Below are 144,179 nucleotides of genomic sequence, written 5' to 3'. Positions count from 1 at the left end.
CGTGCTAAAGTTGCTCAATAAATTTGTATATTTTCTGTCTTGTGTTTTTACAAGTGTAATTACTTATTTTGAGCACATTTTTCTTTTTATATCAAATTCAAAATAGTTGATTTGTATTTTACAAGAGTTTTTATGTACTTAAACTTTTTGAGTCCTATTAGCTTAAAATGGTTAACATTTTAAAACTAAATATTAATTCCTAAAAGTTGCTTCAGCTAGATTTGTACTTGAAACTCAAAATATCAAGTAGAGAGTACTAAACCATAAATGTGGATATAACATAAAAACATTTATCAATGGTACATAAAAATATTTATCTAAAGCTAATTAATAAAGTGTGTTTATTTAACTTTTATTTTGAAGTTTTAGTTACTTAAAATATTTTATGTAATAAATTAGTAATTAGTTTTACCAAAAGTTTTGAGTTAAATCAACTTATTGGGTTTTACAGTGTAGCCATTGGGCTGAAGGGAACGCCATGCATTGCAATGTCCAAAATCGCTCATGTACTGTTTAACTACCCATATGGAAAAGAAATAGTAAAGTGGCCACTTTCTCATTACTTTCATATATTGTTTTAGTAAGTATCCAAAACATACAAGTTTCATTTATATAATTTTTCTAGGGATCTTATATCTGTTTTCACTCTTGTATGCTTTTCATACAAGTTTCACACAAGACAGATACAAACTTTATAAGATTTATATATATCTTTTCCATATGGGTATATTTGTGGACTGCCAGTTATTCAGAATTTCTGCTGTATTGAGCCTATCCATTTCTTCATTTAGTCCTAAATTGGGGTCGCCTCCAAGAACAAGTGAGCAATCTAGGTGTTCGGAGAGTGCAATAAAAAAAAGTGGAAGAATGAGGGGTCATCAAAATTTGGGCCCTGTATGTTTACAATTCATAGGTTTTTGTTAACTATAAATAATTTAATGATTAGAAATATACTGTCTGGATCTATAACAGTAGTCAGTACTGTAAAATTAATATTTGTGTGTATTAAAATTGCTGCTCGCCTTTAACTAGAATTATGGCAGGCTGAGAAAACAGGAAGAAACTCAGGTGTTTTAACTTAATAAGTGGCAGGTCTATGAGTCTCTTGTAATAAAAACACATCTGCCCATAGTTTTTTAAGCTGGTTAAATTTCTTTAACCTCTTCTCTCTGGAGGCAGCTCCATGCACATTCCATGAGACAAATCTTAGTGTGCCCATAATTGTTTTTGTTTAGCTAATGTTGCACACTACGTGTGATATGTGTGTGCATATTAAATTATATGAGCAGGCGTGTATGCGCTCCTGTGTATGTGTCCTATATGTCCGTGTGCACTGTGAGGCTGTAGTGGACATGCTGACTGTAATGGAGGATGTCACTTTAAGAGAGACGGAGTTGACCTCCTGAACTATGAAGATGATAAGGTGCTGACTTTTGTACACTGACACTGATCGTAACGTACAAATGTGTAACGTTCGAGGGTGTTGTGTGTGACTGCGTAAAAGAACAGGTGATCTGTGCAGTGAAGGAAGGGAGAAGGAAGAGACCTGTAAAAAAGGGCAAGCAGGAGGGATGAAGGAGAAGACTTGAACAGAAAAAGAGAACATTGTAATTAACATTGTAAGTAACGGCCTTCTTCAAGATTACATGGATATGGAGAGCATCTAAATTCTCCCCACTGTCCTCCAGGGTGGTGGAGATTATTAAGCAAATATGGTTAGATTTTCAACAATTATATGGTATGACCTGAAGTTTAGAAAATATTTGTTCATTTCGGACCTACCATTGACTTTTTTTTCCCCAACAAGTCTCCAGCATCTGACGTCACCTAAAGCATTTTCTGTCACTTACCTTTTCCATCACTCTCTTATCTTTTCTGTGAAGGCCCCATTCCGATAAATTTCAATGGTGAGGATTCCATTCTCCTCAGTGCACACGGCAGTCCAGAAATGGCAAACTGTTGTCCTTTGTATCTTCACTTTATGTTTCTATCCACTGAAGAATTCTACTTCTTGGGTTTTGATTTTGACCCAGGTATCATCCACGTATCTGTACCGGTGACTAAGTGCTGTCCCTTTAAAACAGCCACAAGCCTTTCTTTCCAATTCCTCCATGTAAAGGTTGGCTACAATGGGTGACACTGGGGAGCTCATGGCACAATCATGTTTTTTGTCTTTAGAAACCCTCATTGTATTTAACATATGTGGTGGTAAGACAGAGGTCTAACAGTGTGAAAATCTGATAAGGGCTGAAGCTAATTGACTCAAACTTCAACATTTAACGGTTAACTTCAATTTAGTCACCTCAAAGCAATCGTGAATTTTACAAGAGTTGATACATGTACAGTCAAATTTGTTAAATGTGTTATTTTAACATTTATGCATGCATTTAAAATTATTTGGTTTTCTCTTAAAATCACTTTTGGCAACACATTGTCCACCAGGGGCAGAGTTTTTGATGAAAGCCACAAAAAGAAAAAGATGGGTATGACTATGGTAAGCAGACAATCTGGCGCAGGTTCATTGTGAGCGCTGGTCATAAATACTGCTGGAGTAATTGCCAACAGGTGAGGAGAAGGGAGGAGCAAGGAGGGCTCCACCCAGGGGAGGAGAGCCGATGCTGTGGAAAGTTACTTAGACTCACCCAGATCATGACAAATACACTGTAGTATTATGTTTATGGTAGTGTATGGTAGATGCACATATTTCCATTCAATAGACAATTACCTATGAAAATAAAAACAAAAGTTGTGATCTCTGAAGTCACTTTCTTTACTTGCTTACAGTTTTTTTTATTTTTTGTTTTGTTTTGTTTGTTTTTTGTTTTTTTTTTTGGGGGGGGGGGGGGGGGGAGAGACTAATGACTTGGCTGTGATCTCCAGTCCCAGAGGACTCAAGATATAGACATAAGAAGAAAAGGCCACAATTAAGTATGCTTTCGCTAATGCTAAAGCTTTTAATCATTAAACTTATCTCATTCAGTACAGATACATGTCATTATTCCAAGTTTACATTACAGTAATGTAAATTACATGTGTCACCTTATACATATGCCACATGCCATAGAATCCCATCCCCTTTGCTTTTTGCAGTCTTATTCCGACACATAAGTACATTTAACAGATGACCCAAGTACACCAAAACACATTCACTCCATGTAAAAACGTTTATAACACAATGCTGTTGTAAAGTAGCAGATTTTTTTTTCTATTCTCAAGTTTTTTGCACTTGATGTCTTTGGCTTAACACTTCTGTGCATATTTCCATCCATCATACGTTATAGGATCTGAATGATCATAATACAATTTAAACATTTTACTGCCCCAATTTCCCAAACCATTTGGATCCGGTATATTTTGCTGTTTTTCTGTAGAATTTGACATGCGTGTTTTAATGTTCACAGAGTGCTCCTACCACAGCTGTCTAGACACTTTCCCAATCAGGAGTGTAATTGAAGAAAGAGTGAGAAAAGTTAGAGTGGTTTCCTTCCCCATTTGTTGTCTGTTTGTCAGTTTCATACCTTTAGTCAGTTATACATTGTAGAATAAAACATTTCAAGCTTCAAGTTTCCAAAAAGAAAAAAATATGTCAAAAGAGAAACATTTACAACTTTAAAACAATGTCCATCATCCATCCACCAGAAACAATAAAATAATCCTATAAATTGCATTTTTTCTCTTTGTAGGCTAAAGCTGAAATTTGCCAAATATGACAATTTTTGTTGTTATTCATACCAGCAAGATGTCATTAAAACACAATTTCGATAGTTATAGCTCATAAAAGAAACACATGGAATACTGATGAAACTGACCACATTTTTTGATAATCTACATCACACTGCATTTAATTTATATTAAGAAAGCTTATCAAGAGCCAACCTTTCCAATTGGTACCTACTGAGATTGACCCGCCACGGATAGCCACTACCTAACGTGTGGTTGTCATCATAGCAACCTGTCTGAGCTCCCAAACCATAATTAATATGCAACACGATAGATAATAAATAGGTTGGACATTGAGGTAAGAATATACCTGCTGCTCAGTCTGTAGCTTTTCATCTGACTCAGGGGGAACACTGTGTTGCTTTTTGTAGCCATTTCCCCCAATACTGGGTTTCAAAAATGGCGGTTTTAATTTCTGTGAACAGGATGCTCTCATGATTCATTGGGTGCTTAGAAAGCACTGTTTTTACCATTTCTTCCCTTGACTAAACGTGACAGTAGTATTTAGAATAAAAGGACTGTATATTTTGTTAATCATATTTCTGGTTTTACCTAGGCTATCAAATAATAATTTTTATCTTAAAGTATTTATGATACTGCAAAATTAGTCTATTTCATTATTGTAGCCATTTTTTTCTCTCTACTGAACCTCTTCTCTTGGATTTTCTTCCCACATCACTTGTTCTGTTGCCAGACAAGGAAACAGTATTCCATAGCACATTTTGTTTTTACATTCACTGGTCATTTACATACTTTACATTATAGGCTACTGGGCCTTCCATAGTAAATCCAAGGTAAAAGGATACTTCCTCCTGGCTGTATCCACTTCGAATGTCACCCAAGTAAACTGGGCGCACCATTATTTTTAGGTTGGCTCCATAGTTAACATAAATTTCACCATTTTCTGATTTCCCTTTTATCCTTAACAGCTCATTCTGCACCTCTGGCCGGTTCCATGCTGCACCACTCTGCCAAAGATGATGATGCTTTCGTGAATGAGTACTCTCACCACTGGAAGAGTCTTGTTTTGAAACACGATCCAGAATTTGATCAAGTTTTGCTTTAGAAATTATTCGCTTTAGTCCACTGGATTTTCCAAGAAAGAAATGAGCTATAGCACTCCTTGCTGGAAACATGTAAGAGAAGCGCCGATGAAAGGATTTCTTGGCTGCTGTGATATATGTGCTGATATTTTGGAATGCTGCAACACTTGCAAGCTTTTTGTCTTTTGTAGGCCACAGGAGCAGCATGGAGAGGTAGTACAGTTCTGTTAGATTTGATTGGGTGCCCTCTTTTTGCAGTTCCTCATTCAGAAGTTCAACCAGCTCTTCATATTTTTTTACCAACTTTGAAGATGGCTTCATGCTTTGCAAGACTATGTTTGCCAAAATGAACTTTACTTTATCTGAGACAGATGATGAATTGTCATAGATAAAAGCCCATTTTCTGACAATGTGCTCCATTTCAGTACCATGTTTATCAGTCAAGCACTGCAAAATTCCAGCAAATGTGTCTGCACGCTTTGTTTCCAGGTAGAACTTCTGGTCCAGTATTTCCTGCCTGAGACTTAGATTGGGGTTTCTGGCCTTTTCGGATGCTTTCTCCTCATCTGAACTACTGAAGACTTGTATGTACTTTCTGAAGTACTCAGATACTTTTCGTTTACTTCTTTCATCAGTCATTTCCCTTTCCTTTGACCTAGGCTTTAGGTATGTAAAATAATTCTCAAAAAAATTGAAAATTTCCTTCAGCCTTGGCCTCAAGGAGATGAGAAATTTCTTGTGTTCTGCCAGTACAGCCACAAATTCATTGGCAGTTGTGTTGCTGTAATCATATAGATTTTTCTCTTCAAGGTGCCCTTTGAGAAACTGAAGCATTTTATCTCTTCTATATCTGCCACTGACACCAGAGAGAGGAAGATCTTTCATGATGTCAAGAAGGATAATCATTACTTCTGTCTCTCCAACATAGCCTGATGTATTGTAGGACTTTGATCTCTTTCTGCTGTGCAGATCAAAAGGATCTACTTGTTCATCTGCTTTAGCAAGCTCCTGTGACTCCTGGAATGCTTTTACAGCTTTGACACCCAATCTTAGGCATTCATCATATTCTTCAGGAGTTAGAGAATTTTTGATTTTCTGTTTGAGGTTGCTCTTATAAACTTGTCCAACTGTATCTGCAATGTAGGAATTTTGGTTTTTACTTTGTGCATCCAAAGCCCAACGCAGGGCTGATGTGAAGTCTTCTTCTTTCAAGTAGAAGTATCTTGCCAGTGCTTGCGGCAGTGTTGCACTTCTGTCAAACCTCAGTGTGGCTCCTTCTAAGACTTCTTTGGTTTTGTCAGGTCCTTCCTCAGCATATATTTCTTCAATTAAAGGAGAAAACAGTGTGTCTTTGTCATCTCCTTGTTCTTTTCTGTGGCGTGTGATGAGCATGCTATGAATGTTTTGGACCAGAAAATCCTTTCCCATGCATGACTTGTAAACTCTGTCACAGTGCAAAATGTTGATGGTTATCTCAGACAGAGAAAGTTTATGTTTTTGATTAAGAACTTTAAGACACTTACTTGCAATCATCTGGTGCAAGAATCGCACTGCTTGATAGGTGCCATGTTCTTCGATGGTGAAGGTTATCAGCAGTGTGGAATAGGGATTCATTTTGTCATCAAGAGTTTCTCGCTTGTATAGGGCATCCTTTATGCCCACTAGTTCTTCACACAGAGACAAGGACAAGTAGGATCCATTGACATAAGTGTTCAGCAAAGCTAGGAAGGACAATAATTGACCCTGTCGGGTAGTACTGTCAAGATCTTTAACAGTGTTGCTCACCAGATCTGTAATGTAAGCCTCACTGAAGTTATTTGTCATGATCATGAAGGCATAGAAAGTTTCAGGTTTCTCATGGTCAATTTTGAGCTGTTCAAGTTTTCCAGAAAACAAATTCTGCTCTTTAGTTGACAACTTGTTTGTGATGAACACATTTTCAAAGTGGCTGTTTCTGGAGCTCTCATATGGAAACTGGGTCCTCTCACAGTTCAGTATAATTACCATGGGACTGTTATGTTGTTTTCGATTACTGGCAACATTCAGGATGCACTGTTTTAGGTCTGTTACATCTTCCCAGTTGTCCACCAAGAGAAGAACAGGGACATAACCTGGCTGTTCCTGTTTGCCATATATCACAAGATTCATGACTTGGGAAGCAATTTCGTTATTATTTTCCATGTTGTTTTTAACAACAGCACATCTGAATTTTCTTCTTAGCTCCCAAAGGACATGCATTGCTAAAGTTGTTCCGCCACATCCTGGGTGATGGAATAGATTTATTACTACACATGAAGATGTGTAGCCTTGGACAGGTGTGATCAAGTCATATAGCTCATTGTATTTGTCTCGCTTGATGAAAGGCAGACTCCCAGTCTGCTCAGAAAGGTAAAAATTCCACCATGTAACTTGTCCTCCTCTGTAAAAATCTTCCTCTGTTTTCTTCTTAAACCCTTGAAAAGAATCCATTGTTTCAATTTCTGTGTTCTCACATTCATTTTCACACAAGATGTCCAAAGCAGTGAAAAGCTCTTCATCTTTTCTTGTCAGTTGGACTGAGCTTGAGCCTGTGGATGGCAAGTATCTCTGGGAGGACTGTGTTTGAGGTTCTTTGAGTTTTTTGATCGTGCTGGATATTTCATTCAGACTTAATTCATAAATGCATTTACTGGTGATGTCTTCCTTACAACGAGACTCAATCAGCCTTTTCCACTCAGTGAATATATTGGCATCTTTGCATATGCACACAATATTATCAGCTCCTTCTAGTGTGCGATAGATGGCACAGAATGTCTCCAGAAGAGGGCTTGAGATGTCAGTTTCTGCAGAGTGAAGAATAAATATCACCAGGAGTCTATCCTTGGAAAGCAAATCTGGCTTACAAAGCAGAGATATCAAGTTGCTGATATCACCAGAGCGTCTCTTAAGCCATTCACTGGGTGCGAGAGGCTTGTCTGCCGCACTATCTTCATTTACCTTTCCATTGCAGAAAATCCAGCTTGTTTGTTTAAACAAGTTTAGCTTTCTAATGGTTGCAGTCAAACTGTCTTGAGTGGTATACATTCGTGGGTAGTGCAGATTGGCTATGTGGTGTCTTCTATAATAACTACATGTTCCATTTACGTCAGATTCTGGGTCAAACTCAAGAACAACAAACAACTTCATCTCACTTAGAAAATCTAAGTGCTCCAGTTGACTTGAATGACATTTGTCAGTAACCACAATGACTTGCAGGGAATTATCAAACGAATCTCTTCCACGGGTTATGAGCTGCTTTAGTCTTTGACCCTGGTGGCCTTGTGGTTGGAGTTTCTCATCCTTTTCTTCTGCTGACTTGCGTGCTGACGCCCAGTGCTTCACTTTCTCTGTCAAGCTTTTCGTTTCCTCTTGAACCACCCGAGGGTTTGTGTCTGGTAAAATGTTGATTGACCTTGGGCCATCCCTGACGAAGAGGCAGTCAGTTTTGCATTGCTGACTTGTTTCTGCTGTAGTAATACTCAGTCGAGTATAAAAAAGAATGTGCTGAGTCTCTAAATATGTTGGAACTACATCAACCTCAATCACCCATTTGTCTGAAGTTGTTCCATCTTGATAACAAACTTGTATAAATTTAGGAGGTCTGACGCACATTCTAGCAGCGTTTACATGTTGTTCTTCAAAATATTCACTCATTGATAATTCAAATGCCTCAATATACTTATTGAAACAGGTGATTGTGTGTCCAATAACCTGACCATGTTGTGGTCCTTGTTGGTTGTTGATTCCAAAATGAATAGTTCCGTTGGTTCGTGAATTCATGCAGCTTGCAGCAAAGCTAAACACTTCCCTTGTGAATTCATATAAGATTTCCCTTTCATCTGCTTCAGTTGCATTAGGCAGAAGTTGGTACTCGTGGATTGGGTCAAGGAGATTACTTGGACCAGTTGCAGGTGGAAAAATGTCATTTTCCATGTAGAACGTGGAGAACTTATTTTTGTCAAAGGGACGCATTTGATATACTCGTCTCCTAAATTGTAGCCCTGTTGTGTTGTCAGTATTTTCCTTATGCAACTGTGTATCGGCCCTTGTGTTCTGATCTATTACTGATCTTATTCCGTCTCTTCCTGTCTGCAACATGTCTTCAACTACAGAACTTTCACTTTGGATTCCTGAATCTGATGATACTGTTTTAGTTTCAACAAATTCATCAGTGTAATAACTCTCTGATAATCTTGCACTTAAATTAAATGTTTCTGAATGCTTCCTTAACTTCTCGACTTGTTTTATGATTTGTATTGCTGGAGCAGGTGGCACACCTAAGTCTAACAAGTCTTGTTTTTCAAAGGAGGCCAAGCAAGCCCCTGAAAATTCTTGTTCATAGAGGCTCTGTGCAACATGATTTGGTACCCTGAGTGTAATCACCAGCCAATCTTTCACATGTTCTCTGGTCCAGTCTTCAATTAGTGTCGGTAGTCTGAGGTCACATTCTCCCTGCACACCAAATGAAAGTAAAAGCAAAATTGATGTTAGATCAATGAACATCAATATTTTTTTCCAAACAAAAACTACTAGAATTAGGATTAGAAAATTTTAACATACAGTTTTTTCCCATTGCCCACTAAGAGGGAGTGTTGCTCCAGGTGGAACTGAATTCCTTTGAAAAGAAAACAATTATAAAAAGTTATAAAGTGATTTATGTAATTATTTTATTCAATACGTAAACTTTTTTAGACATGCCAAACACATTTTTAAAATTACTAACTACTACTTGACAACAGCAACAATAATGATGAAGAATCTCGATTCATCAGGGCGATCGTGGCTCAAGAGTTGGGAGTTCGCCTTGTAATCGAAAGGTTGCCGGTTCGAGCCCCGGCTTGGACAGTCTCGGTCGTTGTGTGCTTGGGCAAGACACTTCACCCGTTGCCTACTGGTAGTGGTCAGAGGGCCCGGTGGCGCCAGTGTTCAGCAGCCTCGCCTCTGTCAGTGCGCCCCAGGGTGGCTGTGGCTATAATGTAGCTTGCCATCACCTGTGTGTGAATGGGCGGATGACTGGATGTGTAAAGCGCTTTGGGGTCCTTAGGGACTAGTAAAGCGCTATACAAATACAGGCCATTTACCATTTACCATAAAGATACTAATAGTGATATTTACTGGTAACTCCAGTTTAGCAGGCACATAAAAACAGCTGTTTATGAGCACCAACACAAAACAAAAACATGTTTAGCATCACTGCTTGTTTGGGACCTTGGCCAGTAGCTTCACAAGGTGTACATCCAAGGTATACCCTCAGTGGCAGGGGAATAATATGAGAACAGCACCACCAAGGCTGGTGATGGAGCAATAATAGAAGAGGATATGGGAGAAAGATGCAACCCATAATGGCAATACTGAGTGTCTAGTTGATCCAAGAGCAGACCACAGCAACCTCCCTGAACAGGGTCCAGTAACCACCACAGTGGCAGATATAATAGAACAGAATTTTCTCCAGCATGAACATTTGGACAGCGGCAGGCCCCGACATGGTTCACGCCTACTGGTTGAAGAAGCTGACTGCACTCCATGTGTCACGGTCCTGGGTCTTTTGACCCAGCATTTTGAGTTTAAATATAGATTGGTGTTCTCTAAGTTCATTTGTATTATGCCTAGGTTGCCATTATAGTTCATTGTTTTCTAGATTCCCCTTGTGTTTTCACCCCTGTGTTTAAGTCTCCCTCGACATTCATGTGTTTCATGTCTGTGTGTCTTATGTTGTCAAGCTCGTGTTTTCATGTCCGTGTCTCATTAGGCTTCCTGTTTTATTTTGGAAATCGTGTTTCTTTGTTCAATGTGTTTAATTTTACTCTTCCCTGTGACATCATTATGTTCATTCAAATCAGCATATGTCTCCACTTCCCCTGATCACCTCCTGTGTGCTTTCCGTCTGTGTGTTTCCTTTCATTCCTTCTCAGGTCGTCTGTTGTGTTCCATGCCATGATTCCAGGCTGCCATGTTTCATGTCCCACGTACTCATGTAACTCATGCCCAGGTTTTTTTAATGTTCAATTCTAGTTTACCCAGTTTAGGTTAGTATGTAGTTTCTTATTGGTTTACCTTCCCCTTTATTTTGTAATATTTATTCAGCCTTATTAAATGGCTTGCCTTTTGTTAACTCAAGTTACATTCCATTTTGGCTGTGCTTAGGTCCTCCTCCAGACAAGCTGGAGCTATCGGGAGTGGACCACCACATGTCCCAGTGGATACTGGACTACCTCACAGAACGTCCACAGTATGTGAGGTCACAGGGCTGTGTCTCTGACACGCTGGTCTGCAGTACGGGGGCCCCACAGGGAGCTGTGCTGGCACCGTTCCTCTTCACCCTCTACACTGCAGACTTCTCCATCAACTCCCCACGCTGCCACCTACAGAAGTTCTCTGACGACTCTGCCATAGTCGGCCTCATCACAGGTGAGGACGACTCAGAGTACAGACAGTGGACTCTGGACTTTGTTAACTGGTGTCAGCAGAACCACCTGCCACGCCGGGAAAACCAAGGAGTTGGTGGTGGACTTCCGGAGATGCAGACCCACCACACTGACACCGGTGAACATCCAGGGAGTGGACATTGAGATAGTGGACTCTTATAGGTACCTGGGTGTTCACCTGAATAATAAACTGGACTGGAGCCACAACACTGATGCTCTTTACAGGAAGGGTCAGAGCAGACTCTACCTGCTGAGGCGGCTGAGGTCATTTGGAGTACAGGGAGCGCTTTTAAAGACCTTCTATGACTCTGTGGTGGCATCTGTCATTTTTTACAGTGTGGTATGTTGGAGCAGCGGTTTATCAGCAGCTGAGAGGAAGAGGTTGGATAAACTCATCAGGAAGGCCAGCTCTGTTCTGGGATGCACCCTGGACCCAGTGCAGGTGGTGGGAGACAGAAGGACTCTGGCCAAAATAACATCTCTGATGGACAGAGTCTCCCACCCCATGCATGTAAATGTTGCTGAACTGCAGAGCTCCTTCAGTGACAGACTGCTGCATCCTAGATGCATGAAGGAGCGTTTCCGCAGGTCCTTCCTCCCTGCAGCTGTCAGACTGTACAATCAGAACTGCTCCCAACAAACATAGATGTTTACATCAGCACTGTAACTGCAATAAGTTAATCAACCGATTCGCACGACAACCTGGTTTGCCTCTTATCTGTAGTTATTTTTATTTAATTTAATAACTGTACAGTACTCTCTGTATATAGTAATTTTGTCCTTAATGTAAATATGTAAGAAAAATTGTGTATGTTTCTGTTCTGTGTCCTGTGTACTGTTTGTTTGTATATGTGTCTTTTTGGCTGCTGTTACAACCAAATTTCCCCTTGTGGGACAATTAAAGGATTATTCTATTCTTCTATTCTAATCTTACTACATACAGTCTGCTTCTCAGCCAGAGTGTGACACCATGAGCATCCGCCAGTACAAATGAACCAGCTGACAGAGCAGTTGCCAGAGACTGATAAACCTGTGCAATCCCTGGATTGATTACAAGAAGACCTTTGACTTGATGCCCCACACCTGAACCCTGGAATGCCTAGATCAACAATATATACAAGATCACAGGAGCCTAAGAGCCTTCATCAGGGACCCATTGAGCATGTGGTGTACAACACTAGAGGCCAACTTCAAGCCCATAGCACAAGTCATCAAGTGCAGCATCTACTTGTCCCCACTGCTGTTCTGCATAGAACTGAAGCCCTCAGTAAGGTCATAGACAAGACTGGCTTAAATACTGGCTACAAAATGGACTGGGGGAAGTGTAGTTGGATGGTAACAAAGAGAGGGAAGGTAGTCAGACCTGAAGGGATCTCAATACCAGAAGGCAACATTGCAGACACTGAGAACAGCTACAAGTGCCTTGGTACTTGCTTGACACCTGGACGCTTGGTAAAAACAGAATGTCATCCCATGACCCCCTGAGAAGGAAGGTGTAACTTTAACACATTATTTTTCTTTTCTTTCCTGTGATGCGTTGCAGTGCATATCAAAATGAAGTTTTGGTGACAATTCAGTTCAATTGTCAATTCAATTTTATTCATACAAAAGTATGAATAAAATAATACAATACAATAATACATACAGAGAAAAAGCCAACAATCATAATCCCCAATGAGCAAGCACTGAACCAAAAGTGGAAAGGAAAAACTCCCTTTTTACTGGAAGAAACAGAACCAGGCTCGGGGAGGGGCAACCATTTGCCATGATTGGTAACAAGTCAACTCGTAAACTCAACCTAAACTGTTTCTATGCAGTTTGACACAGATGGTGTTTTTAGTGAGCTAAAAATATATCTGCTGGTTATCTTTGATGTTTCAAATTACACATTTTTAAATAAATATTGGAAGAATAGGGTTAGTATATTTTAATTTCTAACCTTAATTTATGTTTATCAAAGGTTGCATGAAAATACTGTCCTATTCTACTGAAGGTGAAAGTGGTTATTTTTCAACACTCTGGTGAAGTTTACTGTAATACCCTTTGGTAAATGGGCCAATTCTTTTATATCCTTTGCTACTCTACTCAAAGAGCTTTATAGAACATGCACTATTAGATACATTGCATGCATTAGTAGATGACCTGCTCTACCACCTAAGCTACAGCCACCCCATCACTCCAGCCACCAGTACACAGTAAATAGATTACAGCAGCTGTAGGGGGTCATGGTAGGTTACATCAACAATAGCAGACATCAATTTACAGTTATGATAATCCTAGAGTCACTCAAACTCCTTTATATGATCATTTACTATAAAAGAGGGTTAGAAATCAGACATACAAATTTGTGAAACCTCTGTTTATGTCTTGTAGAATTAACTTGACAAAATCCACAAAGAACAATGAATATTGGAGTATTAGCATAGACTACAGATTAAGTGATTCTTTTCACCCATGCTGCACAAGTATGCCTCATAGTAGAGTTTGCCCCTTTTCCAAATCTCACTTTAACCCAGACCTTCCCAAAGTGGGGGGCGCAGAGCCATTGCAGGGGGGGGGGGGGGGGGGGGGGGGTATGAAAAGCAAAAAAAACAAAAAACGCTTGGACACTGCTAGCACGGGGTGCCCACTCAAACCCAAAGCAGGAAATGAAGCATCGCTGAATATTTTTCCAAATTAACTTCATTCTAAGCCAAAGACTAGAAAATATGGTGAAGCATATCTGCCCTTTGGTTTCACCTGCACAAGTGCCAAGGTAGGTCTCCCCTGCATAATTGGGTTTCCCTGTGTCGGGAGCACGCGCTGGGTTTTTCAAATCACGGACAAACAGGATCCCACATTTTTGATTTTTAGTTCACAAACACTTGTTGTAATGACTAACTACTCCTGACATTTTGGAGATGTTAGCTCTTTATACAGTAAAGTTACAGCGGAATACAAATAATATCAGGCTGATCCTGCCACGATTTGTTCCCCCTGTCTAAATCACGGACAAACAGTATCCCACAGTTGTTTATGTTTTTAAACCCATTTTGCACAGAGAGGCATTTTTTGAAAAATGTATTGATAGCAATGTTGAATATTATTACACATGAAAAAAACAACAACTACATGTAAAATAATCACACCATGACGCCTCTGCCTTTCTAAATGGAGGGGATGTAACTGCGTGTGTATATGTGAGCGTGTAAAACCTGCAGACAGTCAGATTAACAGTATTTTGTCTCTATCTGCCATTCTGCAATTCATCTCATATAAACAATAACGTGGCGCACAGCGTGGCGTGAAAAAAGGCACATACCTTTGACGTTGCGTGATGAACTCTGTATTCCTCGTCCACACGTAAACGCAAAAAAGGAGTTTTAAAAAATCTCAGTTTTCAGTGATTCGAAACGCCGTTTACATGTGGACGAAACAGCTGCGCTTTCAAAAATACCCATGTAGGTGCGGACGCAGCGTAAAAGAGTTAGTAGTGTATTTTATTACTACCTGTAATTAATTGCAGATTACTCGTATTTGCTTAATTGTTTAATAAATGTTTGAGGTGTGAAATAGACCGCAATGGAGCAAAATATGGCTGTGTGTGGTTGGAGGATGTGCGCGTGCGTGTGCGTGCGCACGCGTGAGAAAGAGGGGGGGGGGGCGAACATTTTTCTTGCAAAACAAAGGGGGGCCCAGCAAAAAAATGTTTGGGAACGACTGCTTTAACCAATCCATGTAAATGCAATCAATCCTTTTCATTTATTAAAATTCTCAAGTTATTATATCACTAAACTGACATAGACAAGAACAAAACGAAGACTTGCCTGTCCTTCATGGTTTCCCCAGAGCTTAAATCTGGTGGTGGGCTCTTTGATCTATTACTCTTCAGAGACATGCAAGATGACAGTGTAGATTTCTTTTTGTAGTTTGAATCCATCCTGTCCACCTCAGAAGATAAAGGATTCCTTGAATGACAGAAATGAGAGAGGAAAGAATGCATGGTTTACTGTCTGATTTCAGTTAAATTAATTTCAGTTTATTTATTATTAATTCATAACAGTTGCCTTAAGGCCCTTGTGGCAGGTGTGTTCGATTACTAGCAAACAATATGGATGAATTAACAGCGCTACCACAGAGTCAATGGAATATCCGGACTGTAGCTTAATGTGCTTCATCAAGTCATAGATGCACAAGGGATATTTCCAATGACAACACATGTTTGGAAGGCTTCCACACTTTTCTGGGTCACAGGGACAGCGCTGCAGTACTAAGCCAAACTGAGCTTGCCATTTTCGTTAAAAACCAGTGGTGTAGCCCTGGCCACATAACAATCAACAACAGTGAATTTGTTGCCTGGACATTGAACTGTGTGCTATTAGACTCATGTCTTATTATTATTATTATTATTATTATTATTATTATGGACTCAGCACCCATATTTGCGCATCCTCTGCAGTGAAAATAACAAAATAGAGTTTTATAGTTTAGAATGCAATGTCAATAATATATATTTAATCTCTTGTAATATTCTGGGAGATTTATAGTCTAACTATTTCTTGTATTTTGTAACTTTATAATATGTGGTATCATTTTATTTAGTTAGGTTACTGTTCTTATGGTCTTGGATTAATTCTAAGCACATAATTTCCTTAGGGATTAATAAAGTATTGTGATTTGGGTGAAAATCAATCCTTCAGATGAAGAAAGGGAGGAAATTTGGATAATTCTGAGGCAGTCAGAGCTTTGCAAGTCCCCTCACCATACATCACCTACAGGGCCATATCCTGCGACATCAAGCGCCATCTTTTTTTCCTCCCCCTGGTCATCTTAACATGTCCAAATCTGTCAGGTGTAAGGTAATACACTGGGCTAACATTGTAAAATTCAAGTGACACCCTGGAATTAATCAGACCATAACCTTCCTCCAGCATCTGTTTTGATGGCTATGACTTGTCAAAGATATTTGTCAATATGTTTCAGCCTGCTCCATTTCTACTACATTTGTAGTCTTCAGGTTATCCTCTTTCAAGGTTATGAAGACAACTGCTCAGCATTGGTCATCCATGCTCCCACATAGCTCCTGACTTTGTCTGCCTTCCTTGGCAGGTAATAGTTGCACTTGTCATACACTTACCATTCTCCAAAACTCTTCATGTTATTGCTTTGCCCAAGCTACCCTTAGCATTAGAAACAGCACAATCCCTCACTGACCGGGAACTCTGCTCTGCGTTAGTTGTTAAGGTTAGTCTATCATCTGGTTTCCATCCCCAGACTAGTACACAAACACTAGTACTAGAGTACACAAACCAAGAACTAAGGGCAGCTCTGCACTGAATTGCATCTTCCAACAAGAACACTTGAAGCTCCCAGCTGGCCTGGAATGAATATGCCCATAAGACCATACATCCTTTTCTACAAGACTGTCATCTTGCGAGTCATCCCTTAGGTACCAACCACCTCGCTCACCATGAGTAAAAAGGAGAGATCTCTGTCTTTCTGTTAAACACTAGGGGCCAGGGCCCCTAACCAGAGCCACCCATGCTGCCCTGGTTAGGATGAACAGAAACTCATGAATGATTGCAAAAGGATACCAACACCGACTTAATATTCAGTCTAAGAAACCATCAACCAATATTATTGCCTCACTGGAGATAAATCTTTAGAGAAGTCACTTTTCATGGAACAGCATGAAGAGCTGGTGGATTTCTTTTGCTTTGAATCCACTTTTGAGAGATCTATCCACTAATTTCTACTTAAATTATGCCATATTTGTGAAGAAAATGCATTTGTAGATTGAGCAGCAGATATGAGTGTATGGGTGGCACCCAAGAAAAACCTGCCAAATCTTTTAGTCCCGAATATCATATTCTGTTTTTCACTCACTTCTGACAATCTGGTTCTGATTGGCTCCTAATTGTCAGCACCTGTGAGTATAAATGCAGCTGCAGCAATCATTTGGCATCTGCTCTAATCATATTTGACTGATCTGGATATGGGCCATGCCATTAGGCAAGTGGTTCCATAAAACAAATTTACAGCATTATTTTGATTTAGCTCTAGTACAATCACCAAGTTAAAGGACAACGCTCATATTACAGGGGATGTTAGACAGGCCACCAAGCAGGCATTCCAACACAACTTGAAAACACTTTCCTCACCCTGTCAGAACTTTATCTTAATTTTTGTGCTTGTCCCGCTAGAGCTCAGTGCAGCATTTGATACAGTTGATCGCAATATTTTATTAGAGTGATTAGAGAATGCTGTAAGTAATAGATGTATAATACTGCAATGGTTTATATCATATGTATCCAAATTTTTTCAAGTTAATGGAGAGCCTTCACACAAAGATTAATTATGGCATTCCAATGGATTATGTGCTGGTACTGATTCTGTTTACATTATAAATGCCTCTTTTAGGCAGTATCATTAGAAGGTACAGCATACATTTTCACTGCTTTGCAGATGAATTTTATCTATTCATGAAGCCAGATAACACATACCGATTAGTTAAACTCCAAGGATGTCCTAAAAAGATAAAGACTGCCTTTAATTTCTGAGATAAAACTGAGATCATTGTACAGTACTCTGCCCTAAGAAACTTAGAAATATGAACGAACACAGCACATGGAAGTGGTAGGACAGGACAACAGAGAGAGAAAAACACAGGGCTTAAATACACAATGAAGTAACAAGGGAATCAGACACAGGAGGAGAGCACCAATGGGAGAAATCACGCATATAGGGGCTGGGGAAGCAAAATTGAAAGGGTTAACATACCACACGAGACTATCAAAGTAAAACAGGAAAATGGCGACAAACAAAACGCACTGACAAACTTTACACTGGTAAGACTGACTGGAGAAAGAGAGAGGCAGAAAGAGGTATTATTTTAAAGCCTATCTTCTATCTCAATCTATTATAACATTCTTGACAAATATCTGTTGTAAAGTTCCTCTTCTTATCCGTTAATGATCTGTCTACTTTAATGCGTTTCCATGTCGATGTGGGGCGCAAAGACCTCAAGACTGTCTGGCTGAATTCTTTGTCATATACTTTAAATGCTCCCACTCTATCATCCCCAACCCGCCCAAAACTATTTTAAAAACCCTTTCCTCTTTCCCAACAGGTCTCTAACACTTTCTTAACAGGATGATTATTGTTGTGACCTTTCAAATTAACCCAATAGTTAACCATTAACTGCTGTCTTCTGATATGCAGAGGCATTTCTCCTGCTTCCACCTAAAGAGCACATACTGGCGTTGTTTTAACCACCCCTAAACAAATCCTCAATGCATGAGCTTGGATGACATCCAGCTTCTTTAACCAAGTTTTAGCCGCTGCCTCATAAACCACACATCCATAATCAATCTTTGATCGAATTGACATCAGATACTTTTGAGTGCACCAAAATTGACAACCCTGCTAAACATATCATGATATTAAGAACCTTTTTACTTTTCTCCACAATCTGCTCTACGTAGAGCTGGGCGATATAAGATTTTTTCATATCACGATATGCTTTTTTCATTTCAGGCGATAACGATATATATTACAATATAAGCCAAATAACTATATTTGTAAGATTTAAATGTGCCGTTGCTCAAAGGTAAAACGTAAAATAATAATCAGCAGCTTGTTTTGATTTAAATATTTATTTCCCATAATAAGTTCAACAGGGTAGATGTACTTAAGGAACATGAGACTTTTTCAGATAAATAAAGGCAAATATTGCAAACTACACAAAAGGCAGCCGCTAAAGCGTTTAAGTTTCAAAATAGAACAAACAAAACAGACTACTAAATTATCAATTCCACTTAGAAACAAAATATTAATTCTAAAAATAAATCTTAGTTTGTTTTACAGAAGAACAGACAAAATTGACTAACTTTTGTCAATATCAAATAAACTGAGAACTAAAAGGAAATTCTCAATCTCTCCTTGTTGTATAGCTTAGCTTTTCAAACAGTTACTTTAGTCTGACAAAAGCCGAATAACGAATTAGCGCTTTCAGTCAGAAATTGAGCATGCACTGGTTTATTGTATTTCCAGACTTGCTTTCGGCACAATTTACAGTGCGCTACTCTGTTTTTTGTCAGACTTGAAATAGCCGAAATACCTTCACACTAAGGAACTTCTATGGCCCTTCCGTTTGACAATCTCTCCGGCATTGGAACCATCGTCTGTTTTCTCTTCGGTAACCTTTGGTCACGCTCTCGGTTGATTTTTCTCTAGTCGGCACACTCATTTCCTCCATTACCCGGGCGGCGCGGCGGCTGGCTGCTTCCCAAACAAGTACACATGTGCGGCTTGGCACTTGTGCTTTACGTAACAAGTCACGTGACACTGCGGCTGTGATTGGTTCGGCTCTGCGCTACTTAATTTGGATTGGCTGTTCTTTTTTTTTTTTTTTTTTTTTAAGAGGACGAGAGATGTGGCCTATCGCAATAGTTAAATTTTTCTATCGAGAAAATGTTATTTCGCAATACATATCGTTATCGTTCTATCGCCCAGCTCTAGCGCTACGTGAGTTTTCCAAGTTAATATCCTATCAAAAACTACTCCCAAAAAACAAAAGCTCTCCACCCTTCCTAACACTTCACCATACAAGAACAACTGTTTATCTAACCCTATTATCCTATTTGTGCAAAACATGACTTTAGTTTTTTCAATCGAAAATTTAAAACCCCACTCCATTACCCAGTTTTCCACCTTCTTGATCCCCTCTTGAAGTTTCCTAACGAGATGGTCAACATTCCTCCCCCTTACTCATACCGCTGTGTCTTCAGCGAAAAGTGATTCACCATAACTATCAGATAGCTCTTTAAAAATATAATTAATCATAACAGAAAACAATGTCGGACTTATTACACTTGCCTGCGGGGTTCCAGTTTCTGTTTTGCATGGCTCTGACACATATGTCCGTATCTTAACTTGAATGGTTCTGCCACATCAGAAATCCCATATCCAATTAAACATCCGTCCTCTTATTCCTACACCATACAATTTAACCATTAAACCCTCTCTCCAGAGCATATCATAAGCCTTTTCTATGTCAAAGAACACAGCCACTACCACTTCTTTATTAATCTGTGCCTTCCTAATTTCATCCCCAGACTTAGTGGCTGATTGCTGAATGCAGCCAGCTTTGTACTGGCTCCTTAGAAGAAATGAGCTGCAGCTGAGTCCAGTAAAAAGAAATACACCCACACAACACAGATGCCTGCTAGGACTGTAACAGTGACACCACAGTCCCCCCATACATCTGTGTTTGGGACCAGCACTAGCAGTACATTAGCTTGTGGCCATCCCCATCGTGGAGTTTAATAAGAGCCCAACCCTGAGTTATCATACTTCTCTATTCCTTTTCTTTTTCTCCCTCTGATTCTTTGACACACATTTAGGCACTTGTGGACTTTAGACATTGTTTTATAACTCCATTTTATAGTAGCTACACCCTAACTTATAAAACTATCTGTACAAAATTTACTTGGGCCCACCTCCAGACAAAAAAGCAACAAATAAGCTAAGAATACAATAGTAAAATGTAACTAAACTGAATAAAAAAAAAAGTTATGTGTGACAATGAATCAATGAATGAATAAAGTACTGAGTAACTCATTACCAGGTAAGGCTTTACAGGGCTCTAGAGTGCGACCAACTTTTTCAATGGTGCGACTAAAAAAAAAAATCTTAGGTCGCACCGGTGCGACCAACTGTTCGAGTAACAAAAAACAAACAAACAAACAAACAAAAAAAAAATACTCCGCAACTCTGACAGTCTCCGTGTGGTCAACAGCAGACACACATTATGCCCCTATCGTGGTCTAAACCAATCAGAGATAGTCAGGGGCGGGACCTCTCTGATTGGTCGTGGTCCAGATATTCATGTAGTCCGTATGTACCTTTGAAAGTGCAGGGTGGGCGGAGAGAGAGAGGTGAGTAGCTTGAATAAAGCGATATCGATTAGTTAAATCCTGAATTGACTTTTAAATATAACTGTGTTTTGCCAGAAACGCCAGAATCTCAGGTTAAAGCTGACAAAACTATTTCAACAACCACCAAACAGCAAATGAGAGCAGGTAAACGGACTCCACACAAAGACGTAAACGCAGAGCCCAGACCCGACACATCAGAATCAGCTTTCTCTTTCTCGGCTTTCTCACCCGACGGCCCGTACACGGGCACGCAGGTTTTGTCTCTCTCCAACCAAAATTCACTGAACCAGCAGCAAACTACACTTCACATTTGATAAATATTGTCAAGAATTCCCTCTTACTTTTGCTGTTTTGCCTCCACCACGATAAAAATCACACTTCATACACAGCTCTCTCTCTCTCTCTCTGCAAACTTCAAGAACAGTTTCCCATCTCAAATCTGTTTTCTGCATTATTCATTCGCTTATTACCCACCAGTCTACCATTGTTTACAGCACTGTCAGCCGCTGTCTTTTTTTTTTTTTCACTTAATGACCTCGGACAAGAAAGCCTAATTTCTGCTGTTCAATACTGAAGACATTTAAACTTTTTAAAACTATGCAATATTGCAGAAAGTTGCAGAATATTTTTTAAGGTTATCTGCTATAAAAAGCCAGGCCAGGAAAATCTCCTTCATGTTTTTCTGAGTTTTATTCTCAGTTACTTTGACACAAAGGCATCTGCTGTGATGTTCACAATTCTGATGAAGTCTCACAAGTGTCGGTGCTGATAAATGATCAGAATTATAATATTTCTGACTGTCTGAGGCAAAATTGAATCGAATTAGGACCTTGTGAATCAGAATCGAATGGATTATAGAAATCAATGATGATCAGTGTTGGGTGTAATGCGTTACTAAGTAACGCGTTACTGTAATTAAATTACTTTTCCACTGAAAAAGTAGAGTAACTAATTACTGTTCATTTTTAGGTATTTTAATTACAGTTACTTACAATGTACTTGCGTTACATTGTAAAATAATTAAACTCGCTGAATATCATTATTTAATTTCAATAATTTATCTTCTAAAGGTAAAAGTAAACTCTGCCGTTGTAGTGCAGGTGCACGTCATTTCGCGCCAGTTTGCTGCATAGTCGTATTCTAAAACGGAAGGTGTCGGACTCGGCTGAAGCATGTGGCTGCTTTATGAAATGGACATATTCCCGTCTCTTCACTTTTCTGAAACAAGCAGACAAGAACATGTAAGCTATGTCCTGGGGAGAAAAAACTATCGGCTGCTGTTAATAGCACGAGTAATCTACTGAAGCGCCTGACATAAGAGCATAGACGAACACTTCTGAGTGATCCTTGTTCATCATCCATGGATAACACCGCGGCAACTCCTGCTAAGCAGGCAAAACTTGATTTTACTTCAGCAGCACAGAAAGCGTCTGAAGGTGAGCTTAAAACATGATTGCAGGCTACATTGTGGAAGAGATGCTATCGCTGCCTACTGTAGAGTCTCCGTCTTTAAAAAAAAATTATTTATTATTTAAAGAGTTTAATTTCTATTGTTTGCCCACTCAAGGTTTATAGGGATTTTAAGAAGTATTTAGTTAAATTACTTATTTAGTAATTAAGTTACTTTTCTGACACAGTAATTAGATAAGTATTTTAAATACAATATTGACTAAGTAATTAGTAATGAAGTAACTTACCCAACACTGATGATGATACCCAGTCCTAGTGAGCAGCCTAGGCCCGACAGAAGTGGATGTAGCTGTGGGTAATGAGAAAAAATGAAAAGAACGATTGATAACTTTTTTGTTAAGTTAAGGCCTGATACGTCTGAAATATATAGTAAGTGCTCTGACACGGAGCCATCAATCTCTGAACGCTGAAAAAGCACAGTGTATCCAGAAACACATTATATGTCGTCATAAATGCACTGCCCAAGTGTCCTCTCTCCCCACTGCCTTTCAGCGGCAGGCAGCAGCTAACAGGTCATCAGAGGAGGCCGAGATGATGATTAAGTTTAACATTGTCTACAATATTGCCAAAGAGTGCCAAAGCACTTTAGGCACAAGCACAAGATTGTTAGTGAATCATTTACAAGTCAATATTGTCTGTATGGACCGCAATCCCCCCACCCAACAAAAAAAGTGCACATGTAAAACTGCAGTGTCAAGTGATGCGGTTGAAAAATTTGGGTGCGCCTCACTTTTGTGCTGGTGCGCCTAAGAAAAAAAATGTAGGCACACCAGTGCAACCGTGGCAAAAAGTTAGTCTAGAGCCCTGCTTTACACAAACACTGCTTTCAATTACACATTTGCTGACTGCAGTCATGTAGGATTTGTTTTTTTGATTAGAATTTTTAAATTCCTATTTTTACAGATTATTATCTTTTTCTTGCACCTTTTTCTGCCATCAATAAGTCAAAATTTCAGGTTATTTTTACACATTTGAATCTAAAAATTCCAAATGTTAAGATATTGTCTTAATTGCTAAATTCTATTGCATCTGCGACTTGAAACTTTGAGTTCCTAAGTCAAAAGTTTTCAGTGGGAGAAAGAAATTCAGATATTAATCAGGTACTAAATACTAATCAGAGTTTATGTGGAAAACAATGCCTTCTTACCTTTTATGTTTGCTATTCCATAGCAAAAATGCTTCCTAGGCCAAGCAGAAATGTAAAATTGTGGTAAACTATCTTTTTCTGCTTAATGGGAGAAAAATTAAAAAAGAAAAAAAAAACATCCTATACTGCCTGTAGCATTAAACATTTACTCTAAAAATGACCTCTAATCAGGTACTTGGGTGTGTCTGCAGGCATTAAAGGCTTAGCTCTCTCTCCATTGCATAACCTCTACTAGAGCTCTTTGTGTCCATGTCTTTATTAATCTCTGTCGATTGGAGATGTGGTTGCTTGGGCGTTTCTTCAGCCATTTCATGCTTAGTCACAGGGAACAAACACATAGAAATATGCTCTAGTAAAGGTTAAGCAATGGAGAGACACCTTTTCATTTGGTAACTGGGTTAAATTTAGTGCTCTTGATAGTCCAGGGATATGTGAATTTATAAGGCTAGGGACAAAGAAAACAAAACTGGAGCACAAGGAATCCAAAAACACGAGGTCCAAAACTGCAGTTTTGGAGGCCAGCTGCAAGGAGATTGGCAGTGCAGACTCAGTTTAGGGGGTCAGCCACATGGACGGTGGGAACGCAGACACAGTTCTAGTGGTCAACTGCGTGGGAAGCCAATCCATAGGCCGGCTGTGTGAAAAGTAGTGGTGCCGAAGGTGAAGCTCCATGGTCAATGGCCTTGAAGGTGGCCAATGTTGGTGTGGTTTGGTGGGGGAATATGGATGTGCCGACCATGTGGGGCATGGATGTAGAGCCTGTGCTGGACGTGAACGCATGGGCAATTTGGCAGACAGCCAATAGGCAGGATCAGACAAGGCTGGACCAGACGGCGCTCTGACCTCTGGCAGAAACGCCATTGGACCAGACAGGCACACTGACCTCTGGCGGAGATGGAGCTGGCGGACACACAGCTTGAGAAGACGGCACGTTGACCTCTGGCAGAGATGCAGCTGGAAGACAAGCAGTTGGACCAAACGGCAGTGTGGCAGTTGCAGGTTGTTTAGCTGGTGCTGGTATGGCAGCTATGAACGGTTTAGCTGACGGTGGCATGTATGCCACGGGTGGCGGAGCTGCAGGCGACAGCGTGACAGCTGCCAATGGTTGCGCTAAAGGTTGCACTGGCAACTAGAGGGACTATCCCGAGCCTCCGGCAGGAACAGGTGGCTTCATAGGCTCTTCTGAGCCACAAGGGAGAACAGGCAGTGGCCGGCCGGGTAACCTGCCTGAGCCACCAGCAGAGGCAGATGACAACTGCACAGACTCATCAGAGCCTCCACCCGACACACATGGCGGTGTGGAAATGGCGGACGGCTGGAGTGGCTCTCCTGAGACCCCAACACGAACAGACATCAGCCCGGAAGCTGCGGACTGCTGGATGGACTCTCCAAAGTCCCCAGCAAAGGCAGACTGCTGGACCAACTCTCCAGAGTCTCCTGCAGGAACAGACAGCTGGACTGGCTCACCTAAGCCTCAAGCGGAAAAAGACAGCTGGAGCGGCTCTCCTGAGACTCCAGCGGAGACATACAGCGGCGCGGAAACCGTATGCAGTTGGACGGACTCTCCTGAGTCCCCAGCAAAGAAAGCAAGCTGCACCTGCTCTCCAGAGCCTCCAGCAGAGACAAATGGTGGCATGGGAGCTCACCAGAGCCTCCAACCATTACAGGATGGAGTGCAGGCAACTGCCGGACACTAGGCGCTCCCACACGAGGAGTCAATATTGGTGCGGAGGTCAGCTGTGTCTCGGCGAGCCTCACCTGAGGGACTGGCATGGGTGCCAGGGCACAACGGACACCAGTCACCCCTACGCGGGCAGTTGGTACGGGTGCAGGAGTGAACTGGTTCACAGCTGCCCCAACCTGGGAGCCAGAACAGGCACTGGCAATGGCTGAGCGTCTGCTGTCCCCACCCGAGGAGCAGGTACGGATGCAGGGACTAGCAGAACCTCAGCTGGCCTGGGAACCAGAGCAGGGACCAACCGGGCCCTAGCCCCCTCACCTGGGAAACTGATAAGGGTGCAGGTGAAGGCTGGACCATAGCTGCCCCGGGAACAGTAACACAGAGAGGCAGAGAAACAGGTTCGGAAAAGAACAGACTCTGCAAAAATTGGTCTTAAATTTTTTCCACAATGACAAGCAGTCTTTGAAAAAAAAAGTCTCGGGGATATCAGTCTTAACAGTCTTTGAGGTGGGGTTGTTGTCTTTACTTTTAACCGGCTCGGGAGGAGTGTGAGAAAAATAGTCACTTGGACTCACCACCAGGAGTTGCTCAGCAACCATAGAGTGACGGTGGCCGGAGCACCGGTTTCTCCAAGAGGACGGGGCCTTTGGGCTGGACAGCTGAACCTGCAGTGAGCAGGTGGCACTGAGGCTGGAGAGTGTGTGAAAAAGCAGACTATTTCTTTTTGAAGCGACCAAGTCGTAGGTGCTGCAGGTGGAAGCACTGCAACGCCTGAGCACCCACGCAGGTGGCCCCCAGCAGGTGGAAGCACCAGGGGACCCCTGAGAGCCAGACAAGTCCCGACACAGGAGGAGAGCACAACTGGGAGAAATCACACATAGTGAGGATGGGGGAAGCAAAACTGATAACGTTAACATAACACACGAGACTATCAAAGTAAAGCAGGAAAATGGGGACAAACAAAATGCACTGACAGACTTTACACTGAGACAAGACTGACTGCGGAGACACGAAAAAGCACTAGGGAGGGAGGAAGGGAGGGAGAGAGGGAGAGAGATTAGATTTTTAAAAAATATGTTTATTTCTCATTAGATAATTGACATATCACCACACCCGTTATAATAAAGTGTAACACAAAATCAATCAAAAAGCACAATATATCAAATAATTACATTAACACCTGCCCAAAAACTAGGTGCTCCTCCACCACACTACAGATTGCCTCTCTGTAGCCCCAGACCCGAGAAAAAGTATGTAGGTCTGAGGCTGCCTTATAGAAATTAAATTCTAGCAACAGCCTAGCATTCACCATGTTGACAAACACAGGGATCACCTCAGCATTCAGCCCTTCTGTCACCTTCCTCTTCCTACTAATATACACTGCCATTTTTGCCTGTCCTAACAAAAAAATTGACGAGTAAATTTGAAAGTACAAATAAAGACATTCAGTGTAAAACCTTCCCCACAACTACTGAAGATAGCTCTCAGTAGCACAAACAGAGCTGAGAGGCAAACACATTCAGAAAAACATGAAACCGGGTCTCTCTCTGCTCACAGAATGGACATTTGTGTTCCACGGCAGCGTCAATAACAGAAACAAAAGAATTTACAGCAACAATGCCATGAAAAATTTTCCACTGTAAGTCTGCATGTTTTTTCACGAGGGGAGGCTTATAAAGGGATCTCCATGCTGGTGTGAAGTCAGGTGCTAAGGAGAGATGGGTCCTCTACACTGTGTCATTGCATCCATTCAGCTTGCTTTGATTGAGAATTTTTACAAGCAACCTATACAAAGTTTTTCTAGAGGCCCCTTCTAGGGACACCCCCACAACATCCACGGCATCCAGTAAAGGCCCAGAGCAGTTCTTAAAACCAGGAAACAGTCTGATGGAAGGAAAAGGATCCAAATGATTTGGAAACAGAGTGCCTTCACAATAACCTGCCAAAAGTGAACACTCAGCTCCACCTAACTTGTGTTTCCAATGATCCAAAAGCTGACCAACAACTCGAGTAGACCTTATTCCAAGCTGGGCAGCAAGTCCATCAGGATTATCCAGCCGAGGTGCAGCCAGCTCTACCACCCTCTTCAGAGAAAAAAACCTGTGCAGCATGGAGCTGTCTGGATAAAGTAGTCCTCCCCCAGACAGGGCAATCCAGCAAGCTGCCAAATAGTACAGGTTCTTCCAGCAACCAGTACAGATTTAGCCTGCTGTTGCCTTCCTTTCCTCAGCAGACCCCATACAGAAAAACACTCTTATAAAAAGGTGGAACAACTGAAGAGTACAGCTTGCTCGAGTCCATCAGAAACAGAGATAAATCTAAACCCATGCCACCAAGCTGCTGAAGAATACAGCACGATACCCTCCTCCACACTAGATCTGGGGGTCCTGTAAGTAGCCTCTGAATAAACTGAAAGCGAAAAGCTGCACCTCTACTGGCCAAATGGACCAGACCTTGTCCACCTTCCTCCCTAGGGAGAAAAAGGACACTTTGAGAAATCCAGTGCAGCTTATCCCAAAAAAAGTTCACCAGGATCCTTTGAATGTTAGACAAAAGAGTAACTGGGGGATCAACACAAGTCAACCGGTGCCACAGAGCAGAAGAAACCAAATTATTGATAACAAGAACCTGGCTTCTGTATGACATTTTAGGTAAAGCCCACCTCCATTTTGAAAGCCGACCATTCACTTTATCCAACTTTATCACTTTTTTCTGCAAAAAAAGGTGCATTGACTAGAAACACCCCAAAATACTTAAGCCCAGCTGACCTCTCACAGTTACAGCCTCATTCTTTTCCTAGTTTATTTTGGCAGAAGAAATACAATCAAAAAGAGAAACTGTGTTCCCTAAAACCTCAATATCTTTCTATGAGTGGATCAGAACAATTATCGGCATAAGCTGACAACTTTAGAGATACATTGCACCCAGGGATATAAACACCACACAAGTCCTGTCTTAATTTGTGAAGCAAAGGTTCAATTGCCAGGGAATACAGCATCCCTGACAAAGAACAGCCCTGCCTCACCCCCCTTTGAACATTGAATGGACCACTTAAGACTCCATTTATTTCAGTACACTCGTAATGTCACGGTACAGAACCTGAATCATTGCTACAAAACCTGGGCTGAAGTGAAAAGCAGCTAAAGTTTGTCACAAATATTGGTGTTCAACCCGGTCAAAAGCTTTGACTTGGTCTATAGAAATGAGACCAATATCTATGCCCGAGTTAGATAGGTCCAAAACATCTCTAGTCAAAGTGATATTATAACTTATCAGCCTGCCGGGCACGCAATATGTTTGGTCCCAATGACTGAAAGAAGCCATCACGTCTCGAAGTCTGGTGGTCAGGACTTTGGAAAAAATCTTACAGTCTGTACAGAGCAACGAGACTGGTCTCCAGTTCTTCAAATTGCGTAGATCTCCCTTCTTTGGTAGCAGAGTGAGTCCCACTCTTCTACAGCTCAAAGGCAGCAAGCCTCTCTGCAGACTATCCGTGACAACCAAATCCTCACCCATCACAGACCAAAAGGCTTTGTAAAATTCAACAGGAAGACCATCAATACCAGGAGTTCCACCAAGTTCATGCAAAGTTGGCTGAGCCTCCAATTTTCGATTGGCTTCAGCTGCCACCTGAGGGAGTCCCTTGAAGAAGCTATTGCACAAACTGAGATTTTCTGAGAAATCACTCTTAAAAAAGTCCTTATAACAGCTGACAGCAAACTGAGCCAAAAATACTCAAAGGCTGCTCTAAAAGCTTTGTCATGCAACAAGGCTGTATTGAAATGCCAGTAGGCACTCCGTACACGAACATTTTTAATGAAAACAGAACAAAAACCAGACAATAATCAGAGAAGTCAACAGGGGTTATCTGACAGTCTTTAAAAATACTCAAATGGTGTTTGAGTATACACGATCCAGTCTTGCCAAAGATAAACGATTGTCCTTAGAATGACTCCACGTATACTGTCTCTGAGCCTGCGAGAGGATGCAGGATGAGGTTCTGTGTGGTTCCTATCCGAAAAGCACCGAGTTTTTTAAATGGACTAACAATGAGGTGGAGTTGTTGCTGCAGGTAACACGAAAGTACAAAGTTGCAAAAGTGAGTGAGAATTAATGAATTTGAAGAAAAGCTATCTGGAGCATGGACAAACTGATATTAATCTTTAATAGGGCTGTCAAAATTGAGAGCAAACAAAACAACTGCTGTATTATGCCCTCCGCTGTCTTAGTTTAATTGGTCACATGACTGAAATGTGCCAAGGCTCCAGGTTCGCTGTCCACACTGCAACGCGACAACGGCGTTTTCAAATGTATCCGCTTTGAAGAGCGTTTTCAAAACGCTGCGTTTTCCTTGACCAGTAGTGCATACAATTGAAATCCTCACCTAAAAACAAATACTCATCATCACTAGAATCCTGAACAGTATCACACAGGACATTTAAAAAAACAATTCCGTCCTCTCCTTTAGTTGGAGCATATACATTGAGAAAAACAAAATTCACATTTTCATATTTGACTTTAAGTTTCAGTAAACACCCCTTGATTGTTTCCTCTGCTTCGCAAGAAACAGGCTAAAAATTCTTAGAGAACACAATCCCCACACCTCCACTACAGCTGGACTTCTGACTAAAAAAAACACATCCCCCACACAGCCCTTCCTCCAGTCACTCTCATTGTCAACAGTACTGTGAGTTTCTTGAACCAATATAATATCTAATTTTTTTAATCCATAAGCTTGAAAAAAAGCAGCTCTTTTCACCTCATCTCTAGCACCATTCAAATTTAATGTGCCTATTTTGAATTCGCACATAAAAAAGGAGAGACAGAGAAAAGAAAAGACAGGGACATATAAAGTATTTTCCTAAACATCATCATCGTCATCAGCAGTACTGATGTAGGCCAAAAATAAATGCATAATAACATTTTTTATTTTAAAGGTTTATTTGCAAGACACAAAAACAGAAAATAGTTCCAAATGTATTGTGCATGAAACGAATTCAAACGTAGCGATAGAGCCAGGTGCAGATGTATGTCACAAGTTAATCTGGCTGTAGGCTGTGGCACTTGGCCAGAGGTGGAGCTAGTTGACTCGACTCCATTTGAGTGCACACAAAGTAAACTGCACGCTTTAGTTGTGCAGCGAAAACGCTGAAATCGGAGTAATAAAACGTACGAGGGGAACGACAACGACGACAAGATTCTCCCGATCGTTTACTCTTGCTGTCCTGTGAGCAGTATCGGTGTGGTGTTAATTGTTTGCTGTTTTCGCGATCGCCTCCTGCATGAGGATATCACCAGGTAAACTCGCGAGATTTTTAAACATTTTGTTGTTCAAGAGCAACAAGACTGACGGAGTGTGTTTGAGGTAACCTCACAAATGTCACAGATGACACATTGGTGTTTATTTGCTGTTTTGTCGGTACCGGCTCCTGAAAAGCAAGTCTACCACATATCTGTTCGACCAACGCCAGTTGATCTGCGACGCCAGTTAATCTGGAACACCGGACACCAACACCCGCTCTCCAGCTGCATCAACCGCTGGCTGCGTGTTTCTTAGCCTTTCTGGACAGAATCGAATTAAATGCCCCTCTCCACCACAACCAAAACATTTCTTGCTCTCAGACGAAGCAAACAACACCATGTAATTGAAACCCTCTATTTTGAAACTGAAAGACAGGTTTAGCTCACTAGCAGTGTGTCTTTGAGGATCATAAAAACTTGCCTTCTGTGACACGCAACATGGCGAAACTAGTTGGCCATACCGTGACAGCTCCTTGGCTAGAGTTTAATTTTTAATAAAAGGAGCGGGGCCGGCTATACGCTGGTGCAAGAGGGGGCAACGCCCGCTTAAACAAACGTCCTGCCCCCTTAAATCAAACTTTTAGAAGTAGAGAAAGAAAATAATACATTACCCACAAACTGAATACGGACAAGATTTACTACAGTAGCTGGAAAAGGCACAAATGTGACGATAGGTTTTACGTCTTGTTCGCTCTTTCCCTCCGTGCTCTGTTTGTGTGCAGGCTCACACAGCACTGGACAGAGACCCTCCTCCCCCAGCTAAACATCCAATCACTGTTAGTATGCAAATGAGACCCGGTGTCAGGTTTCTCCGTAGCCAGGGCAGAGCAAAATGAAGCAACTAATCCCCGTCGTCAAAAAACTCATAGTGACTCGTGAGATAAGTAAATATAGTTGTACTAAAAAATACAACTATATTTCTCCATTCAATAGGAGGCTAGTCCGTTTCTGTTCTCACAATTTCAGTCTGGTAGAGACGCATTTCTTTCTGTGAGCCTGTCTGCTGCATAGTAGTGGTGTGTGGATCGATACTGAAATATTCATTCCTCCGATACCAGTTGTTTATCTTCTAGAATCGATTCTCATATTAAAACATTGATATTTTAGTAATCTGGGGTAAATTTGTAGTTTATCATTAACAGGAACACAGTGGAAAGAAACTATGGCTGTGTCCCAATCCAGCGACCACACGCTTTGGAGTACACGCAGTTCACATACTACGTACGGCGCGTACTACGAAGTACGAGAAGTGCGGAAGTGAGAGGCTTGTGAAATGGGACGGTCTGGCCTTCGTTGCGCTGCTCAGGTTGCCTAAAAACCATGATACTAACCGCGAGAAACGTTTCATACAGCATTGTTTGACAGAAATGGGGAGGGGGGGGGGAAGGTTTTTTTGTTCGTTCATTTTTTGTACGACATCACTTTGATTTGTTGAGTATCTGAGGCTGAGACCACGGGACTGTAAAAATATGATTGTTGGGCTTCATTTCTGTACTGAACAGTTATTTCAAGACTAGTTAGTAAATAAAAATTAGCTAATGTTGTTCATGAAACTAAAGTCATCTCACTTTGGCAATGTAAATATAATATGGCCAATATTATAGTTATTGTCAGATTATTATGATATATTACAGGAGTGAGCTTGAACTCTGTGTCATTCACTGGGCTTCAGTAAAGATTCAGGTTGCATGCTGCAATGCTTACATATACGTGGGACAAGGAAATGTCCGAGCTGTGATAACTGTTTCTGATACAATGAAGAGTAGACTGATATATTAAATATTCCTTTATTGGGTGAGAAAATCATACCATGTCATAACAGCTTTAAGTCATACAGAATAGATATCAGAGCCTTAAACAGGCTGACTTCTGCTAAATGGGTCAAACTGGGCAGAAAGTATACAAACACATAACATCCTTATAGAATATGATGTAACACTATTGATCAACTTACCTCAGAATATATAAAGCATTTAAACAATTACAGCAATATGATACAACAAACACAGCAGTACTACTAACCCAAAATACTAAAAGCTTCATAGAACTGAAACAAACATTTATTTTTAGCTCCATTCTGCTGCTGATACATACTTTAGGTTTCTGAACATTAAACTTGTTTCTGCCTTTCATAGTGTGTAACTTGAAGGCCCTGAGTACTTTCTCCCACACTGAAAACACTGGGATGATAACATTATTTGAACATCACCTAATAAGACTGATTCAGGACAGACAATTAGTTATTTTAAACTTTTCTAGCAGTCCTTCACAAACAGGGAACAGTCTGTCTATTCTCTCCATCTGTCAGCTGCTGCTGGCTCTTCCTCCTCCTCTTCCTCACACACTGCTGAGTTTGTCCTGGTGGATCATCAGGGGTGCAAAGCCTCACAGATGATGTGCAGCAGTGGGTCCCTCAGTCTGTCCTCACTCTGGACACTTGCAGTTGTCACACATGGAAATCAAATGTGTGATAAGCTGCAGGATTCAAACACAAGTGTAACTTATAAATACATGTTCATACTTTTATTACACAATCAGAGAGAAAGAAAAAGAGAGAGAGTGCAGGACAGACAGACAGGTGACAGTCTCAGGTGTATACACTGCTACAAAACAGCACAAGAGAAGGAGGATTTAGTGTTTGTGTTGTTACGAGTGCTAAACAAGAAGAGTTCCCAGATGGTACAGTGGACACATGTGTGACTCCTGTGATTAAAGCATCTTTCTTTCAGCTTAACGAGTGAACCGTCAGCTCGTTCAAACACACGTTAAAGTCCGTTTGGCTCGACACCACCGAACAGAGGCAGCAATATAACATAGCTAACATTAACAGTGCAGTAAATCCTGCTTGTGCCGTGATATTCAGGACTGCAAACCGAGCAGCATCACTGACTTTCAGCTTGTTGTGTTTGTGGATATATGACTGACTTTAATTATCCATAAAATCATCACATTCTCTGTAAGATTAAGGTCGACTATTGGACGGCATATATTTTAAAGTAAAGACTTTAAAACCAAGTTAGTACAATCATCACTAATGTCACAAAACTTTGCTGACATGTGGTGAACAGTCATGTTTTAATGTTCTTGATTATTAAACATTCGCACATATATGAGTGACATCATATTCAGTAATTACTTTTGAAAGTTTACTCTTCGGCTGCTCCGCTTCAGCCGTCTGCCTTATTTTTCGGCAAAATTATCCACACCCACCGCCACGGTATGAATTGTGGGATATATGGGACCATGAAGTGTACACCGGACCACACTTTAAATTTGGGGAAATCGACGGCACATTTGGAGTACGAATTTGGAGTACACTTCGGATTGGGACAGCCGTCGTTGTGTTGCTGTGACGTAATAGGTCTCAAAATGCGTACTCCGGAGAGTGCGGTCGCTGGATTGGGACACAGCCTTTATCATTCGGATCGTCTACATTGGAAGGAACTACTTCGTCTTCCGCCTTTCATAGTCATGCGCGAAATACGGCTGTATAAATGTGTCGCAGCCCCTTGGCGTGTGCACTCCCAACAATGGCTGAGTCTAAACGGAGTCATGTGTGGACGTATTTTACCTCCACAAACAGCCAAGAAGCGGTTTGCGATACATCTGGCAAGACAGTGAGGTGTTGTGGAAACACCACTAACCTTGTCAAACACCTCAGAGTAAATCATATCACAGAATATGACGAGCGTATGTTGAGGTGAACTGAAGAGGAGGAGAGGAGAGGGACAGGTGCTGCTAGGGTCTCTCATGGAGTCCTTTAGTGCTGCAGGCAGGCAACGTGTTCAAATGGCGCACAACCTCAGGTTTTTTATTTCCATGTGATAATTCTACATTATTAAGCAGTAAGAACAAGTAGTCTGATGTCCTGTAATCATTATGAAGCTGTAGTTTGAAATACAATAAAATATTATATTTTATATATATTTAAAATAAAAATATTAAAATATATATAAGTTTTTGTACAAAGTATCGGTATCGGATCAGTATCGTCAATACCAACCTGAATTTTACTTGGTATCGGATCGGAAAGGAAATCGGTGGTATCGCACATCACTACTGCATAGAGCCGACTGGAGGACCTGTGTCTGTTAGACTCAGACCCCGACACAAAGCCCTGCCCCAGCTTTCAACTCTGCACTCAACAGTTTTCTCATTTCACGTACTGATGACGGCTTTGTGATCGAAGATGGCGCCAGTGTGTATGGCGAGCCGTCTCTGGATCCGTCTTCCTGAGTGTTGTTTACTCTTTGCCTTACTATTTTCTATATGCTTTCCGGATGTTACTGCTCTAATTCTAACTCTTTTAAATCTTCGACCCTTGAATCATCAAAAGTCAGATCTATATTGGAATTTAGGGAATTTTTCCCAGTCTCGAACGGATACTTCCGCCTGCACATACTACCTGCCTTTTCTTCCACCACACAAGAAACGACATAGGAAACGGGGTAAACGGAGTGGTTTTCGCGTTCGTATTAAAGCCTATTTAAAAGCACATGGAGTGGTTAATCACCGCTCCATCATAGACATCTTGCGGCCCTCCCAGTATACTTTCAGACTGTGTCGCCATCGATGGATTTGCTATGCAGGCCAGCAAGCCCACTCGGTCCTACCAGTTGAGTGCCGACCTGTATGGAGCTGGAAGCAGGTCTCTGGAAGAGGTGTGGATCACAGCAATCATCGCCGGCTGGGACGCGCTCCTAGTAGCGTTAAAGTGGCTACGCTCCGAATGGCTCTGCTAAACACTAGGTCACTGGTGAACAAGTCCTTCGTTGTAAACGACTTTTTTCTCGCGTCAAGGCTGGATGTCCTGTTTCTAACGGAGACCTGGATTCGCCCCGGTGAGTCCTCTTCCTTTTCGGAACTTCTTCCTCTGGACTGTGCTTTCTTTAACTCTCCTAGGACCGTGGGCAGGGGTGGAGGGCTAGCCTCGGTTTTTAGAAGTAAATTCCGAGTGCGGCAACTGCCTCCTGCCTCGTATTCCAGCTTCGAAGTACAACTACTGGAGCTGTCCGGTTCCCCCCGGACCCTCTGCGCGGTGGTGTATCGACCTCCGAAGCGCAATAAGGATTTTATCCGTGAATTTGCTGATCTTTTAGGATTTATCTTTTTAAATTTTGATCGTGTTCTTATTTGTGGTGATTTTAACATTCATATATGCTGTGAGGCGGACTTATTGGCTAAGGATTTTCTTGCCCTTATTGACTCTTTTAATCTCACTCAGTGGGTGAGAAAATCAACCCACACTAAAGGGCATATGCTGGACTTGGTATTGTCGTATGGAGTGGATATTTGCATCACGGACATTAATGATGCTGGGATTTCGGACCATTTCCCAGTTATGTTTGATGTTCAGTTATGCAATATGGAACTGAACTCTGAGGGTCCACAGAGCCTATCGCGTCTGATTAATTCTGAGGCTGTTGCCCTTTTCTCTGCGGCCTTTGCTAACTCTGCTTGTTACGATGACATCAGTAATGCACCTCTCTCGGTTGATGGCGTAGTCAACTCTTTTATTTCTACATGCTCTTCTATTTTGGACACTGTGGCTCCAGTAAAGACTAAATGCCTTAAAACCTCTCGCCAACCCTGGCTAAATGAATCCACCCTTGCTCTTAGGCGTGAATGTCGTCGAGCTGAGAGGAGATGGAAAAAAGATCAACTTCAGGTGTCCCTTGACATCCTGCATATGAGCCGGTCTAAATTTCAGAAGGCTGCCAAAATGGCAAAAACTTCTTTTTTGTCGAACATTATTGCAACTAATAGTCACAATCCTCGAGTTCTGTTTAAAATCTTTAACTCAGTGGTTAATCCCCGCTCTGATGTTTCGATGGGTGCCTCCCCGGCCCTCTGCGAAAAATTTCTAAATTATTTTATAGATAAAATCTCAGTGTTAAGGGCCCCACATTCTCTAGTAGTAAATCAAGCCCCAGTTACCGAATGTTCAACTGTCTTTCAACAGTTTGAACCTGTGTCATTCTCGACTTTAAAGGAAATAATTAATAACCAGAGAAGCTCAAATTCTCTGCATGACATTATTCCTTCTCGTATCATTAAGGATGCATTAAATACAATCGGGTCCTGTATCTTATTTTTAATGAACTCATCACTATTATCTGGCTGTGTTCCGACTGTCTTTAAACATGCAGTCGTGCAACCTGTTATCAAGAAAAGCAGCCTTGATCGTAACACCCTAGCAAATTACAGGCCGATTTCTAAACTCCCTTTCATGTCAAAAATTTTAGAGAAAATAGTGCTTCAGCAACTACAGACCCACTTAGAGAGAAATGGTATAAGTGATAAATTCCAGTCTGGATTTAGACCGCGTCACAGCACCGAAACTGCCCTACTAAGAGTTTTCAATGACCTTCTTCTAATCGCTGACTCTGGGCGCTCTGCGGTCTTAGTTCTATTGGATTTGACTTCAGCCTTTGACACGGTTGACCATGATATCCTTTTGGCAAGGTTGGAACAAGTAGCAGGCCTTAAAGGAAATGTCCTATCATGGTTTAAATCATATTTCTCTGAGAGGTCGTTCTCTGTCATGATGGGAAAATATTCCTCTTCTTCTGCCCCTTTTTGCTGTGGTGTGCCCCAGGGCTCGGTATTGGGTCCTGTGTTGTTTTCTCTGTACATGTTGCCCTTGGGCTCCATTTTTGAAAAACATAATGTCTCTTTTCACTGCTATGCTGATGATATTCAAATCTACCTCCACCTGACTGGGGATGTTTCATCTTCACTACATCCCCTGTTTGATTGTCTGAGGAATGTCAAAGACTGGTTATCACATAACTTTCTTACTTTAAATGAAAAGAAGACAGAAATTATCGTTTTTGATAGAAATATGCCTCTGGGACAACTGATTGGCACACTCGGGCCTGTTGCTAATCACCTCACTGAAGCTGCTAGGAATCTTGGAGTTTTCATGGATAGTTCCTTCAAACTAGATAAACAGGTTTCTAATGTGGTAAAAACCAGCTTTCACCAACTGCGCCTAATTTCTAAGGCTAAACCGTATATACCACGCAAAGATCTGGAGAAACTCATTCATGCTTTCATCACTTCAAGACTGGATTATTGTAATTCTCTTTACTTGGGCCTACAATCTTCTCTTCTTCAGCGATTGCAGCTGGTCCAAAATGCCGCAGCACGTCTCTTGACCGGCACTAGAAAATATGATTCTATCACCCCTGTTCTGGCCAACTTACATTGGCTTCCTATTAAATATCGAATTGATTTTAAAATTTTATTGTTTACTTATAAAATCCTAAACAATATGGCACCTGACTACCTAGCTGATCTCCTCTGTCTGTATAGCCCTAAGAGAGCACTAAGATCATCGGGCCAACTGCTCTTAGTGCAACCTAGGTCTCGGCTGAAGACCAGAGGAGACCGTGCCTTTGCCGTTGCCGCACCCAGGTTATGGAATACTCTTCCTCTTCATATTCGTGCATCAGATTCCATTCAGTCTTTTAAATCACGTCTAAAAACGTATTTGTTTAACCTGGCATTCAAGGCTAATTAGGGTAATTTACATCTGGCTTTGCATTTAGATTATTTAATTATTTTATATTCTATTTATTATTTATATCTGTAATTTATATTTTATATTGTGATTTTTATCTGTATCATGATTTTACTGGAAAGCACTTTGGTGTACTTCGGTCTTTAAAATGTGCTATATAAATAAATTTGATTGATTGAAATTTGATTGATGTAATCACAGTTATTTTAGTAAAGCTTCTTCACTTTTCACCCCTCCTTACAGCAGTTCAAAAAGGATAGTTAATGCTGTGAGATGCATCCTTTTTTCCAAGCTTTTAAAAAGTGTAGTGGCTCCTGCCTGTACCAGTATCAGTAGCAATGATGATGCTGCTGGTACATCAAAGACAGCAGCTAGCATGTCTGCTCCTCTGGCATCAACAGGCTCTGCTTCTCCTGTACCCCTGCCAACAACCGCTGCCCCAAAGCACCCGCTCAGCTACCCAGTGATTTAAGCGGCAATATCCCAGCCAATACTGAGTAGTTACCCCAAATGTGTATTTGGTAGTACAACATTAAGATCGTTCAATCCTGCCTGGTACCGCACACGACCATGGCTAGAGTACTGTGTTGTGCGGGACGCATGCTTCCCCTTTCGGAAATATGGCAGCAATGTTAATGAGAGGGATGTAGTTTTTACCTTAACTGGTTTTAACAATTGGAAAGCAGCACTTGATTGAAACAAGGGGCTACAAAGGCATGTGTCTATATAGCCCCTTGTGTCATGGTTTTCGAAAAGGCTCCGGGTTCGCTGTTCACACTGCGACACTAAAACAGCGTTTTCAAATGTATCCTCTTTGGAGAGCGTTTTCAAAAACCTGCCTTTTCCTTGACCGAAAACGCCGTCTCAGTGTGGACGGAAGGCCAGAACGGAGAGAAAAAGATGCGTTTTCAAACGAAAACGTATTAGTGTGGACATGGCCTGAGATGACAGAGGATGATGATGCTGCAGTTGACCTATGCACCGAGGCATCAGGCCTGCTATGCCAAATTAAGAGGCATCACTTCTTTGAGAATGGAAAGTTCCTGGTGCGAGTGCTTGGTGTCTTGAAACCAGCAAATGCTATTCTACAGTCTGTCAGTTGATCTGTGCAGTGCGTCTGAGATTGTTAGTGCAGCACTTGACTCCTTAAAAAACATCCGTGAGGATGACTGCTGGGGAGTGTCATCTCCTGCTGAGGATTAGTCACATCCAACAAAGAGAAGAAGAACAATAATCAAACACCTGGTTCAAAGTGTTGTGCTCTCAACTTTGGGCCATACAGACTCTGGTGACCCTACCATTTCTCCCCATCAGTCTCAGAAAAGATCCCTACTAAACATCCTTGACAGGGCCATTTCAGAAATGGAGACTAGATTTTCACACAAGAATACTGACCTGATGAGAGCCATATGTAGTCTTGCACCCAAATCTAGCACATTTCTAGATCCCACCCTGTTGCACCCTCTGGCTGTGATGGCTGGCACTGTAGCAGATGTTGTAAGTCTGAAAAGTTAAGTTCTTGTGGCAAAATAGATGCTGCTCAAAAAACGTTCAAAGGAAACAGACCTGCCCACTATGTGTAAAGTCCTGCAGGAGTACAAGGAAGCCTTTCCTGAGTTGCATAAATTGTATGTAACAGCCCTGGTAATTGGTCTGTCTTCAGCATTGTATGAGAGTTCCTTCTCCACTTTGTCACGGTTCCTAACCCCCTATCGTCGCACCATGTTACATAACAGAAAGAAGAATTTAGTGATCTTGGCCCATGAGAAGTCCATAACAAATAACTTGGATATGGATGAATTTGTAAGAGTTTTTGTAAAGGGAAACAGGAGACTGTTGTTATAGAGTTGATTGAGGAGAAAGGAGAGTGGAGATGTTAAGTTACAAACATGGAGTTCTGTTCCTTGTAAAACAAAGAACCCCCCCCCCCCCCCCCAAAGAGGCTTAAAAACATCCACCAGTGTCCATAAAGTAAGTTATGTGTAATTTGTTTTTAACCCCAATGAACTGTACATGACTTCAGATTAACTCAAATTGATTTTTAAAATTTCGTAGATTTCAGTTATACACTCAGACTGTAGTTAATGGAATTTGAAAGAGTTCAAATGATATTTTGTATCTGCAAAACATAGCCCAATACAATAAAAATACATTTATTTGACTTATTTTTAGTCTAAAAGGGAAATTTAGAACTCAGCAATACACCGAGCTCAGATTTATTTGAAATGTTATTACATTTAGAGTGGATTTAAGAATTTTGGGATCCCAGGTGGTTGATATTGTACAACAACAAAAACGCGTGTAAATCACGCAGAAGAAAAGCAACACTGCCCTCTCCTGGTTAAAGTTAGATACAAGGACTGTTTTTGAGTCAGAGAGAGAGGGTGCTATTGTGACGTGTACACCAACACATTTGATTTCAATTTTTTAAAAATTATGTTTTTATTTTTGTTTAATTCTCATTAAACATAATGATTAACTATTAACTATATGATTTGTAAATACATGCATGTTCATATTTGCAAGATGTTTTCCCCTATTTAAAACTGAAAAATATTTGTGTAGCCTGGCTTATAGTATTTCATGGCATACCTGCCTAGCTAGATCCCTAAATACACTAAATTGCTGCCATCTGATTGGCTGATTACATATTAGTGGTAATAAGCAGTTGAACAGGTGTACCTATTAAAGTGGCCGGTGAGTATAGACCTTGAATTTGGTTATGAATCCTTCAATACAAATTTTTTCTTTTTTCTTTCCTCTATTCCTCTCCTGACAGAAGCTCTAGACGTGAAATATACACAAATAAAAATAAGAAAGATGTGAGACGATGGCTATATCAATTCTATCAGTTGGCTGTAGGTAAGAGCTTCTCTAGGACGTTTGCATGTTTAATCTCATATTAAAGAATACAATCAAATACTCACTTCACTGGTCCCATGTAATAAAAAAGATATAAACACACAGTGGCCAACACATCAGAATATCCATGAAAATAAATAAATACAGGCCTACTGGCTTCTCTTCATTCTCACCCATTTAAATCGAGAGTCTTTGAATAATCAGTCCCCATCTTAACCTAATGATTCTGGTGCATATTGACATGTGCTAGCTGCATGATGATAACCTCCCGTTATTAAATCGATAGTATTAATACCAACATTGTTATTTGTATTGGTAAGAGCGTGGTTAAATCAATTCTTTATTTTGTGTTTTTCTCTTCTACGTTCAGCAGACTGTTTCTGTTTCATCAAAGATATGTCTGATATGTCTGTGAAAGCAGCTTGACCATAACTGCTTTGCTGTGTTTTGTTGTTGTGTCATCACGTGACTCAGCCATGCTGTGCAAACACAGGGGAGCCCCAAAAGACTGAATGTGATGGGAGAAAGAAATAGGAGCATACTGTGGGTTTTTGCAGTGACCTGTGGGGGCTTTACAGAAAGGCAAGCAGAGCTGCCCCCCCCCCCAGTGGCTATTATCAATATGTATATATATTCAGTACATTATGCATAGATGTAGTTTATATATCTGTGTATCTGTGTCAGCACTTGATGATACTGGCCCTGTATTTGTCAGATCAGTATGTTGTTCATTCAAAGATGCTCTTCTGCTTGGTTGTAATGGGTGATTGTTTGAGTTATTGTTGCCTTCCTGTTAGCTCAAATTAGTTTGGCTATCAAGAAGATTCTGTAAGTTGTGAATGAATGTTGAGTGATGAATGTATCAATTAACGATAACATATATGTAAGTTGCGAGAAGTAATTTTTTCAGCGCTCTAACAGAACTACAAATGTTTAGCCTAAGTAATATTTTCTGCTTTTTAATCTAAATTAAGCCACATATTTATTTCAATAATGTGACAATAATTAGTAACATTTTATAAAAGATTAATAAAAAACAATAATGGAGGTTACTGTGACTGCAATGGAAGGGGACCAGAACTCAAAACAGTGGATTAAAAACCTTGTGAGGAACAAGCTTCTGCACCTGGAGTGGATATCAGTTGTAAGATGTGCTGAGATCTCATCTGTCTCTCTTTTTCAGGTGTTCATATTTTGCAAAGAATCAATAGCTGTGAATGGGATGATGAGACTGGAGAGATAAATGGCTTCAATCAGTATGGGCATGATGTAGAAGACTTTCTATCATTTGACCTGCAAACAGTGACATGGATCGCCACATCACCACAGGCTGTCACCACCACACTGCGATGGGAAGCTGAAAAAGCTCGGTTAGAATATAATCACTAATTTTACAGTCATGAAATGTCCCGAGTTGTTAAAGAAATATCTGCACTGGGAGGAGCTTTTTGCAGACAACAGATCTTTTTTTTTTTTTTAGAGCTACTCAGACTCTGAAACATTTTTAAAAAAACAATTTTCTTGCTTGCATTCAGGTTTAGTTGAACAGATTACCCTGGCTCTTTATGCAATCACAGTTTTATTTACTTTTTTTGTTAATGTAGTGAATGTTTTTATATAATGCATATTTTGTATAACTTGTACAGGACTTTGGTCAATGGATTTTCCTTAAAAATGTGTTATATAAATCAACTTTGACTTGACTTATTAACAAGAGGACAATGCCATTGTAATCAGTCAGAACACCAATAATAGTTAATGATTTTTAATAGTGTTTGATTCATTATTTCACTTTCGTTGCTAATAAGAGTTACAGAGATGATAAGATGAGATAAGATAAGATAACCTTTATTAGTCCCACGCGTGGAAAATTTGTTAGATGAGGTGTTGCATCATTTGCAGTGTGTCAGATTCTGTGTAATATGATGTGCTCTGGACTTGAGCATCAGACAAGAAAGCTTGAGAAGACAACTGACTGTACAGTTTAAACAGGAATATTTATTGGATCCTCGTACCTTCAGTGGTGTGGTGGTTAACATGTTTGCTTAGTTAGTAAAAGGGCACTGCAATGTTTCCAGCTATCGAGTCAAATTCCTTTTATAGTTCTGTCAAAAAGGCATCTGGTGTGAGAGTCTGCCAAATCAAACATGCAGAGCTGCTGTGATAATCCCTTGTAGCCATGGAGCTGAAAGTAGCTTTTATATTTGTGACACTAAAGCTCAGAGATTGTTTGTCAAAATTCAACTGAAGGGTGTCGGAGTTTAACATGCCTCAAATACTCAGAATGTGTAACAGACCAGGAAATACTTTCATACTGACAAACCTGTAAAACCACTTGACTCGTCTCGCACTTCTTCAGTTTGATTCAAGAGGTCTAAACATGATAAGGATAATGATTCTGCTTTTTCTCTGTCGCACGGCATTTGCAAGTAAGATCATAATTAATTATATAAAATATTTATGTTTGAATTTGCATTACAAGATTGCTCTTAGTAAATACAGTTACAATGTGCCAGCGAGCAGTAAAAATTCTCTGGGTTAAACAGGTAGTATCTCGCAATGCAGGACAAGTGCAGGCAAGCAAGAACGTGTTTTAGCAGATAGCAGCAGAAAGAAACGGAGCTATTAATAATTATTTAAATTAAATACAAGGAATCATTTTAAAAAGGTCTTTTGACCTTAGTTTTGTGGCTTTTCTTCTTCTGTGGTGGTTCATTTTCAGATTAAAACAGTTAAATCTTTTCTGAAATGATAAGAATAATATAGAATTCCATGTTTTATCATTCATGGTTTTTAGTTTGAATTTTATTGTAACCACAACTCTCACTGATAGGAAAAAAAATATTTTGACATATTTACATCATAAAATCTGCAAAGTTATAAATGTTCTAGGTTTTATATCAGATGCACACTGACAAAGTTTTCTAACAACTGAATATGTTTTTAAATGACCTGGCACATATTTCATCTCTGTGTTATTTCCAGTTTACATATTCACAAGTCCAAATAGTCCATCTTCAAAATGTTTTGCAGTATTTTTATTGTAAAAAATGGGCAAAAAAATTTCTAAGTGTAACCGAAGGGCAGACCGTGTCTGGATGATTGGCCTCAGAATCTTGTCTTTGCTTTTTGGAGATGATGTGGTTTAGTTGGTTTCATTGAGCGATGACCTACAACTCATACTGGGATGACTTGCAATCAAATTTGAAGTAGCTGAGATAAGACGTGGCACCTAAAAGTCTCAGTCCATGGTCTTAAGTTTCAAAAGGATGTCCACTCAGGGTTGAGAATGAGTTACTGCCCAAAGTGGAGAAGTTCAAGTGTCTCACTGTCTTTTTCAAGAGCGAAGAGACACTGGAGCGGGACACTGACAGACCCTGTGCCGGTTTATTGTGGTGCAGAGAGACCTGAGCATGAAAGTGAAGCTGTTAATTAAATGGTTGATCTATGTTCCCACTCTCACCCATGGTCAGCTCTGGGTATAGTGACCGAGAGAACAAGATTATTAATACACATCATGGAAATGTGGTCTCTTGAAAGGGTGGCTTAGAATAGAGCTTGGAAGTTTGGGAGGGGTTCAGAGTAGAGAAGGTGGGTTTCCTCCACATTAAAAGGACTCAGTTTAGTTGGTTTGGGTATCTGACCAGGATGCTTCCGAGGCACCTCCTAGGTGAGGTTTTTTTTTTTTTAATTGATCACACTCACGGAGTTGGATTACTCTAATGTAATCTCTTGTAATCAAGTTTTTGTACGAATCTGCTCAATTATACTCAAGGAAACATTTCTGATAATAGTTATGTTTTATTTAACTATTTACTAATATTAGAAATGTTCTTTCCACAGCAAAACACTCACTAAATAGTTTCTTCACTGGATCCTATGAAGACCCAAATATCTCAGAGTTTATGGGTGTTATAGTGATTGATGGCATTCAGACAGTATACTGTGACAGAAACAGCAAGACACTGGAACCAAGACAGGACTGGATGAAGAAAATATTTGATAAAAATGCTCAGATGTTGGAGATGTTCACTCAGCAGTGTTTTGTGAGTCTGCCAAGCTTCTTCAGAACCCAGATTTCTAGCTTGAAGCAGCAGTTCAACCAAAGTGGAGGTGCAGTATTAAATGTTATTCTTTAGATTAAATCATTATAAATTATAAATATACCAAAGTAAAGTCGATGTATGTAAAATTGTTTTCATTAGTTACAGATTTAAAGTCTTAAGTCATCAAACCTTACTAACATGAATATTATTTAAAAAAAACATGACAAAACAATAGATTTATTGAATTTGTATGTGTGAGTCCTGTATTAAAATAATGCATTGAATATTATTAACCTTAAATCTTTTCTTCTTCTTAGAGTTTATATCCAGGATGTCTGTCAGATCAGTCCTGGGTTGACCCAGTTTTCCCTTTTCATGCGCCACACAATGTAGAATATTCAGAAAGTTCAATGCAGTTTCTGTTTCTCTGTCTTTCTTCAGGTGTCCAGATTTTACAGATAATAAGTGGCTGTGAATGGGATCAAAACACTGGTGAGGTGACAGGTGTGATAAAGTATGGATGGAATGGAGAGGATTTTCTTGAGTTTGATGTGAAGACACTGACATGGATTGCACTGAACCCAGAAGCTCTCATTACCAAACAGACCCGGGACACTGACAGATCTGTACTCAAACACAATGAAAACTTCCTCACTCAGATGTGTCCAACGTGGCTGAAGATGTATGTGGACAGTGGGAACTTCTCCCTGCAGGTAGAATCATGTCATCTTCAAATGGATGTAGTAATGTTTATTTTATGTTGGATTATCTTCATTACAGTTGTTTTTTAAAGAGAAAATGGCAAAACATTTAGGCTGATTTTAACCAGCGGCTTTTGCCTTAGCACTCTCTAGTGAATGCCATTTTCTCTTTGTTATTGTTAAATCATGAAAACTGACATTAACTGAAGCAAGAGAGGCCTGCAGTTCTTTAGATGATGTTCTGGATTATTTTCTTTCATAACCACCTGTCACGGTCTGAGGCTGCAGACCGTGTGGCTTATGAGGACCTAAATGCAGACAATAAAAGGGTAACTAGACCTTTTAACAAAAAGTTCACAATTTATTTTGGGTGCTAAAAAAATGAAAACCTAAACTGGGAAGGCTAAATAATCAGAAACCTGGTGCGCAAGGGAGCATGGAGACACGGGGAAGGATTGCAGATGATCTGACGATGAACACAGGGAAACTCACACAATCTATACACATAGATGACGAGGGAAGTGGAAACACAGCGGGAGCACAGCTGGGATGAATAGACATGACACAGGAGGAAGCAAAACTGAACACAATGAATATGGGACACGAGACTGTCAAAATAAAATGGGAAACAAACTAAGATGGAGACTAGATGCACGGATTAACACTGGGACCCGGGGGGAGGAACAGACATGGGAACATGGAAACAGAAACGGGAGGCAAAACACAAAGACATGTCTAGGACCTGGGGAACAAGGGAGCAGGGGACAAAAGAGGCTTTTTAAACCTTTCCAAACTGATATATATCACATAGGTAATTCATGATTTAACATGATTTATCTTTTTTCCCTTAATAAATTATTTCAGAAAATCAGTTTCACCCCGTTTTTTTTTTTTTTTTATTCCTCGGGCATCCAGAGACGGCACCGGACTCAGTAGTCATTTTACCAAACCTTTATTCATCTTCAGTTACGCATGCATCTTCTAGAAGGGGAGATGTGCAAGGCCGGTGTCCCTTTGCAGATCTTCACTTCTTTGTTCGTTACACCCAGTTTTATAGAAGCGACCCCATCATAAAACCCCCATGGTGTGTTGCAAACTCTGTGTTTGTGTATGTATGTGCGAGCACGTGAGTGCCTGTGTGTGCGCGTACCTGTGTGTATGTGTGAGTGCACTATAGTGAGTGTGCGTGTGGTTGTGTGTGCGTCGTAACAGTTAAAGCACTGTGTGTGTGTGTGTGTGTGTGTGTGTGTGTGTGTGTGTGTGTGTGTGTCTCTGTGTACGTGACTTCCTGCCGGTCATAAAAGTAATCTCCTCACCCAAGCTACACCAAATTCCTTTACAAAACATACAAAACAGAGTTAACAGATTACAAGCACTGAGACCTCCACTCTGCATTGGCCTCTTGTTGTCTTACATTTACAGATAAGCATGTGGAGAGTCTCCTGCAAACCTACTTCTAAGTAATGATAATTATGAGCATTTATTAAATTCAGGTAAAAGCATCAGCATCCTCCAACTGTAGCTTCCTGTCTCCTTTTATGACAGGCAAACCCCCAGTGTCAATAAATTCCTTTCCCTCTACACAATTACACACACTCTCAAGCCTATAGCTAAGCCAAACTAAACACACAGACAAATCCTTCCCTATTTCTCTGATCTACTGCTGGACCCTCTCATCTAAGCAAATTTAACACATTATATTCTAATAGTTGTTTTCTTGTACTCACATATGGTATGTGTTATAGACAGTGTTCTTGTTAATGTATGTTTGGGGGCGTTGCACCCCGGAACCTTCAGAGGTTTTTCAGGGTTTTCTCTGTCGGAATGTTATGTGAGAAACAGTTTCCTGTATGTATTGCGACTAGCTGTGGTTGTTTCTAAAAGTGGTCAGTAAACGTCCTAAAAGTGGCACCTGAGTTTCCGAGCATTTTTATCCTGAGGTTATAACACCTTTTTGGTGACGAGGATAAAAGCCAAACGCGGACAGTTTTGAGTTTTTGCTACGGATTTTGCAGTCGGACTACCACTTCGCATCTATGGCTACGATCGGATCACTCATGGAGTTCGCCGAGGGAGACTGCAACTGGATTGAATATGTCGAGAGGCTGGAACACTTTTTCTTGGCAAACGACATTTCGGACGAAGGAAAAAAAAAAGGTCAGTTCTTCTCAGTGTGTGTGGAGCGAGGACCTACAAGTTGATACGTAACCTGACGACGCCTCGGAAACCCGGAGACTTCAGTTTCAAAGAACTGGTGACGTTGGTGCAAAATCATCACTGCCTGAAACCCTCCGTGATTGTTCAGCGGTTCAAATTCCACACTCATTCACGCAAGCCGGGAGTTTCGGTGGCTGCATATGTGGCGGAGCTGAGATAGCTATCGGAGCACTGTGAGTTTGGAGGCGTGGTGGATGACATGCTACGCGACAGGTTGGTGTGTGGTATATATGATGATGGCATGCAGCGTCAGTTGTTAGGGGAGCCCACACTGGACTTTAAGAAAGCTTTGGAAATTGCTCAGGCAATAGAAATAGCAGCTAATAACACTAAAGACATTCGGAAAGCTAACAACAATATGCACTCAGACGAGGTGCATCATGTATCTCAGAGTGTGCGGGGCAAACCGAGAGAGCTTTTGGAGTGTTACCGGTGTGGGGGAGCACACTTTGCCAAGGACTGTGTTTTCAAAGACAGTACCTGCCATAACTGCAAGAAAAAGGGGCACTTAGCCAAGAAATGCAGGGGCACTAAGGAGAAATCAAAGAAGGAATGACCCAAACTAAACACGCATCACCTGCAGAGCATGGCGCCTGAGGAGGATGAGTGTGTTTTCAACATGTTTTATCTGGTTGGCTTTAATAAGTGCCGTGCGGAGCCCATCTATGCCACTATCCAGGTAAATGGGAAGGAGCTACAAATGGAGGTGGATACAGGGGCCTCGGCTTCCGTGATCAGCCAAGCCACCCACCACAGCTTGTGGCACTTGGGCGGGGCGCCGGCTCTCCAAGCGACTGAGATAAGCCTGAGACAGTACACAGGTGAATGCATTCCCCTGCTTGGTGCTATAGAGGTGCATGCAGCATATCAGGGTCAAGAAACTGCAGCAACACTACTGGTGGTGAAAGGGGAAGGTCCTAGTCTGCTGGGTCGTGACCTTCTTCAGAAAATGCGCCTGAACTGGAGGGAAATCAGGTATGTAACTGTAATAGCAGAATTACTGGGAAAGTATGCAGATGTGTTCAAGAATGAATTGGGCACTCTCCAGGGCACCACTCTGAAGCTGTGTGTGGACCCTTTTGCCCGGCCACGCTTTTTCAAACCACGCACTGTACCATACGCCATGAAGGCCAAGGTGGAAGCAGAGTTGGAGAGACTACAACAGATAGGGGTCATTGAGCCAATAGAGTTCTCGAACTGGGCAGCCCCGATTGTACCAGTGTTGAAGGAGGACGGAGGGGTGCGTATATGTGGTGATTACAAACTGACAGTAAACCAAGCCTCTCAGCTTGACGCCTACCCTCTGCCTCGAGTGGATGACCTGTTTGCCACACTGGCGGGTGGTCAGACATTCACAAAGTTGGATATGAGTCATGCTTACCAGCAGTTGCTGCCGGATGAGGAATCAAAAAAATATGTGACAATAAACACACACAAGGGACTGTTCAAGTACAACCGCCTGGTCTTTGGCGTTGCATCTAGTCCAGCTATCTTTCAGGGCACCATGGACAATCTTCTGCAAAACATTCCTGGTGTTGCTGTTTACTTGGATGACATTTTAGTTACAGGTAAAATGGAAGAGGAGCATCTGTGTAACCTTGAGCAGGTGTTGAAGAAGCTCTCAGAAGCTGGGTTGTGTTTGAAGCGCAGTAAGTGTGTTTTCCAAGCCCCTAGCGTGACATACCTGCGTCATCGCATCTCAGCTCAGGGCCTGTCCCCACTGGAAGAGAAAGTGAGGGCAGTAAAGGAAGCCCCGAGTCCAAAGAATGTAGCTGAACTAAGATCATTCTTGGGTTTAGTGAACTATTATGGGAAGTTTTTGCCTGACCTCTCCAGCATGCTTGCTCCCCTGTATGGGCTACTGCACAAAGACAGTCAGTGGAGGTGGTCCCAAGCACAGGAGAAGGCCTTCAGACAGGAAAAGAACTGTTACAATCGGCGCCTCTCCTGGTGCATTTTGATCCGGAGAAGGAGGTAGTCCTGTCCTGTGATGCCTCCCCGTATGGCATAGGAGCTGTTCTTTCACATCGCATGGAAGATGGGGAAGAGAAACCGGTCGGATATGCGTCATGCACGCTCACAGCAGCAGAAAAGGGCTATTCACAGCTTGAGAAGGAAGGCTTAGCAATAGTTTTTGCTGTGAAATGGTTTCATCAGTACCTGTATGGCCGCCCATTTACTGTTGTTACAGACCATAAGCCCCTCCTGAGTCTTTTTAGTGACACAAAAGGCATCCCACCCATGGCTTCAGGGCAGGGCATTAACACTGTCGGCATACCAGTATCGCATTGTTTATAAGGCGGGACCTGAAAATGCGAATGCAGATGCTTTCAGCTGCCTCCCCCTCCCAGAGGTCCATGGCAAGTCGAACATGCTGCCAGAAACTGTTTTTTTGCTCGACAGGCTGGCGAACTCTCCGGTCTCTGCTAAAAACATCAAAGCATGGACTGAACGGGATCCAGAGTTATCTCAGGTTAAACAATGGCTGTTGTAGGGCTGGCCAGCAACAGTGGAGCAGGATCAGTTCAAACCGTATGCCAAGCGTCAGCAGGAGCTCAGTGTTCAAGATGGCTGCATCCTGTGGGGTTCCCGAGTCATTGTTCCACCTCCAGGTCTGTCACAGATCATTGAAGGCTCATCCAGGGATTTCTCGAATGAAAAGTCTGGCTAGGTCATTCGTGTGTCCAGGAATGGACAGTGCCTTGGAGGACAAGGTAAAAGCCTGTTCTCTATGTCAGTCAAACCAAAAAATGCCACCACCTGCCCCACTCCACCCATGGGAGTGGCCTGGCTGTCCATGGTCCAGGCTTCATCTAGATTTTGCCAGCCCCTTTTTGGGCCACATGTTCCTGGTGTTGGTGGATGCGCATTCAAAATGGCTGGACGCCCACATAACGCCAACCATCACAGCCCCAGTCGTTACAGACACACTCCGGAGAATCTTTGCAACACATGGATTACCTGAGGCAGTGGTCACGGACAATGGGCCCACGTTCACAAGTGGGGTTTTCCAAGAATTTATGGAGAGAAATGGGATCCGGCATATCTGCACTGCACCCTACCACCCTGCCTCCAATGGCTTAGCGGAGTGCGCCGTGGAAACACTGAAAGACGGTCTGAAAAAAATGCCAGGTCTTTCAATAGAAAAGAGGCTCTGCCGTTTCCTGTTTTAGTATCGCATCACGCCTCATACAACCACTCTTGTCCCCAGCGGAGTTGCTGATGGGGAGGAAGCCCAGATCTCATCTGGATCTTCTTCGCCCAGATGTGGGAGCCAGAGTCAACCAGTCACAAGGTGAGCAGAAAGTGACACATGATCTACATGCCAGAGGCTGTGTTTTCAAGCAGGGAGAGTGTGTGCATATCAAAAACTTTATGGGTGGCTCACAGTGGCTGCCTGGTGTCATTCACCACAGTTCGGGGCCAGTATCTTTTGTGATGGAGTTGTTGGAAGGCAGACGAGTTCGCAGGCACAAGGCTCATGTGAGAGCCCGCACGGATGGAGCTGGGAAGAGGGCTCAGAGTGGTTCGGAACCCGGCCACAGGAGCTCAGCAGGCTCCTAGCCTGGAGAACCCAGCAGCAGGACTGAGGTCAAAGAGGCAGCACAAGCCCCCTGATAGACTGAATTGTTAAAATAATGTGGTGTTGAATTCTCCCTCTCTTTTCGTACATATGCATAATTGCTATGTTGTGGGTTTTTGCTTAAGGGGGGGGGGGGGGGGGGGGGGGGGGGCAGTGTTATTGTCAAAGAATCGGTAGTATTGGTTTCCCATCACATATCATCAGATCATCCTGTAAAATTGCTCCGCACCTCAACCATTTCTTCTGCTCTGGTAAGGCTAAAACTGTATTTGTCTGTAATGCTAGTTTCAAGATACTGTATGCGTCTTCTTCTTCTTTGTAGATGCAACACTACATTATTACTTAAGGCGTTTTAGGCAATTGCTATTCTTCAAAGAATTCATACAGCTCACACATGTTACATATATCAAACTTCTAAGTTGGGAAAAAACTTTGCATTGCTCACAGCTCATAGCTCACAGCTCTAAAACTAGGCATCAGTAAATCATATGCCTAATCATTTCGTGTCACTGTGATCCACAAGTATGATCACAAATTTGTTCCCAAACCAACAAAACAAACAAACAAAACAAAAAACAAATTGCTGATGGCATGAACGCTTTACGCACATGAGTTGGGACACAAAAAGAAAAAAGCTGCTGTCAGAAACAAAGCAGAAGTGTGAGGAAAAAACTGAGCTCACAGGCTGCTGCATGTGTGAGCTTTCAATATCATGCAGCTTCTGTTCTGAAAAACAAAAAAAATTAATACAAAATAAAGAGTGTGTAACTTGCTCATTAGCTTGGTAGTGTCCACATACTTAATTCAGCTTCTCAAACCTATAGCTTTAGCTGTTGTATTCAGGGTTTGGTTTATTAGTTGTTAGTATAGGTTTGCTCTTCATCTTAACAAAGTCTCATCTAGGATGACAGGATGTCAATCAGGTCAAGCGCCTCTATGCACCTGATTAGTTTAGGGTATTTTCTTTTTTTTTTCCATCTCACATATCATTGTACTGAGTTTGAGCAAACCTTAAGCTTGATTCAGACTACTTATAACAGTTATCCACCTCACATCATAACTGAATAAGATGCTTCTTCTCATTAATATTATGTCACTATTAATATTATTATTAATATTATTATCTTTTAATTATTTTCTTTTATTTCTATATAACATCAATGGTATATTACAATATACTACTATACTACAAATATACAATAGTCTATTATAATATTTCATATATATATATTATTATGTATCCATCAGGGCTGGGGGTGATCTGCAGTTTCACCCTTACCCAAGCTGGAGACACACTTTCCTTGGCTGAACAATGACACAGCCTCACTATACCTTATGCATCTCTCTATTTTATTTGATATATTTTCGTGTGAATTATCTGGTTTCATGCATTCTATTCATTCTAGGCACGGTCGTCATGCCAACTATATTTCATTGTTAATACCAGTTTACAGGTTGTTATCCTGCCTATTATTAGTTTGAACACGTTAGATATTTTTTACGCTCTTGGGCTTTCACCTCTACCTAGAGAGGGCTGTCGACAGACTTCAGTGCGGGCTCCCCACGGCGTCAGGAATCAGTGTAGATCTCTGCTTGGAGTCACAACAAAACAGTTGTTTATTTCCTCCGGCTCGGAGGACCAAAAATTATGTCAAAGAATCATTTCAGCAAGCAAAGAAAGACACAACTCAAACATGTATATACATGGGTGATCTCAGTGGAGACTCACACTGAGACATCAGTTCCCTCTTTATTTATACACTGCTCCTTCCTAAAATATGTCAGGTCGGTGCCCCTTGTGTGTAAAACAACTCCTTACAAGGTGATAAGCATGGAACATATTTAAACTGTTAAAAATAGTAACAGGTCAAGCTTATCTCAGCAAACTCAGCAAGGGTGGAGGCACCTGTGGTATTTCCTCATACAAGCTTTGTCATGAAACACAGTAAAATAGGAGTTTTAAATGAAGCTAAACAACCCATTCAATTTCACATTACTGTTATATATTATAATTATACTATTATTATTAGCATTTTTTCAGACCTGCTTTGAAGTATGCAGTAAATACTATATACTGGCACATATATATTATATACTTCTACAGACACACATACTCACATATATGTAGCACGATAGAGATTAGAGTATCGCATAAATACTCTGTGTCATAGGAGGAAGGATGTACTGTATATAAATTATGATCTAATTATGTTTTGCTCATGTTTTACTGAGCAGAAAGGCGAGCATCCCCGTCACTGCTGCTGTGGTTGTTCTTGTTCTTCTCATCCTCGTTGCTGCAGTTGGATTTGTTGTTTACAGAAAGAGGAAATGTGAGAGCTCTAAAGGAGGTGAGCTGGTATTCTTACAAAGACTGGAAAACTGAAGCTAACAGTACACTAAAACAGGAAGGAAGAGGTAATACAAGACTCATTTCTTTCTTTACTCTGAGGTGTCTGTGAAGAAAAATTATATTCATACAGTACCAACTGTTTTCGGTTATTTTGTACATAAAAACCAGTCCAGAATCAGAGGACTAACAGTGTGTTTTGCATTTTACAGCTCTTAACAACCTCTCTGAACTCTCTGAGAGACTGAATCCAGAGACCACATAAACCTGCACACAGAGATTTCTTCACTTTCAAACTGTAAAAATCCCAGGAAAAGGTTTCAATATGCATGTTGTTTAAAAAGCTTTCTTTTTTGAATTCTTCTTTTGCATTTTGTAAACATTTGTAGTATATTTTTTTAATATGTGAATGAATCCTGTTGACATTCAAGTAAAATCTCTTTTTTATGTTTCAGCTTATTGTTAAAAATTTTAAAATGTTTCCTCAGATTTGCACATTTGTATTCGCATATCAAGAGAAACATAAAACATATTTTATATTATATATAAAAATACATGAATAAGGTGATGGGCTACTTTGTACTGTCTGAACAGTTTGAACTTTCACTGATTGCTGTAACGCATCCGTCTAAAGTTAAAATTAGGACACAAAATGCTTGTGACAAACAAACTACCTCAACATAATATATACAGTATTTTAAATTACACATACAGGAAAAGAGGAGTCATTAACATCGTCATCCTGTTTAATGGTTTAAGTACAGCTGAAAAACTGAGGAGTCAGATTCAGATTTGCCTCTCCAGATATTTCCTGGTAATATATATACTATATATTTATTGTAATATTGTGAGTTACTCCCTACTGGTTAGCAAGGATTTAACTTGCCAAAAGATTTACTACTAACCACGCTTTGACGTGACCTTTAGACTCTTCTCTATAAGCCATTTAGTTCAAACCTCCTTCCCAGGAGGGAAGGTTCACTAATATAAATTACTAATAAATTACTAATATAAATTTACTGATTTATGTTAGTGTTTCTTGAATACTTTATAAGACTTTCATTCATGTTGAAGAGTTTTGCAGGTGGGGAACTCTATGATGTACAGTGTGTCAAACCCTGTGTAACATAATCTGCTTTGGACTTTAGCAGCAGAGGCAAACAGCTTAGAGGGAGATAACCTGAGTATATAGTTTAATTGAGAATATTGATTAAGAACTTGATGAACATGCAGTCAAAAATAATAGTCATTATGGCAGTGAAAATGTTTTACATTAAAAGGTGAGTTGTAGTAGCTGAATTCTTTTGAAATTTAGTTTTAGTTCTGATTAGCTTGATGAAGCCAGTCACACCATGTTCAAAAAACAAAGAGAAGATCCAGAGCTCACCAAATCCAAAACACTCCTTCCTTGGCTGTCCATAAAAATTCTGAATAGATTCTGAGGCAAATGGCAGCCATGGTGGAGTCCAACATCTTCCAGGAATGAGTCTAACTTATAGCCAGAATTGTTAACTAATTCAATAAATAAATAAATGAATAATAAATAAATAAATACATACAACTACTAAAAAAGGGATTTTGATTCGGTCTTTCAGTTTATTTATTTTTTTAAGTTTTTTTTTCTAGAGATTGTTAAACTTGTTTTTTTTTTTTGTGAACTTATATTCTCAGGCTGTACACTATATATTTGTGGTGGTCTTTTGGTGAAAGGAATCAGATTAGTAACATGTGTTTTGGTGCTGTTTCATTTTGAAAGAGATGTGTTGGGTTTCTGACAAAAATTAACTGACAGTATATCATCTAAAAGCTACTTTTGTGGCTCTACTTTTAAAAAAAATTATTCCAAGGTTCATTCATAGAGGAAAATCAATTTTCTTTTAATTGCATGTTGGACTTCCTGACAATAAGGCTTAAGAGAGGATGTGCTTTAAATAGTTTTAATTTACAGAAACTGGCTGTGGATGAATGGCATGTAGCTGGTAATGTTACTAATTAAACTCTTTGCCACAAGTCTTGAACTTGTTATATTTAAAAAAAAAAAAAAAAAGTGGCAGTTGGATAATGTTGTGGTAAGACTACGCACCTTTGGAGCGGGAGTTGCAAGTTTGATTCCCACCCAGCATCCAGTAAAGGTCCCGGCTAGACCCCCCATGCTAAAAACCAAAGTCCTGTAATGATGCAGCTACATCTGTCAGCAGCTTGGACACAAAACATTTTACTACATGTTGTTCTCTGTATGATTGTTTGTGTAAAAAATAAAGGTTGTTTGTTGTTGTTACCGGGTGTTCGGGAGGTAGCACAATAGGGTGTGTGGTGTCTGAGTCCAGACCTTCGGCACGTCTCAGGCGTCCTCCAACTCTTATCAGGCCAGTAACTGGATCATACTCAGGGCAGAGCGCACAAAGTCGAACATTTGGGGACAGAGTTTTTCCCTTCATCAGAGCCATCACATCTTCAACACATGACTTAGGAGTGGGAGGTTCTCCAAGGACCTGACACTGCACAAAGAACACACCCACACACACATCTAGGTTTTTGGGTTGTTGTTTTTTGTTTGTTTGTTTGTTTTACTGAGCAGAGAATCCCTCTGACATGCTGTTCCCCATGACTGCTGTCTTAGTGGTTCTTCTTGTTCTCATCCCCATTGCTGCCATTGGATTTCCTGTTTACAAAAAGAAGAAATGTGAGAGAGCAGCAGTGCTGGGCTTGGTTACATTATTTCTGCAGTATAGCATATGTTAGTTATGGTTATTGCTGAACTTACATGAAAGTTTGGTAGCTATTATGAAGGGTAATAGAAATTATTTGCCTTTCCCTTTCAGACAGACACCAAAAATTTCATAAGTACACCATTTTTCTGTGCTCTTTTCTCTTTATCTGACATGCACTCTAGATAAATATTGTAAGTCTTTTTTTTCTTTTTACCTTACAGATCCTGACAACAAGGAAGAGTTTGAGAATCTCAATAAAGACTCACATAGACAAACTCAGGACCCTGCATGCACCTCCAGTAAAAAAGTAGCAGAATATATTTTCTTTTATTTAAAATTGTAAGTATATGAAGGCTTATTGTAAATATTCTTTTATGTGAATTGGATTTTTGTAGACAGGCTTATATTCTTAGAATTCAAAGGACAAGTTTAATCTTTGAAGTAAAGTGTATTTTAATGTTTTACTATATCTTATTTTTAATTGTTAAAAAAAATTATCCCTAAAACGTTTTACTTGCACTGAGCTATTATTATTATTCATTCATCAGAGGAGCTCAATGAAATATCCACAATCACAGTGACTGACAAAACAGAAAGAAAACAAACCAAAAAAGAAAAAATAATTCAAACTACCAAAAAAAGACACATTTTAGGGATTTGTCTTTCAGTTTCTCCTTTTTTTGGTGATTGTTGAAACTCTGTTTTGTTCATCAACTTATATTCTCAGTCTGTAAACTATATATTAGTGGTGGTCTGCACAGGACTGAGGGTCAAACACCAAGAAAAAAGTTGTATGTAATATTAAGGTGGAAGGAATCAGATTAGAGAAAATGTGTTTTAGTGCTGTTTCATTTTGCTGGATGTGTGTTGTTCTGAGTTCTTACATGATATGATCCAAAAACTACTTTTGTGGCTCTGCTTTTTTTTAAAACTTAATTTCATTTATTTATTGTATTGCTTCCCAACATCATTCATAGAGGAAAACTGGTTTTCTTTGAATTGTATCCGGCTAAAGAGAGGAAATGCTTTAAATAGTTTTAAATTATAGATATTTAGCAGCACATTTATAATCAGTGTGTGCTTCACAGAAGCATGGATCCTGTATCCCGTCATCATATAAGCTGATATGACACAAATAACATTAATACTTAAAATACTGAACATCAAAATTCGCAACTGCAGTCAACACGCAGAAATGAGATGTTTTATTGTTACAGTGTCAGTAAATCCCTTAATGTCTTACCATGAGATTAATTATTGTGAGGCTCTGGGAGATTTTTATTAAAGCAGTTTTCACACATTCAGTTCAGACCTGAACTTTGCTCCATGGGCTCTGATCTGATCGAGTCTTTAACCTGCCAGTTCTCTTGTACCAAGTCTGAGCATTTACATTAGGAAGAATGGATCTAAAGCAGGACAGCCAGCTGTTTCATGGTCATGTGGAAATGGTCAAAGTTGGCCTATTCTACAATCACTGTCCAGAGTTCAGGTTCAAGCCTTAAAAATTAGGTTTTATGCAGTTAAAGATTACACTTGCTATCTTCTGTCATCCAGCACAATTCAGTGTATCACTAAAATACTTCTGTGATTACTGAACCAGTTTGATATTCATTTCTTACTCAATTCTCACTAAAATAAAGATTTATTGTTATATTTAGATAAGTTTCCAAACCAGTTTTGCTTCTTGCTCACATGTTGCCTGTTTACTCTGTTTTCAGCATCTCTACATTGTCTCTGAATATTATAATGGGATGAGGTATTTATTTATTTATTATCTGCATTACAGAACATTTAAAGGCTCAAAGCTGTTGCAGGTGTTTAAAAACATTTTACAATATTAAAATATAACACAGGCTCCACCCTCAATAATTAATGTTAAACCTGGTCCAGACAGCAGCTCTGTGAGATCATGTTCCTCTTCTGCCAGTCAGTCTGAAGGCTGAATTTAACGTCCAAGCCTCCACTAAAGTTCACTGTCTGCAAGAAAGTATTAAACAGTAACCATTCCTATCTTTGCTGAAGAAACATTTTTTTCTGTGATTATACGTTCACCAACATGCTTTTGAATATTATGTCATGGCCTGGGTCTAGGGACCCAGGGCTCATGTATTTTTGTATTTCTGTTTATTTTTCCATGTGTAGTGTTTTGGTTGTTTTCTCTCCTTTTTTCTCCGTCTCCCTGTGTATTTATGTTACCTCGCGCTCCAGGATGTTTTGGTTGCCAATTGGACTGCGAGTTCCCGCACTGGAAGCTGCCACACCTGCTGCTAATCAGCCATCACCTGCTGCAGCTGATGGCCTCGTTAAGAGCAACCTATTTAAGAGTGTGGCTGAGCTCCAGTCGGGGGTCCATCCTTGAGTCAAACTTGTTAGTACAACCGTTGACTTATGTGCCTGATAAGCTGTTTTGTCTGTGTGCCACCAGGAATCAGGAGCGGAGTGCGTCTTTTTCTCGGAGGGGAGTCACGGTGTGGGAAGAGGAGTTTTGGAGTTGCTGTTTTCACCTTTTCATGGATATTTTGCACTATGTGGGATTCTGGGGAGGAATCACCACAGGAGCCACAGTGCCTAGTCTTGTATATAGCTGTATGTTTTCACTCACTGTAAATAAATTCACCGTTCATCGTAAGAGACCTGCATTTGAGTCCTATTCTTCCCTGCATCCTCACAGTCTGCCACCGCGAGACATATTACTACATTGTAAAACTTGTTGTATCCAGTTATATGTGGTACAGTTTGTATTTTGTTCTTACCTGTGTGTGTTACATATTGTACACCTGTACACCTCCTTCCATGATTCCCTAAAATTACCACCCAATTAATACAAATTAATACAATGGTGGCATACTTTAATTCCAAAGTCATTAATGGGAATGTTTCCTGTATCTCACTGTTTCATCTTTAGATGACAAATCCAGTGATGCAGACTGCCAGGAGGAGAGAAACTCCTCCGACACCTCCGACAACAGGAAACTGATGGAGAAACTAAAATGGTCTAAAAGATGTGGGTTCTGTTAACAAACAAAGCTGGGTGGTTTTGCTGCATTTTAATTGTTTTTTATAGTCAGCTAGTTCTGGATGGTTAAAGAAAAAACTGAAAAAATTATCCTTCTGTGAGTTTTTAGTATTGCCAATTAAACAATGCTGACATAATTGGAGGATAATAAGAATTATATGGAAACAATTGTGAGTGTCATCAAACTCTTGTTTATTTGTACTACAAATAATAGACATCACAGAGAATAAATATAGTTTTACTTTAAATGTTTCTATTGGTCATTAATTAACTGTGCTTACTAGAGTAAATCATTAATCTTTAGCTCTACACATTGGGGAAGACAGCCACAGCCATAGCAATTTGACATTGGCTTTTTTTGAAAATGAAATGTTGATTTTAATCTCAATATTTCAACTCAGTTTTTTTCTTAATGTGGCCCTAATTACTCCTTCATAGGGTTCAGACAGCAAGTTGTTCAGAGTAGCTCAAGGTCCCAGTCTGCTGTCAGTAAAACTTTATTACCAGAAGACACTTGTGTTTTGTGTTGTCTTGCAGGTATCAGGCAGATTGTTTGGCTTCAAAATGTGTGTGTGTGTGTGTGTGTGTGTGTGTGTGTGTGTGTGTGTGTATGTGTGTACGGGTTCGTACTATCCTGGTGGGGACCAAAATCTGACTTTTACTATCCTGGTGGGGACTTTCTGCACCGTGGGGACCAAAATCCAGGTCCCCTCGGGGTTGAAAGCAATTTTCACACTCAAAATGCGGTTTTACTGTCAGGGTTACAATTAGGTTATGGTTAGGTTTAGGGTAAGGGTTAGGGTTAGGCATTCATTTTTAATGGTTAGGGTTAGGGTAAGGGGCTAGGGAAAGCATTATGTCAATGGGATGTCCCCACGAGGATAGCAAACCAGACATGTGTGTGTGTGTGTGTGTGTGTGTGTCCACTGACTTTTATTTTTTTAGTTTTTGAGCTGACCCAATTTAAAACTTAACCTAATCTAACCCTAACCCTAACTTCACCTTTCCCCTTGGAGATGAGCCACAACCACATCCTGCCACAGTGATTTCTCATTTTTCATCCTGGCTTCTAATCACCACTTCATGATCTGCATCACAAATCCTCCTGTCCCCAAAATATTTGTAGCATTGGCAAGATCCTCTTTTCTGTTGATCTCATTCTTATCTGTTTATATTGAGAGCTGTTCGTGTGTGGAGTCAAAACCTTTAAAATGCAGTTGATTTAGGTGGTAACAATATGGAGTTACATTTCTATTAGATAATCGGGCTAAATCCTTTAAATTTTTCTTTATAGAAATGAGCAGAGCACACGTGTAGTAGAACAACTGTGGTAGTTTCTTCATAAATGCACAGGAGAAGATACTTAATTGAATAAGTCCTTGTTAAGCCTAAAGCAGCTAAAGGAAGCAGCTATGTGAATGTAATTAATCTCTTTGCAACAAGGTGTCCCAGCTGAGCTTTCCAACAGAGAAGGGGTTAAGGAAAGCTAAGATATCTATGATATTATTCAAATGCAACAAGAGCACTCAGAGAACTCAGCTCCTCTGAAGGGCTGTACAAATTTTTGATTTGTGATGAAGTTTTTTTTAATCACAACATGCTGATGTCAGCCTGCTTTTATACCAATGTTGATGTCTGACCTTGAGCCTTACCTATGATCAAGAGAAGTGTGAGGCAGCAAGTTCTTATAGTAGTGCTGAAATGTAAATGTTATATTTCTATTTTTTGATTTTAATAAAGTTAACAACAAAGAAAATCCTGAAATTCAGTTTTCAGATTTTCCACTACTGAGTGTAGACTTATTGAAAAAGATTAATGAAAAAAAGAATTTAAACAATTCTTGAACATTTTGCATTTTGCTGCAACATTTTTTAAATATCTAACTTCTTCACAATCATGATTTTCATCAGGAAGAGTGTGTGAGTTTCTGTGTTCGTGGTCTGTGACGTGCAATTTAACAAAAAATATCCCAAAAAGAAAAATGTTAGATAAAACGCTTTTGTTGGATTATGGGATTACTGGTTATACTTTATCGTATGTATGGATGGGAATCGAGAAACAGTTTTTGCAGAGAACCGGTTCAGAGATTTTTTTTATCTACTATGAGTTGTTAGTTTGCCTGCTTGGCAGTTCAGTTCATGTGCTGGAGGAGGAAGATAGTGGCGCAGTCTACGGTGTGGATTTACATGATCAGCTGCCTCTTCAACACAACAGAAGAGGAGAAAAAGGAAGAAAGTCCAAAGTAAAGCAAAAGGAACAATAACTCTCAAAACAACAGGAAGTGAGAAAACTTACTGGGGAAACACAGACATGTGATAAATGAACATTAATACAGGAGGACTGACTCAAGGGGATGGAACACTGAGGGAGAACTAACCTCTTAAGAAACCAGGAGTAAATGCTCTACGGACAAATATATGAAGTACTGTTTCGTAGCATGTGGAGTGGGTGTGGAGGACCCAGGTGTGGACACAGGTGAGGAGACGGAATTAATTCTAACAAAAGGCGAGCCTTTATTTCGGGCTGAAACGTAAATCAAAGCGAGAAACAAACTTGAACAACAACTAGACTGAGAAGTGACTTAACAAAGAAAACTATGAAATAACTATGACACTGTGACTAGACTAATATAGACTAACTATGATGACTATGAGTTAAATAGGATTTCTATGGCGGGGAAAGATACAGATGACGTGACGAGGAACGAATGGAAACACACAGACTAAATACACAGGAGGTGATGATGGGAAGAGAAACACATGGGGAAACAGCTGACACAAATTAACATGATGACACCACAGGAGAAAGTGAAACTAAAACAATGAACACAGAAAACAAGACCTCTTCAAAATAAAACAGGAAACATGGAGACTTAGACATGACAACACCAGCTTACCAGACCTGAAACACATGACAGACAAGACAAGAAACCAAACAAAAAAACAAGGAGACAGATGATAACAAATGGCTAAGCTTAGCCTCAACTAAAACCTTAATAATAATAACAACACACAAACTACACAAACCTAACATGAGAATCTCAACAATACAAAATAACATTCAAAACACTGGGTCAGAGACCCAGCCTGTGACAGTCCACCATATTTATGTATTTAGTCCGCATCTCTAAGGATAAAGAAAAAAAGATCAAGGTTGTTTTGTTTTGCTTTTCTTCTGTTGTGATTTATTTACAGGTAAGCAAAATGTTAAATCTTCAGCTGTAACAATACTCCCATTTGACCCTTAGCACCTATTTTTACTTTTGTTCAGATTAATATGTAAGCTCTTTTAGCCTAAACCTTATAAACTCAATTTTAGCTGTGATTTAAGTTTAAATGACATAAAACAAGATATAAACAAATTAATTTTTTATGGGTTGTGTTCAATGGAATTTTATTTTCCACTCTCAGTGATATATAGTGGAAAGGAGTTGCAATATAACCTATAGTATGAAAATTGCACAGTAAAAAAAGTTTAATATCAGATTTATCCTGTTAAAAAGTTTTAAAATTTCTACATTTTTTAAATTAATTTTTAAATATTTTTCTCTTTCAGACAGGAACTGTTTTTCTTTTTGTTTTTCATTTACTGATGCACTTTCTCACAGGATACAATACAAATTAATTAATACAGAGTAGAATAGCCTTTATTATCCTTGTACATATACAAATTATGGGTGCTCCATGACAACACCAACCCACCCAACCGATGTCATTGTCAAGTATGCTGTGGTTGGGCTGTCTCATCTAACTTGACAATGACATCGGTTGGGTGGGTTGGTGTGCAGTCATAAGTGTACAGGGCATACAGTAGGGTGCTGAGAGCACAGCCCAGGGAGGTAGGGGTCAGGTTGCACAGATTGAGGCTGGTTGGTTAGGAAGTCTTGGATCCAGGACCAGGTGGCAAAAGGGGATGTGGAGGTGGTTCAGTTTGATTTTGAAATCAAATCTGGGATTTTGGTGTTGAATGCCGAACTGTAGTCCAATATGAGCATCCTCACATAGCTCTTCCTGTTCTGGCAATGGCTCAAGCACTCTGTGAAGTGTGATTGTGATGGCATCCTCCCTGGACCAGGCCTCACCAGCCGCTGTTCATCCAGGGACTTGAAGTGGAGAGGATGAGCAGCTTTAGATACCTAGGCGTCTACATCACTGAGGACCTCACCTGGACACTGAACACCACACAGCTGGTCAAGAAGTTCAGCTGCGGCTGTATTTCCTGAGGAGGCTGAGGAAACTTGGTATGTTGGCCAAGATTCTCAGCAGGTTCTACAGCTGCACTGTGGAGAGCACACTGACCAGCTGCATCACTTCATGGTACGGCAGAACTACAGCTGTGGACCGCAAAAGCCTGCAGAGAGTGATAACAACTATGGAGAAGATTATCAGGACCCCGCTGCCCTCTATGCAGAGCATCTACCATAGGAGAGTCCAGAGGAGAGCTGCCTCCATCCTCAAAGACCCCACACACCCCCAACATGGCCTGTTCACACTTCTACGCTCGGGATGAAGGTTTAGAAGCAGTGGCAGTTTTTGATATGGGCAACACGAGCGGTTGCCCAGGGCGGCATCATGGCGGGGGCGGCAACACGGGCATCTCCCAAAAAAAGGTTACTCGTACTCATGCTGCCCCGACATCAGCCAGCGCATTTTCGAGATGGCATAGGCACTGATCGGTTTTCTATCGCCCATTTGCTGGGAGTAAGGTTGCCCTCCGTTTGCGAGGTGCGCCTGCTGCTTGCGGCTAGTGGTGGGCGGATCGATCCAAATATCGATAGTATCGATACCAAGTCGGCATCGGTATCGTATCGATTCTAGCCTGGTGAGATCGATTCTTTACTTTGAGTTCTGCTCATTTACAACGCTGCGCCGCTCCTGTGTCAGCAGAGCAGGCACACTTTGCTCCCTCTCCCCCACTCTTATGTTTCGGTGTTGCGCTGTCACCTCAGGTGACTTAGACACTTTGGGGTTTTTTTAAGTTGTTTACATATTAATCATATTTTTACCAGTTGTTTTTGTTGTTGAGAATTTTAATTGTAATTTTTGTATTATAGTTTATCAAGAGTATTTGTTTTAATTTGTTTACTGGTTTGCTTGCACTTAGGATTTTTCAAAAAAAAAAAAAAAAAAGATCGCCATCGCTTTGCAGCATCATTTATTCTTATAATAATCACACAGTTGCTGTAACAGCTCTCCCGCAGCCGTACACATCACCACCACCACACCTGCAGTGCCATCGCAGAACACGCCCCGCCACATACCCCCATCGCCCGCTTCAGGCCGGGGAGTCATCCGGCCGAACCTACTCCCCACTCCGCGAGCAGACGAGGGAATCGGCCCGGACCATCGGCGCCCCATGCCCTGGCCCAGCGACGGGGAAGTGTCCACTCTGGCAGTCGGCCATGCCTCCAGCGGAAGCCCTGGAACTGCCGTTGCTGTGGCAAGCAGTGGCGTGGAAGCAGCAGGCATGAAAGTGAGCCGGGGCTCACTGGCAGCTGGGCAGACGGCCCTCTGTTGGAGGAGACGAAGCGGACAGCACGGCACCCTCGGGCGTGGCACGACCCCCACTTGGCAGGTCCCGCTGGCGCGCCAGCCTCCGGCTCACCGCGAGCCGCGCGCTGTCCACCCTTACAGTAATCACACGGGTGCTGTGACAGTACATTCAACGGCTGCAGCTCTCCTGCTGCCAGCTGTACACATCAACACCAAAAACAACAAAAGCACAAGCAGCGCACAGGTTTTAAGCCAGCTAGGCATGATTGTAGATGCCGTGAAGGTGAGTCCATCTCACCTGCAGCGGCAGACCACGACCTGCCACAATAATAAAGCATTTTTAATTTAATTATAAATAAATTATTTCTCTTAATTATGTCCTGGGTTTTAACTATTTAATAATAAAAAGGGAAACATCACAAAAAACACTTAAGCTCATAAAAATTAATTGCGATTTAGCAATTCAATGACGCATCCACCTTATTTATTGAAAAGTACCGGTATCGGTATTGGTATCGGCGATACTGGCCCGTATTTAATTGGTATCGGATAGATACCAAAATATGCAGTATCGCACAGCACTACTTGCGGCACAGGGAGGAGAGGGCGGGGCGACGGGGGATTCTCTGGCTGGCTGGAGCGGCATCTAATAACCAACTCGCAAAATAAAACAAAATAAAAACAAACCAACAAACACGAAAACACCAGACATTATGATACAGACTTATAATTTGCACCAATGTTGTTGTTTTTTTCGAAATTCTATAAAGGGAGCGTGAGAGCCCTCCGTGCGCCTGCTTGCTGCTGAAGTCAAAATAAACTTTATTATCATCACCGCTACATACAATCCAGTATATACAGAGACGAGACGATGAGGCTCCAGTTACAACAGTGCAAGTAAACAAACAATACATATAAGAAGAGTAAGACAATAAATATACACTTTAGGACCAGGGGTAAAGGGATCAATAACAATTTAAAATTTATAATTTACAGTTTGATGATTTAAAGTCTCACACACAACCCGTCGAGAGGGGAGGGGCCGGCTGCTTCCAAATAAAGCACATTTCATTCATAATGTTGTAAATCCAAGCCCATCGTGTATTCCTGGTCTGAATCCTGGGTTGTGCGAAATAGCAGAAATAAACCCTGGACAAAGGTATCTGTGAACTAAGCTGTAGGTCTGTTAGGTTATGTTGTGGTGATCCTCGGGTTGTGGGATGGGTGTTCTGAAGTGCAAAATTAAAACAAATGGAAGATGGACAAGAAAAGTTCAAAGCCATCAGGTGCTCAGTTTAGAAAAGAGAAAAGAAGAGGAGGAGAAATGAGCAAAAGATACAGGTAAGCAGATGTGTCATTGGATAATGGCAGGTCATCCTGAAACAATCATAATCAGAATACTTTATTAATTAAAGGAAATTATGTGGGTTACAGTTGGTCCAAGAAAAAATTGTAAAAATAGTAACAGTAACAGATTAAACTCCAAATAATACATTGTGTTACAGACTTGACACATTTAAGAAATAGCACTAATATATACAGATCACTCAGTTATAAATATCAAGGATTAACAGAGGTGATTATAAATAAATATCAAGAAAATTCACCAGAATATCCCAGAGTAGAAAAGAGCGTGTGTAAAAAGGGTGTAACTATTGCAGTGTTTACAGTGTGTTAGATGGAGGAGTTGTACAGGGAGATGGCCACAGGCAGGAATGATTTCCTGTATCGTTCAGTGGTGCAATGTGGGTAATCTCAGTCTCTCACTAAGAGTCATCCTGTGACTAGCCAGTATGTCATGAAGTGGGTGGGAGGTATTATCCACCATTGTCTTTATCTTGAACAACATCTGCCTCTCAGACACCACCCTAACGGAGTCCAGCTCCATCCCCACCACATTACTGGCCCTGTGGATCAGTTTATTTAGTCTGTTGGCGTCTGTGACCCTCAACTTGCTGCCCCAGCATGCAACAGCATAGGGGGCCAACAGAGGGGGTGTTTGCCCAGGGCACCAAACAGGCTAGCACTGCCACTGTTTAGAAGTGTGAAATCCAGAACATCCCGACTCTATCCTGACAACTCCTTCTTCCCCACTGCTATTAGACTGAGCTCCTCCATGACTTTGATGCTACAGTTTGGATGCTTCTCCACACCTGGCAGAGGTTGTTGTTGAAGATGGACCAGTCTGTCAGATCAAAGCAGTCCTGTAGCTTGTCTTGTCTGTCTTGCCCCCCCTGGTAGGACACTCAATTTGTTTGTGGAATTTGGGGAGCACACATTTCAAATGTGCCTTATTAAAGTCCCCCACAACAATATGGACGCCCCCTGGGTGCTGAGCTAGCTTTAGCATCGCAAGGAATATAAACGTTAGCTCGCAAGGTTGGTATAAGGCTTTGCATTGGATGAAGATGGCCTCTAATTTCTGTGAGCAGTGAGAAGGAGGACATTTTGGATATGTCGAACATGCATGACGGAGTTTTCAGGACTGCTTTGGCTTCCATGCAGCAGAAATGTGGGGCAAGGAAGAGAGAGGATGAGGCTTCGCCTCTCCCAGAAAACTGAACCAACACCTCCTCTTTCCTCACAACAGACCTTTGAGCAGCAGGTCACCCTGCCTCTCACTAAGTTCAGGATTCTAAAATGGATGAAGCCCCACACTCAAGCAGGAGGTGGGCAGGGCTGGCCGGCCACGGAAGGACCTGATTTAAACATCAGTTCCGTCATTCAGTAGGTGAGTAAGAGGAAGTGCTCAGCCTGACAGCCCCCTCTTGTTTGACTGGAGGAGAAGTTGGATGTTCCCTGTTCACCTGCCATGTTCCAAAGTGTGTTGCAAGGGCCCCCTGCCCCAGAAACCCCCTGTTGTGTGTATGGAGCCGTATGGAGTGATGCTGGACCATTTGAACCTCTAAAACTAGGGTGATTTAAAGCATGTGTCTTTGAATACAGCATTGCTGCCTCCGCTAAATGTGTCAGTGACATTCATTGTAATCACCAGTCAGGATTGGCCAAATGCAATCCATGCTTCTGAGGAATATGCAGGGAGGCGCATCCCATGATGCGACATCTCACTCATGCTACCCTGAAAACCAGGGTTACACAAATAACCTGAAGTTCAGATGGCATCTCATCGATGTTCTCCAAACCCTCGATCCCACCACTCAGGCGATATTTCGTGATTCTTGACCGCACATTCAGTTTCACTGTCTGGGTTAGAGCTGTCCTTGGAGACGATCACTCATTTCTCCCAGGGCTCCAGCTGTTGCTGGTCCTCTGGAACTTTCAATTAATTCAGTTAATTAAATATTTAATTAACATCTCTTCTTCCATCTTCACTACTTAAAATTATTAATATCACAAATATCAGCAGCTATGCAGCAATTATAACACAAGGGAATTGGTTTAACAGATCAAATGCAAGTGTAAATTGACTTATATTAGTGAATGTGTTCTAAATTTTATTTAATACTGGTTTAAAAATGCCATGTTGCTGGTATGCTGAGAATTAAATCCGATAAAAAGTCTTAGAATTCAGATAGAAAGGCCCAGGTGGACGATTGATCATAAAAAATACAACTTCCATTAGCACTGCACCGCTTGCTGGATGCACAAGATATTACTGGTTTTCATATATGCTACTTGGGTGTGGTGCAGCACAGTGGTGTGATGGTTAGCACTGTGTCCTCACAGCAAGAAGGTCCTGAGTTCAATTCCACCATCAGTCTTTCTGTGTGGATTTTGCATGTTGTCTTTTCAAGACAATTTTACTGAGATGTGTTGCTGCTAGCAAACACCAAATTAATATTAATGTACTTTTTAATGAAACAGTAAAATATCTCAGTTTGAACATTTGATATGTTCAAAGGTTCTATTTTGAATAAAATACAGCCTCATGAGATTTGCAAATCATTGCATTATGATGTTATATATATTTTACACAATGTCCAAGCAATTAAAATTGGGGTTGTATATAGAAAATGAGCCCTCTGATCAGTGTTTCACCCATTTATCTTTTTCTCTGGCAGGGACAGAGCAGCTGTCCTGCAGCACTCCATACAAGTGTCGATGTTTATAGCATTCACAGTGACTGCCACAGCTATCCCAAATGATCCTCATAAACAAATGTATCCCTTGCTATGGGATAGCATTTGAAATAAAATTTGATGCTGAGAAGGATGTACGCAAATACCTGCAGTCTCATTCTGATGAATCCAAGCCTCCTGAGGATATAGATCTATAATTATTATATAGTTTTTTTTTGTTTGTTTGTTTTTTACTTGAGTGAAGTTGGTCTCTCCACCTTCTTCAAATCAAACACAATTGATGTCAAACGTTTTTGGTTGTTTGTGCTGCAAAAAGTTTTGTTTGTGCTGCTTTTGTATTATTAATAAAAGTTTTTAGACGTCATCCAAGGTCCAACAAAATTGGTGTCAATCAATTGTGCTACGTTTGTGCTGGTTTATGTTGTAACTAGCAATTATTTTTGTAAGTATTGTATTAAACTTGAGAGGCTCGACAGTTCCATGTATTTAGTTTTTCTAACAGGAAGTGTGCCTACAATATTCTGCAAGTTTTGTAGTTTCCAAATAAAGTTTTTTTCTCGGATAGCTTGCATAGTTTATCTTACCTATTATAAGTTTACTTTTACCTTTTTCTTTTAAAGAGTGTGATCATGATAAAAAAAAATCCAATACTGGGTTATGTTTCACAACCTTTTCACAAGAAAGAAAGGGGCTGGTTGACCTTGGATGACCTCTAGAAACCTTTATTGATATCTTTAAAACAAAAGCAGCACAAACAAAACTTTTTGCCGCACAAACCAGCACAAACGTTTGGCATCAGTTTTGTTAGATTTGAAGAAGATGAGGGCAGGGCAACTTCACTCACATAGTCTTTTGATTATTCTAGACCCTGTATGTGAAGAGCAGGATTTTGAATTCAATTCTGGATTTAACAGGAAGCCAATGAAGGGAAGCCAATATAAGAAATCTGCTCTCTCTTTCTAGTCCCTGTCAGTACTCTTGCTGCAGCATTTTGGATTAACTGAAGGCTTTTCAGGGAGGTTTTAGGACTTAGATAATAATGAATTACAGTAGTCCAGCCTGGAAGTAATGAATTCATGAACTAGTTTTTCAGCGTCACGCTGAGACAGGATATTTCTAATTTTAGAGATATTGTGGAAATGGAAGAAAGCAGTCTTAAATATTTGTTTAATATGTGCATTGGAGGACATGTCCTGGTCAAACATGATTCCTCACAGTGTTATTGGAAGCCAAGGAATAACCAAACATCTGACACAAGTTGTCTCCACCTGCTTCGGCGGCTGAGATCTTTTGGGGTGAACAGGACACTCCTAAGGACATTTTACAACACTGTGGTAGCGTCTGCTATTTTCTATGCTGTGGTCTGCTGGAGTGGTGGAATGGCAGAGAGGGACAAACTGGTCAGGAGGGCCAGCTCTGTCCTGGATTGTCCGCTGAAGTCCATCGAGCAGGGTGGGGAGGAGAGGATGTTATCTAAGCTAACAACATCCATCATGGACAACACCTCCCACCCCCTGCATGAGACTGTACGAGCACTGAGCAGCTCGTTCAGCAGTGGACTTTTACACCCACAGTGTAGGAAGGAGCGCTGCCGCAGGTCATTCTTACCAGCAGCTGTCAGACTCTAAAATACAGCTTAACATTCTTTTGGTCATCTTACTCACCAGCTTGTTTGTTTACTGTACATTTTATAAATAGCTCTGTAGATTTTATACATAACCCTGTACATTTCATACATATCTCCGAACAATTTTTCAATTTTTTCTATACATATTCTGTACATTGTTACCAGTATATATGAACTTTGGTTCCTTATGTTTATAGGACCACCTTGTGTCTTCCTTTCATATTTTATTTTCCCTTGTTGTAAGAGCTCTGTAACACCAACATTTCTCATCGTGGGATGATAAAGGTTTATTCTATTCTATTCAATAAGAAGAAAATGCAGGAGGGATGGTGAGGAGGCCATGCTGCTAGCGAGTCAGCTACGAGCTAAGCCTAAAGACACAGTGAGTGAGTATTGTAAATACTAGAAAGCGAAAATTTCAGAAGAAATTTTAAGTGTGCCTATGCCGCTGGTAAACAGTGTAGTTTGCCATTCATACAGCTACAGAGAGCAAAACTCAGCAGAGCAGCCATTCTCCACCATGAACTATGGTAAAAACAAACACCGCTCGCACCTCACAGATGACAGCTTACAATTTTGGGTAAAGATGAAGTGACTTTGTACAGCCCCGATTTGCAGACGCTGTGCACATAGTTTCATGAGCAGAAGTCCCATTGTACCACGGCAGACCCGACAATGTTTGCATGAACACGCTTTGAAGCATTACGTTATGGACCACTTTTCACACATGGTTGGTGTACCCACACAGCCGGCTGTAGCTTTTCAACTCACAGCCTGACACACACCCAAAAAACAGCCGAGAGAGCACAGACTACGCCAGAGAGGCGTGATTGCAGATGCCGCTCAGGTGGGTCCACCTCCCCTGCAGCGGCACTGCAGACCACGCCCCGCCACACACATCAATCATGTAAAATAAATATTTATGCACTTTTGCATTCACTTTTTGTTTTTTGTTATTTTTACACAGTGTTCTGAATGATTAACAATGGTCTACAGCCAATCTTGTGTATTATTATACAAACTTTGGTTGTAAGATGCCCTACCTGGCCCCCTGGCAAAAGCTTTGCTAGATCCGCCCCTGCACAGTTACCAGCTGTCAGCTAAATAAAAAAGGAGCTTGGTGTTTATTTCTCTCAGAAACAGTTCATAACTTCCCTTCAACTCATTCATGTCACCTAAAAAAAAGGTAAACCTGTTTCTCCATCACCAGTTCAGCTCTGATGATTCGGTAAGGTCATCTCCTGGTTTCCACCAAACTACACCTAAACTCGGTTTATATCTGACCCAAATAGAGTGCAGTTCATAACTTCTTACCTGAAATTCAGTTCACCTCACGCTCTGACCGGCAGCCGTCTGCTTCTCCTGCCTTCGGTTTCCCTGATCCACGATCTACCACCGGTTGATCGGCGGTCGCCTCGCCGCCTCGTTCCCTGCATGCTCTGTCTGACACACACCGGTGGATAGCTGCCCTCGGTTGTAGCTCCGCGTCAGCGACCACCAAACAACTCAGTTATTTTTTCCACATCGACCAGCATCTGGACAATCCACCGCCTTTCACTGTTTGTACCGTTACTAAAAAAAACCCCTCATCGGCTCATAAAAACGAAAAATAAGTCCAGCTATGACCCTGAGTCAAAAAGACAGCCAGTTAGCTAGCTAGCTGTCTAGCTCTTTGCAGGCACCGAAACCATCAGAGCTAATATGGGATGTCTTGGTAACACGAGCACATATTTGAAGTTTACATCTGGCCAATCCACCACCTTTCACTGTTTATACCGTTACTAAAATGAATAAATAAATAAATCATTTATTTATTTAAAATAAGTCCAGCTGTGACCACGAGACTTTACGAAGGACCGGGTGTGAAACCAGAGTAAGCCGCTCTCACTGTCATCCAGGCCGGCTGTAGCTTGTTAGCAAAGCCGCGCTAGCCACACTAGCCAGCTAGCCTCAAGCAGAAACGACATCGTCAGAACATTGTCGCTAATATGGGATGTTTTGACAAAATGAGCAGATATTTGAAGTTTACACACCTATATTCTCGCCTGAAAATATCTTAAAAGTTTATTTTGTGACCTAGAAACAGTATTAAGAGGAAAATAAAAACTAAGTGATGGCCGCCATTGTTTGACTCGGCAGAGGCGTGCTATGAATTGTGGGATATTGAGTTTTCCACCAAGCATTACCGTAACTTTTGAATGATTTGCGCAACCTTAAAAATTCCAATGGCTCCTGAAAGCAGCGACGCTGTGCGCACCGTTGATATTGTCATCATTACGGTAATCCAAATAAGGGTAGACAGGCCGTACTACTCCCGGCATACCACTAGAGAGAGCCAACACACCACAAATGAAGTTTGAAATTTGTATCAGTGGGACCAAAAGATGGAGCCAACACACCACAAATGAAGTCTGTTTCTATGGCGCCAAAAGAAGAATCTTTCTAAATTTGCACTAAAATATTAATATTTAAAAAACTATAAAAGTCATAAACACCAAAAGTGTATACCATACTAGTCCAGCTCCAGCCGCACAAAATGATCTAACATATGTAACCCTATTGTCAAAACTGTTTGGCAGAGAAGCGCGGGAAAATTTTCACTAAAATATTAATATTTAAAAAACTATAATAGTCATAAACACCAAAAGTCATAGCACACCATTCCTGATCCAGCCGCACAAAATGAGGTAACATATATGAAGCTTGTCTCAAAACTGCGAGGCGAGATTCGCTGCAAAATTTCAGGCGGAAACTGAAGAATAATAATAACTAGAAAAAACTGCATTTCCTGCGAAAATGCTGTGTGGATGCCTTATCGCTGAAGCTGTCTGCTGAAAAGCTGAAAAAGATGAAAAGTTGCAAAAAGTTGTATGGTGGTGAAAAAAAAAACCTTGGCCTGAGCAGGATTCGAACCTGGCCCTCCCAGTTTGAAGGTAGCCACTCAGCTCACTGAGCTAAACTCACTCTTACAAATAAGAGGTGGAGAGACGGACAACTGCTGAAATGCGCAGAACCTGCTGAGAATTGTGCTGATAAGAGGAGAAAAGGCTGAAAATTTTGCAGAAAAGAGGTGAATCAGCAGAATTTCTGCTGAAAAGAGGTAAAGAAGCAGAATGTTGCGCTGAAAAGAGATGAATCAGCAGAATTTCTGCTCAAAAGAGTTTTTCCTGAAAACAGCTGAGATTTGTGCTAATAAGAGGTGAAAAGGCTGAAAATTTTGCAGAAGAGGTGAATAAGCAGAATTTGGACTGAAAAGAGGTGAAATTTCTGCTGAAAAGAGTTCTGCAGAACTCTTTTCAGAATTCTGCTGAAAAGAGGTTTTTGCTGAAAACAGCTGAGATTTTGTGGTGATAACAGGTGAAAAGGCTGAAAAATTTGCAGAAGAGGTGAATAAGCAGAATTTGGGCTGAAAAGAAGTGAAAATTCTGCTGAAAAGAGTTCAATCAGCAGAATTTCTGCTGAAAAGAGTTCTGCAGAACTCTTTTCAGAATTCTGCTGAAAAGACGTTTTTGCTGAAAACAGCAGAAAAAGCTGGGATTTGTGCTGAAAAGTGGTGAAAAAACTGAAAAAAAAACCAGTGTTCACGTTTACTAAGGCACTACCCAAAAGGCGCCACAAGAGGGCACTCCAACACAACAGATGACCTATGTACACTGATGCACTTAGTAACAGTCAGAGGTGAAAAGGCTGAAAATTTTGCAGAAAAGAGGTGAATCAGCAGAATTTCTGCAGAAAAGAGGCAAAGAAGCAGAAACTTGCGCTGAAAAGAGATGAATCAGCAGAGTTTCTCCTGAAAAGAGTTTTTTTTTCTGAAAACAGCCAAAAAAGCTGGAATTTGTGATGAAAAGGGGTGAAAAAAACATGAAAATTTTGCTGAAAAGGGGTGAAGAAGCTAAAGTATACCAAATCAAAGTATTTTTGCCAAAACATAGTGTTTATGCCATATTGTGGTACTACTACATTACAACATGAATACGGATTAAAGATGAAAGAAACTGGCAACAAATTCCTCCACTACAAAACCAGTCTGATACCACTTCTTTGCAGTGTTGACGTTTACTAAGGCACTACCCAAAAGGCGCCACAAGAGGGCACTCCAACACAAGAGATGACCTATGTACACTGATGCACTTAGTAACAGTCAGCCTCCGTGGATTGGCAGAAATACTGTGATTTAGTAGTAATACTATAACATAACAGATATACTTTGATGTTGCAGACATAGTATGTTTTTGCACTACTCATTTGTAGTGAAAAAAATAGGAATATAAATTACAGGTCTGTGATAGTGTATAAATTTGTAGTGAAAAAAAACAATGTTGACCAAGGTGGGATTGAACCCACGACCTTTGAGCTGCAGAGCCGTGTCATTACTGATTGAGCCACCTGGGAGCGGGGCAGGCGGCTGAAAAACTAAGAGATCAGGAATCAGAAATAGATTGCGGTGAGAGGCGAAAAGCGCCGTTTTTTGGTGTTACAAAACGTTGTGTAACTCAAAAACCAGGAGGGCTAGCAGCATAATTCTTGTACTGGCTAAATCAGCGGACTTTGGTGTATTTTGCCTGCGATTTTCATAGCTCTTTGTACCTCCGTCGCGGAGATATGATGAGAGAGATGCAGTGTTCACGTTTACTAAGGCACTACCCAAAATGCGCCACAAGAGGGCACTCCAACACAAGAGATGACCTATGTACACTGATGCACTTAGTAACAGTCAGCCTCCTTGAATTGGCAGAAATAATGTCATTTAGTAGTAATACTATAACATAACAGATATACTGTGATGTTGCAGACATAGTATGTTTTTGTACTACTCATTTGTAGTGAAAAAAATTAGCAATATAAATTACAGGTCTGTGATAGTGTATAAATTTGTAGTGAAAAAAAAATGTTGACCAAGGTGGGATTGAACCCACGACCTTTGAGCTGCAGAGCCGTGTCATTACTGATTGCGCCACCTGGAAAAGGGGGCGGGCGGCTGAAAAACAAAGACATCAGCAATTAGAAATAGGAGAGATTTCAGTTGAAAACACCTGAAATAGCTGGGATTTGTGCTGAAAAGGGGTGAAAAAACTCAATTCTGCTGAAACGGGGTGAAGAAGAGGTGTTGGACTGTTGAGAAGAGTTAAATAAGTTGAACAGATATGTTTGGGTACAAATACTATGATTTGGTAATAATACTGTGTTTTAGCACAACTCCTGAGATTTGATTGAAATAACATGATTTAGAAGAAATATTATGACTTTGTACAAATACAATGTTTTGGCCTTGATGTAATCCAGGGAGGACAGATTTCCACCCCTCAAACAAACGTAATTTATGGCTTAACAGTAAGATGACTGTAAAAACTGCTCTATGATTTACATGAAATACTTTGATTTAGAAGAAATTCTATAATATAGCAAAAAGCACTATAGCATAGCAGAAATTATATCACTGAGCAGAATTACTAGGATTTAGCACAAACACTATGATTTGGCTGAAAACTCTTTATTTTGCAGTTATATTATGATTTGGCAGAAATACTATGAGCAGTAATAATATAACAGTACATAATACTGTTATTTTGTGGAAATACAATGCTTTATCACAAATACCATAATATGGCAAAAATACTATGATTCAGCAGAAATACTATGATTGAGCAGAAGTACTAAGATGTAGTAAAAGTACTTTGATTTAGCACAAATACTATTATGGAGAAGTAATACTTTAACATGGGAGAAATATTGATACACACACACATACACAGAGAGCAAAGTGTACAGGGGCTGTTGAGAGTCTGGGCTTGGCATATCTAGGTCAGCTAAATTGGCTGCACCTGCTGTAATCAGCCCTTATACACACAGACACAGAGAGAGCTATGGGTTTTCTTCAGTGTATTTCTCACATTCAGTATTCCCCTCGAACAAATGGCCATAATTTCTTAACCGTAGGGGCTAGAACGCTCATTCTGACACCGTTTTATTCAGAAGAGATGGGGGAATCTGCAGGTCTTCATAATCCAGAGAAAAGATATAAATTATTGAAGATATATGACTTGTAATACACTGTAACTGAGTAGAGGCAAAGCAAAACTGCCTTGACTTGCCCTCAAACAACGTTTTGTAACTCTAAATCTATATGGAGCATCAAAATCATTCTTTCACCGTAAGAAACAGCAGACTTTGGTGAACAGTCATGGACATTTTCAGGTCTCTGTTGAAATCCATCAAAAAGATATGACGAGAGAAAAAAGTGCCTCATTTCCAGAGTTTGAAATCTGAAGAAATCTGAGCGAGGGACAAATTTCCTACCCTCAAACAAGTGTAATTTATGGCCAAACGGTAATAGGTGAGGAACAAATTCTTGAATTGTGAGCATCAGGGATGTCTGAAGATATATTGGCACAAGCGTCATGCCTCAACTTTGTTTCGTTAAGGAGATATGACGATTTGAAAATGCCTCTCATTAGAGAAATCCAGCGCTGATTTTGAACAAACTCTGCATTGACTTTCTATGGAGCATTTTAAGACCTTGTGTTGCTCTGAGGAGATTTGCAAAAATTCTATAAATCCCACAACAATGATAGTGACATTTTCTGAAAGCCAGCAAAAATTCCTACGTTTTGATGTATAATTTGTGGGGGTTGAGTGGAAATTGAGCGAGTAGCAAGAAGTTGTTCAGACATGAAGAGAAAATTCAGAAAGGACAAGTGCACACTCTGAGTTAATTGCATAGCAACCATAACAACGCATGTATTTTCTAATAAATCACAATTTTGCAACTGAAAACTTAAAGAGGTATAAGATTAAAACGGTAGAAGATCTGAAAAAGCTGAATCATACAGGAATAGCCCAATAATCTGAGAACATTTTAAAGTTTGAATGGAGTTTCTAGGTGAAAGTATGAGGAAGTAGTTAAGTTTCAAAAACAAGCAAGTTTTAGTAGAATTTCTGAAGATTTCCATTCATTTCAATGGGACAAATTAAAGGAAAAAAGTGTAATATTTTAAAAAGTATAATAGTAATAAACACCAAAAGTCATAGCACACATTAGCAGAAATAGCAGAACAGTTTAGAGTTTGAACTGAGAAAATCGGCTGAAAACTGAGGAAGTAGTTAAACGGCAAAAAACGTACGGAAGCAACCAGAATAAAGTATAAAGAATAAAGAGAAACAGGAACTCAATAGTGTGGAAGCCCTTTGAGGGCATCCACACAATAATAATAATAATAAATCCGACGAATAGTAATATGTGTGCCTCTTGGCATAGGCACACATAATAATTAGCAAGTGAATCAACAGTCTATGCTTTGGATAAATGACATGAAGATTGCACTATTAAATAAGTTTTTCATTAGATAGACTACACAGAGAAGCTACACAGAACAAAACAAAACTTTGTGTTATAAGATGAAGTGATACTGCAAAGAGAGCCAACACTAAATTAGAGCGACACTACCCCTGCACATCTTTCCCAGGGTGAAATGCAGGGTATGCTACACACATCCTTTTGTGTGTTGTTTTACTTTGTTTATATAAAAGAAGCTGAGAATTCCCCAGTGAGTGCTAGCAGAAACTTATTATTACTGCTCCCAAGATATTAAAACTAACATCTCTTATGTCTCTCCATTTTTGAGAGTTTTTCCAACTGTAGTTTGGAAGTTGTAGTTCAATACAACAGACACCTAGACAAAGGACACTTTTAGATTTTAATCAGTGGCTAACTGAATAAATAAAAATGTGTTCATGGTACTGTAAAAATATTTAAAACAGGTTCTTATCTTTACCCGACAAGTATTGTGATCAGCTAGAAAAATGTACTGGGTAATAGAATAGAATAGAATAGAATAGAATAGAATAGAATAGAATAGAATATACATGCAGAAAAAGTGTTTGTTAAGTGTCCGAATAGCCCAGGGGAAGAAGCTCTTTGTGAGTCTGGAGGCGTGAGACCTGATTGACCTGAGGCGCTGACCAGAGAGTAGTGAGTCAAGCAGGTGGTGGGCAGGGTGCAAGGGGGTCACCAGTGATGGTCCTGGTTTTCATGAGACAGGAGTATCTGGCGATGGTCACCAGGGGTGGCTCTTTAAGTAATGAAAAAGGAAGCAAATATGAACCTGGAATTTCCCCTTAACAGCACTGGCATCTGGTCATCATGTCCATCAGCATTAAAGGGAAAAGCAAGAAAAAATACCAAGTAACTCTTGGCTATGATAATTCTTCATCTCTGCACCTGCCACTGCATATGTACACAAATATGTAATTCATGCTTATAGGAGGATGAAAGAAATATTATCATGCTATTACATTATTAGGTTTTATAAGACAATTGATATTGTGGGTATCACAGTGCCTGTTTGTGCTGCCCTTAATAGTGTACTCCTCCCACAGTCGAAGATATGAATGTTAGTTTAATTCTGAAAACGTTTTGATCCTTACTTGGCTGTACTTGTGAGTGTGATAGTGAATGGTTGTCTGTTTTGCTATGTTAGCCCTACGAAACACTGGCAATCTTAAATGGCATAAGCTGTAAGGAAAACTGATATATTTTTAAATATTATTAGGAGAATATCTTGGCTCATTCTCTGCTAATAATGCATGCATGTTGCATGCATGCATCAGAAAATGCATCTTGATTTTCCAGGAAGAAGGCCGGAACAGGTAACACTGATTTAAATTAAAACTTTTAAATAGATAAATGCTTATATTGTTTTTTTTTAGACATAACAGAAATGCCTTTTTAATAAAAAAGATGTAATTATTAATAATTAATAATAATTGTTCAAGTATGCTGAGTGTCAGCTGAGGTTAAACACACCTCATATACTGAGAATGTAAACTAGACTTGCACCAGGAAACAAACCTTAACAAAGGGATTTAGCCCAACTTTGCTGTCACATTGCTTCTGCAGGTAAGATCATGATCCACAATCATTTTATTGGAGCAAATTATTTTTTAGTAAAGTATGCTAACTTTGACATGTATATAGGGATTTGATTCGGACTTTTAGAGCTCTTCATGGACAAGCACCAGCTTGAACCTTTACAGCACTATGTCCTTAGCAGGTCCCCGAGATCATGTGATCAGGGTCTATTTGTCATACAGCATACAAGGCTGAGAACCAGGTGCGATTCTAGGATTAGAGCTTTGGGGGTGCTGAGCACCCAGAGAGCTGCCCAGCCAGGCAAGATCAACTTTACACGTCACAATGAGACTTCTTCCCTGTCTCTGTCAGTCCATGCATCCTTAAATGTCTCCAGTTGTCCCAAGTTCCCTCTGACTGTCTCCTGGGTGGATTTAAACCCCTGTTCCTCCCTGTCCTCATTGTCTGTTGTCTTCATCTTCATCTTCATTATCAGTCATCATAATTTTACCATCTCTGTGCAAGTCTGCAAATTTCTTTCTTAAATCATATGATTCTTAAATTCAACAAGTCTCTCTGTGCCTGGGTCCTCGTCACAAAACATGAAATCACTGTTTTGTACATTTTAACACAATTTAATCCCCACATTTGAGAAAGAAAGGTAAAACACTTTTTTTGAAAAGTCTGTAACAAAACCATCAAATCTGATAAAGGTTATTTAAATGCTGCAAAAGAAGAATGGTTTCCTCTCTCCCTCTTTGGACTGACAATCATACACAAATAGATTGTATTCAATTAGATGAAAAATTACATTAATATGAAAAAATACTATTAAGATCACTAATGAAAAGTCCTCTCTCAGTCTACTTTCAACCAAAAGGCAAATAACCAAACCACATGTACATCTAACAAAAGATATAAATATTGAAACACTGATCCAACATTATTTTTGATTGACGGATCATTTGATTTTACACTTTTACCTGAATGTGGCTCCTTTTTTTGAAAAAACGTCCTTATATCCCTTATATTATGAACCTGGCTGTCTCTCTTTACACAAACACACACACACAACAGGAGTTATAAGGTTAATGGGCATCCAGTCAGTTAGCTAGTTATTATCCATTTCAAACAGGACAGTGGTAACAACAGTAGTCTATGGACAATTTTACGTTTTAGATTTTAAATAGGCTATATACATTTCAATGGGAGCAACAGGACGGTCAAATGTCGCTGATTTTACTACAGAGCAGGATGGATTGTAGGGTAGCAAACATCGTCGGAAAACATGTTTTCAACACTGCAGGTTACCTGGGTGTAAGGTTTTTCAGCTAAAAAGAAACATGGTATGACTCCTACCTAACTATATAAAGAGTAACTGAAGGTTAAATGCAGCTAATATGTCCTGTTTTAAGCCAGGCACTTACACCTCCGCTCCGCTGCGTCTCAGCCACCATGGCTCTGGCAGCAACGGAGCTAGAGAGCAGGGGAGAGCCGAGCTGGAACAAACCATTTTGGGAGAGGGGGGGCGGGTTATCTATACTTTTGTTGTTAAAATGTTATGTCTCAACCAAGTACTGTATGGTTTTTATATTTTTAGCAGTGTGTCACACAGACAGCAAATATTGTCCAAAAAAAGTAAGAAATCTTTGGGGGTGCTTTGATTCATTTTGGGGGTGCTGAAGCACCCCCAAAAATGGGCTAAAATCGCCCCTGCTGAGAACTAAGGGACACAGAGCTTTTGCCACTGTGGCCCCCAGACTGTGGAACTCTCTCCCACTGAGCTTAAGATCTGTGGGCTCAGTAGTCTCTTTCAAGAAACAACTAAAGACACATCTTTTTAGAATTGCATTTCATTAACTTTTTGTCTTTTTTTGTTTTATACCTTGTTATCCGTTTTTGAAATACTTTGTTATCTTTTGTCTAGAAAGACGTATATAAAAAATATGTTACTTACTTTACTTACTTATGTTACCCCTACGAAACACCGGCAGTCTTAAATGGCATAAACTGTAAGGAACTTGACAGATTTATTAATATTATTAGGAGAAAATCTTGGATCATTTTCTGATGCATGCATGCATCAGAAAATGCATCTTTATTTTCCAGGAAACGGGCAGAAACAGGTAACACTGACTTAAATTATATATTTTAAATAGATAAATGCATCTCTTTCATTTAAAAGACCTTTTAGTTTCTTTTAACGCTTCAATTCGTGATGCAAGGGCTGCTTATTTTTCAAACCTAGTCTCTAGGAGCAGAGGTAACCCTAAGGTTTTATTTGACACAATTAGGGATATTGTTGCTCCAGCTTCTGCTGCTGTCCCTATTTCTTCAAATGAAGACTGTGAAAATTTTCTTTCCTTCTTTGTTGAAAAGGTTAGCAATGTAAGGAGCAACATCTCTCCCTCCATGTACCATTTGCCTGTTCCGATTTTACTTAAGCCGGTCATATTTGAAAGATTTTCACCAGTGTCTTGTCTACCTGAGTTGTTGAAGCTGGTTACTTCAATTAGATCATCCTCTTGCCCCCTTGATATTTTATCTGGGTCTTTGTTTAAAAATGTGTGTGAGTCTATTGGTCCTAGTGTTCTTAAAATTATTAATGCATCTCTACTCTCTGGTCAGGTCCCTGTTTACTGTAAAAGTGCTGTCATTCACCCACTTTAAAAAAAAAACTAAACTTGATCCTTCTTTGCTTTCCAGTTACAAACCTATCTCAAAATTGCCTTTTATTGCCAAGATTTTAGAAAAGGTTGTGGCCAAGCAACTCACGGTTTTTCTAGATGAACACAAGGTTCTTGATAAATTTCAATCTGGCTTTCGTAAGGCTCACTCTACCGAAACTGCACTTCTTAGAGTGTCTAATGATATTTTGATGAATTATGATGCTGGAGAGTGCACTGTTTTGATGTTGCTGGATCTGACCTCTGCTTTTGACACTGTTGATCATCTTATTTTGTTAGATAGATTAAACCACTGGGTGGGTGTATCGGGTAGTGCATTGGAATGGTTTAAGTCCTATTTGTCAAATCGATCTTTCTCTGTGGCTACTTCTAAGTTCAGATCCTCCGTCAGCTCTCTTGCGTATGGGGTGCCTCAGGGCTCTGTTTTGGGACCATTACTGTTTTTGTTGTATTTACTCCCTCTTCTGCAACTTCTTAACTCTTTCTCTGATATTTCATATCATTGTTATGCAGATGATATTCAGCTATATATCTCTTTTAGGCCACCTGATGTTTCTAAGCTTCAAATCTTGCAGTCCTGCTTAGATTCCATTAGAGATTGGCTGGCTGGTAATTACCTTCAACTTAATGCTGATAAAACGGAAGTCATTGTCTTTGCTCTTGAGAAATTTGTTCCCCTCGTGGTTAAAAATCTAGGCCCTCTTGCTTCTTATACTAAATCCTCCATTAGGAACCTTGGTGTTACATTTGATCCAGCTCTGACGCTGGACACACACGTTAAATCTTTAGTTCGCTCTTGTTTTTACCATTTAAGAAATATCGCTAAGCTGAGTCCCATTGTGTCACGTTCCGAATTGGAAATGATTATTCATGCTTTTGTTTCATCTCGCTTAGATTATTGTAATAAAGCATCACAAATACTCCCATGCCACTCCCCTGCTGATTCAACTGCATTGGCTCCCTGTCAAGTTCAGTTTCCATTTTAAGATCATAATCATGACTTATAGGGCCCTGCATGGTGTAGCTCCAACTTACATAAGTGATCTTTTTCTTCCTTATCACTCCAGCAGGTCCCTGAGGTCTTGTGACCAGGGGTTGCTGGTTGTCCAGCATACAAGGTTAAAAACAACAGGTGACAGAGCGTTTGTATCAGTGGCTCCCAGACTCTGGAACTCGCTCCCTTTGAGTTTGAGATCTGTGGACTCAGTCATGTCTTTTTAAAAGCAGTTAAAAACGTATTTGTTTAAACTTGCTTTTGGTTGATTTTGTTTTGTTTGAGATATTAATGTCTGTTTTCTGCCTCTGTAAAGCACTTTGTGATTTTATCTTGAAAGGTGCTATATAAATAAAATTTGACTTTACTTTACTTTACTTATATTGTTTCTTTGGACACAACAGAAATGCCTTTTTAATAATAATGATAATAATAGTATTAGTTAAACCCTTGTTCAAGTATGCTGAGTGTCAGCTGAGGTTAAGCACACCTCATATACTGATAATATGAACTAAACTTGCACCAGGAAACAAACCTTAACAAACTTGTAAAACCACACGACTCTCCTCTCAGGTCTTCACTTCAACTCCATCTTTCTAAATATGACGATGAAGTTAATGCTGTTGCTCCTTAGCTGTCACATTGCTTCTGCAGGTAAGATCATGATCCACAATCATTTTACTGGAGCAAATTATTTTTTTAGTAAAGTATGCTAACTTTGACATGTATATAGGGATTTAGCACAACTTAACAAAAAAAATCTCACTTGCACTCTGACATCAGAACTAGTCAAACAGTTGTATAAATGATATTTATTCTGCACTCATTGAAGGTTTAAATCACAATATCTACTGATGTAGAAAACATCCCAGATTACACGATGACAGCAAATGAAAGCTACAATACATACATGCTGGGACTCACTCTGAACTTGTTACATTCGAGTTTGTTTGTCAGGTCCTGTGTGTTAAAGACAAAGAATGTGGCACATTGTATTGGACATAGGCAGGTACTGGCAAGCAGGCAAGTGAAGCACTTCATGCTTCAGTGGGTGAAAGCAGGAACAGATGCAACAATAGATAAGTATTTAAACTAAGTACTACCAACCCTAAAAATGTTTTCACATTTTAGAACAACAATAGTTAACATTAAAGATAAAGAAAAGATGACCTTATTTTTATTGCTTCTTTTCTGCCATGGTTTAGGTGCAAGTAAGAAACGCCTTCAAACATTCAAGCTCTAACAGAAATATAATCTGACCTCGAGCAGTGGTTTTACTTTTGCTTTATTTTAATGGGAGAGCCAAAACATTTTAGCTCAGATTTTCTGAAATAATAAGGATTAAAAAATAGGACAACACAAATGCATGTTTTGTCAGCCAGTGATTAACAATGGAATTTGATTTGCACTACAACTCTTTTGCACTGTCCATAAGTGATGTAGTGGAAAAGGGTTGGTATATAGTATAAAAAGCATATATTTTAAACATGTTTTATTTACACTCCTAGAGATGTTTTCCAAAGATTTACGCAGAATGCTTTTAGTACAGGTGAAATTGTTTTGTTTTTTTTCAGTTTCCTGATACATATTTTAGTTGAACAGATGATTCTTCATCATTTGCAGTTTAGCAAATCTAAAGACTCTGTCTCAAAAGTGTTTTGCAGAAGCTTTAGTGAAAATGTTAAAGAATATAGCAATATAGTATTTTAGATCATGTAAAGTGCACTGTAAAAGCTAAGTAGTTCTCAGAACTAAAAAGAAATATGCAAACCTGTTGCCTCTAAAAACTAAGTAAAGCTTACTTAAGTAGTACAGGTTGTGTTCGTTAATAGTCTGAATAGCCCAGGGGAAGAAGCTGTTTGTGAGTCTGGGGGTGTGGGACAGGTGGTGGGCAGGGGTGCAAGGGGGTCACCTGTGATGGTCCTGGTTTTCATGAGACAGGAGAATCGGGCGATGGTCACCAGGGGTGGCTCTTTAAGTAATGAAAAAGGAAGCAAAGATGAACCTGGAATTTCCCCTTAACAGCACTGGCATCTCGTTATCATGTCCATCAGCATTAAAGGGAAAAGAAAGAAAAAATACCAAGTAACTCTTGGCCATGATAATTCTTCATCTCTGCAGCTGCCACTGCATATGTACACAAATATGTAATTCATGCTTATAGGAGGATGAAAAAAATATTATCATGCTATTACATTATTAATTTTTACAAGGCATTTGATATTATAGGCATCAAACTGCCTGTTTGTGCTGCCCCTAATAGTGTACTCCTCCCACAGTCCAAGATATGAATGTTAGCTTAATGTTTTTTTCAGTTACTGATACATATTTCACTTGAACAGATGATCCTTGATCAGTCACAGTTTAACAAAACCAAAGACTCTGTCCAGTCATTTTCAGTAGCTTTACTGAAAATGTTAAAGAATATAGCGATATAGTATTGTAAATAATGTAAAGTGCACTGTAAAACCTAAGTAGTTCTTAGAACTAAAAAGAAATATGCAAACTCATTGTCTCTAAAAAAAAACCATTGTGAGTATATAGATTTGGTCCCTAAAAGGAACTACTTTTAGTAGTACTTTATTTTTAGTAGAATATTTATTCTAAGTTGAATTATTTATTTATTTAAGCGTGTGTTTCTGTCTGTCAGGATTTTTTTCTGAAATTATTAATTACACTGCCACCATGTGGATGAGATAAAACACCCACTGTTAGGGGGGGAAATGTGAATAGGACCAGGATAATGAACAGCTGGTGAAACTGCATTTCTTCTTTTGATCATAAATATTTATTCTCAAAGAATTCTATCTAACAGCATTTATAATCAGTGTCCTGCAGTTACTTATATAACGAATGCAGCTTACATTTAAAAAAAAGTTAAAGCTGAATCAAAATGAATGACTCATATTTCTAATAATGTCTGTATTTTTTTTCTTATTTTTTCTTATTTTTATGTTTATATGTACCATGTTATCATTGTTTGTTTCCCACAGTGAAACACTCACTGGTTTATTTTGTTACTGAATCCTCTGAAGTCCGAAACATCCCAGAGTTTATGGCAGTTGCAGAGGTTAAACGCACTGAGTTTGGTTACTGTGACAGCAGCAAAAATGTATTGGAAACAAGACAAGACTGGGTCCAACAAACATTAAATAATGACAAGGCTCAGTTGGATTCGTACAATGAACTTTGCTTTGCGATACTGCCATACCTCTTCAGAAAGTGGATTTCAAAATGGCAGCAGCTGGCCAGCCAAAGTGAAGGTGTAGTATTTTCTCTTATACTTTATGTCACATCATGTTGTTAGTCTCTAGTTATAGATTTTAAATTGTAATTTTGTGCATCTTGATTGTGACCAGAAATCTTACTAATGTGAACATGCTTCAAACTGCATGACAAAAGAATATCTTGTTGCATTCGCAATCATCCAGGTAAGTAAATCTCCAAAAGTTGATTCTGTTCATCTGGACATCTGTTCATCAAGACAGAAGAGCTACCTTGTCAGGCCAGGACTGTGCAGTCTATTTACACCTACAGGCCAGTGGACACCTTTTCAATGATGAGGATGTGCACATCGTGGCTCAAGAGTTGGGAGTTCGCCTTGTAATCGGAAGGTTGCTGGTTCGAGCCCCAGCTTGGGCAGTCTTGGTCGTTGTGTCCTTGGGCAAGATACTTCACCCGCTGCCTACTACTGGTGGTGGTCAGATGGCTCGGTGGCGCTAGGTGGCAGCCTCGCCTCTGTCAGTGTCAGTGCGCCTCAGGGTGGCTGTGGCTACAATGTAGCTTGCCATCAGCAGTGTGTGAATGTGTGAATTGCAGCCATTCTCCAACTCTCTGTGAATGGTACTCATGGCCATTGATCAGTGGTTGTTGATCAATGATCATGAGAATTTGCATAGTCATGATGAAGGAACTGACGTCCCAGTTCACTGTTTATTTAGTGGTGCTAGTTTCAGTCATTATGCAAATGTACTGTTTATAAGATTGGGGAAACCTGCAGTCAGCTGAGACTGAAGAAGTCACTTGGATGAGTGATGAAACGTTTCTCCCACTGAAAATGCTACGTTCAGATGAACAGAATCAACCTTTTGGAGACAAAAGAATACATGTACACATTGTTCTAAATAGTTGTCTTACATTAATTGCATTAATTATTAGTGCCTTTAAAGTGCCTGTATTTTTTTTCTGGTTCTTACAGATACCCTAGATGTCTTTTATATGGTTGAATTGTTTTTTTTCTTCTTGTCCTTCATCTTTTTCTTTTAATCTTGAATTACGCCTGTTTTCTAATATAATGTTGTCAGATCAGAGTTAAATCATAGGAAGAACACAACAAAGATAGAATAGCAGTACTTCACAGTATTAATATTATTCATTTTAATTAATTTCTAATTCACTTTTCAGCTGTCAACACTTTACAGATGATAGAAGGCTGTGAATGGGATGAAAACACTGGAGAGGTGAATGGTGTAATACAGTATGGTTATGATGCAGAAAACCTTCTTGAATTTGATCTTAAAACAATGCAATGGATTGCACTGAAACCAGAAGCTGACATTATCGAACAGGACTGGAATGCTAATGGAAACTCCGCAGAAACAATCTTCCTCACTGAGACTTGTCCTGATTGGCTGAAGAAATATTTGAAAAATGGGAACAGCACCCTGCTGAGAAAAGGTAGAATCACATGAGTGTGTTTATTCCCTGCTTTGTTATCTTTCTATTAATGATCTTTTAAAAAAAAAAAAAAAAAACGGCAACATGTGTTAACGTGTTGTTTTATACAGAGATCATAATGAAAACTAGTGGTGAAAACTGGGAAGTAAAGCTGCAGATGACACACAAGGAAAATAAATTATCATAATAAATCCACCGATTCCTTTTCTGCCTCTTACTCCGGTCCAGGTTATGGGAGCAGAAGTATAAACCAGGGAGTAGCAGGTCTACTCTGACCACATACTAAACTGTATCCACTATAACACTCTTTCAGTCACTACCTTGAGTTCATGTATACCCATATACACACATACCTTCATTTACATGTATGCATATACACACATATGTGTAATAAAATAAAACAAAATCTAAATAACATGAAATAGTCCCACAATCATCAGTGTCAAGGCTAATGGACCGATGGACCCAGACTCAGACTTGGAAGATTTCACTTTGTTGTGTTTATTTACAGTGGTCAAAACTAAGTACAAAGAGTGTTAGTGGAATTGAGGGGATCAAGGGAGGAAGGGTTTCAAGGCATCCAATATGTACAGATCTCACACTCACAGTTAGGCAAGGTACCTGTGCACAGAAAACAGAGGGACAAAAAGTGAAACTTTTGCTCAAATTGCTTCTTCCATTTAAATTATTCCTTTTTCTTATTATTACAGTCTTGATTAACATTTTTCATCAAACAAGTGTACTACATTTACTTCTTCTTTGATGTATACTGCTTTGCTTCTTTCACCGATTCTCACACCTTCTCTTTCCTACATTCCCTCTCTTCAGTTTTTCCTTCCATTTCTCTCCTCCGGAAGACTCCCTCCTCTCCAGTCACCTGCCACGCTACAGGTTTCTACCCTCAAAGGGCCATGATGTTCTGGAGGAAAGATGGAGTGGAGATCCATGAAGGTGTGGATCCCGGAGAGATCCTGCCCAACAATGATGGGACCTTCCAGATGAGTGTTGGCCTGAATGTTTCATCAGTCACACCTGAGGAGTGGAAAAGATATGAGTGTGTGTTTCAGTTTTCTAACGCTGAGGACAGCATCATTACCAACCTGAATACAACCATCAACTGGCGAAAAAACAAATTTAGACATGATCAAAGTAAGACAAACAGATTTGAGTTATTTTGTTTGCTGTTATTGTAGATTGTGTTTAATGTTACGCTTAAATGTTTTATTGGATCCCAAGAAGAGTTGCTGTTACTGTGGGAATTACTGATGGAGATCCTAAAAACATTTTTTATTCCAGCACTTCGACAAAACTGATGTTAATATTCTTATGAAAACCATCAAGCTGAAATTAGTTTAATACTTCTATGTTTCAAATTCAGCATATGCAGTCTATGAAAGCCTTGGTTGTTTATTTGTGGCCCATTTAGGAACATCTTGTTGGGTGAAAAACAGCTCATGTAAATGGGTTAAAAAGTCAGTGACATGAATTATGGTGTGTCTGTTAAGCACTGTATAGTGCTGCATTTGTGGTTACATCAGTCGAGTTGACATAGATATCATACCATATTTAAATCCGATATATATCGGATATATCTATATATAAGTATAGAGATTATGGGAAAAAGCTGGCTGATATAGCAGAGAGAAGGTAGGTAGCTTGTATGCGAGTGAACAAGTGGATGGAAACAATGCCAGGTTTATTCAAACTGTTCTACCATGGTGCAGTTAGGAAGAGAAACTGAGTAATCTGGAAAGAAGAGCGTGTGAAAAGCTGGAGCTGAAGTGAGTCTCAGACGGGATCATGAGTTTGAAGCTGGAAATTAAAGAGGTAATGCTCAATGTTGTCAGTTTGTACAACCCACAGATTTGGATATTAGTTAGAAGGAAAAAAAGGAATTGTTGGATGAAGACAGTGCAGACAGTGAAGCTGTGATTCAAGGAGCAGATGTAGTCAAGTACTTGGGGTCAATAATTTCAAAGCAAAGGGCAGTGCAGCAGTGAGACCTGCTACAATGCCTGGTTTGGAGACGATAGCAGAGGAGGATGTTAGGTACAGGCTGAGAAGGAGGCAGATGATCCGCTGTGGTGACCTCGAAAGGGAACAATTGAAATTAGATTTTTTTTATTATGTTCACTGTGTGGCTTCATGATCAAACAACTTAAATTGTCAAAAAAAAATTTCAATAATTGGATGCAGTTTTATTCCATCTTATTTATCAGTACATTTTATCTTGTTTGTTTTTACTGAGCAGAAATCCTCATCATTGTTGCAGTGGTTGTTCCTGTTGTCATCATCATTGCTGTCACTGTAATTGCCATTCACAAAGTGAAAGAAGGTAAGAGATTTAAAGTTTATCGATCAGTCAGTAGAAACATAAATGCTTAATCTCATTATCTCTGCAATATAATAGTCTACAGATAAATAAGATAAGATAAGATGACCTTTATTAGTCCCACAGGTGGGAAATTTGTTTTGTTACAGCAAAAGTGCAAAGTTATGTAGCAGAAATTAGAAACACTGGAATGCAATGCAATGCAATGCAATGAAATAAAATAAAATAAAATAAAATAAAATAAAATAAAATAAAATAAAATAAAATAAAATAAAAATACTATATACAATAGAATAAAATAGAATAGAATACATGTTAAACATTGTTACTTCTTTGTAAGAGAAAGTTTGATTGTTAGACATTTAAAACTGTCCAAAATTAATTTTATTGATTTTTTAATTTATTTTAGGCAGATGCCCTACCTCTTGTAAGTACACTATCCCCCCTTTAATCTGGTATTCTCACTCTGGATTTAAATTATTAGATTAATATTGTGCTAATTTTATTTATTGTTAACTTTATCGTTATTATTTGGACTTTTGGATGTAACAGCTCCTCACAACACGATAGAACTCTCCGAAAGACCACACAGACAGACAGAGGAGTCTACACAGTGTTAACACCTCCAGTTAACACTGTGAACAAACAAGAACTGAGAAGATTTTCTATTTGAGTTTTCTTTTTTGTCATGTAAACATGACTTTTTACACAAAATCTTTTTTTCCTTTGTTATTGTTTTAAATTCAAGTTAACTTGTAATAACTCAGGTAAAATGCATTTTAATATTTTATCATAGCATATTTCCTATAGCATTGCTATAGCTATTAATGATATAGTGTATATATAATTTGTATGGTGTATTTATCCTGATGATCAGGTGGTGGGGCAGAATGCTGGTCAGACGTGTCCCTTTGTGGGTGTGTCGTTGATGAGGAAAAATGAGTAGACACATAAATATGTTCCTTCACACCGTTTTTTAAGAATCTTTGTTATTTTGTAGGTTATTTTGAATGTGTTAAATAACATTCGGTAAAATAATGTAAAGAAGAATGAGATTCCTCAGCCCTGATGCAGTCAGAAATTAAGGAAAAGGCCTGAAATCCAGCCTTTGGGGGTTATATGTAGAGTTATATGTAAGTGCTTTTGCTGATAGTTATTTCTGCTCTAATCACATCAGAAATGTAATCAAAATATAATCAAGAATTAACAAAGTCAAACAAGAAAATAATCACTACAATGAAATAATTATAATAACCTTTCAACCCAGACTTTCTCTGTGTGTGTACTGCACAAGGTCACATCTGCACTCTTTCTGTGCAGATGTGACCTTAAACTCTGTATGTGAGTGTAAAGAATAGAATGATGGAGGAAAACAATGTATTTTTGTTTAAAATAAGAAATCCTGTTGAAATAATGCTAAATGAAGTGAATTATGCTAAGTATGTGTCAATTGTAAGAAAATAGCTTTTACTACAGGGGTGAGGGGAGGGGGAAAAGAGAACAATGAGGTCAGCTCAAATTGGATTTTTTCATGGGTTAAGTATTATAGTGAATAAAAGTTCTGGGAAGTTCTGCTGTAGCTAACTGTTTTACAGCCTGTGGTTTTCTGAACAGAAGAGATCCATGTACACAATACTTTTTAATTATTCAATGCTTTAATAAATAATAATCTCAATAAAGTGCCTAAACTGGTAACACATGTCACAACAAGGGATTGGTTATTGAGATCGATAACAAAATTGGATTCTTGAGATTTGATCTGCTCACTCTAACCACCTTGGATTGGGACTTACAATAGGTGTTTAGCAACAGTTTAGATTTAGCTCTTCTACATTTAATTTTTTTTTTTTTACTTTTCTTTAAATTTTGAAATGATTTAATTATGTGATTATTTGTAAGATTCTTATAGGTTATTCTTGACTTTCAAAATTAACAGATTCCTGTGGCTTATTTTTCAAGGCACTTAAGTAAATTCCAACAAATTTCCAAGTGTCATAGATCATTAGCAGGGAGCTACAATTAATAAATGTGGCTGTTGATCGCACCTTACTCAGGGTTGCTAGTGGAGGGCATCATCTAGTGGACTTCAGGGTAGGCATTCATGTGGCAATAGAGCTGGGTGAATCCCTCCATCACCAGCTTAAATTACTTTCTTTTAACCTACTGTGGCAATACCCCTGGATCAGAGATTCAGACCCTTTCAATTGAGAGCCGGTCCAGACTTCTGTACAGAGGTAAGTGGGATCTTAATAATGCCCAATAGTCAAGCAATTAAAGTAGCATTATTGAGTACAGAGACTGAAAGATCTGCCTGCCGATACATACACCTGGACAAGAAGCAAACTGGTAACAGAGCTCCTTTTACATTACACTTTTTAAATTCATACATTCCCTCCCTTTATTATGCAGACTCAACACAGAACATTTTGTACTCCAAGAGTGAGCCCAAGAGTGGAGAATAATTTCAAGGCTGTTAGATCACTATAATGGGAGGCATCCTGTTTAAGCATGTTTACAGGGATATGAATCCTTTAAAATGCTACTATTCATGTAAATATGTTCTATTTCAAATGCCCAGTGATATTTTTAATTGCGCTCCCAGAAACCATACAAAGCATCCATGAAATATGCAAAATTATTTTGTGAAAAATAATATTTTTTCCAGCTAACTTTATTCTGCCCATTTGCTACATGGATCTCCCTGCTCTTGTACAATCTGTCCTCCCTTTCTCGATCCTCCATCCCCCTTCTTACACTAACATAAAACACATTGTATTCAACTAGACTATAACATAAAAATATAATCTTATAATAATTATTATTGAGCAGTTTAGGCGTCCATATTTGATAGTATGACACACTGCTGATTTATGTGAAATCGTTATCACTGAATCTGGGCAAATCGCAAGATATATGTGAAGTGTTGTGAATAGTTTCCTGATGTCCTGTACAACCCTATTTCCAAGAAAGTTGGGTCACTGAATAAAATGTAAGTACTGTAGAATAAAAGAATACACTGATTTGATAAAAATTAGATAAAACCCTATTTTTTAACAGTAGAGCAAAGAAAAAATATAAAATATTGAAAGATAAGGGATTCTATCTGCTCAACAATCCTGAGTCTACTTTTTCAGATTTTTTTTGGTTTCATGATGCTCCAAATGTTTTTTTAACTGGTGATACAGTTTGTGGTCAAACTTTTAAATACACTTTTGGGCATTTAAATCATAGCAGGCATGCGTTTGTTGTAGTTTCTATCTCTCCTCCAAATTGATTATCCTGCAGGCCCTATCCTCCCTTTTAGGGAGAGCTTTGGATTTCCTGTTCTTCAGCGGTGCATACCTGATTGGCATGTTCACTGTCACTATAAGAGGTACAGTTGTTCACTGGATGAATAGTAACCGGCCAAAGATAGTTTGGAGTAGGAGTAACTACATTGAGTTCTTACTATTACTTGTCTTACCTTGTTCCTAGTGTTTCTTTTGCCAGCTGACAAGCTTCCTGCCTTCTATCCTCACGGTCAAGTAAGCTGGTTTGCACATAAGACCTACCTGGATTACTCACCTGGATTTTAACCTGCACCCTGTTCCTTTCCTCTGGAAAGCTTGGAATTTCAAAGTAAGCTCAAACTCACCTGTCAGGTCTCACTCACCATTTTCAGCACTCTCTTTTGATCTGGATCTAACGTTTCTCTTTCTTTAGTGGAGCTCTTTTCTCCCCAGACCTGGAAGAAAAGCCCTCGAGGAAGCTCCCACCACCCACTGTGCTCACCTCCACCTGTTTGTGTGCAATAAAGACTGAGAAACTTAAGGCTGTGTCTCGGGTTCTGCTCTTGGGTCCACCTTAGCTATTCAGCCGTTTGTCCTTAAAACTTTGAACTGTTCTTTTCCCACCTAACATAATTTAAATCCACGAGATTTACTAACCACCTATCTGATCAAGCAACACTGGGCAACTGATTACTGAGGTCTAACAATAAAAAAGAAAACAAACAGAATAATTGGAATGTATAGAGAAGACAATCCAAATACAAATCAAATATGCAGAGGGCTAGGAGTAAATAAAACAAGTCATTTATTAGGCTAATAAAACAGTTCAGAGTAAAAACATTCAAACAAGGCATGAGAGCACTAGGAGTACCAGCAATAAACTAAGGCAAGCAGTCAGGGAACAGAGTACAATGAGACAAAGGTCATCTCAGGCAATATACTGCAACTATACATGTCGGGGTTTACAAAGGCAGAGGAAGCACCTGTGAGATTTGAGACAGGTGAAGACAATCAGATAATTAAGAGAGGAGGAAGTCCAACTCAGACAAAAGTGCCCCAGTTAAGAAAGTAAAAAATGAACTCAGAAGATGATCGAGATACAATACTATAAAGAACAAAGAGAAGTCTGCGAAAACTATACAAATACAAAAGCTGTGGAAACCAAAATGCAACAAGAATATAAATGTGTATAGGAAACAAAACCTAAAGAGAAAAGCAAAACAAGAACACAGACTCACAGAAAGTGCCTAAAAAAATTAAGAATACAAACTCAGTGGAATATAAAAAATCATGATCCACAAGAATGGGATGGCTAAATAAAATCAAAGCACAGGGAATTAAATGTTAACAATAAACAAATGAAAAACCTAATAAAGCCAAATACAAAGTTGAAAAAACTCAACTTCTGGTTAGTTTGGGTCTCACCACGAGGGATGCTAATAGCATTGCTGACTCAGAGGAAGAATGGTTCAGGTACTCGAGCTTCTAGAAAAGTAGGCTCTGGTGAGAGTTGAGAAGCAGACAGGGTCCCAGCATCGACTGACCCCGGTGGAAGCCAGGCTAGGACGTGGGATCGGCTAATCCAGGTGGAGAGGCAGGCTAGGAGCTGGCACCTCCTGACCATAACACAGGAGCCCTCAGTTAGTTACTCATGATAAGGTTAAATTAATTTATGCAACAAAACTACTTGGTTAAGTAGCTTCTCCTCCCTTTCCTTTGTTACCACTGTCATGAAACACCAATAACACATTTTAGGTTTCAGGATGTCTATTTTTGAGTGCAATGCACATTGAAAAACTGTGCAGAAAGGAAGAAGGTTAGAAAGGTTAGAATTAATTGGTTTTTTTTTAATCTTTGATGCTTATATACTTCATTATTTTATATTTCGCAATTACCTCATAAGATTTATCACACATTCATGTTGCATAATTTACTACACAGATATGTATGATAGATTAGAGTATTGAAAGAACGTTCACACTGACACTAACAGAGACAAGCAGAGAGAAGACCGTGGATGGGAGGGAGTTGTGATAGGATGTTGTCCTCCATGGCACAACATGGTACGGAAACTTTAAAGGTTTAGGTTTAGGCTGACACAAGTAGAATAAAACATGTCCATAAATTCTGGTGTGTGTGTTGTACAGATCTCAACATTGCATTATAGGTTCCTGACAGCTGGTGTCATAAGCCACAAGTTGTGTTCAACAATAGTTATTTGTAGTAGACATATATGGCCTCCTTTATTCCTCTCTCAAACCATCTGTCTTCCTAGTCAAGACTGTCCTTACTCTTTAAGAAGAGGGTGCTCAATCACTGAAAACCTAGAAAGACACACTGCACTAAGAGCTAAATCTTCTAACCAGCTCTCACACAGCCACACAGTGAGAAGAATGAGGAAGGTCAGGGCTTTGTGAATAAGGAAAAGTTAATGTTAGCACACTGGAATTCTGAAATACTGAGAAAAGAATTATCACTCTAACATCACTATAACATGATTGTTGACCTCAGAGGCTTGGACTTAAAGAGCAAAACACTGTAAACCTTCATTATTATTTGTAAAAAATATGAATGTTTTGTTCCTCACCATTCATTTTTCTGTTGCACATGAAGCATCCTGCGATGGTCAATCCCAGTGAGAGAAGTCCTCCGATAATTTGCAAAATTGGTTTTACACGATTGAAAGTTATTACATGATCCCAATGTGAAACTGGAAAAGTAATCACAGAACATTGAACATTTTGGTTTACATTATTCAAACTTTGAAAATGATATTTAATGGTTCTGAAAGTATTTAAATGGGTGAAAGCTCACTGAACACTGCTCTGTAAAGTAAATTATAAAAATACATGAATCACAATATTTCCATGTTACTTTGTGGAGGCAGACACTGTTGACAGTATAGTTGACACTGTAATGTGTTGAGTGCTTGAGTGAATGTGCATATTTGCTGGTTAGTGATGCAGAAAATTAAAGCCCATTAGAAAAATAAAATATGTAACCACTATCTCACAATTAATACAGTATAGTAGCTCTATTCACTACATATAATCTCTAAATACTTCATTTCAGTTGCTGTATTCACTAGAAATTTATTTCTAAGTAAATATCAAGTGATTTTCAATGTAAAGTAAATTGGTAAAGTAAACCAATTTATTTGAAATTAATGTACTATATCCACATAAATACAAAAACTATAAAAAATAACTGTACTGCAAACAACAGAATCTTGCACCTTGCACTTGAATTTGCTGAATTACAAACCAATTAAAGTATGTTTAAAAACAAAGAAAGCAAAATGAATATATAGAAAATATAGTATTATACCATCCATCCATTCGCTTCCGCTTATCCTTTTCAGGGTCGCGGGGGGCGCTGGAGCCTATCCCAGCTGTCGACCTTCCAGGGTGTCCAGGGTGTACCCCGAGAGGCGGGGTACACCCTGGACAGGTCGCCAGTCTGTCGCAGGGCCAACACACAGGGACAGACAACCATTCACACTCACACCTAGTGGCAATTTGGATTATCCAATTAACCTATCCCCACAAGCTGCATGTCTTTGGACGGTGGGAGGAAGCCGGAGTACCCGGAGGGAACCCACGCAAACATGGGGAGAACATACAAACTCCACACAGAAAGACCCCAGCCTGATGTTGGAATTGAACTCAGGACCTTCTTGCTGTGCGGCAACAGTGCTAACCACCGTGCCACCGTGCTGCCCCTAGTATTATACCCAAAACCTCAATATCCAGGGGTGATGACAGTTTACATTTGCTAGTAAACAGTTAGCTAATGTAGTTCATGAGAATGTGCTCATTTCATTTTCTACTTTTGAGTAGAGTTAATTGGTTGATTATGTGTCTTTTTATGTGTTTGTGTGTCTGTATGTTATGTTCAAATACTTGGACAACGTTTGTAATAACACTTGGAGAGACCTGACCTGAAGAAAACCCAACTTGACTGCACTCGCTCTCTTTGCAAGTCCTGTTTATGATTCTGTTCAATCAGATAGAGGAGGTGAACTGTCACCTGATCACTACCTGGTGCTGATCTGGATCAGTTGGCAGGGAAGGATGTTGGATGGGCCTGACAGTTGAAATAAATATCTGCTAAACACATATGTTACATTGTATATCTTCAACTTATCAATATTCACAAAACATAAATGTTCTATTTATGTTTACATTTAAAATTCGTTCACTGTGTCTTGCAGGTCCGTATTTCTGTGGTGAAAATACAGCAGTGAGCTTAATTATATTTCCTGCACAGTAGTTGGTTGGAGCACCCAGAATTTCATTGTATATGTCCAATGACAATAAAGGGCTAAATAAGTAAGTAAGTAATTATAATAAACTATAATTATAATAAATTGCCTATGACTAACCTGTCTACTATTCTGTCACTGCTGGTCATGCTTCAAATCCCCATTGTTGTTAAAAACTAAATAAGCAGGCAATGTTGTCCTGTCTCAGTTTCCATGGAGTTTAGTTTTTTTAAATATGCAATTAAAGCAAATAACTAAAACGAGGTGTGTTTGTGGAAACATAGCCTGCATGCAGTGAAAGCAACAAACATGAAGATAGCAACATAAGAAAATGATATAAATAAATAAAACCCTCAGATGATGACTGAACAAAAATGCTTTTTTTATGAGACAGGCAAATAAAATCCATCCTCTCAATCTTACCCTTATTGGTCCAGATCACTGCTTTGTCCAGTTTGGTGACGATATCCTGGTTCACACCGGAGAACTGAAACACACAGGCATATCTTTCCCAGTCTTCAGGTCTGACTGATGAAATTTCCAGGTCAACACTAATCTGGAAGGTCCAGTCATTGTTGGGGAGGATCTCTCCTCTGTTCACACCCTCATGAATCTCCACTCCATCTTTCCTCCAGACCATGTTCACTTTGTTAGGATTGAAACCTGTAGCATGGCAGGTGACTGGAGAGGAAGGAGTCTTCTGGAGGAGATAAAATGAGGGAAGAACTGGAGAGGAAGACATTAAGAAGATTAGTCAGTGTATTGATATAGTTCAAATCTTTATATGTTAAAATCAAGTAATGCATGTCTACCTGGTTTTACCAGGAGTGTCCTCCCATAGTTCAAAAATTTCTTCAGCATTTCAGGACAGATTGTGATGAGATTATTCCTTTCTCTATATAATGCCTCTCTGTTGTTGTCCCATTTTTGTTTGAAGATCACAGCCTGTGGCTTTGTAGGAATCCATGTACGCGCATTTAAATCTAATGCAATGAAGTCTTCTCCATCGTAACCAAACTGATTAAAACCATTCACCTCGCCCGTCTCATCATCCCATTCACAGCCAGACATCCTCTGAAATGTGTGAACACCTGAGAGAAAGAAAGTGAAACTACTGTAGTCAAAAAACCAAAAAGGAAATATGATCTATTAATCAGTACATCATAAACTCCGAAGTCACAAGGTACACCAGTACACCACACTAAAGCTGTGTACTGTGTTTTTTCTATATGCGTCATGCTGACATGTCTAAAGAGATGCTATGTTTTGTAGACAGACATCAAAAACCATTTTTTTTCCTAAAAAGGACATGGCTGCTCTACACCATAAATGGAGATAAAAGATGATGAAGGTTATATTTCATATACCTTACACAAACTACTGGTGAATGGGTTATTACTGTAAAGATGCCAAATCCATGAAGTAAAAGTAACATGTACCTTTTGTGTGGTTAAAGCATTTCATTAGCGCTTCAATGTTGAGACTTAACAAGCTTTGACTTTCACGACATTCATTTGTGAACCAGTATGTTGGTATTAGTTCCTTCATCCAGTCCTGTCTAGTTTCAGCTGTCATGCTGTCCTTGCTGCAGTAAATCACCTCAAATCCATTGACCACTGCAACACCAGCAAAATCCATCCATTTTTCTTCTCCCAAAAATCCAGTGAAGAGAAGTCTTAAACTGTGAGTCACTGTAGAGCAAAGAGGTTAAGTTACATTCTTCTTACAATAAATTAATACTTAATAGGACACACAACGTCATCAAGTACTGCACCCACCCACACCACACACTGTTCACACTCCTTACACTCTCAGACAGGAGTGTGAAAGCTATGACAACCAGACTAAAAAAACAATTTTAATCTTCAGGCCATCAGAATACTGAATCAATGACTAATTGTTTAACTGTGATTATCTTTGGCCTGTCATTTGCAATTTTGAACATTTATATACAATATAATACAACTTCATACAATATAAACAATTTTAATATTGCATATTCTGAATATATTACCACTGTGATATATAGTGCTACTGCCCCAAAGTACTGAAAACACTTAAAATATGTTATGGTTCCTGTGGCGGGGGCGTGGTCTTTGGCCTGCTGCAGAGGAAGAGTGACGCAGTGAGATCACAGGGCGGCACGGAGGCGGGAAGGAACAGGTGCACAGAACTGACTTAATAAGGAGAGACTTTTCTTAAGTCCTGCAGCGAGAAGGAGGGGGGGAGACACAACGGGAGTGACAGAGTGGCTGCGTCTGGGGCAGGAGCCAGAAACCACAGGGGAAATCACGATTGAAAATACCTGTAAAGCACTGTTGAACTGACAAACGCAGAAATGTCCATCTGTAGGTCGTGTGTCACAGTCCCTGTGCCTCTCTGGCCGACTCACTCCAGGCCACATATTGCTTTGTTTGTTTTTGTTGTCTCTGTGGGGTTAATTTGGGCTCCCACCTTTGGCCCACACAGCTGGCCTGATTACCTCCAGCTGATGCTCACTGACCAGGTTTCCAGCCACTACTTAAGGTGGTGGCTCTGAGCTTCTCGTCATTGGACCTTTAAGCTATCTGAGTTTGTGTTCCCGGCATAATCCTAGAGTTTGTTCTCGAGTCTCCGTTCGCTAGTGTTCCTGACCTATTGTCTCGTGTATAGATTTCCCAGACCTTTCCTTGAACCTGCTTGGAGTGCCTGTTGCAGCAGTGGCGTAAAGTGTTGAGCAGCATGAATGGCAGGAGAGGAGTGAGCATGCAAGCTAGAAGCGGATATTGTGTGGATTCCCTTTGCGCCCACCCCCACCCATCCTCATCCCCGAGGGCCCTGGGATCGCTTTCCCTGCACCTATTTGTGTGTGTGTGTGTTCCCCTTACCACCAACCCATCCCTGGAGCCCTGGACCCTCTGCCCCTTCACCCTGTATGTATTCTGCACTGAGCCTGTTGTAAATAAACTTTTGAACTTCCTCCGAGTCAAACTTGAGTCTGCATCTGAATCTGTTCACTCCGCCTTGACAAAATATAGTATAGGAATTCACTTTCAGTTCATATCAGTTCAACTTCATTTCACAAAATTACAATAATAATTGCTCCAAGATGTTTTATGTTGTAAGGTCCTGTAACTTAAAGACCCTAATATAATATAAATAAGAAAACAATCAAGCTGATTACTGTCAAACTCGACCTCAGTGGTTTAACAGTTTTACTGAGTTTATTCTGAGATGCAAACAGACATTTCACATGAAAACATTGTTCACATTCATCCAAAAAGTGATGTTTGGGATTTTTTCTCTATTTCTTTTTAAATTTTAAAGGGATGCATGTAATATTTTTAGATATGTTAAAATAATCAATAATAACAATCAATGACAGAAGAAACACATAGAAACAAAATATGATCCTACCTGGCGATGCAACCTGGCAGAAGAGAAGAAAGAGAAATAAAATTTTCACCATATTTTACAGATACTGTTTAGCAGGCTATCAGTTGTGACTTAGCTGCATGTCAGCTGTGAAAGAAGTGGGCATTCATATCATGCCCAAGCAGCCTTCACAGGTGTACAACCTCAGCCTCAGGAAATGTGGTGGTTAAATGTGAGATTTGTGCCCCTGCACACTGTGACCACACTGTGCTTTTGTAACCTTTTGTAACCTACTGCATATGTTACAATTTGCCACTGATGCCTCTGCAGCAACCTATTCACTCTGACTTTGGTTTTCAAAAAGCTTCATTTCTGTAGGGTATTTCCTGTTGTTGTGTGAAAACTCAAGATGCAAAATAAGTAGCAGAGTAATAGTCTATAAATTACTACAGATTAATAAATATTATTTGATTATCTAGTAAGCTTTTATCTTGCACTAAAAAATCAAACACAGCTGAGAAAATAGCACTAAGGAGAAGCGGTATTTATTTCTGGTTATGGTTAAGTTCTGAGCTTGTTTAGCTGAAGTTTATAATTATTTCATAAATGTTGCACTGACTGATTAATAAATATTCTCTCAAGCTTCAGAGAATATGGGACCACTTATCTTGAACTGTGGGTGCTAGTCCTCCTCCTTGGGGAATCTGCTGCAAGATTAAGATAGAGAGACTGGATCATGTGGGGAATTGGTTCATGTGTCACTTTAAAACTGAGTTTACAGAGCAGACAAAGTCGTTCACTATTCTTTTACATTTTTGGAGACCCCCACCTCCCCATTACTGGATCTTCCTCTCTTTTCTTCCTTGCTGCTTCTCTCTAAACGTCTAGAGAGTTTAGAGAGAGTCATCTTATTGTCACACTTTACTGTGATTTTAATGAGGACGTGCATCATTTGTTGGTTTGATCCTTTAAAGATGTTTTTTATCTGTGTTATCGTCTCATCTGTCACACCTGCAAACACTGTGATGATAAAGGAACAAAAGCCAAAACCACGCATACACAACCACACATTGAAAATAAAATGATTTGTGAGTTTCTGCTCTCATTATCAAAGCACTTCAGCTGAACCACACTTAACACTTCATTTTTTTCTGCCTTGCCTCCATGTTCAAAGGTCGAAGTTGACTTTCCCACAGTGCAAAGTGACGTCGGATTGACGTCTTTATTATCGACGTTTACTGAACATCTAGTGGTGTCGTCCGTATGACCACCGGCTGAAATGTGGTTGTTCTGGACTTCTTTTCATTGTCAAACTTCGACACATTTTTGACATTGTTTCTATACTGCTTCTATAGGCTCTGCAGTCCCATGTTTCCAGAGGGTGGAGATTATGTTTTCTCTACAAAAACAGTTATGTGTGAAGGAATGCAGAGTGATCAGCGGACATCTCTGAGATTGCACTGGCTCTTGAGCTAAAACAAAAGTGAGCAGCTGCTCAGTGGATTTCGAGCAGTTTGCAAAATATGAAAAATGTAGTTTGATGTGTTTGCACTCACAGATGGAAAACTCACATGACAAAAGGTTTTACTGTTTCTAAGAAACCTAGTTGCTGTAAAAAGCCCACAACAGCAGAGTTGAGCAGAGATGCCATCTGTTATGATGATCTGCATCTTTGCTACAGCGGCTTCTTGTCCTCACTTCTGTTACTCCTGTTGGATTTGCTGTAATGACCTGTATTTGTATAGCGCTTTACTTAGTCCCTATGGACCCCAAAGCACTTTACACTGCATTCACACACTGGTGATGCTACAAGCTACATTGTAGCCACAGCTGCCCTGGTGCGCACTGACAGAGGCGAGGCTGCCAGACACTGCCGCCACCGGGCCCTCTGACCACCACCAGTAGGCAACGGGTGAAGTGTCTTGCCCAAGGACACAACGACCGAGACTGTCAGAGCCGGGGCTCGAACCGGCAACCTTCCGATTACAAAACTGCCAACTCTTGAGCCACAATCGCCTGTAGAAGTAAAGTGAGAGATTTGGATAAGCTAAGCTAATGGAAAAATGAACTTCTTGTTGCCTTTTAATTTCAGAAAAAAAAAAACATTCAGCACCTTGTAGTTTCTCAGTCATCCACGTCATCATAGTCTAAGAAGCTTGGAAAAAGAAAAAGCGTCTGCACTTCTTTAAGTTGCTTGAAGACTTTTCGCCTCTCATCTGAGAAGCTTCTTCAGTTTTAAGGTCAAATGGTGGAGAGTCCCAGATTTAAGCCCTTTGGGAGTGTCCCCCCAAGAGGGACAATGGACCCCTAATGATTCTCTGCCTAATCACACAAGCCAAGTTGTGAAAACGGGTGTAATTCACAATCAGCCAAGGTTTCAGCTGAGCTCATTGTGAAACCTGACCCCACCCATCATGTGATTTCCTGAGGTCAATGAGCTCAACCGAAACATTGGCTGATTGTGACCTACAACCGTTGTCACACCTTGGCTCGTCTACCTTACACTATAAAGTGCCTTGAGGCGACTGTGGTTGTGATTTGGTAATGTATAAATTAACTTAATTTAATTTAATTTAATTTAATTTAATGCATTAATGCAGTCTGTTTGGGTAATAGCATATTAAAGATATTTTTAAACAGGTGGGAACAGAGCAGTGTGACAGAGATGTGTTAAAGATGCTTGTGAAGATCTCTCTGCTTCCATGGTGCAGTCTTGCTGTACTCATCCCAGTACACCATCAGGATGAGGTGCTTTCCATAAGTTGACCCTACAGAGTGTTTATTGTACTTCAGCAGTCTGCAGGACAAGTACCTGATTGCTGCTGGGTCCCCAGTCTCTAAATCCCCCACCTCATGGTGGCCAAAGAAATGGTTGAGATTTTCAGTCAATTCATGATGTTGCTTTGGTTCGTGATGTGCCACATTCCTTGGACGGGCATGGCAAGGTCACCCACTGGTTAGCTAACATAAGCTAATATAAATCAATTAGCCGCAACCAACCAACAACATGACTTCATGTTCCGTATTAACAGAAGATGCCACTAAACATGTTGATAAAACTTTAAGCACTTCTTTCTTAAATCCAGCTTTACAGACAGAGTTACATCTATGTCAGTTTTTGAGAGCAGGGCTCCATGATGTAAATTAGCCTTTATATGTGCAGCATTTCATGTCTTTGTAAGCTGTTTGGCTGTTAGACTCTGATGGTCCATCACAGCTGAATGAAATCGAAGCTGTGCCAGAAATTAAGGCAGAAGGCAAAGGAGGCTGAAAGGTAAGCAGTACTATTTAAACTATGCCGAGTGGAGACTAATTGGCTTGAAGATGAGCATAAAAATGATTTTACTACAGTGCTGATGTTGGCATTGAGTTTTACAGTGTGGTAAAGTGGAAATGACGTAAAGAATAGAGAAGGAGCTAAACACCTGGGAAAGCAGGCAGATGACTTAAACGCTTTGACTGCTCTGTGAGAGTAGAAAAGCGCTATATAAGAATCAGTCCATTTACAATTTATCATACAGATTGTTCTTACTAATCTTTGGCATAAGCTTCATTTAATTCCCTTTTTTATTGTTAAAGGCTATCCCTGGTGGTAGCAGGACATGTATGCAGCCCTGAAATGTCATGGTCAACCCACCACACTGCTAAAATAAAACAAAAGAATCCAGAGAGGAAAAGTTCTTTAAAATGTCAGCCTTTCACTCGATCCTCAAATTGGTAGTTTGGTTTTGTTCCTGTAACAGTGATTGTAGAGCCTCTGTTTTTGTGTCTGCAGATATGATATTAGCTGTGGCCTCTGCTGACATCTCACTGGTTTATTGCAGTTTTTGTGGCTTTATTATTTTTTTTCAGATGTTCATATTTTGCAAAGGATGAGTGGTTGTAAATGGGATGATGAGACTGGAGAAATTAATGGATAAAATCAGTATGGTTATGATGGAGAAGACTTTATAGTGTTTGATCTGCAGACAGGGACATGGATCACTCCATAACCACAGGCTGTCATCACCAAACTAAGATAGAATATGGAACATGCCCGATTACAACATAATAAAAACTCTTTAAGCCATTTATGCCCTAAGTTTTTAAAGAAGCATTTCACTATGGGAGGAGCTTTCTGGAGACAGCAGCTATAATCACATAATCTGATGTAGTAAGCGAGGAAATTCATATGGCTTCCTTTTTCTAAGATAGAGTACAACTCAGAATCTAACATTTGTCGCGTTTTCCTTTCTCTCTGTAGTTCTTCCATCAGTGTCTCTCCTCCAGAAGACTTCCTCCTCTCCAGTCAGCTGCCACGCTACAGGTTTCTATCCTTAAAGAGCCGAGATGTTTGGAGGAAAGATGGAGAGGAGATTCATGAAAGTGTGGATCATGGAGAGATCCTCCCCAACAATGATGGGACCTTCCAGATGAGTGTTGATCTGAATGTTTCATCCATCACACCTGAAGACTGGAGAAGATGTGACTGTGTGTTTCAGCTCTCTGATGGTGAAGACAACATCATCACCAGCTTGAATAAAACAGTGATCAGAAACAACTGGGTTGAAAACATTACAGATGGAGGTGAGAAAATAATTTGATTAATTTTGTTTGCTTGTACTGTGGACTCTTGATATTGTGGTATTTGAATGTTTTACCCTGTTTTCTTTGGGCCTCAAGCAGAATCTAAATAAATTTCCAAATTCAACAGTGTCTCTAATCCATAAAACCATTGGTTATTTATTTTTGGCCTTTCAATCAGGGAACATAATAGGTGTTAAAAGTCAGCCACATAATTTCAGTGTGTCTGCTCTGCTGAACTGAAATATGTCATGGTATATGAGTCTGAGAAATTATTCTGTATTTACTTCCCCTCAAATCCCCCCTGAGATTTATATTAGAACTAGAATAATACTACAGGATGGATGGATGTACTTCTACTCTAACCTGCTTCTTATACACATTTTATCTGGTTTGTTTGTTTTGACTAAGCAGAGAGGCCCTCATACATGATGATCATTCCTGCTGTGGTTGTTTCTGTTGTTTTTGTCATCACTGGATTTTGTGTTTGCAAAAAGAAGAGAGGTGAGATATTCAGCGATATTGAGCTGAGCTAATACTCTGATACAAACTGTAAAACAGAATTTCTCTGGCATTCTGAAATATTTCTTCCCTTTCTATTTCCAGAAAGAAAAAGTGAACAAAGTAAGTAAACTATTTTTCTTATTTACTCTGTATTAATGGTGTTGCATATAAAAGCAACTCCAACAGCAGTGTGAGTAACAGTGTGTTTTGGACTTTACAGCTTCGGGCAACATCTATGGACTCTCAGAGAGACTTAATCCAGAGACACCGTCAACAAACACAGCACCCTATAGCCCAATATACACACCAACACATACACAAGTAACAAGCAGAGAAGAACAAGATTGTTGATCATTTCATTATTTTTTATTGATAACAGTTCTTTAATTTCTGGTATTTCTGTCCAGCGTGAGTATTCAGTTGTTTTCAAAATGGTTAAACCTGAATCTGCTTTTACTAAATAATTCTAAACACTTTCTCCTGCATCAATATAAATTCTGGCTGATATTACAGAATCTGCTCTACATGTATTATGATCTTACCTGTCAAACAGGAACCTGGTGCACTGCTATTAGCAAGATCATTCAAAAAACAGTGTATCTCACCAGTGATATGGAGATGACACACAGTTATAAATGTTTACTTCATCAGTCCCAGCTGTTTTAATCATTGGTCTCAAAATTGAAAATAAGCTTGGTTTGTTGTCAAAATAAATGTTGCTTTCATGTTTCATTAAAAAAAAGACATCTTTATAATTTCTGTCTGTCTCACCTTGATAAGATAAGATAAGATAACCTTTATTAGTCCCACACGTGGGAAATTTGTTTTGACTGCTGTAAATCACTTAATGCTGGCTTTACTCAGACACAGAGTGCAGCTTCTACCTGAAATTTGCAAAGCAGTGAGAGACTTGAATATGTCACTGCAATAGCTGTTGAAGTACACTGGCTGCAAGTTAACGTGTGTATTGATTTTTAATTTTTTTTAAATAATTTTTAAAGCATGCTGTGGTTATTTCAAGGTCTCTGTTTGATGACCAGAGGAGATGAACCATTTACCAACAGCACTCCCAAATTGATGAAACTAATTCAGATCAGACTGACTCCATCAATAGTGTTTCATAAATCTCTTCTTATTTATTTTTTTGTTTTTAATCTGTTTTGTGTGTGTGTGTGTGTGTGTGTGTGTGTGTGTGTGTGTGTGTGTGTGTGTGTGTGTGTGTGTGTGTGTGTGTGTGTGTGTGTGTGTGTGTGCTTTCAGTGTGTGCGAAATTTTGTCGTTGTTGTAGTTCTGTAAAATCTTCAATTTATCCATAGTCACTGTCTCATTAACAGCTGTTCATCCTGTGGACTCCTGAGAGAGACCAGATATGCAGAACCAGCACAGTTGTGGATGGTTAAACAAAGAACAGGTCAATCCTGCTCCAAACCCTAAATATTTACTATATAAACAATGCTCATGTTATAAAAAGAAGAAAAAATTGCCCTTATTATTGTTCCAGGTCTTTATGGACAGTATCCATTCCACTGCCAGCTACTGTGTACAAGTCATAACCAACAACCTTGCATATGTTGATGTTATTTTCCTGATACTCGGGTCATACAAGTCTTTGGTCTTAAAGGAAGATGATCCGTCTGTTGACTAAATAAACCACAGCTAAACTCAAAATAAAGTGATCCCTTTCATAGCATCTCAAAGAGCACTCTGTCCCATAAGTTTGTGTCATTGCCTGTTTTTCTTTAAGCCTTAAAATGCTAATGCATTTCACCCTTATGACAAAAAAAAAAAAAATCACACTGCCCTTACATTTACTGATGAGAGGGATCCACAAAGCTGGACTTCGGGTCACTAATTGCATAGTGGCATACTGTAGTGTCCCAGGATCAAACCTCCGGGTGCTGGGACATAGCATATTCTTGTGTGGGACACCAAAATGTGGAGAAGGACAAGTCCATCCTGTCGATCCTTCATCCATCTTCAGATGTGCCAGAGCTGGAGTCCAGCTGGTCTCTTTCTGCCTCTGTGACTGACATGGATGAGTCCTCAGAGGAGGCTGGAGAGCAGTTTTCTCTCTCAGAGTGCACAATAATTTCCAAAGCCCGCTCTATGCTGTACAGTCTAGTTTTACTTTAGTTCTTGCTCCCGGGATAACTTTTGTAGCTTGAAAGGTTAGCATCATTCATTATTATTAAACTAGTTTATAATTCAAAGAATGGTCTTCTAAGAGAAAATAAGTTAGACATCACACACACTCGTTTTCATATCTTAGTGAGGACATCTCATTTACATAATGCTTTCCCTAGCCGCTTACCTTAACCTTAACCATCAAAAATGAACACCTAATCCTAACCCTCAGCCTAAATCTAATCATAACCTAATTGTAAACCTGAAACTCAAACCACATTTTGAGCCTCAAAAATGCCTTCAGATTCGTGGGAACAGGCATTTTGTCCCCACAAGTGACTGTTGGTCCCCACGAGTATAGAGGCATGACAATTTTTCTGTCCTCACAAAGATGTCTAAACATGTACACACACACACACACACACACACACACACACACACACACACACACACACACACACACACACACACACTTCAGTAGCAAGATACCCTTGCAGTGAAAAAGTGCGGAATTGTGCAAGCTGCTATGAATAATAAAAAGAAGTAGCGTCATCTGGCGGACGAACATATAAATTGAAAGCACGTAGTGCAGAATAAAGTCATAATATAAAGGAATGCATTAACTGACATTTTTTGTCCTTAGAATCAAATGTGTCGCTTTTGTGTAGCTTAGACATTTTAGTCTAATTTAAGGAACTGGGGTAAGTCTAAAATATTATAAAAAAGAATATCATCAGGCAAATATTAACTTATTTTAGCACAGCAAAAATGGCATGAAAATGGGAGGGAATTGGGGTCTTTCACGATCCAATCTTTTCCGTTACGGAGATGTATTATGTATTCTTTTTTTTTTTTTTAAAATTGACGTCATATACATTCATATTAAATTAAGTAGCACAAATGGACAAATAGCTGTGTCAGTGAGGGGAATTTAATTCTGGCCGTATTAACGGTTTGTATTATGACTTTTCACTGGATCACTCGTGTCTGCAGGCTGACAATACTGCACCAAATGTTACATTGACAGGAATAATACATAATAGATATACTAACAGTCTCCGGAACTCTGGTTTCCTAATGTTTACATAGAAACAATACAATTTCTCGCATATTAAAAGAGTTATTTTTATAACAGAAGTTAGGCTTATTTAAATCATCAAAGCTTTTTCTTCCAGTTTCAATTTATGGCAGGTTATTAATTCCATATCGGTGGACATGCAACATAGAAGGAGAGGGGGGGGGAATCTGAACCTTGTACTCTGTCAGGCTTTCACAAGCAACGTCCACTAAATTCACGGTTACCAATGCTGCTTTCAGGATAACGAGGAAATGAAGTTATTTTTGCTGTTTTTCTTCTGCCGTGATTTATTTGCAGGTAAGAAAAACTTAAAATTTAAAGCTGTGACAGCAGCTCACCTGACCTCGAGCAGCGTGTTTACTTTCGTTTTAATTTAATAAGTAAGCGTTAATGATTAGCGTGATCCTAATGAAGTACATTTTTATATTCACTCTGTGGAATAATAATGATACAAAACAGGATCAAAACCAATTTATCAGACAGTTGACGCTACAGTTACAGTTTTAACTGTAGCTTTTTTTCTCCCCCTTTCTCCTTCAAGCTCGGGTCCTACCAGAGGTCGGCGAGCTTGAAAGTCTTTTGCTGTTATATGTCAGACCAAATGCAGCTGATAACGAAATGCAGCTGATAACATCATCAGCACCATTAGTGTTTCATTTTAATGTCTAAATCATAAAATATGTAAAATAGACTTTAATAAATTCCATGTAGCCCGAAAACCCCCGCATTTATACACATTAGACATTATCTTCATTAACACAGAGATCTGATGTCTTGTGTTCTTCTATAGCACAGCTGTTACACATATAATATTTATGTTTAATAGTGGAAAAGTAATAACAATAGCTGTAATTATACAGCTCTCCTCTGGATAAGTCCTCCCTCACACATTTCTAACAAATGAGTTTACCTGTATAAAAACCATGCTGATTTTTCTTCAGCAACATTCTTCTTCTCTCATTCATCTTACCTGCCACTCCGTTTTCAGTGAGAACAACATGTAAAACTGTCGCTTCCACTGTATTAATTTCGTTTGGCCACGTGGCCTCATCTGGTCAATATTTCAGCCACTAATATGAGCTGTTCTTCTATGTAATCATTGAAATAAACTAACTGCATCTGTGTATACACATTAGTGCACTTCTGGTAGACGACTCAAAGACTCGGAGGTACATCATCGTGCTAATTTGGCCTGTCAGTCACAAAACTGACACTGCATCTCTTTAATGAGATGAAACAGCAGTTTTTGTTTTGACTGGACCGTATTAAATTTGGCACTAGTTGTCTAGATATACTAGATCACTGGTTAGGTCTTTATTTAATCCATGAAATACTCTTAAAGTAACAACTGAATTTCAACCTAAATATGATAATTTTTTTGTCCTCACTTGGAAAAAACAAAGTGGACTGTTAGGCTGCTGACATTGTTTGCACATTTTTAACTATAAAACAATATTGTTTTTCTCACAGCAAAACACTCACTGAAGCATGTGGCCACTGGATCGTCAGGAGTCACAAACATATCAGAGTTTTTGAGTGAAATGGTGTTTGATGGCATTCAGGCGGGTTACTGTGACAGCAGGAACAAAATACTAGAACCAAGATAGGACTGGGCAAAGAAAATATTAGATGACAACCCTCAGCAGCTGAAGTCTTTGACTGTACAGTGTTTTGTGACTCTGCCAAACTTATTCCGAGCCTGGATTTTTGGTTTACAGCAGCAATTTAACCAACCTGGAGGTAAAGTATTTCCTGTTATGCCTCATGTCAGATCATTATACAACATTAGATATACCAAAGCAAAACAAAACTTTATAACAAAAAAGTTTTTTGTTAATCATGAAAGATTTCAAGTTTTAATTTCGTTGGCCTTTTTCTTATTTTAGACCTTAAAACCATCATAAAAATACAAAAGTTTGTGTTAAAAAATGTTAAGATTTCAATTTTACTTATTTTAATAATAATATCTAACAATCTTAACAATATACATATCTCTATCTTCACATTCTTCTCAGATGGCTCCTCTGCTGAATCATTTTCTTTCTCTTGTCCTTCTAAACCTTTTTGTTTTAAACACAAATAACCAGACGTTAATTTGAATCTGCAATGTTTTTCAATTATATTCAACTATTAATACTCAAATCTTGGAGAATAGTAGTACCTCATGCATTGAACAACACTAATGCAGTTCACTGCAGTCTTTGTTTTCTTTCTGTCTCATCAGGCATCCACATTTTACAGAGTATAAGTGGCTGTGAATGGGATGAAAGCACTGGAGAGATGATCAAATTTTACGGTATGCTTACAACGGAGAAGACCTTCTTGAATTTGATATGAAGACATTAAGCTGGATCGCACTGAAACCAGAGGCTGTCATTACCAAACAGAGATGGGACACTGACGAAAATAGAAAAAAATACACCGTCAAGTTCCTCAGTACGACTTGTCCAAAGTGGCTGAAGATGTCTTTGGAAAGTGGGAAACGTTCCCTGCAGAGAACAGGTACAGTCACATAACCAGATGTTGCTTCATGGATGCTGTGGTGTTTATTTTATGTTGCATCGTTTTCTAATAATACGTCTCTTTTAAAAGGAAATGGCATAAAAGTTTAAGCTGATTTCATATTTAATGATTTAGAAAGTAACTGAAACTGGGCTGGATCTCCTGTACATTTGTAAGATTTTCTCAACACTTCCAATTTAACGTTTGATCAGAAACATTTTCAGGCACAGGTATAATTTTCAAACGACATGCATCAGCAATCACACTGTTTTTTCTTTTCTATTTATTGTTTAATTTTCCCAGATACATTTTTGTCTTGTATGTAGGACAGAGTTTTGACTGATGATGCTCTAATGTGTCATTTTTTGTCGAATAAATGTCTGCAATTATTTATTAGATGTTATCAAGATGCTATAACATTGTCAGATTTGGAAAAATGAAACCCTTCTTTTTATCTCTTTGATATTTTCTTCTCTTTCTTTCTCTCCAGTTCTTCCCTCAGTGTCTCTCCTCCAGAAGTCTTCCTCCTCTCCAGTCAGCTGCCACGCTACAGGTTTCTACCCTCAAAGAGCCGTGATGTTCTGGAGGAAAGATGGAGAGAAGATTCATGATGGTGTGGATCCTGGAGAGATCCTCCCCAACAATGATGAGACCTTCCAGATGTGTGTTGATCTGAATGTTTCATCAGTCAGACCAGATGACTGGAGCAGATACGACTGTGTGTTTCAGCTCTCTGATGGCGATGACATCATCACCAAACTGGATAAAACAGTGATCAGAACCAACTGTGGAAAAATAATACCTGTCATAGGTGAGAGAAATATTTTGTTTGCTGTCTCGAATATAATGCTTGACTTTTTTGTCCTATATTTAATCCCAGGAGGAACAGCTGTCACTGTGGGGAAAATGAATGTCTTAATTTTTTAAATTATTATGTATTACAATCATTTTCTCTATTTCATTGTAAATATAAACTGTTGCTGTTATTATTATTAAGAAACCCATTTTTGCAAAAGTTTCAAATCAGGTTAATTTACATAGCGCCAAATCAGAATAAAAGTCACCTCAAGGTGCTTTATACTTTTAGTTAAAGACCCTGCAGCATTCTGAAGAAAACCCCAGCAATCAAACTACTGTCTATAAGCAACACTTGATAACAGTAGAAAGGAAAAACTACATTTTAACAGGCTTAGAGAGGGGCAGCTATCTGCCTCAACTGGTTTAGGGTGAGGGAAAGAGAAAAGAAGAGAAAAAAGTGAGCATGAAGCAGATAAGACAGACTAAGGTAGAAAGAAGAGAACAATGTGATGACATGTTACAGTGATATGTAAACAGGTGGGGAGATAAGAGTAAAGAGGAAATGCTCAGTACATCACAGTGTATCACATGACGTCCTGGAACAATCTGAACCTATAGCAGCATAACTGAAGGAGGTATAGAAAGTCACCTGATCTAGCCTTGACTATAAGCTTTATCAAAAGTAGAGATAGTGTCTGTCTCCTGAATCCAAACTGGGAGCTGGTTCCACAGAAGAGGGGCCTGAAAGCTGAAGGCTCTGCCTCCCATTCTACTTGTAAGTACTATAGAGAGTATGTTATGAGAGAAATATTGTTTCTCTTTCTCATCTCTGTCAGTATTCTCGCTGTAGCTTTTTAAAGCTTTTTAGGAAATATTTATGGGAAATTGATAATAATGAATTACAGTAATCCGGCTGAGAAGTATTTAATCTATGAACTAGTTTTTCAGGATCACTCAGACAGATGTTTCTCATTTTAGCAATATTGCACACACTACATATTAATTTAATATGAGCACTGAAGGATATATCCTGTTCAAAAATGACTCAGAGATTTTTCAGCAAAGCCATCCAGACCAGATATCTGGTTAGAAGATCTTTACAGCCAAATGCAAGCTTCTATGTTTTTAAGATATGCTGTAAGTTTAAGTAATAGATTTGTATCAAATATGTGACAAATTACTCTTCATTTACCTAAACAAACTGAAAACTATCAGACAGATTCAAAACACTCAAAACAGACCAAATGATCAGTTAGCTGTTTTATAACTACTCTTCCAGGATATTTTAAATATTACTTTATTTTAATATTAGTCGTAAATATGTTTATTCTAACCTGCTTCATCTGCAGATTTGATTTTGTTTGTCTGTTTTTACAGAGAATCCCTCTGACAGGATGATCTCAATCACTGCTGCAGTGGTTGTTCCAGTTCTTCTCATCCTTTTTGCTGTTGTTGGATTTGCTGTTTACAAAAAGAGGAAAGGTCAGAGAATCAAAGGAGCTGAGTTTATCAATGAACCAGGACCAGCAGTGCATGGTTCAGTTATATTATTTCTTTGGTATTGTTTATATTAGACACTTTTATTTTTGAATATATATGACAGAAACTTTGATTGTAATGCAGAACAAATCCCTGAAATGATTTCTTTCCTTTTTATTTCAGGCAGAAACTCAACTTCACCTTGTAAGTACAACTTGTTTTACTGTGATATACAGTTTATGTATTTTATAAAGAATACCAGTGATTTTTCTTCTTTGGAAATAACAGTGCCTGGCAACACTGCTGAACTGTTGGAGAAACTGAAACAAGGTCCACATATATAAACACTGGACCCAGAAAACCAACACGTTCTCACTCCCAACTCGTCAAATGTGTGACGCATGGTCAGGCTCCCTCTGCTTCACTTATCGACGCGCAGGGTACCCCCCTGGCGTCGAGAATTGACGTGCAGGGTCCTCCTATTGAATACTATACTGATCCCTAATCGTTGTTTATTGACGACAAGAGATTTCCGCGGAAGAGCCTGTTGTTCGTATATTTATACATTTCCGAAATCACATTGTAGTGACGTGTACTGAACACAACTACCTGAGAAACAGCAGATACAGCAGATAAATTTATTATAGGCCATTACTTTTGTATCGTTTATTGCATTTATGGAGGGAGAGGTGCATGCTGGGTAATGGCACAGCTAGCGACCGGGTGACTTTATTCACCCGCTTCGCCTGTTATCAGTCCATACAATGGGCGTTATTAGCAGAAATCAGTCCCATAGATGTGGGCCATCCACCTGCTAGATTGTTCAGAAGGTTGTTATCATCCATCCAGATGGAGGATCACTGACAGGAGCGTGGAAGACTCCAGAATCCACTCTGGCTGGAATCCGGTGGATACAGCAGTGTTACAGGTAAGACCATTTAAACGGACAGCATTTATAGAATGACTATTAAAAGTCAGCGAGTGTCAATAATGTTAATTTGGTTATGTTAGTAATACACCGAGTGCTAATATAACAGCTTTAAGATGCATTTGTAGATATTATTACGTGTTTTACCGTCTTTATGGTGCTAGCTTAAAGTTACGGTGTAAACGTTAGCTTATATTGTAGTAAAGCTGTTACTGTTTAAACGATGTTAGCACAGAAATATTAGCTTCTGTCATGACTAATGAAGTTACTAATTAATAAAGTTTCCATTAAAGTGATTAATCGCAGCCACAGATTGACAGTAAATATCTCGATTAGCTTCAATGCATCTGTAATAAATATGTGCAAGTTTCAGTGCTTCGTTTAAACTGTATGATACTTATACTGACCCAGGGTCAGTGTAAAATACAATCCTAGCTGTGTGAACAAAGCCTGGCTCGTTTAATCCTGCATGACAAACCTCAGGATGCAGGTTCTTATTACTCTTTCCTGCTGGCACACCTGTCACACCTGAGAGTCAGCTAGAAACTTACAGTGACGTGGACATCATGCAAAGACTGCCAGACTCTGTAATACTGTAAATGATCAGTGACTCAGGTTAACACTAAACTTTAAACAGTCCCTCTGTGTCTCTGTGTGTGCTGAACATCTGGAATCAGATTGAGTCAGGCTGCATCAGCTGAATCTGTTATTTGTAAATATCAATATTTTTTATTCAGGTGTGGGGATAATATGTAAGACTGCAGTGAAGCGATGTACCAGATGAATCCCTGGCCAAAGGTATCGTACTTAAATCAGACTACTGATCCAGCCACATCAGCCTTTTGTGAGGTCTGTTTAAAGTAGACTAAAAATGAACTGCAGGTTCCTGAGAGGTGGACTGTGAGCACAGAAACACATGTTCATACATACAGCTGTAGCAAGCTTACATTAATTTTAAATAGACTTGTTACTCTGATGTCTGTCTCTCTGTTAGTCCTCTGACAGACTGGTACCTGTCCAGGTGTGCTCTGCCTGTGACTACTGGGACAGGCTCTGGCTCCTGTAATAGAAATGTTCTATTATTCTCATTTAAAGTATTTAAGTGCTTATGCATATGCTTAGTTGTGACACTGTTATAGACTGTTCAGTGAAAGTTTCTAAAACTAGATGAACTTACTTCAGCATCAGCAGTTTGAGAAAACAACTCCCTTTACAGGTGCTGATAAGGCCAAGGGCACAAAACAGCATAACCATTGATCCGTTAGGTTTCATAGCGAGGCGCGTGAAGTGTGGTATGATCAGTTTGTAACTTCCTCCCTCTTCCTTGGAATGCATAAAGGAATAGGAGCACGACTTCTGTGGCAGAGCTGACATGACTGTGAACTGTGATGTTTGATGTGTGTTGGCTCTCCTGCGCGCAGTAATAAATAGCTTGATCACAGCTCTTTCTGTGTTGCAGACTTTATTTACAAACTTCCATGATACCCCCCACCCTCCCACTGTGAACCTGAATTGAATATTCAGAAGAAAATGAATGGATAGACTGACATTTGTTTAAATACTTCTAGAAATCTGAGCTGTTGGTGTGGTAATAATATTAGAGCTAGCAATCTTTCTTACTGAATCTCTACTGTGAGTCATGTTACCTGAGATTAATTCTATGTTTACCTGTCAGCCTGGACAAATGCGCTGTGTGAAGGATGTAAATCAAATCAGATCTTAACTGCTTACATTTAAGGAGCCTGGTCATATTTAATTGTAATATGAACCAATGATTTTTTGATTGCTGATTCTAAGAGAGTCTTTGTGGAAATCCTGTTTGGCTTTTTGTCATTTTAATTCTCTTTTCCATTTTCCAGAACAGTTCTCCACAGTCGCTGTCCACATGGGTCAGTGGGACCAAGCAGCACTCTGCCAATGTGTGGACTCTGACCAGCAACATCCAGCAAGACCCAGGCAGCGTTTTCTATCTCCCAGCTGGAGTTTTTTGTTTGTCTGTGACTGGAGAGTCAGATTTTTGTTGAAGCTGGAGGAACAGCCTCACACTTGCAGAGGTAAGTCAGTTTGTAGAGATCCCTCCCATCTTGACTTTTATGTGCTAGATTTCTTATCTGAAACAGTAATATTTCAGTGACTGCTGCTTATACCACAGGTTAATACACGCTACTGATCCCTGATGGGAGAATCATCACCTCTGCCAACAAAGAAGCCTGGTGGATATTTGTTTGCAGTCTGATGATGGGACCTCATGCTCTGCATCTTCAAAGTGTGTCTGATTATTATTCATACACAGTAATGTGAAGTATGTTTATATCTAGTATAACTGAACCAACCTGGTGCTCTTCATTTATGGAGGCTGTTGAGTCTGAATGTTGGATGTTGTGTATCTCGTGTTCTCTGGGCTTTGTTGTCCTCAGTCTTTTTGCAGAATCAGAAAACAAAACCAGGATGATCGTAAATGTTTCTTCTCCAATTGGATGATGATAAAACTGTGACACAGGATGCCACGTTTAGTCTTGTGATGAAGCAAAGCTCAGGACGAAGTGTGATTAAATGGTACCCACATGTGTGCTGCTGAGAAGGATGTACAAGGGCACCTGCAGCCAAATCCAAGCCTCCTCAGGTTAGTTGTAGTTGCAGAATGCTATAGGACTGAGACAGCTGAGGCATCAAATGTTTGATTAAACGGATGAAAAAGAGAAGTTTCTTCCCTATAATTATCACTTTTTAAAATCTGTAGCAACTTCAAGTCTGTCAGCGTGCTGAGGTCACAGAAACAAGAAAAGAAGCTTCAGACTTCAGAGTGTTGTTTACAGTTTTCTATCATCATGATCTCCCCTGAAGTTTATCACTATTAGCCAAGCAGTAAGTCCACAGTACTGTAATGATGATTCTGAGTTTGGTCATGGTTGCATAATATTTTAATAATATACAATTATTTTTTGTAATTCATATTTTTTCTGTTAATCAAAAATTTACTTTGTGAAATTTGTATTAGAGAATGCAGAATGTGACAATATATTTGTTCAATATTTAATTTCTTTCAGTTGCAATTGTTAAATAAAAAAATAATAATAATTATATATATATGTGTGTGTATATATATATATATATATATATATATATATATATATACACACACACATATATATATATATATATATATATATATATATATATATATATATATATATATATATATATATATATATATATATATATGTGTGTGTGTGTATATATATATATATATATATATATATATATATATATATATATATATATATATATATATTCTAATTTAGCAAACTAATTTATCAAAAATATATCTGTATTAGTTTTAATACATTAATTTGACACCTGTATTGAAAATACCATATTGTATTCATACAGAATCAGTATGGTATCATTGTTTGTCTGATTGCTGAAACTAAGAGCAAGTTTGATCTGTTTAAATCTAAAGTATCCAAAGTTGAGCTCTAATGTTTCTTCACGCTTGTGTGTGTGATATCTGATTTCCTACATGCTGACAGAGCAGAGCGGCAGTTTGTTCTCACAGATGGTGACGGTGTGGAGAGACGGTGGTGTTTCCTCTGAAGAACTAGCAGAGTCACAAAGAGCACCAGTCCATCTCACCACCTTGACTTGCTGACTGATGCTCGTCTGCACTGCACAGAGGAAATCAACTGACCGAGGTTTGTCCAGTGCACTGTTATGAAATGTATATTTGTTTTATGCTTACAGATATGTTTTTCTTGACAGAGGCTCTGCAGAGGTTAGACAAAGCAGAGAAAATATGTGCTTTACATTTTACTGTGATTTACTGGGACATTTGTTGCCTGATGTTTAGCAGGAATGGAGGAATGGAATCAAAGGGAGATGTTTTTGATGTTTTTGTAATGTTCAGTATTATTTATTTGCTTGGTTATTTTAGGAGTGTTTCTGAGTGAGGGAGAGAGGAGTCATCATCCAGGTAAAGTGACGTGGATCAGTGGATACACTTGTCTCCCCTTTAAAGGAGATACTCTTAGAGAGAGACGATCCGAGTCATCCCTAAATGTTAGTGCTTTCAAATACACAAACATTTTTAAAGGACAAAAACGAACATTCAACTTTGACTGTAATACAAATAAATCTTTGCATGTGTGTTTTCAAACTCTCAGATGGGCAGGATATCAGTCTTGGACTGTCTAACCTGCCGGAGCAGCACTGAATGACCACCACACATGAGCATGTTCCTGCAACATTCAGCAGCTTTGCTTTTGGTAAGCAGAGTTGCCTAACTACAGTAACTATAAACACATGATATCCATTTCTAACAGCCTGGTTACTTCCTGTCAGTTTTTTTAGAAACCATGTGGTCACCTGACCTAACACTGTTTCTTCCTCTTCCCCTTAATGTTGAAGTGTCAAATGTCAACCAGCTGGAGAGGAAACTAAACCAGTACTGGGCTGTTTCACCAACACGTGCCAGATGCTGTTCCTTCATGGTGACATCACCAGAGACAGCCCCGCCCACCTCAGGACCTCGCCATTGATCATGATGATTATAATCGGAACTAAGACTGTACAAATCCACGACCAGAATGTTTAGATGCTTTCTAATTATTCATGAATACTGAGAGCCTCTTTCTGTGTTTTGTCTGTTTTGGGTTGTTTTGTTTTTTTACCTCATTTGTTACTAACAAAGTTCACCAAACTCACACAGTTTACATTCTGTATGTTTCCATCTTTACCAGCCACACTCTACCTGCATTTAAGAAAATAATCCTTAGAAATCGTCGTTTTTCTCTTTTGTAATTGATGATAATTCAGTGAATATACTGCGCTGCTTCATTTATTGCATCACACATTGCTTTAAGTTTTTCAGTGTCCAGTTATTTTTTACTGCTGTTTGAATTCTCTGTATGTTTGACCCTGTAGACTGTTTGATGGACTGCTTGTCTTCCTGTTTGTAACCACTGCCTGTTTTTGACTAAAGATTTGGACTTCTGACTTTAACACAGCCTCTGCGTGTCCTCCCTTTGTTTCCTCTTCCTCTGTGAATGTGTTGCATGTGTCACAGATTCATTTTATTAACAGCTTTCCCACAGTGAGTTGCATCAGCATTCATTCACAGCACATTTCAGAAGGATTCAGATTAATACAGTGATCTTATAGTCAGAATTATCCTGACAGACTGCCACTGTAAATTATCTTTCATCAGGTCAATTTTAAAGCTCAGTATTTCAAAGCAGGAGTTATGAAGAATCATATTGGCATTAGGACTGTAACAATATGTACTAACAAAGTCAAAGTTTTTTAATTATGCTAGAATATTGGAAGACAATCAACTTTTAGTGTTTTCTGCATATTAATTATACTGAAATAGAGATGGTGACCCTAACTGTACAGAAGCACACTAAACAACTGACAATCTAACAAACATTATTGGCCTGAGCCGTCATGCACAGTGAGTCTGATCCTGTGCTGTGAGAGTATGACAAGCATGTTTCTGGTCAGTTTGGAAGAAATAATATCACAATGTTGATCTTTTTTTCAATATTCCTTCTCTTTTACAACATAAACTGTGATCAAAGCTACTTATGTTCACAGCATGTAATAATACTGACAGTCCAGTGCATTGTGGTCTGTTGAGCTAGGGTTAGGGTTAGCAATTCAGACATATGTCTGACATATTACTCTTGCTGGATATAACAAACATCTAGGAATTCATATTATAATTTGATTTTCATGAAATATTCATATTCAGTATCAGTCATTTTATATTTTAACCACGTATCCACCCAGGCTCATGGTGGGGCAGGGCTCTGTCCTGGGATGCTTGAGTGAAAGGTAATGTACACCCTGACCAGGTATCCAGTCTGTCAGAGTTGTTTTCAATATTTGGTTCTAAAATATGAGTGAAAACAAAAATCCAACTAGGATTCTTGCATATCATGAATGAAGTCTGTCTTTGACTGTATTGTCCAGCTGATCCATCAAACCCCCAGCAGGTGAACCTTATTCATGACATAACACAGTAACAATGTAAAAAATTAAACAGCAACAGTCTAAATGTAAAGTGCATTCTAAACTCCTCTTCAATAAATTATTTGGATGTGCAGTGAGTCATTCAGGACTGTAAAACGTGAACTACAGAACCCAGAGTCTTCATCATTAAATCTGTGGTTGCTTCATTTTTCTATCCTATATCAGATACTTTAAAGGTTTTAGTAAAGCTGCATTCTCATGGTGAGGCAAAGTGCTTTATGTGCGTGCGTGTCATGAACGGCTATAAAAGCCCTTTAATTACAGAACAAAGCGGGGTTTGAGTTTGAGTTACGGCAGACTGTCGCTACTTCTAAACGGAACGCAGCCTTCCTACGGCGGACAGCTAATAACAGGAATCGGACGCGCGGCCCAGCCTAGTCCACAGCAACCACCATAGCAACCGCCTAGCATAACTTTAAAAACATATTCTGTCTTCATAACTATCAAAAACGTGAAATGATTTGTAAAGCATGAAAGCGTTACAGCTGCAGAGAGCTATGGCGGTATCTTTGGAAGCTGTTTGCATAGCTAATAATATACGATGTAACCATGGAGACAGTCAGTCACGTGAGCTAGCGGTGCATGTTTACTACAGTGATTAAGGTGATTGTGTGCACAGCGTCCACACACTGCAGAGGGTAAAGACATTACTTCAGTATTGTTTTATATTTATATATATTTGTCTTGTGTTGACCATCACCTCAGGTTCACCATTACAGTTTCAGCATACAGATGCACACTGTCTAAATATGAACACATTCAAAAAAATCATGTCTCAGAAATAAGCACAGCTGTTCATGTTTGTCATTATAGTTTTATTTGTAAGAAAATTGTGAACTTCAAATTGTTTATCAAGTCAAAGAACATTTGACAAGTCTGAGTCATTCCTTTGCCCTATGAGAGCTGGAATAAATATATATCCTGACAGTTACAGTTGAAACAGTAGAGACAGGTAGAAATGGGATCAGATTAATCTTTGCTTAGTCAGACACGTCCTGTGTTGGCCTTAACCCAAATTTTCCTCGGGGTCAACCTTCAATAAAGTTTTATTGAATTGAATTGAATCATATTAAATAACAAACAATAGCACGATCCGTGTGATTTTGCATCCATTTCCAAATTGTAGTCAAGCAGCCCAGTCTCATAAATGGGTAACAGAAATGTCTCTAATGTAGACGTGTACAGTGTAGTGTAAGCATTAAAAGATCATAAAGGAAACACTACTATTTATGTGAAACTAATTGTAATAAAAAATGAACAGGTGCTTTACAGATTTAAAAGAAAGAATCTGAAAACAACACTTTTTTGGTCTAAGTGGTCAAAGTAGAAAACAGAACTGATGTTCAAGAACAAACCGTAGCTGCACTGATATTACACATCTCGATTGTTGTGGTGAACAGACATGTTGCTTTTAAAACCACATGCAGTATGTGACCATGACTGTCCACTGAGACCATGAACGCCACGTCGCTGAAGTCTTCTTCTTCTTCTTTTTCTTCTTGCCATCAAAATGGAAGCAGAAAGAGCACGAGCTGCTTTGATCTACTGAAAGGAAAAAGCAGAACATATGAGCTGAAACCATTAAGATAGAAACAATCACTCAATGCAGTCTCTCAGGTAGCTTAGCCTGTTACAACTGTTGATACAAGCTCAGTACAGTTAACACAGTGTCAGGGAACTCCAGTGTGGGAACTAGTGGCTTTAGGTTTATAGTCATTTAACTTTCATCCATTCATTCATTTAATTCAGGAGGAAGAAATGTTAGGTTGAAGCAGGCTGGTTACATGCATTTGGTCCCATGCTGTCTTTAACCAAATGACTTGGTTCACTTTATGGCTGGGCTGTATGTGGGGTTATATCATGTTATTTGGGCAGGAGTACCTGTCCTCTGTTAGACTTAGAAAGTTTCTCCATAAGCAGAGCTTCTAAGTCTTATAGCTTTTAGCACATCTGTAGCTGTGCAGGCTGACAGGTTTTTGGTGGCTCTTTTTACCCCACACTGGTTGTGAGTGTGTAAATAGCCCCACTAGTTCTTTTGGGTTGCAGTTAACTTGGGAGAAAGGGGTGGGTCTGCCAGGACTAGATGAATAAAAATGATCTGGGATACATAAATTTCATAATGCATGCATATATCTCTATCAATTAAGCCTGGCCTGAGGGCTGCCATTTTTACATTCAGTTATTTCTCTTAGAAATGCTGGATCTAAATAATGAATGTGTTACAGTCAAACTGACACTGGTCAGTGTAAATGGCTCATTGGGACATAGAAACCTTTAAATTAAATCCCATCACCTGATATCGAGTGTCAAACAACATCAAAGCTGTAAAAGCTGTTTACAGTCAGAATTTATAAAAACTATGATTGTAAATAAATTCAAACAAGTGAGCTTTTCTCTTTGTGCTGAATATCAACACTGTGACTTCTTAGACTGTAAGCTTCACATCAGCACAGTTGTAGAAGCCGTCACTCCAAATGTCTTTTGATAACAAGAAAAAAATACCTTGTCAGTACACGGCCTGAAGTTCTTCTCCAAACATCTTCTGCCATCGGCTTTGTCTGCTGGTTTGAAGACAATACACCACAAAAAGATGATTTAGTCACTTTGTCTGCATCATGCAGCTCGAATGTGTTGTGCAACGATGTTAAATAGCCGTCGTTATCCCTCTGCTGTGTCAGTAGGATTGTACTGTACAGCATCTCATTGATATGCGAGGAATGCTTATGTAACACGATAACAGACATCTGGTCTTACATCATTAAAATATAACGGGCAGGAGATATTTAGATATTTTTATATTACATCTTATAGCTGACAGATATTACTAAATAGATATAATTTACTAAATGGTTGAAAACATGAAAAATATGTCCATAATCACAAATGACCATGAGAGCCAGTAGAATTAATTCAACTAGACACTCAAAAGACGTCCTTAAATGCTCTTTAAGTGGCAGAACAAACGAACAAACAGTTAATCGCTTACTTGAGATGAAATCTGCTCTGCTACTTTGAAAACAGCTTCTAACTAGTTCCTCCTTTAACAGGATGACTGCTCAGGGGTAAGGCCATCATGCAGTCCAGCAACCTTTATGGTTCTGCTTTGATTCACCAGGAACTATTAGGGAAACCTTTCAGCGCCTCCTGTGAAAGACACAGGGATAAACAAACATTTATTAACATGTTCCACAGTCTTCCAGTTTGATTTTCTCATCCTGTGGACAACAACGTACAGAGATGCAGGTTTATTGTTAACTTTTGTAAGGTTTCTTTACTGAACATATCCAGCTGCAGCTCCACTGTGATCCTGAACTGGATAAGCACTTGAGAAAATGTGTCAATAAATGCACATACATCAGCTTACTATATTTATCCAAACAGACGGGACTTCACTGAGTTAGAGACTTTAACAGTCTCTTCTATGTAAGAATGTCTCGTGCTGATGGACCTGCAAACTTGACAACAAAGGTTTTTCAGACTACATGTAGCTGTCCTCTATGTCAGCTCACACATTTACATTCATGTCACACTTATTTCTGCTTTCCCATTTTTATCATTATTACTTACATTTTGATTGGATACCTTGAGTTTGTAAATGATCAGATTACATAATTGGAATACAATTCAATACAATTCATGTATCCAATTCAAGGTCGCGGGAGGATGAAGCCTATCCCAGCTGATACAGGACAAAGACAGGCTGCCAGTTATTGCAGGGCTAAGACAATACGTGTAACAGAAAATCCACTTAAATGTTTGATATTTCTAATAATAATCATAATTATGACTATTATTTGAAATATTATTTAAAGGTTTCTCTATAAATACATTTCAATTTTTTTTATAACCCCAAAAATTATAAACCTGAGCTGTTTCAGATTCTGACCTCTGACCTCAATGACCAGGCTGTGTCCTCACTGCAGCTCCCTCTTGGAAGTACGTCTGCTTCTTGTCTTCTCCCAGTGATGACCGCCTGCCCTTAATATCACGTGCTGTACCTGAGGAACAAAAAAGGACAAACACTTGCCTACATTTAAGAAGTACATTCATACAGAGGTAATTTATGGAAACACACTAGTTCACCCTTTGGGAGGAATCAGCTCCTGTGAAACATTTCTGTAAATCAACATCGTGGAGAATGAAATGAGTTCTTCAGGTGACTCAGCAGTCCCACACTGACAAATGAAACTTCTGGGGAAGAAGAATCTGGATTTTTTTGATTTCCAATCCAGTTAAACTATTAAGGATTAAGCAACAGTGATCATCTTTGCTCTTCTGAAATCTGTGTTAAACAACAACTAACATAAATTAGTAACAAAAATACAGCTGAGTAGAGGCTTTACAAACCACCAGCAGCCATAATGCTAAATTTTAATCTTCAAATGTTTCTGAGCCGTCTTCAACCTGTTTTTAACACAGAGAAGTCCCACAGTCAATGCAGCCTGACTCAATCCTAAATGTTCAGCACACACAGAGGTACAGTTTAAAGTTTAGTGTTAACCTGAATCACTGATCATTTACAGTATTACAAAGTCTGTCAGTCTTTGCATGATTTTCCACCTCACTGTAAGTTTCTAGCTGACTCTCAGGTGTGACAGGTGTGCCAGCAGGAAAGAGTCATAATAACCTGCATCCTGAGGTTTGTCATGCAGGATTAAAGGAGCCAGGCTTTGTTCACACAGCTAGGATTGTATTTTACACTGACCCTGGGTCAGTATAAGTATCATACAGTTTAAACGAAGCACTGAAACTTGCACATATTCATTACAGATGCATTGAAGCTAATCTGGATATTTACTGTCAATCTGTGGCTGCGATTAATCACTTTACTGGAAACTTTATTAACTAGTAACTTCATCAGTCATGACAGAAGCTAATATTTCTGTGCTAACATCGTTTAAACATTAACAGCTTTACTACAATATAAGCTAACGTTTACACCGTAGCTTTAAGCTAGCACCATAAAGACGGTAAAACACGTAATAATATCTACAAATGCATCTTAAAGCTGTTATATTAGCACTCGCTGTATTACTAACATAACCAAATTAACATTATTGACACTCGCTGACTTTTAATAGTCATTCTATAAATGCTGTCCGTTTAAATGGTCTTACCTGTAACACTGCTGTATCCACCGGATTCCAGCCAGAGTGGATTCTGGAGTCTTCCACGCTCCTGTCAGTGATCCTCCATCTGGATGGATGATAACAACCTTCTGAACAATCTAGCAGGTGGATGGCCCATATCTATGGGACTGATTTCTGCTAATAACGCCCATTGTATGGACTGATAACAGGCGAAGCGGGTGAATAAAGTCACCCGGTCGCTAGCTGTGCCATTACCCAGCATGCACCTCTCCCTCCATAAATGCAATAAACGATACAAAAGTAATAGCCTATAATTAATTTATCTGCTGTATCTGCTGTTTCTCAGGTAGTTGTGTTCAGTACACGTCACTACAATGTGATTTCGGAAATGTATAAATATACGAACAACAGGCTCTTCCGCGGAAATCTCTTGTCGTCAATAAACAACGATTAGGGATCAGTATAGTATTCAATAGGAGGACCCTGCACGTCAATTCTCGACGCCAGGGGGGTACCCTGCGCGTCGATAAGTGAAGCAGAGGGAGCCTGACCATGCGTCACACATTTGACGAGTTGGGAGTGAGAACGTGTTGAGAAAACAGTGTTCAAATCTCCAGTTAAACGAACACATAAAAGGTGTTTTTCAAATAGTTTGTTTATGTGAACTTTACTTTTTGTGGAAAAATGTTTTTCTCTTTTTGTTTTATAATCCAAAGGATTGTTCAGTCATGCAAGTCAAACACTTTTCATGTTTCACTATATTTTAACTGTTCTGTCTATAAATAATTTACTTGCACCATTTTGGTTATTCAGCAGAGAAGGTCAATAACGTAACCACCTCCTTCATCACGTTGGTGTCTTTCATTATATTTTTCATGACTGGAGACGTGGCTTATAATAACAGCAACAACAAAAAGTAATACAATAAAATGAGGTAAAATACTTACATTTAATTCATTTTATTTAGTTTTTTCTTTCAACTCTGCTATTTATTAGAAATTTTAAAGTTTAAACTGTTTCCTTCATGGAGTTATATTCTCAGTTAAACAATTCCTTTTTAATGGTATTACAAACGTAGCAAGAGGTGCTACCTGTCTGTTTCTTTATGAATCACACACACACACACACACTGCTGTTTTCTGTTGATCATTGTTTAGTTTAAAAAATGCAGAGAATTGTTGGGTTTTCTAACATAAAGAGACACTGAGGTCCATCCACTGTCTATGAGAGAAATATGCTTTTGAAAATAAAACCCACTGACATGGAAAAGCTTTTTTAACAGTGTGAAGATCAAACTGGACATCTACTCCCAGATAATCAGTGTAATACAGTTCCATACTGAGTGAAGTAAAGTTAAAATATTATAAATTCTATTTATAATCTTTAATTCTATTTAGAGTAAAATTCATGTTACATGGAACATCATCAGGATCTGACAATGATAACAGAGGCCAGTAGGTGTCACTGTTGAGTCAGGTGTCAGATTGCATCTAAACCTCAAAACAATTCTGGCAGTAGCTGAAAAATTTCTTAAAAACTCTGAAAACTGATAAATATTTAAAAATACATTTCAAAGTAACTGAGAAAAATGTATGCTTAGGCCAAATCTGTGACATGTCAGTGGCAAATAAAAAGTTAACAACACAATTAACTGAACAGCAGTTAGATATTTTGGAGAGAAGTAACTTATTAATGAATTCCTGAAATGGCACAGTCTATCACAAGAAACTCATTGAGGCTGCATAACAGACCTGCATAATTCAGTTATGGAACTATTAAGATACTGTATTTATTTAAAAAAATAAGTACACATTTTTGCATTTACTTGTTGATTTCTTTTTTATTTCCCTTTTGTAAATGAATTTGTATTTCCTAAAAAAGAGACTGTGGGAGAGAGAAATTTGACAGGTTTCTGTTAAAAAAAACATGTAAAAAGATTTAACACTTGATTCGGTGCATAAAGTTTGCTACTTTGTCAGCTGTCTTGATGAGTTGTTTCTTATCTCATGTGTTAAAACCACATCTATGTTACATCTGGAACTTTTTCTCTCAACCAAGAATGTTTTTAGTAACATTTGCAAACTGTACAAAAGATCACCTTCCCAAAAGACATAGTCATGAGAGTGCTTATAAAACCAGTGTACCCCCTCTAATAAAAGGTTAAGAAAATGATTGGCTTGATTGTTTCTATATGTATCTAACAAAATAAATAAATAAAAAGAACTCTATCGGGAAGTGACAAAGTCTGGGTGAGTGGGAATAAGGATATAACGAATGATGGAATGCTAGAAGCTTGATTACCAATGGTCCTTATTTGAAGCAACTCATTTTCAGTTAGAATGAGGAAACAGATCCTCCAGGAGTCATGGAGGTTTGTTAAAGATATCATCACTTTCAGGGTAATAGACACTGCATCTGAACTGGAGTTTTGGCTGGAAAGTGAAATATAATAAATAATCCATGCAGAAAAGTAGAGCTCAACTGACTTGAGGAAATAGGTGTAAATAAAAGGAGCGCTCTGTGGTGTAGAGGCATCAGTGCACGTATCTGTTAAGGGGAAATGGCAACAGCGATTTCAAAGGTCAGGAGGTTCAGACCTGACAGAGGTCCACAGGAGCGTGGATTTGTGACATAACAGACTGGAGAAATTTAACAAGCAAGATGATTATTACGTGTGTGAACTTTGTGGCAGTATTGTAACATAAATCTTTCACAGGAAAATAATTGAGGGTGTAAAATCAGAAAGTTAATTCCTAAATAAATGGGAATGGCAAAGAGGAAGACTGGTAAGTCCTGCTTTGAGTAGCAGAGAGGATGTGGCACTAAGAAGAAAATGTCATACGTTTGCTGTTGTGCATTGTTCCAGTAGTTTAACTGTGGAAAGGAGGCAGGGGGAAAGAAAACCCCCATGATTCAATAATTCGGTTTTGGACTTTATGTTTTTACCTTTGTGGATTATCAGCCAACAGATAACCAGACGTTTCACTTTAAGTCCAGTCTTCAGTCTTTAGTGTAATTCTCAGCCCAACACATTACTATTATTATTATTGTTATTATTATTATTATTATTATTATTATTATTATTATTATTATTATTATTATTATTATGAAACATTATTGTCCACGAATCATCTATTTTTTATTTCAAGGGGAATGTAACTTGCTTTTCAATTTTTGCCTATTATATTTTCATATTACATTTTTTTAAACCAAAACAATGATATTATTTCTTTATGAAGAAAAAATTTCTGAATTGATACTACATTTTTAGAAACAATTTTATGCACGCTCGTCACTTAGCATGTATGTCAGGGACGGGATAAGAGAGAGAAAACAACTTACACATATAAATGTATATGTGTATATATAATTAGGACTTTTCCTGTGAAAGGAACAGGAAGACGCCCTTATCCCACACGCACTGAACCTAACGGGTTTCCGGTAACGGTACAGCGAGTAAACAAGATCAACAGTTAATCTAACAGTAACTACAAGATGAGGACGGGATGACTTCATTCCTTCGGCTTCTTTTTTATTCTGTTTCATCTGCAGGTAATAAAACCTTTTGAATCTTTGAACTCTAACTTATTTTCACATCTGCAGCGCGTTTACTTTAACGTTGTGTTAGTCTGACCTTTGTTAACTGAACTTCCACACCGTGGAATAATAACCGAATCCTCTTCTTATAGATTTAAACGTAGTTTTTATTGCTAATCTTGTCTCACAGTTGGTCATTGCTCACACTTGAAATAACTACAAAATAACTACAGGAGTTATATTTTTCATACTTTTTGGATATTTTATTTAAAAATATTAAAATGCTTGTTTCACAGTGAAACACTCGCCGATAAATCACTTCACTGGATCTGCTGGAAACCAAACGTCACACAGTTTGTGGGTGTTGCTGTGGTTGAGGCAGTTTACTTGGAGTGGTACAAACGTGAGTGCTTTAACATTCAGCCAAGCGCCTACAGAGCGCGGATTATTAGTTTGAAACAGCAGTTCAACCAAAGTGAAGGTTACGGTATTTATTTATTTCTTCTTATATACCTTCTGTCTGATTATTATAAACCATGAGATACACCTAAGGAAAACTGTTTTGCTAAATGTTAAAGATTTAAAGTTCTAATGTTGTGCTTCTCAGATGAGATCAGGAATGATCAGACTTTACTAATATCAACATATCTTAAAAAGCATGACAAAACAATGCATTTACAGAATTGTTCAAAATTTTAGTCTTTTAGATTAATATATGTATCATAGTTCAGTGTCTCTCTTTCTCTCTCTCTCGTTCCACGTTTTTTGCATCTTACAGACTAGAAGTGGCCGTGAATATGAGGAAAGCACTGGAGAGAAGTCTGGCTTTTTGAAGTCTGGCTTTATTGGACTGGATTTGAAGACACTGTCATGGGCTTCACTGAAGGCTGACGCTACCAAACAGAGCTGAGAAGCTGACAGTAATAAAACAAAGCTAAATGAAGTCTTCCTGACTGACATCTCTCCAGAGCGGCTGAAATTGTTTTTGGATGGTGGGAGCAGCTCCCTGCAGAGAACAGGTAGAATCACATGACCTCATGAATGCAGTGGTGTTTATTTTATGTTGAGTTATCTTTCTAACAACACAGTTATCTTTTAAAGGACAAAGCTTTGAGGCTAATTTTGCATTTAATGATTTTGAAGGTGGATGAAAGAAGCTGTGTGCAAACACTGCTGTACTGCTACATTTTATGGACAATTATAGTTTGACATTTTTATCAATAAGTTTGACACAAGACACAAATAAGGAAACAGAAATTTGTGGTGCACTGTTACTTATAGTGTTCTAATAATCAAGACCAGGTGACCAGCACACACAGCATTATCGACACTCGTGGTTTTCTCCAGTTTTAACATTATAACATATATTCTTTATAGTTCTGCACTAAGTCTATGGATATCTATCCATTGGGTAGTTTTTATCCTTTATTTGTAGGTAAGGGGCTTCTCTGAAAAAGTTAGATATTCATAACTGATAATCAGTTTTTTGCATGGGCAGCAAAATGTCAAGCTTCAACAAAAAAACAAACTCAAATGCAGACCTGAACTGAGAAAACAGGAGCTCTGATGAAAGCTGATCAGAACAAACTGCTGCCGAAAAAGAATCTAGAAAAGAACAAAGACTATGGAGTCGACTACTGGCTCGAATCAAAGTCAAAACAGACAAACTGACAACTGTCACAGGAAGAGACACGGCTGCATGCTCACACAGAGCTGATTGGACACAGGTGAAACCAGGGAGGAAAAGTAAAGCCATAAGAAGAAGAAGAAGCTCAGAACAAGTTGCTCTGTGGATCCAAATAGAGTGTACGATAGATCATATGACAGTTGGAACCAGGCAGGAGTCTCTGTGGGTTGGGATATTTGCAAATAATGTTGTGATCTGTAGTGAGAGCAAGTGGAAGAGAGCCTGGAGAGGTGGAGGTATGCTCTGAAGAAAAGAGGAATGAAAGTCTGTTAAAGCAAGACAGAATATACATGTATGAATGAGTGGGAGGCAGGTAGAAAGAGGCAGAGTGGAGTGGGTGGAGACGAGAAGGTTTACAAACTGGCAGTGAGACATGCTATGAGGTATGGTTTGGAGACAGTGGCATTAACGAAAAGACAGGAGGCAAAGCTGAAGATGTTAAGATGTTCAGAATGGACAAAATTAAAAATGAATCCCTCAGAGGGGTAGCTCAGCTCAGGCAGGGCAGTTTGGAGATGAAGCTAAAGAGGCGAAGCTGAAATGGTTTGGACGTGTGCACAGGAGGGATAGAGGATATTTTAAGATGAAGAATGTTAAATGTGAAGCTGCCAGGCAGAAGGAGAAGAGGAAGACCACAGAGGAGCCTCATGGATGTAGTGAAGGACAAGCAGAGGGTTGGTGTGACAGAGAGGTGAGACTGAGGTAGATAATCTGCTGTTGCGCCCTGTAAGGAGAGGAACCGAAAGAGTTCTTCAGTGTTTTCCAAACAGTGTATTCTCCAACTTTTCTTTTAGCTTCAGCTGCTGGTGGATGGATGGATCTACATTATTTTATATTAATGTTTGTGATTAAAAGAATGATTTTACATGAACTGAACCCATGTGTTTTCATTTAGTGCATTCATGAGTTCAGAATTTCAATTCGTGCAGTAGTTACTGATAATATCTCCATGTTTCTAAAGTTGCATTTAGTTTAGATTGTGCTATAATTCATCCGTATCCAGCTGCTAATAAGCTGGTGACACTCACTCTGTTTTGAATTACAGATTTAGTTTTGATTTTCACATCTTTGAGTTCATGTCAGTTATTTTCTGCTGCTGCAGCCATGTTTTTCATCTAACACTTGTTTCACTGTCAGTGTTTCTTTTTCTCTTTATTGAATTTCTTGTTTATTCTCGTCTTCTTTCCTTACCTGTTTTTCCTTTCTCATTATTATTTCTTCCATCCATTCTCACTCTCTCACTTTCCCACCCTCCCTCTCTTCAGTTCTTCCTTCAGTGTCTCTCCTCCAGAGGACTCCCTCCTCTCCAGCTGCCGCGCTACAGGTTTCTACCCAGACAGAGCCGTGATGTTCTGGAGGAAAGATGGAGAGGAGATCCATGAAGTTGTGCCCCACAGAGAGATCCTCCCCAACAATGATGGGACCTTCCAGATGAGTGTTGATCTGAATGTTTTATCAGTTAGACCAGAAGACTGGAGCAGATACGAGTGTGTGTTTCAGGTCTCTGATTTCAAGTAGAACATTCTCACCAAAGTTTTTGTTTGGAATCCAAGAATAGCAGCTGTTACTACTGAATAACTAATGGAGATGCTAATAGACAAGAAGAAACAAATTCAGTGCTTGTATATATATAAAGTTATAACTGTTTGTTTTATTCCAATATGCAAGATATCAATGTTATTTGTATTCTTAAAATGAATCCAGTTTAAATTTCAGGTTCACAGTTTATACCAGGGGTGTCAAACTTTTGACCCGTGGGCCACATCTGGCCTGCGATACAATTATATCCACCCCATGAGATAATTTCATGTGAATTATTAATAAACTCTTTGGTATGTGGGAGACGAATCTTCAGCCCTTGAGAATCCATGCAGGCAGGAGTGGGAGTTTATTTTGATGGGCACACCATGCGGCCAATAACATACAAAGATAGACTGGGATCAAACCATTATGTGAAAGAAGGAAGGGGGGTAGATGTTCTTAGAACATCAAGTGTAGCCAGGTACACAGAGAGATGAGGGTTTTAAACACAAACGTTTCAGGAAAAAGTGAAAAAAAAAACATGAAATAAGCAGCACCTCAATGACACTCAATGATACTGTAAACTGCAAAGCTGAGTGCAGAATTTATAAGACTAGGAGCTGGCTAAAGTGATACCTGATTTTATTTTTAGCCATTTTCCTTTGTAGAGGACAAAAGGTTTCAAACTTGTCCAGGCCTTAAAACTCATCTGTGTTCTCCCTGGTAAATGCATAAAAATAATGCTTTTATGAAAACAGAGAATAACAATAGCTTCCTTACAAAAAAATTAAATTTTCAGTTCAGTATTGAATATTACACAAAATATATACAGGATGTGTTTGAATGGTAGAGGTGCAGATATGTGTGCATGTAGCACAGAGCCATGGCTCTCACAGGCCTGAATGTGTGCTTGAAGTCATTTATAGTTCTTAACTTGTTTGGTCTGCTGCTCACCACACACAAGCACAAGGAGAAATTTTGGATTTTTAACTGTAATTTCATAAGTTTTACACATTTTCCAGATAAAAACCTCCCTTATGACCATTCATACTACAAAAAGTACTTAGGCAGTTAACAGTTTAATCAAAAATAGGTTTCTGTTTTTCTCCTTCTACTATAGAAATGTCTATTTTTTATGACTACAGTTATAAAAAAAAAAGTAATTTGACACATTTATTTCTTACAATTTAACTCCCAAGATTCATACTGACAGATTTCTTTCTTTGTCACGACAGCCTTGTCTTTATCATATAGAAAAACAGTTAGATAACTTCTTTATAAGAAGGTGAGTACAACTGGTTCAGCCAACTTAAGATCAAAGTGGGCTGTATGTGGCCCGCGATGTAAAATGAATTTGACATGACTGTTTTAGACCATCCATCCCTGTAAAGGACTGAGTGGAACGTCAATATATCAAAATTCCTCAGAGGGAAGCACATAAATAATTAACTTGAAGTGAAAGTTCACTCTTCTCATATGTGAGCAGAGAGCACAGAGCGTGAAACAGAAAGTCCAGCTGAACAGAGAAAGTTGATAACTGCTGCTGGGTGTGTGGGGTGTTTTTTTTTTCAAGCTAACAAACACAAATAAAGCCTGGCTGTGTTCTGCTGTAATATACCCCACCTGATCCTCTAATACAGACTACCAAAATGAACTCATCTGGGATTTAAAATTGTTTTTTCTTCTTTTTATTTCAGAAAAACACTTTGCACCACTCTGATCTGTGCATTTAAAAAATGAAAAGAGTAGGTTCTTACTGACTTTGTCTGAATATTCCTCATTGTGATATTATTGATGGCTTATGAGCAGGGGCGTTACCAGAATCTTGAAACAGTGGGACCTTAGCCCAGCCCTGAAATCTCTTGGATTTTCGCTCAGTAACAGCACTTTAAGGTTATTTACTAGATTTTTCAATGAAATTAATATTGGATGTCAAACACTGTGTGCTACCTAAAGCTTGAAGTCAGGTGTGTCTGTCTGTCTTTCCCAGAATGATAGTAAAATAAACAATCAGAGCAATATGACTTCTTCGTTAATTTTTTTCTCTTTTTTATTAAATGTTAACGAGACAGTTGTCTGGAAGATTACATGTTGACATGTTGATAGCATTCATTTATTTTTGTTACTTTTGAAATCCCTTTTAAAAGCCCAGGGTTCAGTTCTGAATCATAGAGCAGTTTCATGAGACACCAAACAAGCAGGAAAGATGAAGAAGAGATTAGCATCAAAACGATAAGACAGAGGTGGTGCAGTTTTAATGAGGTCATTATGGCACAACAGAAGCAGATAGACCAGCAAGTTTATAAATTGAATATCACCATGAACATGTTAAAACACCTGCAAGTGGAAACCCAGCAGGTGTGACATCACCGTGCAAAAGGTGATAAAAGACCCTCCCATCTATTCCAGCATATATACCCAGAATTAAGCCCCAGGAGCCTCCTCTAACTAAAGCTGAATTGCACCAAATGCTGAAGAATAGAGAAAGAGCAGCAGTACCAGAAGAGAAGAGGATGTAGAAGAAGGTAAATCCTTCAGTCTGCAGAGGTGAAGTCCTCCAGTGGCTTCACAAAAGTTTGCCAGACTTAATTAGCTGATTTTGTTGTAACTTTTTGTGATAAGTCCATGGCAGACCGGTCCACGTTTCAGTGCTTTTCAGCATGCTTTATTTTCTCACACGATTGCTGTACAAACCCTCGGCTGCAGCTTTACAGCTCACAGCTGGACACGTTACCAATAACAACGACATTCTAACAGCAGCACAGACTTTTAAGCCGGTGAGGCGTGATTGCAGATGCCGCGCAGGTGAGTACATCTCTCCTGCAGTGGCACTGCAGACCACGCTCTGCCACATACCCCCATCACCCGACTGAGGCTGGGGAGCCATCCAGCTGAACATGTCCAGCGGTGGCCCCGGAGCTGGTCTCCAGCACCTGCAACCCTGACAAGGATAAGCGGAAGAGAATGGCTGGATGGATGAATTTCAATTAGTTTCAGTATTGTATAAAGAAATAACAAGTACTATTCTTGGGAAGTTAATCACAATCACTTTATATCCGTTGCCCTTCCTGCTTAAGCACCACAGCAGCCAATTTAACTAGTGATTCCGAGGCTTAGTGTGCACTAGACATTTCCTTCTGTCCGTTTGTGAAGCAAGTGTTAGTAATAATAGGTTTATTAACTAACCTTTGTGGTTATCAACTTATTGCAAGACTTGTTAATTTGTGTCGAAGAGAATTGTTGTGGAAGCTAACTGTATCTTGGCATTCCATGTGGTGGACCGCATCGTTTCTATTCTAGGCAGTCTAATGAATATTATTGTATTACCTGAGCAGTCTGTCTGAAGGTGTTATTAATTGTTCACATTTACAAGTTCTGTTTGCATTGTTGTCTGATTGTTGATGTCCCACCGGGAAGACACCAGACCCAGGACACACTGGAGACATTACATCTCTTGGCTGGCCTGAGGAAGCCTTAGTGTTCCCACTGACAAGTTAGAGGAGGTGTCTAGGGGGAGAGAGGTCTGGGATTCTCTCCTTAGACTGCTGCCCCCGCGCCCCATATAAGGGGGAAGAAAATTGATGGATGGAACTTGACTACAAGAAATTTCTGATAGTCACTGTTTTGAATTTGAATGTTAACCAAGCAGGTACTGAAAAATAACACAACCAGAACAATGGTACATTTTGTTACTTTAGAGTTTCAACTGTTTACAGTATCTACTATCTATCTATATATTCAAAAGTACATATTGCCTTTAGCATTTAATATTGTTTTTAGAATGTTTTTTTTTAAATCATTTTCAAATAAATTCATTAAAGTATCTCAATGTCTAAAATGTCCTCTCCTTTCAAGGAGAAAATCAAACTGCCTCTTCTCTAGCTTTTTTTCTACTTTCAACAGAAAATGTTATCATCCTGCATTAAGAGGACTTCATCCCCACTATAATCCATTATTCACATACTGGATTATAGTCACATACACATACTCTAGACACTAGAAAAAAACATCCATTGAGTGACCTATATCTTAACAATTTTCGTGGCAAATTAGTTTTTTTTGCTTGTTTTGTTTGTTTAATTCCCACTGACAGTGGATACAAAGTTTGACCATGGTTCTGAGGTTGCTCAGCAGAGAGTGATTGAACTCATTCATGCATGAATTATGACAACCTCAATCAGTTTTTTTTGTAAGTATTTTTATTCATCTTTAGGCATGAAAAAAAGATTTTTGAACTTCATTTTTTAAACATGTACTTTTCAAAGAGTTTTTTACATGTCCACTTAGGTGGACAACATTTTGACTTATGAATTTGACATACGATTAAATAATATACACTGTGTGTTGTTTTTATGTGCAACCATCAACACTGACACAAATACAAGAAAGCAGCCTTTGAATAGCTGTCCACTGTAGTGACCACTATGCGTGAAAGGGTTAAAATGTGCTGGTCAACGAGTGTGAAATGGACTGCTACGATTGGTCAGAACTAGCACGTGAGAATGTGATAAATGTTACCGTTTTATAACGAAGGAAAATACGTTCAATCTTTTTTTAATTTTTTTTTTTAAACTCTGGACACTAGTCTTGATTTCGAGGACTTTTACTATGAAAGAAATGAACAGGAAGATGCTATTTTCACACGTACGTCACATAAAACCTAATAGATTTCTAGAATGGAACCGCTCAGCGAGAACTAACAGCAATAATATTCTAGCAGTAATTACAGGATCACGATGAGGATAATATGTTTTTATTCTTGTAGCTTATTTTTTATTCCACGTCATCTGCAGGTAAAAAAATCCTTTGAACTCATCTGACCCAGAGCAGGGCGTCAACTTTCGCTTTACTTTAAAGCTCTTTTTAGCCTGAATTTCACGAAAATTCATTACTAATTTTCTGGAAAACTGCGGATAAAAACCTCACCAAAATGAATACCTTTTTTATTACTCACTGTGTGATAAAAGAAACTACAGCTGTGTTTGATTATCGTCGGTGGTAGCAAAGTTTTTAGTATGTAATGTGGTATATCACGTGCCATAACATATTTGCCCCGTTGAAGAAGATTTTTGACTGAATATTCGCTTACACACAGTTTTATAGATGTTGGTTTGATAATTTAATGTCGACGTTGCAAACGCATACAAAACAGCTGCAAACCAGATGAGCAGATTTGGTCAAACATCTTCGTCAGAGTAAAAAGAATGGGGTTAATTTTGTTGTTGTTTTGCTTTTCTCCTGTCACATGTGATCACTGATCAAACAGTTCTCTTTTAGACTGAATTCCTTTGACTCCAGTGCCAATAATGTTAACTGAATCATACTGAACCAATCATATTTCTGACATTTTCTCTGAATCTTTTATTTATTTCATTTAACACTATATAAAAAAATGTTTATTCCACAGTGAAACACTCACTGCAGTATCTGGTCACTGCATCCTCTGGAGTCCCAAACATCCCAGAGTGTATGGGTGCTATGATGCTTGATGACATTCAGATGGGTTACTGTGACAACATTAACAAGATATTGAAACCAAGACAGGACTGGGTAAAGAAGATGCTTGAAAACAAAACTCAGCTGTTGGAGATATTGACTCAGGAGTGCTTTCTTAATCTGCCAATTAACTTTGGAAAGCGTATTTCTAGTCTGAAGGAGCAGTTCCAGAGTGAAGGTGCAGTATTATATATTTATAGATAAATTATGTCAATTAATAAGCAAAAAGAAAACTAATTGATATAAAATTATTTTTTGTTAATTATCAGTTAAAGATTTTTAAAGTCTTATTTTTGTTTTCACCAACTGAATCATAAACCTTATTAGTGTGAGCGTTCTTCAAAAAGGACGACAAAGTAATATATTTACATAATTATTCTTAGTTTGAGTCTTGCATAAAAATAATTAGATATAGATTTTGCCTTTACAAGCTTATCTATATATATGTATATAGATTAATGTGCAATGTTTGACTTTGTTGTGACCTGATGTGATAAGCCGAAGCCAAGGGTAGCCCCTGGCCAGGACCTTGGCCAGTACCTGACCCTGCAGCTGCTGTTATTGGCTGGAGGAAAAGGGGAAAGTTACCAGCAGTGCATGAAAAAAAAAAATAAAATATATATATATATATATATATATATATACTTAATTCAGATAAAACTGAGGTTATTGTACTCGGCCCTGAAAATCTTAGAAATATGGTATCTAACCAGATTCTTACTCTGGATGGCATTACCTTGGCCTCCAGTAATGCTGTGAGGAACCTTGGAGTCATTTTTGACCAGGACATGTCCTTCAGCGCACATATTAAACAAATATGTAAGACTGCTTTCTTCCATTTGTGCAACATCTCTAAAATTAGAAATATCCTGTCTCAGAGTGATGCTGAAAAACTAGTTCATGCATTTATTACTTCCAGGCTGGACTACTGTAATTCTTTATTATCAGGATGTCCTAAAAACTGGCTGAAAAGTCTTCAGCTAATCCAAAATGCTGCAGCAAGAGTACTGACAGGGACTAGAAAGAGAGAGCATATTTCTCCTGTTTTGGCTTCCCTTCATTGGCTTCCTGTTAAATCCAGAATTGAATTCAAAATCCTGCTCCTCACATACAAGGTCTTAAATAATCAGGCCCCATCTTATCTTAATGACCTTGTAGTACCATATCACCCTATTAGAGCACTTCGCTCTCGCTCTGCAGGCCTACTTGCTGTCCCTAGAGTATTTAAAAGTAGAATGGGAGGGAGAGCCTTCAGTTTTCAGGCCCCTCTTCTGTGGAACCAGCTTCCAGTTTGGATTCGGGAGACAGACACTATCTGTACTTTTAAGATTAGGCTTAAAACTTTCCTTTTTGGTAAAGCATATAGTTAGGGCTGGACCAGGTGAATCCTCCCTTAGTTATGCTGCAATAGACGTAGGCTGCCGGGGATTCCCATGATGCATTGAGTTTTTCCTTTCCAGTCACCTTTCTCACTCACTATGTGTTAATAGACCTCTCTGCATCGAATCATATCTGTTATTAACCTCTGTCTCTCTTCCACAGCATGTCTTTATCCTGTTTTCCTTCTTTCACCCCAACCGGTCGCAGCAGATGGCCCCGCCCCTCCCTGAGCCTGGTTCTGCCGGAGGTTTCTTCCTGTTAAAAGGGAGTTTTTCCTTCCCACTGTCGCCAAAGTGCTTGCTCATAGGGGGTCATATGATTGTTGGGTTTTTCTCTGTATTTATTATTGTGCAATCTACTGTACAATATAAAGCACCTTGAGGCAACTTTTGTTGTGATTTGGCGCTATATAAATAAAATTGAATTGAATTGAATTGCTACCGGTGCGATGAGCCTGGCCACGTGGCGCGCAACTGCCTGGCGCCCGCCCCAAAGACCATTACTATGTGGCCTCAGGGAAATGGGAGGGGAAGCGGTACAGTGAGGGGACCACCGCTCCAGGTTCCTGCCCCCCTCCAAGAACGATGCACGGTGGTGGGCCTAGTCGGGCACCTCAAGGGACTCTACCTGAGCTGCTGTGTTGAGGACCAGTCCTGCCAGGCCCTGGTGGACACGGGGTCCACCATTTCCCTAATACGACCTGGTGTGCTCCCTGGAACATCCGGGCCGCTTGTGATGGGTTGGTCGCACACCGACACCCAGCTGATGACGGGGAAGAGAACTGACATGTGGGGGAAGAAACCGTTGCGGATCCGAGTGAAGGATCTGGAGCTGGTGCACGACTTCTGGCTTGCTGAGACCAGTGCATCATCGGCCTTGATCTGCTGACCCGCTGGGGGGCCTGCGTTGACACCGCGAAGCTGGCTATCACTCTTGGTACAGAGACTCTGGCCCTCCAGTGCGGTCAAAAGCAGGGAACCAGAGACAGACAAGCCGGGCTTCAGGCAGCTGCGGCTCGACAGACTTCGGACCCCGGTGGCTCCGGACCATCTCTACTCACCTCAGCCCCAGTCTCTAGGCCCGACAAACCTCCCTTGACCGAGACAACCCAAGCTGTTGATGACCTGTGGCAGCACCAGCGGTTGAGGTGCCTCCTGGGCGAGAATGTGGACATCATTGCTGCTAGTGATAGAGACTGCAGGCAGACGCGGCTGGTTCAGCACACCATCGACACCGGCTCTGCTCAACCCATCTCTCTGCGCCCACACCAGCTGCCCCTCTCGAAACGGCAGGGAGAGCAGGCCCAGGAGGCACTGGGCGTGGCTACTGCTTGGGCCACAGCCGGCGGAGGGGGATGGCTCTCGTTGACCATGCAGCAGCTGAAGCAGGAGCAGGAGGCTGATGCGACGTTGGTTCAGGTGGGGGCCTGGCTGGAGGCGGCACGATGCCCAGGCCGGACAGGGGTGTCAGGACAGGGGCCCGAAGTGAAGGCCTACTACTCCCAGTACAACAATCTGGAGACCCACGACGGCCTCCTGTACCGGAAATGGCAGGCCCCCAGACGGGGCAAGGATCTCCTGCAGCTGTTGGTGCCTCGGTCGCTGCGGTCGCAGGTGCTCGAGCTTGTCCACGGCTCGGTGGGGGCCGGCCACTATGGGAATGCTAAAACTCTCCGCCGTCTCAGGGGACAGTTCTACTGGCCTGGTTGTCGATGGGATGTGGAACTTCATGTGCACTGCTGTGACACCTGTGCGGCACAGAAGGGCCCCACTCAACGCTCCACTGCCCCCCTGCAGCAGCATCGGGTGGGGGCCCCGATGGGGAGAGTGGGAGGAGACGTTCTAGGGCCTTTCCCCGTCCCCGAGGCAGGGAACCAACGCGTGTCGGTGGCCAGGGACTGCTACAGGAGGCTGAGGGAGCGGCCGCAAGTGGTTCATGACTACACCCGCCAGGCCCAGGTCAGCGCCGGAGTACGACAGAAAAGAGCCTGCGACACCAGGTGCCGAGGGGGAGCTTTCATGCCTGGCGACAAGGTTTGGGTGTACTGCCCGGTTCGTAAGAGAGGGGTGTCCCCCAGGCTGTGCAGTCACTGGCAAGGGCCGGCGGGAGTCGTGTGCCGGATCCGCATGCCGGGCCCAGGGCGCGTGGCGGTGTTGCACCAGGACAGGCTCTCACTGTACCGCCCGCTCCAGCAGCCGCTGGGGCAGGGGATGCTGGTGGCACCCCAGGTTCTCATCCGAGTGACTCTTCCCCTGGTGGTCGAGATCGGCCTGCGCGCCGAAGGAAGACACATGGACATTTGCAGGACTTTGTGTTGGGTAATGGGGTTGTCGGGCACGATTGACCCCTTAGGTGGGGGCTATGTAGCGGGTCAGGGCTGTTCAGGGGTTTTGTTTTACAGTTATGTTCTGTTGTCATGTTGCCATGGTTACAGGTGACGCTCTCTCTGCGACTGGTGTTTTCCCGGGTGAGAGAGCGCCATTTTGTGTTGTTGTTGTTGTGGCTGCACGGAGCAGTGGTGTTAGCGTTGTATGCTCGTCTGCCTATGCTAATAAACGGCTGTGCTCCCTGGCTAGCTCACGGGAAGCAAGACCAAACGATACCTCTGTCCCCTCCTTGTCTGAGCTCGCCACATGTTTAACCCGAGTGACCACCCGGTCAGCTGGTGGGTAACAGGCATCTCCGAAAACATTAGAGCACTTATGCAAATATGTGATGTCTTGATAAATCGAGCAGATATTTGAAGTTTACACAGCACCATTCTCGCATGAAAATATCTTAAAAGTTTATTTTGTGACCCAGAAAGAGTAATATTTCAAACTCCGCCACTGCCTCGTTTGAGTTTTGGACGAAATGGATTCTGGGATATTGCATTTCGTCATTTCGAGCTGATTGGAGACCAAAACAGCCAATCAGATTTTTTTGCATCCAAGTCTGTGATTGGCTGGTTTTGTGGCACAAATATAACGGTGTACAGAAAGAGTTGAGCGCGCACGGGCAGAAATGTTGAGAGCGCAAGCAACACATTGCGAGCAAGCGCAAATGCAAGAACTGAGCGAGAGGGGCTGCTATTGTGTGTGTGTGTATGGATAATAGCAAACACTGAAATACATTTTTTGCACGCAGCAATGAATTTTGTTCACTCAAATTTAGCTTTTCTTTGCTCAAAATAAATTTATCCTCAAAATGCAACACTTGCACCTGCAAACTTTTTTTTTACGTGCGCTCAGAATAGTGGCACAAAAATAACGCCATACTCCTGCCTCCCTTTCCCTCATCCACCTGCTGGCCTCTGTGGAGGTTATTTTTACACATCGGCCAGTATCTGGCCAATCCACCACCTCTCATTGTTCATGCCGTTACAAAATAAATAAATAAGTCATCAGCCCACCGGGCAAATGCCCGGCATGCCCGATGGCCAGTCCAGCTATGTTAACCTGCAACCAAATCTGCAGCTCCATACAGCAATGTTACGACTTTGATTATATCTTATAACTCATAACTCTTATGCTAGCTCCCCCCAGTAGCCTACTGTCTGAAATATTCCACAGTTGCAATAATTCTTTAAGTGTTATTTTTTCCTTGGTATTCTAATTTCACCGAAGTTTACTAAACTCAACAAACCGCTGGACACGCCACTGGTGGTGGGGGCGGCATCACGGGCATCGGCAAAAAATGCTCGTACCCATGCTGCCCCGACATCATGCCAGCGCATTTTGGGGATGGCATAGGCCCCCGATCGGTTTTCTATCGCCCATTTGCTGGGAGTAAGGGCGCCCTCTGTTTGCGAGGTGCTCCTGCTGCTTGCGGCACAGGGAGGAGAGGGCGGGGCAGCATCTAATAACCAACAAATACGAAAACACCAGACATTATGATACAGACTTATAATTTGCACCGATGTTTTTTTTGAAATTCTATACGTGAAAAGTGAGCGCGAGAGCCCTCAGTGTGCCTGCTTGCTGCTGTGCTGAAGTAAACTTTATTGTCATCTCCGCTACATACAGTACAGTATATAGAGAGACGAGACGACGAGGCTCCAGCGGTAAAGGTATCAATAACAATTTAAAATGTATAATTTACAGTTTGATGATTCAAAGTCTCACACACACAACCTGTCGACCGGGGAGATAGAGCACATTTCATTCATA

At 39.7% G+C, this 144,179-nt stretch overlaps 3 protein-coding genes, 4 long non-coding RNA genes and 1 pseudogene across 7 annotated transcripts; 5 read left to right on the top strand and 3 right to left on the bottom strand.

Annotated features, from left to right (window-relative positions):
* Positions 1-4,454: 4,454 nt before the first annotated feature.
* LOC135932619 (sterile alpha motif domain-containing protein 9-like) lies at positions 4,455-10,338 on the bottom strand. Its single transcript, XM_065470112.1, has 3 exons — positions 10,280-10,338; positions 9,342-9,396; positions 4,455-9,233 (listed from the first exon to the last, which is right to left on the bottom strand). The coding sequence occupies exons 1-3, from the start codon at positions 10,336-10,338 to the stop codon at positions 4,455-4,457; spliced, it is 4,893 nt and encodes a 1,630-aa protein (XP_065326184.1).
* Positions 10,339-25,511: 15,173 nt separating this feature from the next.
* LOC135932616 (hereditary hemochromatosis protein homolog) lies at positions 25,512-94,228 on the top strand. Its single transcript, XM_065470108.1, has 14 exons — positions 25,512-25,661; positions 31,445-31,498; positions 35,249-35,425; positions 35,523-35,563; positions 35,625-35,800; positions 44,953-45,222; positions 45,597-45,848; positions 68,385-68,394; positions 88,079-88,095; positions 88,924-89,244; positions 90,347-90,430; positions 93,732-93,800; positions 93,917-93,951; positions 94,130-94,228. Exons 1-14 carry the CDS (start codon positions 25,512-25,514, stop codon positions 94,226-94,228), a joined length of 1,755 nt encoding a protein of 584 aa, XP_065326180.1.
* A 2,850-nt stretch (positions 94,229-97,078) lies between these two features.
* On the bottom strand, positions 97,079-102,480 carry LOC135932614 (major histocompatibility complex class I-related gene protein-like). Its single transcript, XM_065470104.1, has 5 exons — positions 102,475-102,480; positions 101,357-101,369; positions 98,773-99,051; positions 98,312-98,686; positions 97,079-97,155 (listed from the first exon to the last, which is right to left on the bottom strand). Exons 1-5 carry the CDS (start codon positions 102,478-102,480, stop codon positions 97,079-97,081), a joined length of 750 nt encoding a protein of 249 aa, XP_065326176.1.
* A 1,771-nt stretch (positions 102,481-104,251) lies between these two features.
* On the top strand, positions 104,252-114,827 carry LOC135932613 (major histocompatibility complex class I-related gene protein-like; annotated as a pseudogene).
* A 287-nt stretch (positions 114,828-115,114) lies between these two features.
* Positions 115,115-117,535, top strand: LOC135933508 (uncharacterized). Its single transcript, XR_010573778.1, has 3 exons — positions 115,115-115,290; positions 117,150-117,344; positions 117,443-117,535. It is a non-coding gene; the product is annotated as an uncharacterized LOC135933508 (long non-coding RNA).
* A 1,361-nt stretch (positions 117,536-118,896) lies between these two features.
* On the top strand, positions 118,897-120,110 carry LOC135932715 (uncharacterized). Its single transcript, XR_010573606.1, has 4 exons — positions 118,897-118,982; positions 119,222-119,346; positions 119,451-119,552; positions 119,695-120,110. It is a non-coding gene; the product is annotated as an uncharacterized LOC135932715 (long non-coding RNA).
* Positions 120,111-122,475: 2,365 nt separating this feature from the next.
* On the bottom strand, positions 122,476-124,464 carry LOC135933506 (uncharacterized). The gene is made up of 3 exons (XR_010573775.1): positions 124,307-124,464; positions 123,823-123,881; positions 122,476-122,862 (listed from the first exon to the last, which is right to left on the bottom strand). It is a non-coding gene; the product is annotated as an uncharacterized LOC135933506 (long non-coding RNA).
* Positions 124,465-129,855: 5,391 nt separating this feature from the next.
* LOC135932714 (uncharacterized) lies at positions 129,856-135,166 on the top strand. Its single transcript, XR_010573605.1, has 4 exons — positions 129,856-129,962; positions 130,244-130,350; positions 130,726-130,966; positions 132,900-135,166. It is a non-coding gene; the product is annotated as an uncharacterized LOC135932714 (long non-coding RNA).
* Positions 135,167-144,179: the final 9,013 nt, after the last annotated feature.

The sequence above is a fragment of the Pelmatolapia mariae genome, linkage group LG22 (genome assembly GCF_036321145.2).
Source record: "Pelmatolapia mariae isolate MD_Pm_ZW linkage group LG22, Pm_UMD_F_2, whole genome shotgun sequence".
In the NCBI taxonomy this organism is placed as follows: Eukaryota; Metazoa; Chordata; class Actinopteri; order Cichliformes; family Cichlidae; genus Pelmatolapia; species Pelmatolapia mariae.
The sequence above is the reverse complement of the archived record's forward strand: the minus strand, read 5'-3'. Positions and strand labels throughout refer to the sequence as shown.

Bases quoted from the DNA above. Each gene is read 5' to 3' on its own strand.
- LOC135932614 (XM_065470104.1), bottom strand. The intron at 98,687-98,772 runs GTAGACATGCAT...CTTCCTCTCCAG, and splicing joins GACACTCCTGGTAAAACCAG to TTCTTCCCTCATTTTATCTC. The intron at 97,156-98,311 runs GTTTTATTTATT...GCCCTGCGACAG, and splicing joins TGTTCAGTCATCATCTGAGG to ACTGGCGACCTGTCCAGGGT.
- LOC135932619 (XM_065470112.1), bottom strand. From the start codon at position 10,338: ATGCTGGGTCAAAAGACCCAGGACCGTGACACATGGAGTGCAGTCAGC. The intron at 9,397-10,279 runs GTAGGCGTGAAC...TTCTTTTCAAAG, and splicing joins GCAGTCAGCTTCTTCAACCA to GAATTCAGTTCCACCTGGAG. The intron at 9,234-9,341 runs GTATGTTAAAAT...TTTGGTGTGCAG, and splicing joins GTGGGCAATGGGAAAAAACT to GGAGAATGTGACCTCAGACT.
- LOC135932616 (XM_065470108.1), top strand. From the start codon at position 25,512: ATGGGTGCCAGGGCACAACGGACACCAGTCACCCCTACGCGGGCAGTT. The intron at 35,426-35,522 runs GTAGCGTTAAAG...TCTCGCGTCAAG, and splicing joins CCGGCTGGGACGCGCTCCTA to GCTGGATGTCCTGTTTCTAA. The intron at 45,223-45,596 runs GTGCAGTATTAA...GTCTTTCTTCAG, and splicing joins GCAGTTCAACCAAAGTGGAG to GTGTCCAGATTTTACAGATA.